The sequence below is a fragment of the Aedes aegypti genome, chromosome 2 (assembly GCF_002204515.2).
Source record: "Aedes aegypti strain LVP_AGWG chromosome 2, AaegL5.0 Primary Assembly, whole genome shotgun sequence".
NCBI lineage: Eukaryota > Metazoa > Arthropoda > Insecta > Diptera > Culicidae > Aedes > Aedes aegypti.
Window position 1 is genome coordinate 206,390,032 of NC_035108.1, and position 144,179 is coordinate 206,534,210.

The 144,179-nt window shown below is 38.3% G+C and overlaps 1 protein-coding gene across 3 annotated transcripts; it reads right to left on the reverse strand.

Moving 5' to 3' along the window:
- Positions 1-3,037: 3,037 nt before the first annotated feature.
- Positions 3,038-85,043, reverse strand: LOC5570323 (radial spoke head protein 3 homolog B). Of its 3 annotated transcripts, XM_021843824.1 has the most exons (8): positions 41,061-41,253; positions 40,157-40,879; positions 32,994-33,346; positions 11,618-11,705; positions 11,192-11,233; positions 4,111-4,269; positions 3,471-4,047; positions 3,038-3,406 (listed from the first exon to the last, which is right to left on the reverse strand). In XM_021843824.1, exons 2-8 carry the CDS (start codon positions 40,547-40,549, stop codon positions 3,156-3,158), a joined length of 1,863 nt encoding a protein of 620 aa, XP_021699516.1. In that variant the 5' UTR covers positions 40,550-40,879; positions 41,061-41,253; the 3' UTR covers positions 3,038-3,155. The 3 variants fall into 3 exon arrangements, with proteins under 3 accessions (XP_021699516.1, XP_021699517.1, XP_001653148.2); XM_021843825.1 differs by lacking the exons at positions 32,994-33,346; positions 40,157-40,879; positions 41,061-41,253 and adding exons at positions 73,438-73,733; positions 84,468-85,043; XM_001653098.2 differs by lacking the exon at positions 11,192-11,233 and having other exon boundaries at positions 3,039-3,406; positions 40,157-41,253.
- Positions 85,044-144,179: the final 59,136 nt, after the last annotated feature.

The following is a 144,179-nucleotide window of genomic DNA, read 5'->3' on the forward strand; positions in this document are numbered from 1 at the left end:
TGAATGATTTTCAGTTGTTGCTTTCGCTTCATTGCTCTCTGGTTCCGTTCGCTACTCGCACACTGCTGTGGCTTTCACGCGCTCTTCTTTGCTGCTCCGCTGCTTGATCCGTTCGTTATGCCGTTCGATTTGTGAATGAGCTGGGAGCAGAACAACCAGTGGTTTTATTTGCTCGAGCTCCGTTCACCGATGGCAAGTGGTGGGGTTCTCGCTTGGTTGTTTCGTCACTCCGTTCGCTACTCGCACGCGATTGGTTATTGCTTTCGCGCTATTTTCGTTGATGGTGTGATTCGTCGCTGAGAAAAAAAACTGCAACTCTTTTGATTTTTCATGCAAAATGACCACCTTTGATAAACTATATCTCAGTTATTTATGGACCGATTTGAATGACATTTTCACAGAATATCAGACCTAACTTAAATTTTAACATATATTTTTGAGTGATTTTTCCAATCACACGTTAAAAAGCAGTAACGGTTTGACTAAAGTGATTTTTTTGACGATTTTTTATAATTGACATAACTAAACATATTGAAGGAATAGCTTCATGGTATCTTCAGCAAAGTTGTAGATTTTGACGAGATGAATAAGTTTGCTGAAGACAGTTTTTGTGTAAGGCTATCAGATTTTAGGATAAAAAGTTTTGAATTTTTCGTCGAAAATTACAGTTTAGTCAAACAGTTATTGCTTATAAACTTGTGATTGGAAAAATTATTCAAAAATATATGTTAAAATTCAAGTTATATCTGATGTTCTGTGAAAGTTTCATTCGAAAATATTTCCATAAATAACTGAGATCTAACTTACCAAAGTTGGTCATTTTGTATGGAAAATCGAAAAAGTTGCAAATGCATGTGAATAAGTTGGGGCCTTCCTTGGCCGAGTGGTTAGAGTCCGCGGCTACAAAGCAAAGCCATGCTGAAGGTGTCTGGGTTCGATTCCCGGTCGGTCCAGGATCTTTTCGTAATGGAAATTTTCTTGACTTCCCTGGGCATAGAGTATAATCGTACCTGCCACACGATATACGAATGCAAAAATGGAAACTTTGGCAAAGAAAGCTCTCAGTTAATAACTGTGGAAGTGTCATAAGAACACTAAGCTGAAAAGCAGGCTCTGTCCCAGTGAGGACGTTAATGCCAATAAGAAGAAGAAGAAGAAGAAGTGAATAAGTTCTCTGTTTATTCGACAAACCAGATGAATATTTCATGGGTGCACAACATCAACAGGGTAGCGGATCACAGGGATTTAATTGAAATCTGGAAACGTAGCTCAATCTTGAAATATTGAGCGATTTCACAAACCAGATTCTGGATTAACAGCTCAGCAAGCTTCTAGCAGCGAGGTACTTCTCGCTAAGCAAGTTCGGAGGAGCTCTTACCAGCTCGAAAGCGAAAATGGAATGAAACTGAATGCAACGAAGGCAGCATGTTTTATAACCTTGGAATAGCAGATGATGCTCCTCCCTTTTGTGCTCTTCGCTTTCTGATCGACCAATCTGGGAAATGGGTATGTGCCAATAATGTGTTTGGCTTAGAATTACTTGAAAATTGCGGAGAAGACTAATGCGTGAGAAATTGGTCGAACATGAATTGCTGGAAGGGTTGACATTAACTAAATATTCAATACGAGCTATTGATAATTAATAGTTTTCTTTATTATGACGGTAAATTTCTGATCCATGGGTGCCAAAATTATTACAACTGTTCAATGAGAATGTCTTCTCAAAAGCATTCTAAATATGTCGCAATTTTGTTACATGGGATATTTTCCTAATCAAAGTGTTCCCATAAAATATGGAACATAAAAGGCGCTGTTGGAAAAGCCACTCTAATTTACAATCGTTGTGAAATGTTGAGCACTCACCCCGACGGCACTGCAGCTGCGTCCGCGAGTACAATCTCAAATCGTTGAGTCATAAATTATTCATGACAAATAAAATTTTGTATGAAGCTGTGAAATTGATTTAGAAATATAAGAAGTTATAAATAAAGACGGAAATATTTCTCTTTCAACTCTTTTCCACAAATTTGATGGCTCTGAAAAGAACCGATGGCTTTGTTAGCTTCGATGTTGTTACGGATAAATAACACTGCTCGGATCAGCAAAATTCAGGGGGCTTCTGGTGTTTGCTCCTAACGGGATTGCTTCTTGACCACCAATGATGATTTCATCACGAGTCGAAATTTTGAAGCGCGGGTCAACAGCTCCTCGGCCGATGAAATTTGCGGCGGCGATGACGATGGCTGGGTGAACGCAAACAAGCGGTGAACCACAAAGCGAGAATGACTCACCCGACCGTGTTCACAGTTTGACCGCAAATTCACCTGTGGACTGCTTCCTCTTCTTCTTCTAGGCGACGGCAGCGGTGATGGCTTTAGCTTCGGACGGCATCTTATCTCGCTCGCTCGACAGTTTGATTTGAGCGAAGCAAGACAAACGGGGGCGTCCTTCGCTATCGATGTCTGTGCCTGAGAAGCACGCCCGGTCAGAGCAAGCCGATCTGTCGCCTGCTGAGATGCGAGCCAATCGGAGACTGAAAAGCAAATGACGTCAAATTTTCTCTAGCCACCCCTATTTATAGATTTGCTTGAAATCAACGTTCTATTTTAAAACAGTTATTAAACTATTTGGACAGGTATGTGGGATTCAGTAAGTAAACGACATGAAGCTTTGATGTCTTATCTTTCGATTGAGGTGCTAATCAAGAAATTTTGTTAAGCCAGCGAAAAGTTATAAACGTTTAAAATATTTCATGCCAGCGTAACGCTCTTGGTTTTGAAATTCCAATTTCACTCCTGTATAGAGAAGAAAGACGTACTTCTACGTCAAAAATGTATAGATCGTGGACCAGAACTTTTTGCTGTGACATAAAAGAATAATCATGGTTTGAATCAAAAATATATTATGTTTATTGATTAACAATGCATCTAACAGACAAAATCTATTGATATATTTTACAGGTGTAGTGGTGTTGCATGTTGATCTGGCTGAAGTTTAAGGAAAAAATAATTTAGATTTGTTCATGTTTTCAATTGTACAATCGGTAAACACTACTTGACCACAATATAAAATTTATGAGACTCTTGGTTTGATATTGATTTTTTTTTTATGTTTTACGTCCTATGAATTTTTGTCGTTGATCGAAGGCAAACTTATCACAAAGCCATTTCGGGATCGTCATTTTCTAATGCCTGTTCTGAAATTAATTCATTGTCAGCTTCCTCTGCAATTTCTTCGCCATCCATTTCATGCGAAACCTCATCGCCTAGATCAGCTTCTGATTCATTTCCTTGTTGTTGGTCTTCCTCAAAATCTACTTCATCTTCTGGAATGTCATCATGTATCTCAGGAGTGGGTGTGCCAAATAGATTCCATTTCTTTTGGATGAGGACTTCTCGGATTATATCTGTAACAAAATGAGGATTTCATTATTTAAAATGCATCAACGTGTGGTTAATGAATAAGATTACCATCAAGTAGTTCTTTAGAGTCAATCATTTGACCGATCTCTTGAGCAACTTCCTTGGCTAGCCAAGGAGTAATTTGACGTTCGAATTCCTCGCGATCTTTGTCATCCTTGATATTCTCCACGGCCTCTAGCACGTCTGGCAGTAGGTCATCGATTCTACCTTGTAGTAGCTTCGAAGCTGTGATACGTTCCTGCATTTCTCTGTCAAGATCTTGAGCAATCTTGTCCTGCAATATTCGGCGCTCTTTCTCGGCCTGTATTTTACGATCCTCCACTTCAAGACGCCGAAGCTCGGCAAGTTCTGCTTCCCTGATGGCCATTATCTGTTGCTGTTGGCGTTTCATTTCGGCGATTTCTTCTTCGTGCAGTACCTCGATCAGCGCCTGTTCTATTGTACGACCGACAAGGACCTCTATGATTGGTTGTACTTCGGTGTCAAAGTCGAACAGTTCTCCCTCGAGAATTTCCGTTCCAACGTCATGGCCGATTTTTTGAGGTACGTATGGTGGCGAGGGTGGCCTATGCAGGAAGAGATCCGTCTGACATCCGGCGTCAATCTCCGGTGGGCGAATGAAAATCTAGAAAATATTCGATATTCATTTGTGTCCTCTATGCACTGATTAAATCATAAAAATACGAACCTCTTCGAGGTACTTTTCGGTTTGTACGTTTTCATGTTTGCGACCGCGTACCGCAGGTGGAGTTCCGATGATTCCACGTTGATTGCGGGCCACGTGTTTCTTACGAACCAACTGCCTTCGACGTGCCTCTGCTTCCTTTTGAAGACTGTCCCCATCGCCCTGTGCAGGATTATAATTGATATAATAGTTTTATATATGTTTGTAAAATTACTATGTTGTGATTTCCTATGGATTGCTTTCGAATCAACTGTTAATAGTGCTTCTAAATAGATATTGTGTATATTTATATATTTTTTAACAGCGTACAAAAGCTATATGTACTTGTATATGATAAGCTTTTGGGTTGACTAACATAAAATGTGACGAGTTTTCAAAGCTTCTAATGCATGCTAAAGCGTGCGAAATAGATTGGGGTTTATATTTTTTTCTATCTTTGTTAACGAGATTTTAGCCCAAGGTTAGTTCATCTTGGGACCAACGGCTTTACTTCCCTTTCGAAGGAAGTCGTCACTACAACTTTTACGTCATAAGTGACTCTCTCGGGAAAGAATCCCAATCCCAGGTCCTCGTCGTTAGTTACCAAAAGTGACGATTCGCGATAATTTTTCATCTATTATGTAATGGTAATTAAATTCCTGTGATATTTTGAAAAAAAATGGGCTAGCTTCTATGTCTAGAGCTTGCGTTATTTTGCAATGCCTTTGATGTATCTAAGTAAGGCTGTCATCGTTGATAATGAATGAGTGAAAATAATAACCACATTCAATCCAGTGGTGGTGTAATTCATGCAACAATATTTATCGTTTTAAAATACAATTTCACGATTACATACGTAGGGTCGGTTTGTTGTTCTAGGAAAAAGGTAAAAATGCGCAGATATTCTCAATGATTCATTATCCTGAGAGAGAAAAATCCAGTTATAAATAGTTGTAACTAATAATTTTTAAACATTGGTTTTACTATTTTGAATGAATAATCTATATAAATTAAAATAAAATGTTATTTGTGACGATTTTGCCTCTGAATGGACACATTTTCAAAATCATTTCACAGTTACATTCATCCAATATTCTGACGTGTTTGTGTGAGGAAAACGAAAGAAAATTGATCCTTAAAATAAATTAACAGAGCATCCTATAATATATCCCGGTCCTGCGTGTGATTTGGAAGATGGGGTCTTCCGAGCTCCTATGAAAGGCAAGTACACTGATCTTCCGAGCATTTCGTCTCCTGTATCGTTCGTCGATTCCAGAACCCTCGTTCCGAAGGATGCACTCACCGACGCACGATTGTATGACCTATGGACGACTGCATTGGGCGATCCCCAATTGGCGATAGAGGGCCCCTCACGGAATTCTGCTTGTTTTCTGCGGTTCCAAAACTTCAATTAACTGCGAAGCCGTCAATCCCATATTCAATGTTTCTGGAGGATCTACACAGCATAAACGTTCGGAACGATGCCCTGAAAACCCAAGTGGTATGCCATTCGATCTGCGAATTTACTATCAGAACGTGTGTGGCTTACGAACGAAAATTGATGATGTGTTTCTGTCTACGGCGGAATCAGACCACGATGTCTACGTTTTCACTGAGACGTGGCTTGATGAGTGCATTGGATCTCGTCAGCTGTTTTCTCCGGATACAGAATAATTTCGGGTTGATCGTTGCGCTACCAACAGTTCTCGCCGCCGTTGTGGTGGCGTTTTTGTAGCCGTCAAAGAAAAGTTTGGAACGACAGTTGTTTCTACTCGAGCTAATATTGAACAACTGTGGGTTAAAATGTTGTGGCCTTCCTTAGCCGAGTGGTTAGAGTCCGCGGCTACAAAGCAACGTCATGCTGAACGTGTCTGGGTTCGATTCCCGGTCGGTCCAGGATCGTTTCATAAAGGAAATTTCCTTGACTTCCCTGGGCATAGAGTATCACCGTACCTGCCACACGATATACGAATGCGAAAATGGCAACTTTGGCAAAGAAAGCTCTCAGTTAATAACTGTGGAAGTGCTCATAAGAACACTAAGCTGAGAAGCCGGCTCTGTCCCAGTGGGGAAGGTAATGCCAAGAAAAAGAAGGGTAAAAATGTCGACTCAAATTACTGATATTTTTATTGGTGCTTTGTACATTCCTCCTGACAAAAGGCAAGACGGAACTTTTATGCAACTTCATCTCGATGTTATTTCCGAGGTCTGCAGTTTACGCAGCGATGCAAGTCCGCTCGTAGGTTTTGGTGATTTCAACCAACCCCGTTTGGCGTGGCTATCGACACATTTCATCGGCAAGTCAAATTCTTCTCGACAACATGGCATTCGACAAGGCTTGCGACAACGTATATCGATCCGTAATTCCAGTGGCCGCGTGTTGGACCTTGTGTTTAGCGATGACTCCAGTAAAAACAGTGTAATTGCAACTCCAGCGACAGAACATGTTGTTCCACTAGATCGATATCATCCTGCTCTTTATTTCTCCGTGCAAATACTATCATCAATGACGTTCTACGAGGACATTGACCTTTCGGAACGACACTTCCGTCGTTGTAATTTTGATGCACTAAACAGTTTTCTTTTGATTGGTCCGAAGTACACCAGTGCTCTGATGTAGACAGTCCAGTTACATGCTTTAATGCCATTATTCATAATTACATCGCTGAAACAGTTCCGCTGAATAGACCACCAAGAAAACCGGCTTGGTCTACCCGACACCTTGGTGTCCTCCGACGTCGACGTGATAAATTGCGTCAACAATACAATCGTCAAAAATGTGCACATTTCCAACGACAGTTGGACGAGGCTAGTCGTATATACCGTGGATACAATCGCTTTCTGTACAAAAATTATGTCTCCAGGAAGCAGAATGATCTTCGCCAGAATCCGAAGGGTTTTTGAAACTTTGTCAACTCAAAACGGAAACAGAATGGCCTTCCAACAACAATGCACCGAGGAGATGTTTTCACAAGCAATCAAGATGAAAAGTGTGCGCTTTTTGCACAGCAGTTTTCAAGCGTTTTCGTTGGCCGCATTCATACTGTTCACGATACTGAAGCTGCCACTTGTATAGTGCCACGTGACGTTGTTTACCTTGATATCTTTCATGTCAATAAATCAATGGTTTATGCTGCATTACAGAAGCTTAAATTATCGAATTGCCCGGGACCTGATGGTATTCCGTCCTGCATGTTTAGAAAATGCAGTGCTTCTTTAGTAGCTCCACTAGTAAGCATTTTCAATAAATCGCTGCAATCGTAACTGTTTCCAACTGCTTGGAAAACATCCTACATGCGGCCGGTATTCAAGAAGGGCGACAAGACCGATTTTGCCAACTACCGTGGAATAACATCCCTTTCAGCAGGTGCGAAATGCTAGGAAATCATTGTTAATAAAGTAGTGTTCAGCTCGTTCTGTTGCTATATTAGCGAGGCTCAACACGGCTTCTTCCCTAGGCGGTCGGTAGAAAGTAACTTGGTTGATTTTACTTCGACCTGCATCAGGTCCATGGGTAATGGAGCGCAAATAGACGCTGTTTACACAGATATCAAGGCTGCCTTTGACACTGTGAACCACGAAATTCTGTTGGCGAAATTACTCCGACTCGGTGTTTCAACACGAATATGTAATTGGCTGCAATCGTACCTTAGAAACAGGAGTCTCTGTGTGAAGGTTGGATCTACTGTATCGCATCTTTTTCACCCTGCATCTGGGGTACCGCAGGGCAGCAACCTGGGACCCTTACTGTTTTCGCTGTTATTCAATGACGTGACTATCGTTCTTGCAAATGGCGGTTTGTTAATCTACGCAGACGATCTTTTCCTCGTCGTGAGAACTGAAGCGGACTGCAAAGACCTCCAGGAGCTATTGAACCAGTTCGCGCGCTGGTGTACCATGAATTTCCTGACTGTTAGCGTTTCCAAATGCTGTGTGATTTCATACCGTCACTGTAAATCACCAATTTTGTACGATTACAATATAAATGGTCAGGAACTCGAACGTGTGGACAAGGTCAAAGATCTGGGCGTTTTGTTGGATTACAAATTGACATTTAATCTGCATTATGCCACTATCATTGGCAAGGCGAACCGTCAACTGGGCTTCATCTTAAAAATTACGAAAGGATTCAACGACCCGTTGTGTCTGCGTTCCTCGTACTGTTCTCTGGTTAGATCCATTTTAGAATTTGCTTCGATAGTATGGCCGCCTTATGAGGCAGTGTGGATAACCAGAATAGAAGCAGTACAGCGTAAGTTTCTGAGACATGCTTTGAGGGATCTACCGTGGCGTGATCCGTTGAACTTGCCTCCTTACGACAATCGTTGCAGATTGCTGGGATTGCAAAAATAGCCGAGCTGTTTATGGATCGAAAATTGTTTGTACGGAGGTTGATTGTCCTACTTTGCTTCAACATATGCAATTTTATGCTCCAGAGCGCGTATTACGGACAAGGCATCTTCCAGATAGCTTCCAGGAATACTGGTTATGGAGCAAATGATCCGTTTAATTCCATTTGCAATGAATCCCACAAGCTTATGGTGTATTTGATTTTAACTTGACGACAAATACTTTTAGACAACGCTTAAGCAGAACACGTTTTATAAATTGACTATGTTTACATTTTTTGTGTTAGTATTAGTTTTTATTTCAATAAGACCATGATGCCCGATGCAAGTAATCAAATAATAAGAAAAAATGTAGATAACAAATTTAAGGTTATGGAATTGTTCATTGTTCATGTATCTTACGTGCATCAAGAAGTTTTGAAAACACTATTTGTTAGGGTATATTCTCGGATCCTGACACATGACTGGCCTTGAGTGTCTCATAAATAGCAAATTTAGAGACTACATGATTGAAAAAAAAGATTGGTTCGACGAGGAATGTAAGCCGATTCTGAATGCAACGCGGGCGGTCATGCTGCAGCAAGGGACCCGACATTACGTGGAACGTTATAGACGGAAATGGCAGAAAAAACACCGCCTGGAGGAGTGCGAGGAGATGGAACAGCTGTGCCGGTCTCAAGAAACACGTAAGTTCTATCAGAAGCTCAACGCATCCCACAACAGTTTCGTGTCGCGAGCCGAAATGTGCAGGGATAAGGATGGGAGCATCTTGACGGACGAGTGTGAGGTGATCGAAAGGTGGAAGCAGCACTTTGACGAACACCTGAATGAGCACAGGCAACCAGCCCCCACTTTGAAGAAGGTTAAGGATTCCATTCACCAGCTCAAGAACAATAAAGCTGCTGGTAAGGATGGTATCGGAGCTGACCTCATAAAGATGGGCCCGAAGAGGCTGGCCATTTGTCTGCACCGGCTGATAGGTACAATCTGGGAAACAGAACAGCTACCGGAGCTGTGGAAGGATGGGATGATATGTCCCATCTACAAGAAAGGCGAAAAGTTAGATTGTGAGAACTTTCGAGCGATCACCAATCTAAATGCGGCCTACAACGTATTATCCTAGATCATCTTCCGTCGTCTGTCACCTGAAGTAAATGAGTTCGTGGCAAATTAAAAAGCTGACTTCTTTGACGGACGATCCACAACGGACCAGATCTCTACTGTACGGAAAATCCTCCAAAAATGTCATGAATACCAGATCCCAACGCATCACCTTTTCATCGATTTCAAGGCGGCATACGATAGTATTGACACTATGCTATGGAAAATCATGGACGAGAACAGCTTTTCCGGGAAGCTCACGAGACTGATATGAGCAACGATGGGAATTGTGTGAAGGTTTCAGGCGAACACTCCAGTTCGTTTGGATCCCGTCGGGGATTGCTACAAGGTGATGGATTTTTGTTCCTATTATTCAATATCGCGCTAGGAGGTGTTAACAGCCGGGGTACGATTTTCACGGGATCCAGTCAATTTGTTTGCTTCGCGAAAGATATGGACATTGTCGGCCGAACATTTGCAAATGTGTAATTGAATATCGTCTGACACGATGACACTTGCTCAGAATTCAGCCATATCGGTTCATAAAAATCATAAATAGTTTGATCTTGCTTTTTATGTCGAATGTGACACGCATACAGTGAAAGCAGCGTCTATTTCGAAAAATGATAGAAACAAACAAAACCGTAACGTTTCCTAGCGAAGCTATCGTGGTCAGAGACATTTAATTTATGTTTCTTTCGGACATTCAGACATTTCGTTTGTGTTGTGGATGTTTTAAGATAGCGCTGCCGAATATCAGCGAAAACGTTTCGACTACCGTCATTCCTTATAACACTGGTGATGCTTCCTTCAAATCGTCCACTGGAAGCATTAACGTGTCGGTATCTTTTTTAGGACTACAAAGTTTTCAAAAATGGTAGATTTGCTTGATATTGTCTACCAAAACAGACGAAATTCCATCGAGAAATTGAGTGACTTTAGTGATTATTTTGACTTAAAAAGGCTCTTTTGACATCTTCCATCGGAAATATAGACTTTTTAGAGACTTGCATTAAAATAGAGACCAAGTTTCTAAAATGAGACCTGCTACCGCTCCTGCTGGCTATATATTACTATAAAATTAATCCCGAAAGAAGAACATGCGTCGAACATGCAAAGAAACCACGAAACCATGGGCTTGCTGACGCAAGCTGTTCAATTTTTCACATCAAGTCACATTTCTAAACTTATTTCTGCTACAAAAGCTAATCAGTTGCTATTCTATACATCAATAAGGCTTTAAAGAGTCTAACGCTAGTAAGGACCCGCACCAAACCCGTACCTAAATTTGGGTTCTTAATTTGCGTTCTACAAAAGTGTTTTTCAACACATAGTAAAATATTTACAAAAAGATAAATTTGCTAATTCTTGTATCAGGTGGTTTTTATGATTAGCGTATCAAGTAATTTGGACAGACCGTTACGCGTATATAATTTGGCCATTTACGGCAAAATCAAATGGAGGTGGCCAAATTATATACGCGTAACGCTCTGTCCAAAATACATAAAATACCCTACTAGTAGAAGTTTTTCTTTGTACAGGAGCGCGAAGATGCTAAAGGAATAGCTCAAGCAAATCATAACGATTTTGCTAGCAGGTAACTGACTTGCGTTTGCAATAAAAAGTTGTTTGCAACAATCAATGTCCAAACTCACCTTTCCTGATAGAAGACCAGCATAACCAAAATAAGGGTTCCACTGAGGAAGGTGGCATTTTCGACAAGGCATAATTAATTCGAAAAAATAAATAAATGGAATGAACTTGAGCAAAACACGTAACATCCAAAGAGACCAGGATACATGAATGAAATAAAAACGAATTAATCAATCAGCTGGCTTTACCTCTACAATTGGCGATCAAAAATTAAAATTTAGAAAAATGTGTGGGGCTGGCTAGACAAATTATGAATTCAGTCAATTTTTTTTTACTGATCAATTATAAGATTCCGTTAGCATTTGATCGCCAATTTCGAATGTATAGTATATCATCAACTGCGTTTACAAACCCAATGTTCATATGTTATTCTACTTGGCTCAAAAAGCATTAAATCCAATAAATCAGATGAATTTCGGTTAACTTACCGTATGTATGTTGCTGGAGGTGAAATTGCTACCCCGGACGACTCTTCGATCGTGCATCACATTTTGGTAGGTGGTATGTTGATGGTCTCTGGTGGAAAGAAATGCAAAAGTAAATAAGAAGAAAATCATTAATAGTCGGAGTGGTATAACTATAGCTTGTTTTGGCTAAAGGTTGTTGGTCTCTGGTCAACCATCATGGTCGGAATTACATAAGGTAAATGTGTTGAACATGTTAATTAAAACGATTTCTGCGTTATGGCGTTCTCAGTATAATACTTGCGATAGAAATATGTAAACCTTTGAAAGACGTAACCACTTTTATTCGTTTATCGATTTATGAGTAAGCTAGCCAATGGTATTACAGTTAACTCTCCCTTACTCGATATTCCGTATCTCGATATCGAGTTAGAAAACCATAGTAACTCGATGGTCCCTTGGATCGCAGTTGCACTGGTTTCGGGTTCTGTAACCTCCCTAACTCAATGGTCCCTTCAATATCGAGTTAGGGAGAGTTGACTGTATCTATTATCAAGGCACGGAATGCACAATTGTAAAAACTTTGATAAACTTGCATATTAGATCTCTTGGTAGGGATCAAGGTTGGAAATCTAGTGATCATGACAAAATCCACGATGCATCGCGGTTGTTCTTTATCGTGCGATCATAGCAACAACGATAAACCTTTTGTCGTTAAGATATCACAACAAACTAGGGTTTCAATGCTAGTAATGGACCCCTTAGTAGCTGAAATTCATTCTAGACGCTTTTCCGCAATGGTATCTCAGACGCATATACGTTTTGTGGAGTCTAACAACAAATTCAATGTCTTTACTTCATAGTACGTCTATGAAACATACAAAATCATTCGATTTTTCCAGCGAAATATGCATTTGAAAAACTGTTGTCCGAATGCCTATTATGGACCCTCCCGGGGTCCATAATAGGATTGTTTACAAATTTGACGTTGCGTATTATGGACCCTCCATTTGATTCCCATGTAATCCGGCTCGCTGCCGACGAGCCTATTATGGACCCACCTGGAAATGCGTATTATGGACCCTCTTGTGTGGTTTCATTTACAAATTGTTCAAATATCATATATTTATGCGTCTCAAACCAAATATTTTGCCTGAAACTGCTGATTAACAATGTAATCGAAGTTCCCCCGGTGGATTATCATAGGAATAAAGTTGCTTTGAGTGTTAATTTTATGTTTTTCTGTAGGGGGTCCATAAAACGCAAGGGGTCCATAACCGGCATCGACTCCCTACGCTCCGCGATTAATGCATCGTTCTGTATGTGGGCTAGCGATCAAATATTCGCGAGTCATAGTTTTATCATTCTGATGATTGTTACATTTTTATCTGTTGATTTCCCTTCGGATATATTGTTTATGATTCTAGAATCATTCGTGCATGGTTTTAGCGAAAAATAATAGCGCGAATGCGCCATGATTCATATTGATCGCTACTTGTAACAACATCCGACAAACTATTTGTCCCACGACAAGCAATGCATCGGATGCTCCATATGTCGGTACAATGCGCGCGTGATGAGGTGTTCAAATCATGCTGATACAAGAGCAACGGCCCTCTTAGACCGTTCAAATACCGTTTTGATTCATATTACGGACAGCTTTTAATTCCGGACACTCTACTTTGTATGGGAAACATTTCACATGAAATGTTTCCATTTTTGCCGTTCGAAAGTTCACAATTTCGAGGCTTGTTTTAATAAGCTATTTTTATAAATATCTATGCAAATTTATGATGCACAACTGCCTTAGACGTCTCTTAAGTGGTTTAACAATTTCGTTTGATGATTTGACTTTTCTTTTAATGTTTTTTGTGAGATGTCCGGAATTCGAATCAAAGTGTCCGGAATATGAGGCAAAAGTGAGGACTCGTCCGGAATAAAGGAATCATCAAAAGGCTAGGCGGCATCCACAAATTACGTAACGCTCTAGGGGGAGGGGGGAGTAGGCTCAAGCGTTACGGCTCATACAAAAATTAAAAAAAATCATACAAAAAGCGTTACGGAGGGGGGGGGGGAGGGGTTCAAAAATTTCCAATTTTAGCGTTACGTAATAAATGGACGCCGCCCTATACATTTCGATTAATTTAAAATTATTCAAGTTGCGGAAGCGTATTCTTCACCCACGATTCTAAAGTTAAGGGTTTCCGGCGCTCGATAACGCTGAGGAATCATACAGAATGATTTATTTTGAATGCTCTATGCTGTGCTATACTTCCAAGAGGCCTTAAGTGTCCGTAATATGAATCAAAACGGTACCATGTTGTTTGTTGCTAGAGACGATTTTTTCCATCTTTGGTAGGGATATTAAATGTAAAATGCGCCGTCGGGGTAGAATAATAGATAATGTGTAAAAATGCTTAATTTACTTATATTCATAAGTGTTTTCCAGGCGAAAATAAAAAAAAAAAACAAAAAAAAAAAGTTTTCGCTGTATGTGTTGCAACTTTATGTGATTTTTCAGGTTATTACTTTGATGCCTTCAGATTTTGAAAATTTGTGTGTGTTGTTGAAGTTAGATTTAAGATATATCTTGATGTTAAAATATTCAAAAACATTTGAAATGTGAAAGTTGTCAAAATTCCACATATGGCCAAATGGGGAACCACTATGGCCATAACTGGTACACTTTCCCTATATATAACCAAACTTTTGAAACTATCACCGATAATCGCCTTGTGCACTCTCATAGTTTGTATTCCATGCAAAACAAAGTGTTGCATTAATTTTTAAGAAGCGTATTGAAGGACTTAAACATTAATCAACTTGTAGGGCAAAACGACCACTCCTATTTCATAACGGCTGTTTTGCCCGATTGAATTTGAATTCTAGCAAACGTACTGCCACGCTGTATTCGTGTTACGCGCAAATGTGACCAGTTTTACCCCGCAAAAAATAAAAATGCAGATAAGCATGAAATTTGTAAATTGATTTATCAACTCCAGAAAAATGAAAATGGAAGGCGGTTTTTCTATTCGATAGAAAACATGTTTGTCCTTGACGCTATTTCACAGTTGAAATCGGTTCCTTCCTTAGCTGGAGTGTTTTGCCCCCCAGTCCCCCTACCAGATTTTTTTTATATCATCCGGTCAAGCAACTTTGAACTGTGAGAAACTAAATTTGTACAATTCCAACTATGATAACTTTAAAACCAATACATTGTTATACTAAATGAACAATGTTAAAAAAGTTGCACATTTTTAAAATGGTTCTTCAGAAGTCTCGTGGTACCTACAAGTTTTTTTTTTCAAGAAATAATTAAAGATTACTTCCAAAAACTATCGTGACAATTATTCTGTTTACAGGAGTAGTTGTAGGAGGTCTGTAAGAATTCCCAAAGAGATTGTTTCATTAGTAATGTGGTGTGGAATGCATTTTTTCTAGAAAAAAAAGAAGATTAGAACGTTAATTTTAGCAGGATGATTTGCACTCTATTTTTTATAACTATGTTCAATTTATCAAAATACAGTGTTGTGAAAAACTCAAATTCTCATAACCCACGCTTGAGATGTTCCATATGTGAGTTATCAATCACGGAACTAAACATTCGAAAAATCACGGATAAGTTGGCTCATCTGTCTGTATGTCATTGTCTCGTATTTCCACAGTTTCCTCGCACAAAGCAAAATCTTATTACTTTTTAATTATGATTCATGGTTTACGGCTAACCAGCCGAGTGGAAGTTTTAACGACTACCGAAAAACTAAACATTACACAGCGTAACAAAAATGACATGTTTGCGTGTCTCAAGGATTAAATTATGTGTCTCTAGTAGATTTGGGGTCGCTGAACCAGATGCCGTTCTCAGAAATGTTTCAGCACGTCACAATTTTTGGCTACAGGTCGCCAAAGTTGTATACAACACTGATTTTAATGATATTGACATGAAATTTGAACTATGATTAAGTAAATAGCGGTATTTTGATGCTTGAAACAAAAACGTGTTCCGCAGTGTTACATATACTTTGCATTGGATTAAATGGACAAATTGATGTAAAATTTGCGAAAAAGTTCTTCTCGGTGAAAATTGAACTCACGACTCCCTGTTCATTAAATAGGGCGCGTTACCCCTACAATACGAGAGGACTCATGGACGCAAAAGTTAACCTAATAATTTATTGCTAATATGATAAACAATAGTTTATGTTTTAGGCGGCGTCCATTTATTCCGTAACGCTAAAATTGAATATTTTTGACACCCTCCCCCCTTCGTAACGCTTTTTATATGAAAAGTTTCAAATTTGTATGGACCGTAACGCTTGAGCCTACTCCCCCTCCCCCTAGAGCGTTACTTGATTTGTGGACGGCGTTTTATGACTTAATTATTTTTGACGGCGTGAGTGTGATTGAGTGAATTCGCATGTAAATTTGAAGCTTGAGATTTGCGAAGCAGATCTCTAACGAGATTGCTCTAGCGTAGAGCTCATTCTTCAGAATATTCTTTCATTTTCCTAAATTGAGCATGCTTATAGAAAGTAGAAAATTTGTATTTCTTCCATTTTGCTGAATTGAACATGCTCAATAATTATGTATGCAATAAGTTGCAAAATGATGATTTCTTCAGCACGAGTTGTACATTTATCCAACGAGGCTTGCCGCAACTATTATAGTATTATAGTTAGAAAAATGTACCCTTTCGACCAAGTTACGGAAACCTGTAACTTTTTCATTGCTAGACAATCCTACTTTTGAAGAATCAGTGGAGCAGTCGAGTTAAAACTATAGAATCTTTTGGATTACTAGGATTGCTAGGGAACTGCCCATATAATACCTAGAGGTTTTTGGTATTAAATCTCCACTGTGACTCCACACTGTGCTAAGAGCACTGTCACAGTTATTGACTGAGAGCTTTCTTTGCTCAAGTAATTATAAAAAACGCTATTGAAGGATTTGGTGGGCTTCGTGGCATCGATCGCATCAGTCGCATCGATCCAAGGAGTGTGGGTTCGATTCCTACTTCAGTCCGGAAAACTTTTCGTATGAAACGTATTCCAACTGTGCCACTGGTCTTTGAATGCTAGTCCGTTGCCTAGTGTGGTACTCAGTGCTGTCTTTCATTTTTCTGCATTCATCCACTATCGTTGCCTCTCACACAGCACGAGTGGTAGAATGAACATGGAGAAACACAAAAAAACTGTCAATTGAATGTGGTCTGACACGATGGCACTTGCATAGAATTCAGACATATCGGTTCATAAACATCATAAATAGTTACGAAAAATGATAGAAACAAACAAAACCGTAACGTTTCCTTGCGAAGCTATCGTGGTCAGAGACATTCAATTTATTTTTGTTTCCGACATTCGTTTGATCGCTAGTGTTGTGAATGTTTTAAGAAAGCGCTGCTGAATTGACTGTTTAACGAGAAACTTGCGACGATCGACGCACCACCATAACTCATATGACAGTGGGTATTAGAACTAAGTTGGAGGTGATAATTTCGCATTTTGGAGGTTAACATCACCTCCAAGATGGCCCAGATAGCCGTAGCGGTAAACGCGCAGCTATTCAGCATGACCATGCTGAGGGTCGTGGGTTCGAATCCCGCCGGTCGAAGATCTTTTCGTAAAGGAAATTTTCTCGATTCCCAGGGCATAGAGTATCTTCGTGCCTGCCACACGATATACACATGCAAAAATGGTCATTTGGCAAAAATAAAGCTCTCAGTTAATAACTGTGGAAGTGCTCGTAAGAACACTAAGCTGAGAAGCCGGCTCTGTCCCAGTTGGGACGTCACGATAAGAAGAAGAAAATCACCTCCAAACACTAGCGATTTACTGTGGGATGTTGACGTTTGATCACGAATATCAGCGAAAACGTGTCGACTACCGTCATTACTTACAACCGTTACCAGTAATGAAAAGTAAAATTTTTCAGCATTGTCCCGTCTGGTAGGAAAAGTAGTCTATTATATCTTTTAGATGAAAAGTAGGCTCATATAAAACGGAATTGCAAAAAGAAAATTTTACAAAAAAAAATCTTTTTCAGATATTTTGTTTTTACTGATAATAATGTTTTCCGTTAATGTCCGTTGATTTCATTTGAGGTCAATCAAAATCATGCAATCATGTTGAAAAGTTGAAAAACTTACGAATAAAGTAAACTCAATTTATACAAAAACCTAAGGGGAAAAGCACTATTTTCCGACCTACAAGAATTCTGTGCCAATTTTCAGATTTCTATACCGTTTTGATTCATATGACGGACAGCTTCAAATTACGGACACTCTACTTTGTATGGGAAACATTTCACACGAAATGTTTCAATTTTTGCCATTCAAAAGTTCTCACTTTCGAGGCTCGATTTAATAAGCTTTTTCCATTAATATCTATGCAAATTTATAATGTCCATCTACCTTAGACCACAGAGAACAGACATGGAGGCTCGAACAAAATTTCATCTGAACCATGTGTAAAGGTTCGAATCAAACATCAGCGCCGCCAACGCAGACAGCCCGACATACAAACTCGTTTCGACAACACGATGTCACTAGTGAACGTCAAAATGCATTAGCACACAAAGCAACGCTAGCGACAAGCGGCAATTTTTGATATCGACACTAGCGCCAAAATGTAAAAAGCGGCAAATTTGTAGCGTTCTCAATCTGACGACAGCGCCACGTAACAGGAGCATAACGACATACTTTGAAATGACCAGTACAAGCTTTACACACACTGACGAGAAAAGATGAACGTCTGTTCTCTGTGCTTAGACGTCTCTTAAGTCGATCGACGATTTCAATTTATGATTCGACTGTTCTATTAATGATTATAATGAGCTGTCCGGAATTTGAATCAAAGTGTCCGGAATATGAGGCAAAAAAGAGAAAACGTCCGGAATAAGAATCATGAAAAGGCCACACATTTTGATTTATTTAAAATTGTTCAAGTTGCGGAAGCGTATTCTTTTCCCACCATTCGAAAGTTAAGGGTTTCCGACGCTCGATAAAGCTAAGGAATAATACTGAATGATTGATTTTGTATGCTCTATGCTGGGTTATACTTCACTGAGGGCTTAAGTGTCCGTAATATGAATCAAAACGGTACAAAGTAGGCCGAAATCGTATGGATGGGTCGAAAATTAGTGCTGGGTCGAAAATTTGTGTTTTCCTATAATATAGAGATAAACCTGTTATGAGTTGTAAATCTTTCAACGTTAGACGTTCATTTGCACCTTTTACGAGTGGTTCATCCAAGAGAGGTACTCGCGGCTTAATTTTGCTAGTCAACATGTTGCTGGTTCTAAAATGTAAACAACCATACAAAGTAGGGACCAAACAATAGTAAAGGCGTAATTTATTTTCTTGAAAACATCTATTTTTTTAATTCAGCATAATTTACAGGTTAAATTGACAACAGCGCGCTGCAGTAGTAGTACCTTTTTGAGTCATATTTCTATTAAGGCTTACAGTGACTTTGAATGCATATAGTGGGCATGAACAAGCCGAATTTTTTGTTTTTTTTTATCTCTTTGCAAAATTGAACTGTAAGCTATTGAATGTACTGATGCAAACAATGTTTCATTATGTTTTACTGTAATTTTTAGGAAAACGAATGGTATGTTAGTAAAAGCATACGTTTTAACGTTTCTTTAGGATTTGTCTTATATTTGATTTATAACTGTGGTATAGTTTTCAATGCCCCACAGTTATGAATCAACGCATCTTGGAATATGGTTGATATTTTATTAACTACGGACGGAAAACATATGCCTAAGCATATTGTAATTGAATGGAATGTTGTATAGATTTATGGTTAACGTAGGTAAAATGTGTTCTGCGCATTTAAAACTCTATCTGATTAGATATTCTCCGTTCAATCCAAATCTATAACTGTAGGGCGACTATACTACTTTGAACTAGGTACAACTGGAGGTGAGCTCAATGAATTATTTAATTGTTTCGAGATTTTGTATCTATTGTACTTTATCATGTTTGAATTGTAAATTCTGCTTCCAACTTTGAAGGTCAGCATATTCATAAAAAATGACCACGCTGTAGGCCAACTCAAACGCCTGTCGGTTAATGTTTTGTTTTCTCCACGTACCGACATATCGTAGCTTCCAACACGTGAAGGCAATGTATAGGCGCCTGGAGTGGAATAATGAAAATAGGTGAAAAAATCAGGTCACCTACTATTGCAACCTGATTGATATCGATGGCATCTGTGTCCGCGTACTAAATTGAGCTTGAATTATTGAATCGTACCCAGGAGCAACACAATAATAATAAAGCTACAATTTAATATTGATTTTAACATGATTGATATGTAGTGTGATCTAGACAGAATGAAGTAGGTATGCAATTATTTCTATACATAGGATGCGACGCCAAATCGTCCTTTGGAGAATTTCCATCGTTTAACCTTTTGATATCTACCGGCAATGGAATCTGAATTCCGTCACATCAGTAGGGTTGATTGAATATGAAATAACTTAAGTGAACAATCTTATAAGTTAGGATAAATTACAGTACTGACCCGATTTTGTCAGCCCCCGATTTTGTCTGCCCCCGATTTTGTCTACCCCCGATTTTGTCAGCCTATTTTAAATTTGTCAAAAAATTGTTATCGTAATGTTTTACCACGTTTACATTAAAATTGATGATGATGATTGATGTCATGTACGCATGGGCGTAGCCAGAGGGGGCAATGGCAATGCCTTTTATTAAATGTTGAAAATCGATATTACCAATATAAGAGAGGCGGGAGCCCCCTTGATTAAAAAAATCTGGCTACTCCCATGTTCATCGCCCTCTTGAAAGTCCATGTAACCATGTAACACGCCAAGTTTGAAAAACAGGAACTAAATAAAATGACCCGGTTTTGTCAGGTTCCCCATTTTGTCAGCCTAAAATTCATCGAGGGGCTGACAAAATCGGGTCCTTACTGTAATTGGAATAGATTGGCACGATTTTTGATAAAAGATAAGGAACTCCTGTTCATTGCTCATAAAAATAAATCGATTTTCAGGTGGAATTATTCTCAACATTAGTTTTGCATAAAAGTGTGGTTATGAAGGGATCATTCCTTTCGTGTCGGTTTCCATACTTGAACGCTAGAAAAAATACATGCAGAGAAATATCAATTTGCATATTTTTTAACGCAAACTTCATTTCATACAACCTTGCACCTCTAGGTCGAATCGACAGTATGGAAGCATACACTTGAAAGTTTATTGTTTTGAGCATTTTCATAGGCGTCACTATTCGGAAGGTGTTATTTAACTAGCCAATGGCTATGTAATAAGGACCACACCCAATTAATGCAGGGACCATATAGCCAAGTCATATTATAAAGAACTTGAATTTAGAACAGTAAAACGATGTAGGCACCGTAAGAGCGGGTGAAAATCTATTTATGCAACTTATATGGACGTAGTTTGTCTTAATCATTATCGACTTATAGATTGTGAGGTCTATGCGTTAAAATGTTTACATCCGTGTTAGATTGTTTATTTTCCTAAGCGATGTTTAACCCCTCTACCGGCAGCTTCATTTTTTACTGCAAAATAAATATTCAAATCGTTATAACTTTTTTGTTTTCCAATATTTTTGCACCATGTTTTCTCAAGTCCTCAAAAAACTCTTTAAGTTTAGAAATCCGTGTCGATATTAATTATTGGTGATCTGGTTTTAAAAATATTCCGATGTTCCTTGGGGGACCAACATTTTCCATATAAAATGTCTTTGGCAGCCATTTTGTTTTTGATCAATTTATCAAAAAAATAAAATGTGGGCTATATAATGCCAGATAATAAGGAGCTTCTCTGAAAAAATCATACAAATCGGCTCAGTATTCTTGGAGATATCTAAAAATTACGATATGATGTTTTTTGAAGTTTTTAAGATCTTTATTTGGCCAGCGTGGTTACAGAAACCTAAATGGTCATTACTTAAAGACGGCTGCTCCAAATTGCTTCATTTTTTCACAACATACTCTCATTAATGTATTGTTTCGAAGAGTGAATATCCGAATACGATTAAAATTCTGTAGACTGAGAAATTAACTAGGAGTTCTAGTTACGGGTCGGTCCCCCAAGGAATTTCTGAATATCTTCAAAACCAGATGACCAATGATCAATATCGACACAGATCCTTAAACTAGAAGAGTTTTTTGAGAGCTTGTGAAAAAATGGTGCAAAAATATTGAAAAACAAAAAAGTTATAACGATTTGAATTTGAATTTTGCGGTAAAAAATGAAGCTGCCGATAGAGGGGTTAATATGGCAGTGGAGGACAGTCTTAAACTGTCAGTCTAGTTCCAAAGGTGGACACATATATGTTGATAGTCTGAAAGTTTGAACATATGCCAAAAAGGGAGTATTCGTCACCGAAAGTTTTATGAGTTTGTTCATTTTGTTGAAATACGCAATTGTCTATGATATATATAATAAGTCCATAAGAAATTATAGATTTTGCCGTTTATCGAGACATTCTTGAAACTTATTTATTTAAAATTTCCATGAATTTGGGAATGATAAGAATTTAGCAAGCATATTCGAACAAAACATTAAACAAATAACATATAGGTCTGGGATACTCGACTGGAAGGATTCTAACTACGATTTTGTAGCTTCCACAGTCTACGGAAATCAAAACGGAAGCATTTGATTTACCCTAACATCGGCAGTCTTATTAGGCCTTTATCAGGGGTAAAATTGTCTACTGTTTTTCGAAACGAAAGGCCTCGAAAAAAAAATAGAAAGTGGCGAAACGTTGGGAAAAACGAAACATCGTTATAGTTTCCTAGATTGTGAATGCCAGAAAATCATATATAAAGTAGGTTTTAAAACAAACGATTATTACTTCAACAGGTTACAATATCAGCACCATGCTTCGGTGGACCTAGTCATAGTCGATGAATGGTTTGACATTGAAAATGATGGAGAAGCTCAAAATTGCTAATTTATCAAAATTGAACCTACGTGCAAATGAAGTATTCTAGCATTATCAAACATGAATTTTCCTTCACAGGGTTTTAGTTTATGGTGTAACCTTTCAGATAATCTTTGTCTCAACACCTTGTATCACCTGCCATGATAAACCAGAACCGTATATTTTCGATCTCGACTTCCGACGTTGCGATCTCTCCTTGCTCAATTCCATACTGTCCTCGGTTGATTGGAATCACCAGCTAGTAGGGCTAACCGTCGACGAAAGTGTCGGCTTGTTTTACGACAAAATCTACGAAATACTTTGATCAACCATTCCACGTCACCGGCGCATTAATCATGGTGTAGATAGAAAACCTTAGTGGAGTCCCCAGCTACGAAACTTGCGTAACAGGCTGAGAAAGATACGAAAGCGGTGTTTCGCTAATAAAACCGTGGAAAATAGGAATGCACTTTGTCAAGTGGAATCCTCCTATAATGATCTTCTTGATACGAGCTATCGATTATACCTTGAAAATCTGCTGCTATTCGCCAAAACAAACCCTTCGAAGTTCTGGAAGCATATGAAGGCGCAAAAGATGAGCAATGGAATCCCGAACACCATAATCTACGGAGACACTAAGGCCGCCACATCCGTAGAAGCAGCGAACCTCTTTGCGAGCTACTTCCAAAGTGTGTACAGTACAGCATCTCCTCAAGTTTACCCTGGTTGTTTCCACAACGTTCAAACGTACAACATACATATCCCACCTTTCCAGTTTTCCAATTGAGAAGTGTTGAATGCTTTGCTGAATTTGGACGCCACGAAAGGTGCTGGAGTGGATGAGTTGCCTCCTCATCGGTTGAAAAGCTGTGCTACTTCTTTAGTATCACCGTTGACCATACTTTACAATCGGTCTCTTAGCGAGAAAACGTTTCCGGAATTATGGAAAACTGCTACAATGATTCCCATTCACAAATCAGGCAGCATTCGTCTTGTGGATAATTATCGAGGAATCTCAATTCTCGGTTGCCTCGGAAAACTCTTGGAGTCCATGGTACAAAAAGTCTGTCTGCTGCTAACTCGGTCATTTCTGAGTACCAACATGGATTTCTACCTCATCGTTCAACAACTTCCAACCTGCTATCAGGTATCAGGTATCAGAAGGCCGGCTCCAAAGGCACGTTCCCCACCAGTTGGGAGATTTGTGCCATCGCCATATTTGAGCCTATTTCATCATCTACCCGATGGGAGAGGAAAGAAAAGGGAAAGATGGGAGGAAATAGGAGTGGGGTCCCTTGAAGAGGGAAGATCGCATAAGCGAAATGAGAGCATGTAGCTCCATACCACAATGGGTTCGAACAGCGCCCTAAAAAGGGCACTGCAAAATGCATGAGCGTAGAGAGCCTAAAGCTCATTACCACAGCGGGTTAAGAATAACAGAATGTCCTGAAGATTCAGGCTTCTGAATTCAGTTTCACTTAATAAGTGTTTGCCAAGTAATTGGAATCGCATTTGCGCAAAAACTGGACAGTTACATATCAGGTGATACGAAGTTCCATAATCGGAGTCACAACTATCACACACAAATGAGTCAGCACGCTGAATATTTGCCATGTGATAGTTGAGTCGGCAGTGTCCTGTCAACGCTCTGACCAAGAGACTGCAATTCTGCTTTGACAGATTTGTTAAATACTTCGCCACCCTTGGAGATGGCTCAGTAATGTACAATTTTGTTTGACGACATGACTCCAAACTATTCCAATATTGCTTGTGCTGAGTTGCCGCCCAAGAATTTATCTGAAGCTTCACCCAGCACTTCGAAATTGGAATAGCCGGCTCAGGGCCAATGAAGTCATGCGATGCTCCATCGCGAGCTAGCTCATCAGCCAATTCATTTCCAACGATGGAAGAATGGCCAGGTACCCATACAAGGTTTACAGAGTTGACTGAATTCAGTTCCTCAATTTGAGTTCGACATGCGATAACAAGCTTCGACCTTGAGTTGGCCGAAGCGAGAGCTTTTATAGCAGCTTGACTATCTGAACAGAAGTATATGACTTTACCCATTACGCGCTGTTGAAGTGCTGATTGCACTCCACACATAAGGGCAAATATTTCCGCCTGAAAAACGGTGCAGTTTCTACCAAGTGAGTAAAACTGATTCAGCCTTAGCTCACGAGAATATACTCCTGCACCAGCTCTACCTTCAAGAAGGGAGCCATCAGTGTAACATACTATATTGTTTGATATACTTCTTTCCAAATAGCCAGACGTCCGCTCTTCCCGTGAAGGGAATTGTGTGATAAATGTCCTGTAAGGAAAGTGACAAGCAATTGTGAGATCACTTGGAGCAAGGACAATTTTGTCCTAATTCACTAAAAGTGGAAACAACGAAGTGTGTGTAGATCTACGATTCAATGGATTTTTCTCCAGTAGATCCAGTACCCATAAACGGTAAGAGCAAGAAAGTGCTTCTTGTTTAAGATATATGTGTAGTGGCGCAACGTCGAAAAGGGCCTCGAGCGCTGCTGTGGGAGTTGTAGAGAACGCACCAGACATCGCCATCAAGCATATCCTTTGGAGATGGCCCAATTTTGATTGAATTGTTCTCACTTCGCCCTTTTGCCACCACACAAGACATCCATATGCCAATATTGGTCGAACAACTGTTGTGTAAATCCATTTGATATATTTGGGTTTGAGGCCCCAAGTTTTACCAAAGGTTCGCCGGCATTGACCGAAGGCCATGCAAGCTTTTTTGACTCTGAAATCAATGTGAGGTGTCCATGAAAGTTTGGAATCTAGAATGACTCCGACATACTTTACTTGATCAGTCACATTAATCTCAGTGCCAAAAAGACGTAAAGGTCGAATTCCATCGCGATTTCGTCATTCTGTAAACAGAACAATAGATGTTTTATTCGGGTTAACCGAAAGGCCATATTGGCGACACCAACTCTCGACTACCTGAAGTGCACTTTGCATCAGGTCGAATAGGGTGCTTAATTATCAGAGCTAGATAGTCGTCGGCAAATCCATATGTTGGAAAACCGCTATTATTGAGTTGCTTCAATAGCGTATCTGCTACGAGATTCCACAAAAGTGGTGATAAGACTCCCCCTTGGGGGCATCCGCAAACACTCAATTTTCGAATCGCTGCTTGACGCAATGTCGAGAAGAGATGTCGGTTTTTGAGCATTTGATGAATCCAATTGGTGATCATTGTAGGTAGCCCATGGTTTCGTGCTGCTTCCAATATGGCATCGAAAGACACGTTATCAAAGGCACCCTCAATATCCAAGAAAACACCCAAGCAGGATTGCTTCTGAGCGAATGCTTTCTCGATATCGTATACAACTTTGTGTAAAAGAGTCACAGTGGACTTTCCAGATTGGTAAGCATGTTGATTCACATGAAGAGGCATGTTTGCCAAATAAACATCACGGATGTGATGATCGATTATGCGTTCCAGACATTTCAGAAGAAAAGAGGTCAGACTGATTGGTCTAAAACTCTTCGCTTCTTCATAAGACGCACGTCCTCCTTTCGGGATAAACTTTACAGTAATATCACGCCAGGATCTGGGAATGTACCCGGTAGCAAAACTGCTTACAAGTAGCTTTTTCAAAACATGTTTGATAAACTCAAACCCCTTTTGGAGCAGAACAGGATAAATCCCATCCGCTCCTGGAGATTTGAAAGGAGCAAAACTATTAAGTGCCCATTGAATCGATTCAGTAGTTACGATACTGCGAGCCGAGGCCAGAGACTCGTAACTACATGAAAAGACATTTGGTTCATCCGTAGATGCTATGTCCACACATCCGGGGAAGTGTGTATTGAATAAACATTCTAAAACTTCTTCATCGGAAGAAGTAAAGTCACCATTAGGTAAGCGAATTTCGTTCACTTGGAAATCCTTAGATTTTGCAAGGATTTTGTTCAGCCGACTGACTTCACTCAAACTGAAAACATTTGTACAAAGGTTTTTCCAGCCGGATCGTTCAGCAGAACGAAGAACCTTCTTGTAAGCCTTGCGAGCCGACTTGAACGACTCTGATCCAGCTGAACGGCGTCTGTTCCAACTCCTTCTACATTGTTTCCTGAGTCTAGTCAGATCGGAATTCCACCATGGGGTCCCTCTTGTAGTCTTTACAGACCGCAGAGGACATGCTTCTTCAAAAGCTTCCATAATGTAGGATGTTGTAGTATCAACGGCATCATCCAGATCACTTGGATTTTCAATGGACGGAGAATATCCATGAAATTTGGTCGCAACCAATTCAATATAGAGTTCCCAGTTTGTTGACCGGGGATTCCTAAAACGCAAAGTCTGCGCAGTTACATTTGAATGTTCAAAGAAGATGTAGCGATGATCAGATAATGATTCCTCATCTGATACATGCCAATTCGTCAACTCGTGACTGATTCTATTCGAGCAGAGCGTTATGTCTAACACTTCTTCTCTATTAGAAACCATAAAGGTTGGGCGATTGCCTATGTTAAGTAATCCAAGGTCTGTACTACTTAAGTATTCCATCAGACTGGAGCCTCTCAAATTGATATCTGAGCTGCCCCAGATGATGTGATGAGCATTGGCATCACTGCCCACAATCAGCGGAAGGCCTTTTGTTACGCAGTGTACGACTACTCGTTTGAAGTCATCCGTTGGGGATAGTTCATCATGTGGTAAATATACCGAACAATAGACGTATTTTCTGTTGAGGTCACCAACAGAAACATCAATTTTGACAGCACATACATCTCTGGTCGTCAACTCAGAAATGAGTGTAGCAACGATTGCTTTATTTACGAGCACGCATGCGCGGGGCATGGAGCGCGAGTTTGCCATTTCAAGTTTACTGAAAGTAGCAAAAACTGGGTCCACAAGGTTACCTAGATAGAAGTTTCCTCTACGAAAGTAGGGTTCTTGAACTAGCGCCACTTGGGCTGCACCATTTTGCATGAGTCTGCAAAGATTGATCGTTGCTGTTCTTTTATGCTGAAGATTGATCTGAGCTAACCTAACCGTAGCCACTACCCAAACTAGGCAGGATTAAGCTTTTTGCAATCTCAGCACGAAAAAGACCAGCAACGAAAAAACCAGATCGGTATCTATTTAAAGTCGCCAAAGGCGAAAGAGCACAGAATACACTGTGTAAAACGCATAATGCGAATCCATATAGGTGATAATTTAAATTAAATGTCAACATATTCCTAATCCCACCCTTATTAAGCCTCAGGAAAGAGACTGAAGAAGGGCAGCCGATTATCTCGGAGAAACACAAGGTCACCTGCTCCGGGTAGCACAGGAAGGACTCAATACTGTGGAGGGCGCCCTGGTACCCCACAGGCTCCGTATGCGGTTAGGTTTTATTTAGACCCCCCTAACCATTCATTCCTAGGCACGGTACGCATCACATCATAAATTAGGGGTCACCTGTGAGGTGGACTTTTACCACCGGAACAGGCAGTCCGTAGTGTTAATTCTTAGCCAGTTGAAACAACCGCTACTGACACTACGCGGCTATCTAGGCTGCTCGGGAAAAGGAGGTTAATATTGATGATTAACTCCTGACGTGCCCAAGCAGCAAACAACTTCCAACCTGCTATGCTACACAAACATGCGGTTTCGTGAGGTTGAGCAGCGAAAACAAATTGACTCAATCTACGTTGATTTCTCAAAAGCATTCGACACTGTACACCATCGTTATGCCGTTGAAAAGTGCGTCACATGGTTAACAGACTGGATTCTGTTCTACCTCACTGACAGAAAAGCTTACATCAGAATCAACACTTCGCGATCCACTGCCTTTAGCATTCCTTCAGGGGTACCACAAGGCAGTGTGCTGGGATCACTAATTTTTGTGCTATTCATCAATGACTTGTGCCGACGATTTTCGTCTGAAAAAATATTGTTTGCTGATGATCTTAACATTTTTCGAGTGATTAACTTCATACTCGACTTTGTCGCTCTACAAGACGACATTTATTCGCTTCTACAATGGTGTAATAAAAATGGTATGACACTCAACATCAACAAGTGTAAAGTTATATCGTTTTGCCGCAGCCTTACCTCAATTGACTATGCTTACGATATAACCGGAACTACTCTCGAGCGGGTTGAATCTATTCGGGATTGGATTCATCCGTAGAAATGCATCGCAGTTCACTAACGTATACCTATGTACTGAAAGCCTTGTTCAGCGCCCTAGTGCGCAGTATTTTAGAGTACGCAGTGCCTGTGTGGGCACCATATCACACGTCTCAAGTGATTCGGATAGAAAGAGTGCAAAAATCATTCATCCGCTACGCTCTTCGGCGCCTCCCTTGGAACGACCCGGTTAACTTACCGGATTATTCTTCCCGCTGTGAGCTTGAGGACCTTGAGCTGCTCTCAGCTAGAAGGCTAAAACTTCAAAGACTCCTTATACACGATATTCTGACGGGTAAAATCGACTGTACTGATCTTCTTGCAGAAGTCCAGCTCAATGTACCTTGTCGTAGACTGCGTTATGCACCACGGATACAAAAACCTTCTCACCTCTTGTTTAAGGAATTTTAACTCTGTTTGTGAAATGTTTGATTTTAATTTGTCGAAGAACTGCTTTAAAACTATGATTAAGAATATAGGTTAGTCATTTAGACTGTACGATATTATTATCGAAGATGATTATACAATAAACAATCAGTGAATATTTATTATAATCAAGTTTTAATATTTTATATGAATAAGTCCTAGGTGGACAATTCATCAGATATAGTATAACAATACTTTTCATGACCTTTAGCTCCAAAATGTCTTTGAAAATCTAAAACAATGCATACAGGATTTGAAGAAATCTAAAATAGGACATTTTAATACATTTAATTGAGGGATCATGTTGCATATGGCATTACGGAGCCGAATAAATTTCGAAATTATTCTTATATGTCAACATTGTAACTCAGCTATCTGTGAAGATTTTGGAAATCAATATTCTCCGTCTAGACAAATAAGTCAATGGAAACTTGACTAAATAACAGTTATTGAGCCTTTTCTTTGGAATTTAGCCATTAATCTACATTTTGTTTAATAAATTGAAACTGCTAAATTACAAGGGCTGCACTTTTGCGATTTACTGAAGACAACTACTTTTGTTTTGCTCATGGTTGTGCATAGTGTGCGCTAGTATCAGCCATGCAGCTCCAGATCTATAATACCATGATATCAGTTTGATGTTTCAGATTTCTTCGAAAAATTCGAAGGTCTTATCATACAGCCAAGTTTCTTCTTGATATTTTGATAACCTATCATAGCTGCAGTAATTGCTGTCCTATGAGTTAAAAAACGAACTAACCTAGAGATATAAGTCGATGCCATTACCTTGTGTTGGGATATTGGACAAGGATGGCAGTGAAGCTGTCATCTCATCGACGCCGTGACAATACGTATTTAACTACTGAGTCAGTTCAAAAGAAGCCAAGCAACAGCGAACATCATATCTCCACCATTGTTTTTATGTCGCTAAATATGCTTATCTTAAGGTGAACATAAATTAAAGCCAAAACTCAAATTTTCAAGAGCACAATTCTGGTGAGCAGAATATTTGTTTAAGATAGAAAATTGATCGATTGGTCACCACCAGAGAGTGAGCAAGTTTTCAGCTTAAACGGATGTTAGGAGCGGCTCACAACAGCGTCTGTTCCCCATGTCAGGGGCGGCTGATCATCGCCGAGTGCCAGAGACGGACTCTAAGGCCCTCCAAACATTTAGGAGGAATGGTCCTCTGGAAATCTAGAGGGTTGACGCCAAACCCTGCAAGCCAGCCGTAAAAATAATAAAACAAATAATTAACGAGAGAATACGAACCGAGACAATCGGTGAAGACCACAGCGACGTAAAGAGACAAGCGATTGAAAGCTCGGTACGTGGAACTGTAAATCTCAACTTCTTCGGGAGTACACGCATACTCGCAGTACAGTACCGCGAATTCGGCATCGTAGCGTTGCAGGAAGTGTGTTGGAAGGAATCAATGGTGCGAACGTTTAGAAGTAATCATACCATCTACCACAGCTGCGGCAACACACACAAGCTGGGAACAGCTTTTATAGTGATTGGTGATATGCAGAAGCGCGTGATCGAGTAGTGGCCGATCAATGAGAGAATGTGCAAGTTGAGGCTCAAAGGCCGGTTCTTCAACTTCAGCATAAAAAACGTGCATAGCCCTGACTCCGGAAGCACTGATGATGATAAAGACGCTTTTTACGCGCAGTTCAAACTAAAGTACGACAGCTGCCAAAGCCACGACATCAAAATCATCTTAGGAGGTCTAATCGCTCGGGTTGGCCAGGAGGAGGAGTTCAAACCGACTTTTGGAAAGTTCTGCGCCCATCGACTGACTAACGAAAACGGCTTACGACTAATTGATTTCGCCACCTCAAAGAATATGGCCATTGATAGCACCTACTTTCAGCACAGCCTTCCATACCGATACGCCTGGAGATCACCACAGCAGACAGAATCACAAATCGAACACGTTCTGGTTGATGAACGGCACTTCTCCTACATTTTATCGACGTCAGGATCTATCGTGGCGCTAACATCGACTCTGATCACTCTCTGGTGATGGTTGAAATGTGTGTGTGTGTGTGATCCATCATCTGGTGATGGTTGAACCCCCCCCTTAACAACGTACGGTACCGACGGCCACCCGATATGATCTAGAGCGGCTCAAGCAACCGGATGTTGCAGCTGTATACGCGCAGCACCTCGAGGCTGCATTACCGGAAGGGGATGAGCTGGATAAATCATTTCTTGATGACTGCTGGAGAACATTGAAAGCAGCCATCAACAATGCAGCAGAGAGCAACGTCGGGTACGTGGAACGGAGTCGACGGAACGATTGGTTCGACGAGGAATGTAGGCAGATTCTGGAGGAGAAGAATGCAGCGCTTCTTCAAGGGACCTGATAGAACGTGGAACGTTATAGGCGAAAACGGAAACAGCCGACTCGCTTTCTTCGGGCCGCCTGGAGGAGATGGAGTGCGAGGAGATGGAACAGCTGTGCTGGTCTCAAGAAACACGTAAGGTCTATCAGAAGCTCAACGCATCCCGCAACAGCTTCGTGCCGCGAGCCGAGATGTACAGGGATGAGGATGGGAGCATTTTGACGGACGAGCGTTATGTGATCAAAAGGTGGAAGCAGCACTTCGACCAACACCTGAATGGGGCTGAAAGCACAAGCAATGAAGGACGGGACAACGGAGCAAATGTCTTCTTCAGTACTTCGGGCGGTGGACACCAACCAGCCCACACTTTGAGGGAGGTTAAGGATGCCATTCACCAGCTCAAGAACAATAAAGCTGCTGGTAAGGATGGTATTGGAGCTGCACTGAAAAAGGTGGGCCCGGAGAGGCTGGCCATTTGTCTGCGCCAGCTGATGGTATAATCTGAGAAGCAGAGCAGTTACCGGAGGGGTGGAAGGAAGGGGTAATATGCCCCATCTACAAGAAAGGCGACAATTTAGATTGTGAGAACTTTCAAGCGATGACCATTGTAAATGCGGCCAACAAAGTAATATCCCGTGGGAAGTCATCAAGCCGGCTTCGTTGACGGCCGATCGACAACGAACCAGATCTTTACTGTACGCCAAATCCTCCAAAACTTTCGTGAATACCAGGTCCCAACACATCACCTTTTCATCGATTTCAAGGCGGCATACAGTAGTATCAACCGCGTAGAGCTATGGAAAATCATGGACAGGAACGGTTTTCCCGGGAAGCTCACAAGACAGATAAGAGCGACGATGGAAGGTGTGCAAAATTGTATGAAGGTTTCAGGCGACCATTCCAGTTCGTTTGGATCACGCCGGGGACTTTGACAAGGTGATGGACTTTCGTGCCTTTTGTTCAATATTGCCCTCGAAAGTGTTATGCGGAGAGCCGGGCTTAACAGCTGGGATACGATTTTTACGAGATCCAGTCAATTTGTTTGCTCTGTGGATGATATGGACATTGTTGGTCGAACATTTGAAAATACGGCAGACCTTTACACCCACCTAGGCCTACTTTGGCCACCATAAGAAGCTGCCTTCAAAAAAGATTCACCCTCGCATCAAATGTACCATGTACAAAACGCTCATAAGGCCGGTAGTCATTTTCAAAATAATCGATAGTTAATCATTCCATTGCAGATGATAATTGAGATACTAGTACTTGTTTTAAACTATAAAATAGAAGAAAAACTTCTGGAAAACTATCAAAGTGACCTAGTTTTACGCTATTGAACTTTTAAACTAAACAAAAAGTTTGCGGTTGAAAAATTAAATGTTAGCATTACCCTAGTTGATGTGCGTTGATAAAAATAAAATATCATAGAATATCATATGAGAAGTAGTTTGTAATGTTATGGAAAACCTCGTAGTTTGGTCTGGGATCTACGCTAAATAAGTATTAAAACAATATTGTATTCGTCTCGCTGAACTTTACCTTGCATTTCGATTGGTGCAGTTGTGCTTCGTGCCGGCATTCGAGGCGAACGCAGTTGCTTTCGCCACATTAGGTTCCGACTCGGACTGAGTAATGGCAATTTTATGATGATGGCTGCCATGCTTGCATAAATGCTGATGGTTGTGGTTTGGATGCTTGATATCGTTATTGTTATTGTTGAAACTATTAGTGGTCAGAATCCTTGGACGGCTTTCGTATGCATACAGACGTCTCAGGGTGGTCGCCGATGGAACGATTGTAGGAAGTTCTTTGCTCGGTTTAAGGAAAACGCCCTTGGGCACGGTCGTAATGAAGAGCGGTTTTTTCTTGTTGTTGACATCCTGAGAACTTCCCTGCGATGTGATTGGCGGAAACAGAAGACGACAAGTCGAAAAAAAACAATCGTACATGAAGAGTAGATGAAACTTTTCAAAAGCTTTTGAACTGTTTTCGGTGTTGGGTTGCCTGTTTGCGAGTGGATATACATTTGTATTGCAAATGCCTTGCAAAAGTAAAGTAGGTTATACAAAAGAACGAAAAGTATGGAGTCAAACAATTAGTAGAAGTGCAATTAACTACACGCATACTTCAAGTATCTGTGTTACGCCCAGCTACAAAGTGAAGTAAATTATATCACAAGGTATAAAACTGAATAGGGTCATGAAGGATTTTCGGTACCCACAGAAAGTATTTTTTTCCATCAAAATTATTGGCATATACCTATGCAAACATGTTTTTGGTGAAACAAAAGCAAGTTATTCGCATGTTGAATTTATTGTCAAATCAATCGGCCGCGTCTAACTGGTTCAGCTATTTATTTGCACACTTAGCTCATTTTACCGATCCCGGTAAATTTCTCAACAGCTAAACAAACGATGAAATTCCTTGACATTTCTATCAACTGTCATTTTGTTTTCTAGGCATTCATAAAAAGTTGCGGCTTGATAAACTTTTTTGAAACTTCTTAAAGGCTAATTTTGTCAATGATTTGAAATCATTTGAAGACTTGGAAGAAATCTGTCTTATGGACACCATAATTTAATGAGAGCTTCATTTGACAAATATGTCATTTGGTAGGCATGGTAAGATGATAATGTATGCCCAGGAAAGCCAAGCAAATTTTCATTTCAAAAGGATTTGGAAATCAAACCCAGACACCTTTGCTTTATAACCGCCGACGTTATCACTAGGCTGAGGAAGGTCTTTTCTAATATCAAGGGGGCATTTGCCTCGAGCACCTCCATCAAAGTGCCCTTCGAGCATTTGTGAGCGCCCATTGTGTTTGCGCCCCTGTATCAGCTCTGCGTCTGCTGCTCTGGCGACACTGGTTGGAGTGACAGAGCAACCGCCTGTCACAACCGTGAGTAAAAGGCAAAACAAAAGTTCTTATGTACCACGCTATCATACTTAATGCTACCTTAAGCTAAATTAAATAGTTATCCTATGAGAGTTCTTAAATAATTTAAACTAAGTGCGAATGAAGTGAGGTAATTGAATTCCCAAAATATTTACATGCCTTTAACTAATGAATTCTCGAACTAGAATATAGATAGGTATTGTTGAACACTATCCACACTCTCAAATAGCACGCATGTTACAATTCAGTATACGCACACTTTTAAATCTTAAATCTGACATTTCAACAAAAGGTTGAATGTGTATTTATTTCAATTTTAACTATATTCTGGGTATTCAAATTTTGCAGTTAAATTGTTAATTGTATATTTTATCTTAGAACATATGTCAACATTTTCTACATTTATTACGAATGAATTTATAATAAACTCATTGAGGTATTTCCGCGATTCTGTAGCAAACATGTAAAGCTCTTCATAATTGTTAAGCCAAAAGTACAAGGTGTTAAATATTTTACTAGGATCTGTTACCAGCCCAAAAAATTGTTGAATATTTTAAGATTTTTTTCAAATGGCAATTAAATACATTCCGTCAATCTAATGACAAAACAAAATTGATCCCGTGTACTATCTACTTCGTTAAAAATGAGCCAAAACCTAAAGCTTTAACATCTTTTGTGCCCCATTTTTGAAATGAAAGTGAAAATCACTCTTGAATCATCCCTACGAAAATTTTTACTACCTACTTTACCACATTGAAATCAATAGTGAACTACAGTAAACAAGCATTAGTAATGAATTTCAAAGCTGAATTTTAAAGAACAGTTTTTTTCTTAATGAAGGATAAATCATCATTGATATACAGCTCTTTAGTGTTAGTTCAAGGAATAGTCAATGCTGAAAGAAAAACATTTTAAATGTTAGCAATTATTCACTTCTCTGCTAGCGGTAATAGCTGCCAGCACTGGTTTTCGCATTGCGTTTGTAGTCAGCATTTGACAGTTACTAAAACGGATTACGACTTATTCGTATATATGTAGCATCGATTTGCTTCAATCAGTCTGATAGTACTTAATCAATGGATTACCTGCTTTGCTCTTGCCCACAGTTGATCAGCAGGAGTTTTCTCATTTTATTTTGTATGGGAAACGCATCTAATTTCAAATATCTTGTTAAGGTGAAACATTTCAGAATCCAAAGATGGCCACCACAATGGCCGGCTTGTGCTCCTACTCACGTTTTCAAAGGCACTAAACTGGAGAAATAGTTGGCAAATGTTTCTTAGCTTCTCATTTTAAGCTTTCTGCTAGTGCACAAAGCCAAAATAAAAAGTACATTGTTGTTGGGTGCTTTCTTTACGAGATGTGTGCCTTTGAAGTCTTAGAGCAATCTTAGAAGTTGATTCCAAACTGTTTCACCTTAATGGAAGATTTAATCGAAAAAATATTTGGTAGGCGTGATAGCCATCATCATTACTTAAAACCGGTACCAAATATTTTTTTCGAAAATGGTTCCCAATTTTGAGAAATTGTTCGTTAGATGCATTTCGCCATACAAATATTTTTCGCGTCACCTTTTTGCGATTTTTCGTGCATAGACACTAGCGCATGTGAGATACTATGTGGTGAGTAGCGAATCAGGCCATTCACGTAAGAGTTGGGAAAATATCCTATAAAAATTAAGCTAGTGTAACGCAAATAATTGCTACATCAGTACAACTATAAAGAACTGCCTATGATTTAAATAAATTCAAAATTCTCAATTATAATATTTTTTTTAACTCTTTATTAGTGTCATTCCAAACATTTAATTCATTATTTCTTATACCTAGGTGTTCTGTGTTATTAGACAACACTATCATCCTAATTTGGTAAAACAAATCAAAGATTTTATTAACATTTTGTTAACAACATATTACATTTCATTTGCCGTAGCAGTTCAGATTTTTTTACAGGTGCTTTGATTTCACCTACTTATAAGAAAAAAAAAAGTTTTTAATTTACTTAACCTAACTCAACCTAAATATATAACGCATTGATCGTGGCAATAGAAGATTACAACGATTTTTGCCTGAAATTATTAATTATTTTATTTGACATTTGTTCCAATGTTTCAACATTGGATATTCTATGTAATTCATTGGTACTATACCAGGGAGGAAGCCTCAGAATAATTTTCAAAATTTTATTTAGAATTCTCTGCAGAGCTTTCTTCCTGGTATTACAACAGCTAGTCCATATTGGTACAGCATACAACATGGCTGGCCTAAAAATTTGTTTGAATATCAAAAGCTTGTTCTTAAGACAAAGTTTTGATTTTCTATTGATAAGGGGATAGAGACATTTTACATATTTGTTACATTTGGCTTGAATGCCCTCAATGTGATTTTTGAAAGTTAAATTCTTATCTAGCATGAGCCCAAGATACTTAAGGTGATTATAAAACGAAGCCAAATTTTGAATTTTCAAGTGCACAAGACTGGAGAATCTGATAACATTTCGCGTTGAAAATCAATCAAATTGCTTACTTGCTGATGGTGACCAATGGGATAAATTTTCAACGTGGAGCGCTGGACCAATCAGTCTTGTGCTCTTGATAATTTGAGATGTGGCTTCGTTCAATAATCACCTTAACTTCATCTGACCAATTTATTGGAACCCCTCTCATTGTGACAACATGTCTACTTGAAGGTTTCAAATAAAGAGGTTTTGGTTTATGTGGGAATATTATTAGTTGAGTTTTGGAAGCATTAGGAGAAATCTTCCATTTTTGCAAGTATGAAGAAAAAATATCCAAACTTTTTTGCAATCGACTACAGATAACACGCAGACTTCGTCCTTTGGTGGAGAGGCCTGTGTCATCCGCAAACAAGGATTTTTGACATCCCTGAGGTAACTCAGGTAAGTCAGATGTGAAAATATTGTATAATATTGATCCCAAAATGCTGCCTTGAGGAACACCAGCTCTTACAGGAAGTCTTTCAGATCTGGAGTTCTGACAATTAACCTGAGGTGTACGATTTGACAGATAACTTTGAATTATTCTAACAATGTATGTTGGGAAATTGAAGTTTTTTAATTTTACAATCAAACCCTCATTCCAAACACTGTCGAATGCTTTTTCTATGTCTAGAAGAGCAAGACCAGTAGAATAGCCTTCGGATTTGGAATTGGATTTTGGAACGGATCAAATTTGTTACACGTAAAAGTTGATGAGTGGTCGAATGTCCATGGCGGAATCCGAACTTTTCATTGGCAACAATTGAATTTTCGTTGATGTGGGCCATCATTCTGTTCAAAATAACCTTTTTAAAAAGTTTACTGATGGTGGAAAGCAAACTGATTGGACGATAGCTAGGAGCTTCTGCAGGATTTTTGTCTGGTTTTAAAATTGGAACAACCTTAGCATTTTTTCATATGTCAGGAAAATATGCTTATTGAAAATATTTGTTGAATATATGAACTTAAAATCATAAGCTACTTTCTGGAAGTTTCTTGATGAGGATGTAGAAAATTCCATCATCGCCAGGAGCTTTCATATTTTTGATTTTTTTAATAGTAGTTCTCACTTGTCACTTCAATGCCCTAAAATATTGTTTTCCTTTAACTTTTTTTTCATTTCTAGCGTACTTTTGTTGAACTTACCAAAGAAATTTGGGTTCAAAATCAGGGCATTTAGCAATTTTCATAATTTACTTGATAATACCGTTTTGTCTCAAATGCCAAACGTGACTCCTAATATTCCGAACAATTTCGTGATATTCCGAACAATTTCAAAGGTTTTTTAATTTTCTTATCATGAATGCCTGTAATATAAAAGAATTGACCATTCTGTGGAGAAATTTTACTGTTTTTTTTTCGAGAAATCACTGTTCAAAAAATAGGGATTTGAGACATTTGGGTTTTCTAGCTCTAAATTTAAGGACTATGTTCTTTTGTTAATAACAAATGAATACAATCAATACAATTGAAACATTTTAGTTATATCAAACGTATTTATATACGTCGTATTTTTGGAAGATTGAGAAACTGTAATTAGCGGTGTAAGTATGAAATAATAAATGTAACTAGTATTTTGCTAAGACAATTATCTATCACTTTTGATAAAAAAGACTGGGCTGTTTCTTCTAAGAAAATGTCTAAGAGTTCGTTTGAAGTTCATAAATGATTTTAGTAGGATTCATCTATGTGAAGCTGTCGCTTAAAATTGAATTAAGCATTTCATCAGGAATCCACCACGGGAGTCTTTTAGGAATCTTTAGGTCTCAAAAATATCTTAATGGATGTACCTCAGGAAATCCTGCATCTGGTCGATGCTTTTTAATGAAACATGTTTAGTGTCTGATCAGCCATGAAATCAGCTAGGTACCTATATTCAACAGAATAAAAAACTTATCCTATCAAAAGCTTTTCGGAAATTTATTAAAGATCATCAAAATATTGCATGATGACAGGAAAACGTACAATGTTCCCATGATTGTTACCATCTGTGCTAAACTAATAATCGAAGTTTCGGAGATCACTTTAATTGTAATAGCGATATAATGCTGTGAAATTGCACCAGAGATGAGACTTATTTTTAAGTTTGAGCTCAACTGGTTCTATTCGCAGTATCCGAAAACTTCGAACATCAGCTAAGGCTGTTCTGATGCAGTACGAGACGCATCTTGAACATTCTTTACAACTGGAGTCAATTTCTGGACCACACAACTTAACATGGATTTTGAGAAAGATGACATTTGAACATTTTTGCTGCGTTATGGTGTTAGCAATGCTTTTACAAATTCGAATTATTTATAACATTTCTTGGTGTTCGGCAAGCAGGAAAAAACATGGAATATGAAAAATAAATGAGGACGCCTCAAATGAATCTTAGGACATGTCCTGCTAAATCAAGACGGATGATAACACTAACCATGGTGGGGCAAGTGGATCATTTGGAGCAAATTTTCAAGTCTCGCGTACTCAATGTAATATAATCAGAAAAATCGCAACAAATTATGATTTGATGTATACTGATGATGGCCCCCATTGAAAAAAAAAAACTATATGAACTATTGGAAAAGAAAAACAATCTATTGTTTTTTTTTGTATCCACTTACCCCGTCGTACTAATACAGTGCTATTATACAGCTGACATACCCTATATTAACCGTAAACCGTAAGTAGTTACTGGGGCACTTTTATGATTTCACCATACTATGAGATAAAAAATCTGTGTTCTATTCCCTTTCCAGGTCACATACTGGGATGGTCTCATTATAAATGAGGATCCAATTATAATCATTTATATTGATAGCATAATTCCACTTAATATTATGACTGTTTGATGAACGAGTTGATGATGAGAAAAAAAAACTTTCATGGTTATGAGCCCTAATTGAAATCGTACAGTAGCTTGCCGGTTTATCTGATGTAGGCATGTAGGTAGTACGTGAATGAAAAGTGAATGGTATACAAACACCAACAGTTCGATAATGGTGACGCGTATGATGGAGTTCCTTTCTATCCTTTGGCTAACCTACAAACAGCTAATGACGCATGTGGAAAAACGGCCTTCAACTATGATATGCATATTGACAGTGAATCCTTGATTCCCATCATTGTAAGATTAAATGCAATAGATAAACAGTCAGTACGAGCATAGTTATGGCAACCCAACACCGAAACAGTTTCACGCACTGCAGCTGTATGGATAACTGTCCCTTGTGCGTAGCGAGTTTTATAAAATATACGACAGTTATTCTTATAACGGCAGTCTAGCTCCGAAAAACTATGTAAGGGGAAATTTGTCACGTGGTTGACCTACATTTTTTGACGACCGCTTTGATGAATCGTTCTGCAGTCTCCTCAATTTCGCGTCCAGTTCTTTGGTAAACTCATTGTGTCTTCCACGATCGGTTCTTTTTATTGGGATAGCGGCAGCAGTTGTAGTGTTAGTTGTGTTATTGTTGTTATCACTTTTCACTATTTTATTGGTTGCGTTGTTGCGAATTATTTGTGCTTCTAAATCATGTATCAGCTTATAATCTGGATGTAGGTTAATTATGTGTTGCCCCTCGATTACTTCTCTGTTATGCAGCAAAGGACGTACGATGGCGTTCGGCTTTCCAATACCTTTGAAGTGATCAACCGGCACAATCGCAAACGCGGGGCTCTCTTCCAATAGCTCTTCCTGCTGACGTGTTGAATATGTTGGCATTTTCCTCTGCACCTTCACGTACCACTCAGGAATCAACGATAACGACGCTTATACTCCAAGTTTGAGAACGATAACTTCCTTTCTAGATCGATACCAGTTTCTCCCGTAAATTCACGGCCATTTCAGTAAAACCGTCTGAATTATTCATATTGTGCTCCTCGTTTATAATGCAGCATTCAGTAGAATTCAAGTCACCTTCCCGTGGTAGGGAGAGCATTGAGAATATTCACTTGTAACAAGATCTAATTGATCCCTATTTAACACTGGGAATACTTCTGTGCATGGACACTCCTAATGTCTATTCAGGGAAGTCACTTACAATTACATTTTCTAACAAACGGGAAAGCGGCACGAAAGAAAAATGGCCACGTGTTAGCTTTTCTACGATAAGTCATGGACAAGGAAACTTAATCAAGTTTGGTATGAGGGCATCGACCCAAATCGGAGAGAAGTCCAACAAATAGCGTTGATTAGAAAGAATAGTTGAATCAGATAAATAACGGTATTTGACCTGCATCACAGTGAAACTGATGTAAGTTTGTAAGCCGATTTAAAAATTCCAATGCTCTCTCCATGACTATCACCCGCTTTCCAATGGTCACCATCTATTCTGACAGGAAAACTGATTCACTAACTTCACTGACACAAAGTGGAGAAAGAATGGACTTTCTTCGTCGACAGACGACGACCGAATGACCAAATCATGCAACCTTTCGTTATGTGGTCAGTCTTGTCGTGGTGGAGGAAAAGCGAGCTTTTCCCATTAGCCTCAACGTTAGGTACCCAATAAAAGCTTTTGATTGACTGTGGAGGTTGCGAGTCCGGGAAGGGTGCCAGGAAAAGCACACCTGCTGACTGACCGAAGGAGTTCGTCTACCGGTCATTGCGGTGTTCCGCCTGGCTTAGGTGACACACAGGCATGGGGCGCTATGTTTGCATACACTTGTAACTAAGAACAGTAGTTCTTCCAAAAGTGTGTTTTTGCTGTTTGAAGAAGTTTGAATTCTTGTTGTTGAATCAATTAGACGGTTGTTTATCGACAATTGCCCAACTTAAATTTATATAAAGGACTTTCTTGTATTGCACTTTACTTGAATATTTTTTAGATTTTCTATGGGCTGCAACATCTTCAGGACACCCACCCACCCCTTTTAGTGTTATGAAATGATGGGCCCAAATAGAAGTAGCATAAAAAGCTGATTGGACGGTCAGGTTGATACAAATGCTCTCTTGTAATTCCTTCTAAGGTGTGACTTTGGTTTATTTTTACCTTAATGCGTTGAGTACACTTCGACCAACACCGAGAATATCTCTTCCAGGAACAACATATCATGCATTCGTATATTTTGAAGGTTTGTTGTATCTCGGAAAACGGTTGAACTTATTTTGGTGGGAATGCTTTAGTTTCTAACATGGGGTGCTTTATTCTTTGCCTTCTAAGCGGCCTGTCAAAAGTCATGCGACCTGAAACTATGCGACTGAGAGTATATAAGTTATTCTGTAATAGCCAAGAAGAGATGTTTATTCAGACTTGGATTGAACTTGATGCGCATTTTTCTTACGGCTAATAAATAGTTGAGTGAAGAATCAATATTTTAAGCCTATAGTATTACTAATAACTGAACTTTCCACTAATAATAATTCTGCTATGGATTTTATATTAAAAAAAAAAACGTGGATTATGCGTCAAATAATTATTCATATTTGAGATTCACTTGAGAACACTTCGGATAGTTAAATGTTTTTGATTGGTAAATATCAGATAAGTACACATGAATCAAAGCAAACAACGGGTTTTATTTATTTATTTAACAACTTGATTGTCAATTGTAATTTAGTATACTAGGATGATTCAAAATTTAAGAATGTTTGAACATTAAATCTCCTATACCTTCCTTACAATCCTTACCATAAAAAATGTCCTTTAAAATTTTCAGCTTTTTCGGTGGTCATTTAAAGGTGGTCCAAATACAATATAGTTTTATATGGAAATAACTATGGAGAAATTTAGAAAAATATTCTAAACACGTTAGTACTGTAATGTAAGTACAAACTTATAATCTCATAGTAAAAACTCATTTTTCAAATCTTAATGAAGGATGTTGATGAAGAACCAATCCGTTTTGAGCTAATTTTGTTTGGGATTTTTGCAGAAGTTTGCTGAGCTATCATCCCATATTGAGCTTAAAAAAAGCAAATAAATTTATGACTATCTATTTTCCCATCCGCTAAATTGAATTGTTCTTTTCAGCCACTATGAGATGATAAGTTTGTACTTACTTTAAACACGAAAATACTGTGAAATCTCAAACCAATCATGAACGCGCCATTATTTTCGTTTAAAAAATATTCGTTTAAAAAGAGATATTGTGCTCTGCAAAGAAAAACAAAGGATGTGATTATCTGAGAATGACAATATACCGTCCCAGTGATAATAAAAATCACCTAATATTTCTGATTCAGCTAATTTGGAACATTTGCGTCCTTGAAGAACCAAAAAATCCAAGACTACTTGAATTTTGACGTTGCGTTTGAATTGCGCGCATATTATCTGCGCGTTACCGCCGCCTCTGGATGTGGATTTAAAATTAGCGCCGCAATAAACAAATGCATGAACCTGTCACATGAAAAAGCCTAGTACGGAAGGTACACGGAAAACACAAATCACCCAAAATCTGAGTTAAAATCTAGGGATGTGACATAAACCCAAAAAAAAAAAAAATAAAACAAAAGAATTTGTCGTTTTATACTTAAACCAATGCAAATCATAAAAAATTGAGTGACGTGTATTTCTTACGTAAGCTTCAGCATTTGGTATAAAAATTGAGATATAGATATCTTTAGAACTCTTTTAATTATATGGACAGTTAAATAATTGTCTGTAATACAAATTACAACTCAAAGAATGGTATTTCAGAGAATTCAATTGAATTCAACAGAATTGCTGTTGAAAGTACTCATAGGACAAGTTGAGTTCAATTCCAGTTAATTTGTAATGCGATGAATAATGAGAAGACGAAAACAAATAAATCGTCTGAAAACATCACCCACTGCAGCACATAGGGAGGTGTTATATAGTCACCATCGGAGAAGAAAGCTTGAGATCGTTCACTTAAGATTAGAGCCAATCTAACCTGCGACGCGAAGGAAGTTCGCGTGAAAGTATATTAAAAAAATTACACAGCCAAATTTGCTGATGAGGGTTTTTCGCTTAAGCCCTCAGTGTTGCTTATGTACTTTTATATGAAATGACGCGTCAAATGTAATTGATTTTTTTTAATACAAATTATATGTCTGTTGTCAGATTTGCATGGAAGTTTCTGGTATTTCTTTCTTTGTGCTTCCAAGAATAACAAAGCTATAGTGAATTTTCCTGAGGAAACTTTACCAGGACGGAACTCTATTCATCACTTGTATATGCAAATCTGCTACAAATGCCGAATAATCATACCTATTTCTCAAGAGAATAAACCCTTGACCTTCAAAGGACACATCGTGAAGCCTAGAAGCTAGACTGCACGCTAGCCAATGGCGCGGTTGAAAACGAGTTATCAACCGCGGCGTGTCAGCACTATTTATATACCAGCTTTGAGCCAACGTTAAAAATTCCAGTGGTTATTTCCATATACCCATTGGTCACTCTCGCAACAATTAGACGACAAAAGAGCAACAAACCAACAAACGGATGCAAGTCAGGTTGAAAATTTTACATTGTTGCGCTCTAGCGCTGGAATGGAAAACCCATGATGGAGTTTAATTAAATATTGTATGTCTATGTAGACGAACTGTGGAATCCATAACTGTTTCTGTTGATAGATATTGATGACTTCGAAACCGACGGTAAATTGATGAGTGTATTACAATGCCAATGGTACACATTAATTTCGATGTTCTCATGGGAAGGTTGCTGTGGCTTTCCCTATTAGTAGTACTAATTTGAATATTATGAAGCATTGTTAACAAGTTTCAAAATGGGTTTGGTCAATATGATTGATGTATATACACACTTAAATTATTTTACGGATTCCTGTGAAATCTCAACAGCAGAACAGTTCGGTAAAATAAATTAACGGAGTACGGTAATTTTTTACAGTATTCTGTAAAAAATCACCGGAATCCGTTAAATTCCGACGAAGTTACGGTGTTTTATTTCACCGAACTATTCAGCTGTTGAGATTACGGTGAAATTTACCGTAAGAACTTAGTGTGTAGGGTATCATAAATAACAGATAAAACATTTCAACTCCCTGCTTTATTGCGATCTTTATGATGAAAATAAAGTTTCGTTAAATTTCAGACATTCAGATGATATTGAAGGAGACACGAAGACATTGCAAGTTACATTAAGAAATTAAAATAAACAATGTATCTGTTGCCTAAGTTTTCAGATATTTTTCTGGCTATAAATCCTCTAGAGATGCCTTGAAGGTATTCCTCCTCAGATTCTTTGAAGAATTCCATCAATGTTAATTATAACGATTCATGAAACATCACAAAGTATTCTTAAATTTCTCTTCACTCAAATTCATTATTTTACCAAGTCCAATGAAACAGATATTTGTTAGGGAACCTTCACTTACATCTATGTCAAGTTCAATCCAAGACCGGTCGCATGCGTGCACTGAGTACACGCTTTCCATACACAGTTTGAGCGAGGTGGCGCTGGCTTTGGCTGAATGCGCGGGGGGAGGGAGGGCATCTACGAAAGTTTGGTAGTGCGTGTATTAGGTATTACAAAAAGCGTGACAGAGGGGGAAGGGCTGGGTCTAGAAATCTCGGAAATCTATGAACCTGATATGAGAATCTTTTCACTTGAGTTAAAAACTGATTGATTTCCAAGAATAAGCTTATGTTCTTTGCAGTAAATATGTATTTCTTAGTCGTGCATTTTTATTTAAGACCAACCGATTTTCTTTTTTGATTTTTAGTAGCACAAAATTGAACAACAGTTGGACATTATTAAATCCACGAACAAAATACCGTCCATCTTGCTTATTTTAAACCGCTGTTGTCGTAAGAATTTGATATCGAAGCTACATCGATTTGAATGTCATGTCAATGTTTTGATTAATGTTGACTAATTCAGATTCATCATGGACTTGACAAGTAGAGTGTAGATCAAGATGAGTTTGCCGTTGTACCGTGCTGCCGTTCACATTTTGTTTGGAGCTTTAACATGTAAAGTCTTCAACTCCAAAAAGATGTTATTTAATCCTATGTTCAAATTTTGGGAAATTTAAAAAAATTTTAACAGCACCTTTTGTACCTTTCGTGAGATTTAAAGGTATGAATCGCTCTCTACTGAAATACTGAGCAACAAAAATCCACATTTTCTAACTTGCGATCGTTTTAGGCTTTAAATGGTCGGAGTTTTTTTGACTTTTCGGTTTAAAGAGGTTCGAAAACACCTTACACAAATTATGTCACGCTAAATTTCAACTTTTTCGACCCCCTCCTCCTCTTTGTCACACTTTTTGTTTGAGTCCCTTAAAACTTTTGTAAGGCTTGTCACACTTGGCATGAACAACTCCCTCCCCCCATTGGAGCGTGATATAATTTGTGTACGGCCCCTAAGATTTCCTGATCCAACATTTAAAACTTCATCTTGTTTCATAACTCTGCTAAAATTCTAGTTCAAAACGATTTGGAAAAGTAAATTTGTTTCCTGATTGGCCGTGACTCTGATGGTTATTTACGCCTATGATTGCTATGGAAAAAGTTTAGTCTCCAAAATGGGAGCGTTCCAAGGACAATTTTTTAAATATTTCAATAAAAACCTTTCTTATGCAAAGTTGAGTGTCCGGAATTTGAAGCTGTTCGGATTTTTACGGAATTTTAGATTACAGAAAAAATACACCTTGATTGATCTTGATACATTAAATCTTGATTGAATATAATGTCTTGGAGCCACTTAAAAGTTAGGTCCGGTTTTAAAGACCATATTATACTTGGTGAATTTAGTATTGAAATGCATGATTGGAATTCAATCGCAAGATTCATCATTTTCTGTTTGATTTTGTTTGAAGCAAAATTGAAAATATTTGTCATAGTTGTATAACAGAACTGAATTTCGGAGTTTAGAATTTAACTGCTAAAGTGTCCGATATTGGAAGAACCTTCTCTATATGGTGTAGAGCTCATCTAAATAAACTCATAATTTTGCAACACGTTGCACGCTTGAACAGATATTGATTAGAGTTTTGTGGTTTTTTGTTCAATATGATACCCAAAATCTGAAATAGCCCCAATCAGGCAATATGACCAAGATTATAAATACAACATAGAGTTCAAACGAAATCTGTCCCACAGAAGTTTCCAAAAACATTCCTTCAATTATATAGTATCGCGTGGTGCGTACTGTAATCATCCTGACAGAGCCTAAATTAAGTGAACAAACAAGAAACTCACAGGCCAGGACCAACGCACCTAGCTTCAGAAGAACCGTTCGATTGGTGGAGCAATGACCGGCAAACGTGTGTTGTGCCTTTGGTATACACTTCCATATGCCTAACTGAGCAGGGGTAGGGGAACATGGCTTAATACGCACTGATGGGGTAAAATGGCCTGAGCTATTGAATCTCTCGTAGAAGAATTCAATTTGTATTCTTTGTCAAATATCGATGTCAAGATATGGCTTGTATTTGAAAGCTTAAAATTGCATTTTCAGTTTTGGCATTTGTCCCATTTTTACTTGGGCCTTAAGTCCATGATTTATTTTTTTTTAAAGACAATTTACACCGTCTTCAGCCATAGGCTGCACAGACTGAACATAACTTACATTAGACAACGGACACACGGAACGACCAGTGGACCAATGAAGAATTTTTCGTTTGACGAAAAGTTTTCTCCGACTGGGGCGGGAATCGAACCCACACTCTGTAGCACAATACGCCTAAACGACTGACGCCGCTAACCGCACGGCTACAAAGCCGTATATGTGTATTTCAACGAAGGATTCTCTTTCACGCCTTCGGAAATGACATGCATGTTTGTTATAATTCTAAATTAATGTATTATGAACGCAGAAATTAACCTGTATTCGATATCAGCTCAATAATCACGTGGTCCTCTTTCGCAAAGCGCATCTCATTCGGAAGAATTAGATGCCACATCTTATCGGTGAGAATCGAACTCACGACTCCCTGTTCACTAGATACTTTATCGCAAATTTAACATCAATTTGTTCATTTAATCCAATTGCAAAATATATGTAATGTTTGGTTTTTTGGTAGTTAAACTTCCACTCGGATGATTAGGCGTAAACTACTAATCATAATTAATTAAACAAACATTTATCGATAATTATGTTCAAATGTTCTTCAAGTCACATTTTTTCTGTTCTTACACATGTACACATGCTAATTTGGAAATATTTTCATAATTATTAAGAAAGTTAATAATTAGCCTCTAAGATAATTAGGAGTCAAGTTAGTCTAGTGTAACTTTAGGCTTAAAAATATCATAGTCTCCAACTGGGTTCAATTTTCGATGACAAAAGCAATGCTTTACAATGCTACTCCCTACTCGTAAATTTTGTGAAAATGAATCTGAAGTTAGATTTTTGTTATACCATTGTTACAAAAAGGATATTCCTTACTATGGCTTTCAATTGCAATATAAGACCAACTACACACTTAGATTTTATCTCGTTGTTCGGTAAATTTTCTTGCCGGAAACGTACTGTAAATAAATATTTAACTGAGGTTTCGGTATTACAAACAAGATTTACCGACCAACCTTGAATAAATAAAAAAATCAAAACAATATTTCTCATTTTTTACCGAAATCGTCGTTTCATTACCGAAAACAACTGTAAATCATTTAGATTCGCCGTAGACTGTAATTCTTTACCGTACTTCAGTTCTTAGTGCTCAATGCTTCACCGAACAAACGGTAATTTGGAATTTCTGAGGCCGCCATATTTGTTTATAAGTGCTAATCAACAACATCGTATTGCATCCGGTACTGTTTAATATTCTGTTTTTGCGGTCATTAAAACTGTTTTTCACAAAACTACAGAAGTGGGGTGAACGTCTAGTGCTTGTTTTCCGTAAGTATGACCTTGGAGTTGCTTTTATAATGCGTTAAGATGGAATAATTTACAATTTACGTTTCCGGATTGCAGCGACATAATAACGATCATGCCGGAATCGGTGGCACCAGTTTTCTTCATGAGGAGTGAACAGCCAGGATTGTGGAACAATGTCCTACCAGAGCCCATTGATGGTGTTTAATATTTTATGTTCATCAACCGAAAGCAGCAGAAATGCGAAATAAATCGATATATTAGATTTAACATCAATATGAAGTTCACTGTTGTTTTTTATGACCTCATTCCGACTGCCTGCTGTTATGAACAATGTGTTCGGTAATAGTTCACGAACATATTGTAATTTTTTGACAGCTGTGTGTCGATTAAAATTACAGGTAATTGTTCGGTAATTCTTAACTTTACCGAAAGCATTACCGAGCGCTCAGCGGTTTATATTTCGGTAAAAAAATTACCGGAGTCGGTGATATTTTCTAAGTGTGTATGCCATATAAATTATGACGGGGTTTTAAGCAAATATGTCAAAATGTAACACAAACACTACAGGTTATGTTTTTGTTTTATCATTTTTGTGTCTAAGTCGTAAAATTTTTCGCTGATTTCATCAACGAATAAGCATTTCCATGCTAAGAAAAATCTCATGGAGGAGCACGGTTGCAAACTTCCAGTTCTCCATACTATATGGTGTACTTCCACCTCCATTAGGTCACAGTAAGGGCAGTTTCCAAAAGGCTTAACCGAATTTATGTTTGGCATTAACAGAAAGATTTCAACCTCTTCTACATGGGAAATATATGAAAAGAGTGTTACAATTATTTTATGAGCATAAAATTGCTTGAGCCACTATTGGTACACATGTTCCAGTAGTTGCGCTTGTGCTCCAGTAGAAAACGTTCTGGAATGATACAAGGAATTTTAAACAAAATAGTTGATTTTTACAAAGGTTTAACATTTTTCCCTCGTAGCAGCAACTAAAATCTTTTGAATGAAGCATAAAGATCCTCTTTGGGACATTTCTGAATTTTATACACTGCTTCCGTCAGTTTATCCACTACTGGAACACGACGACAACTATTTGTGCAAGGGAGAATTTGTTTTGCGAAAACCTAATTATTTATATGACTTTTTAATAGAATAATAAGCTGAAATTTGGAAAATCTTCTAAACTAGAGTCAATATATCCACAAAAATATCGTATGTCGATTTTATCGAAAAGCATACGTTGTATTCCATAGTCCAATCTACTGGTACATTACAACCATTGGTACCGGTACCCTATGTGAGTTTTATGATACAAATTTGATGTTTTGTTTTCAAAAAACGAGACAAACTTTTGAAAAGGTCTTATAGTGAAATAATGAGTTTTGTTACTAATGATGCAGCCACTTGTGAGATTAATGCTGCAAAAATCGAGTTCTGCAACTAGTTGCGCACTTCATTTTTTGCAATATCGTAGAAGACTACTTGAGGGTATCAGAAATCATATCGGAATGCATTCAGCATTATTTATCTATTTTTCAACATTGAATTCATCAGAATTATTTTTTTTTCGATTTTTGGTCACCTGATCGGTCATAGTGGGTTATTTTGAACAAGGTTCATTTTTCAACCAATATTTTTTTCTTCTTGGCATTATGTTCTCACTAGGACAGAGCCTGTTTCTCAGCTTAGTGTTCAATGAGCACTTCCACAGTTATTAACTGAGAGCTTTCTTTGCCAAAGTTGCCGTTTTCGCATTCGTATATCGTATGGCAGGTACGATTTCACTCTATGCCCAGAGACAAGGATGGAAATCTAGTGATCATGACAAAATAAATCATGCATCGCGATTGTTCTCTATCGTGCGATCATAGCAACAACGATTAACCATTAGTCGTCTAGTCCTAACAACAAACTCAGCTCCGCGAAGAATGAATCGCTCGGCATGTGTGCTAACGATCAATTGTTCGCAAGCCAAAGTCATAACTTTTGGGGGATTTTCACGTTTTTATTCCGCGATCTGCCCTGTGGTATGTCATTTATGATTCGAATGTCAATCGGGTATGGTTTGAGTGAAAAATTATGCCATGAACGCGTTCTGATTCATGTTAATCGCAACTTGTTACAACATCCGACAAACGGTTTGTCCCGCGACAAACAGTGCATCGGATGCTTCATTTATCCTTACTATGCTCGCGTGATGAGCTGTTCAAATCATGCTTCTGCAAGAGCAACGGCCCTCTTGCCCAGAGAAGTCAAGGAAATTTCCATTACGAAAAAACCCGGGACCGTCCGGGAACTAAACCCTGACACCTTCAGCATGGATATGATTAATAGCCGCGGACTCTAACCACTCAGCTAAGGAACTCTTCAACTCAATTTAAAACCATGAAAATGCTTAAATTTGGGAAAGGTTTTCATAGCAGTAGCTGGCAAGTATTGTCCTTGAAATACTGATCTTATTATGAAAAAAACGACACAAATACTTAAAGTGGCATTCTGAACCACTTTACCCTATATAATAGCAAACCAACATCACAGCACATATTCCAACGAAGGCACTATCAGATCTCGAAAATGCCTTCGCACTACTTGCCCACGCAAACCCTCTGTGTCTGGAAAATGAGCCCCTCTGACTTGACTGCGATTATTAAGCATAAAGCTGCGGTCCTTTTCAAATGTCCATTCATCATTTATGCCACCGACGACTGACCACGGAAAAGCTCGAGACAAACTTGCCAGCTGGAGTTCGCAAATTATCACAATCACTCACGGGCAGAACAAAACGCCGTGCATGTTTGAGGACAATTTGCTGCTATGAACTTTCTCGCTGCGGTGGACAATGTCAGTGAATTTCAGCTGGATTTGCACAATTATTTCCAACCCACCAGAATGTCAGCCCACCAGCTATCCGACTTTGATGCATTGAAAAATGAAAGCACTAAATGTATGTTATTTCACAAAAAGTGAAAGTTGTACAAATATGGCTTACAGATAAAATTGCTCAGTGACATGTGTTTTGAATTAAAGTATGAATAAAAATTGAAAATATTTTAAAATTTGAACCGACCTGAGGTGAACGAGAATGCAGTTATTTTGAAGAATTGTTTGTTTGTTTATTTGTTCAACGCTGAAAACAGCTTTTAAGAATTCTGTTTCATATCAGTCTACATTTTATCAAAAGAATGAGCAACACAATGGCCTGTTTACCCAACAAAAAAAAACAGTTTTGAAAAGTGCTACCTTTCAGCACTGTTTCATAACGATGCTAAAAGTAGTAGTTTTCAGTTCTGTTTTGGGAGTTGGCAAATTCATATCTGAGTACCTCCGAATTTGACTCAGGTGGGGGTTGCTGAGTGAAAATAGAATCGATGCTCCTTGGAAAATTTAACAATAACGACAATTTTCGTAATTGAAAAAAAAAAGTTGTATGTAACTCGGTGCACTTGTCGTATTTATCAGACTCGGCTAGCATCGTCGGCATTGACGTAGTCATTGTTTTTTTTTTCCTAGAGAGGGCTTACGGTGGGCCATAGTATTCTGGTGTCACGGATGTAATATCCTTCGTAATAATGATGGTTTTCACAAAACTCGTCGGTGGATTGTTGGTCATTGTACTTTTTCATATATTCCTCGATTAAATGTTGCCCAGTTAAGGGCAATGAATTCAATGTTCTCAGATTCATTCGAATTTTCTACACACCAAATTTTTATTGTTGTAAATCAGCAAATTTTCGCTGATATTTTTTGTGCTGTAAATTCAGCAATCGATCCTGCAAAATAAAATTTACTGATCTGATCAGCATTGCAAATTCTCATCCAAATAATAGCTGGGGATTTTTTTTTTATTTCCGTACAAAGTGGGCCGAAGGGTCTCAGATGTCCATGAAATTTTTTCCACAGGCAGGGCTCATCAATATATGAATAAAAAAAATTGAGAAAAATTCAGGGTCGCTTATTTTTCCGGAAAACTCAGTTGGAATTTTTTTGTTTTCCTCTGACACTACTTACTTTGAAAAATCATAACTCGAGAACGAAGCATCGTAGAAACAAAGTTTTTTTTTATGAAAATGAATGCAAATTTTCTCAGGAATAAAAAAATATTAACTGGAAAAAGTTTTCCACAAAATTTTCCACCGCTGAGAAAATGCGTAAGGAAAGCCGGAAAAGCTATGATCCAACTCGTGAAAAATTTTCAAAAAAATATTTTTGAGAAGATAATTTCATAAGCTTTAATCGCTGAAAGTTTTGAAATGTACTTTTTTTTCGTTTTTGAGTTATGGCCAATTTCGTAAAAAATGTGCAAATGTGCCATTTTGAGCCTTTTCTTTGAAAAATCATAACTCAACAAAGAAGCATCGTAGAAACAAAGTTTTTTTTTATGATAATGAAAGCAAATTTTCTCAGGAATAAAAAAAATATTAACTGGACACAGTTTTCCACAAAATTTTCCACCGTTGAGAAAATTCGTAAAGAAAAGCCGGAAAAACTATTTTCCAATAGGGCAATATTCAAAACTGAAAATGCAATAGATGGCTCTTTTTCAATGGTAGTAAAAACGAAATCCTGAAGCAAAGAAAGCACTTCGGAAGATGAACTAAACACAAAAAGTTATGTTTTCACTTTACACTTGATTTCTAATCACTACTTTTTTGATTCAGTTTCCTAATTGCGAGCAATTTACGATTTTCATTATTTTCCATACGTTTTGACAGCTCTCCAACTACCATTCTTCCATGCGCTTGTGTTGAAAGTTTGAGAATCCAGCGTAGCGCGATCAGTGAGAGGAATACAAACATCAGTGTCGCCGCTCGGCGGCCGGTAAGAGAAACTGAATGTTCGAAAGGTTGTTGTCTGCAATTTTTGCCGCTGGCGCCAACTGTTAGTGGTTATGAACGAAATAAACAGTCGTTACCCTATTAGTGGAAAACTTTCAAAAATATATTTTTGAGAAGTTTATTTCATAAGCTTTAATCACTGAAATTTTTGAAATGTACTTTTTATCGTTTTTGAGTTATGGCCAATTTTGTGGAAAATGACCATATAGGCCTTTTCTTTGAAAACCCATATTTCAATCAAAGCATAGGAAAAACAAAGATTTTTTATCAAAGCAATTGCAAATTTTCTAAAACATCTGTTAAAAAGATATGGGATTGGTTTTTATGAAGCATAAGTCGGCAAGGATGATATTTTTCATGAAAAATTACACCGCTAAGAAAAACTAAAAACAACTGTTTCTGCCTCAATTTTTCATTACACTGAAAAAGGGATTCTTTTTTTTTTTCTATGGAACAAATAAGATTATTATTATTTTTTTTAATTTTATTTATTCAATTATTCAGTATATAACTTACATTTCCATCTTAATACTATCTATTTTTTCAACCGGGAAGATTGTCTTTGGTTGCTAACACCAGAAGATTTTCGTTTCTTTGTATTATTAAGAACAAAGCATGCTGTATTTTCTTGGTTTTCATGTGCATCTGAGAATTCACTAGCAAAAATGCTTCGTTCGTCCTATGGTATAAATGAAAGATTGTTAGCAGGAGCGTAGCACACATTGCTAAACCTGCTACGACTGTCGCACAGAAACGATCACTCGGTGTCGATAAGGTTGTCGAATTGAAAGATGACATGAATGTGAAGAACGATAGGTAACTGTCAGAGGGAGATGAGTCGACAGAATGCCGTGTAGGTAGTATTTATCTAGAACCATGTCATGTATGAAGTTTTTTGTTGGATAAATTGAGGTTTCGCAATTACAAATAATATTTTATATCTATCGGTATTTATAATCAAAAGCAATTAATTTACGTTGTAAGTACCTAAAAAGTCAGTATAATGAATTACTATCTAAAATATTAAACCTACGTAAACTTTCAGGTTAAAGAACTTAAAGCTATTGAACTTATTGATTAAAGTACACTAAGCGACTGGAAATAGTTGTCTAATTGTGAGTAATGTTTCTATTAGCTATTACACCATTCCATTAACTTTTATATTTAGTCCACAGGGCTTTGGAATAGCTATTTGTTGACTCGGAGTAGTTAAGGCTGAAAAGGGTTACCAGAATTGTAAGATGTTGGTATGAAAATAGATTATGTGGACATTTGTTAACCGATTATACATTTTAGCTTAAAAGCATCGTCAATAAACTACATTGGACAGCTAAAAGATCTGCAAATCCCTGTTTCTGCTTCGAGGTGGCAACAATCTTTTAAGAATTCTGACCAATACGACGGTCGAACACGGACTTCGAGAAGAATCATCGGAGAGATAGTTTGCGATGGCATCAAATACGGATCTGCAGAATTGCATTGCCTGTAATAAACCGGATCGGGAAGAAAACTTGGTAGCCTGCGATGCCTGTAAGGATCGGTACCATTTTTCATGCGCTTCGGTTGACGATGGTATCCGGGATAGATGTTGGTCATGCAGCAAATGTGCCTCTGCCATAGTCGTTGATGACGTGTCAAAATCCGGTAAGTCCAGTAAATCCGGTCAAAGCAATCGGTCGATAAGGATTCAGCTTCAATTGATGAAGATTGAGGAGGAGCGTAAGGCCGAAGAAAAGCTGATAATGGAGCGACAGCAGTTAGAAAAAGAGCGCCAAGAAAAGGTCTTGCTTGAGAAAGCAGCCATGGAGAAGAAATTTCGAGATGAGAAATACGCTCTGCTGATTGCAGAGGCGAGCGAAGATGACGACGAGAGTATCAAGAGTCGTAGGAGTCGAGTGAGCAGCAAGGACAAAGTCAATAGGTGGATAATGGACCACGCTGGCATGCTGGCCGATCGCAGCGGCCAAACCGATCAAGCGAAGAAAAGAGATGGCTTAAATGAACCACCAGCCAAATCAACTGATAAGGGTGTAAATGGAGCGAAGAATTTGGCAACACCACTAACATCGTTGGGCGATAAAGCTGGTAAATCTCAAGGCGCCGTACCGAAAGAACCGGTGTCCCTGAAGCAGGCCACGAATACATCGACTCCGAACCAGAAAAACCATATGGGACCACCGGAATCATTCTGGCAAATGCAGAATGTTCCTATACAACCGAAAAGTAAAATAGCCGTATCGCACCCAGAGGTCAAACGCGTCGTCCCAAAAACTTGCTTGTAATCATTTCGGAAGGTTTTTGTGTTGCTGGCTGCAAATTAGTGATTTTTTCGAATTTTGCGGTGTAATTTAACTCCCGATTCTCCTAAACTAGCAACGCATCAAAATGCCGGACCATTTGGGAGATGATATGCGTAAGGTGAAGATCGATAACAAAGAGGCTGAGCCGGAAACCAAAGCCCTGTGGAAGGTTTGGCTCTACCGACGCAGAATCTTCAGTACAGCGAGTTGGTAAGACAGTATTCGTATTTGGAAGGGCTTCCGATCAAGGACTACGAGCAAGCGGTTCCAAGAATTTTGATAGGGATGGACAACATTCATCTCTCTCTTTCCTTGCGAAGAAGGGAGCGTGGTGCACGAGAACCTGTCGCTACGAAAACCAAATTGGGCTGGACTGTGTTCGGCTGCGTAGGAGATCCAGCGAATGTGAATGTATCGCCATCGTTCCACATTTGTGAATGCATGGAACTACAAGGAGTCCATGAGTTAGTAAAAAATTTCTTTTCCGAAGAAAGTATGGGTATTACAGCTCAACGTACACTCGAGGGAAATGAAGACCGCCGTGCAAGAGAGATTCTTGAAAAGACGACAGTTCAACGGGAAGATGGTCATTTTGAGACTGGGTTGCTGTGGCGTACCGACGATGTGCAATTCCCGCCAAGTTACGTTATGGCTCAGAGAAGATTGTCCTGTCTACATCGTCGACTGAAGTCCAATCCGGAATTGCTCTCGAAATTGGAGACGCAAATAACGGATTACCAGGGAAAAGGATACGCACACAAGGCGTCCAAGGAAGAGATGCAAAAGTTCAATTCAAAACGGACTTGGTTCTTACCGTTAGGGGTTGTGCTTAACCCGAGGAAACCCGGAAAAGTCCGCATGATTTGGGACGCCGCTGCGAAAGTGAACGGTATTTCGTTCAACGGCATGATGCTAAAAGGACCGGATCTATTGACCCCGTTGCCGAAGGTATTATTTCAGTTTCGCCAGCGACAGATAGCTGTAGTCGGAGACATACGCGAAATGTACCATCAGTTCTTCATCCGTGAAGAAGATCGTTCGGCGCAATGTTTCCTGTGGAGTGCAAATCCATCTCAACCACCGGAGATATTTATCATGGATGCTGCTACCTTTGGCTCTACGTGTTCTCCGTGTCAGGCACAGTTCATTAAGAACATGAACGCCAAAAATTGGGCCTCAGAATTTCCGGAAGCAGCATTAGCGATGGTAGAAAACCACTATGTGGATGACTACCTAGATAGCCGAGATACGGTGGAGGAAATGGTGAAACTGGCGACAGATGTGCGAACGGTGCACGCAAAGGTCGGATTCGAAATCAGGAATTGGCTATCAAATTCGGGGCAAGTGTTAGCGCATCTAGGAGAGCAAGACATAACTCAACGGAAGGATTTTGTCAGCGATAAGACTAGCCCTATTGAGCGTGTGTTGGGGATGACTTGGCTTCCTGATGAGGACATATTCACCTTCAGAGTAACATTATCGGATAGTCTGCAGCGACTTGTAACAGGAGAGTCTACTCCTTCGAAGAGGAAGATCTTGCAATTCATTATGAGCCTATATGATCCAATAGGGTTAATCTCGCACGTCCTCATACATGGGAAGATCATCATTCAAGATCTGTGGCGATGTGGAGTCGGATGGGACGATCCTATCCCCGAAGAAGTCAGCGAGACTTGGAGAAAGTTCTTAACTATTTTCAGTGAACTGAACCAAGTTTGCGTACCACGATGCTATTTTCCAGATTATGAGAAAAACATCTACGAAACATTGGAGCTGCATATGTTTGTAGACGCAAGTTTATCTGCTATGGCCTGTGTAGCCTTTTTCCGTGTAATTGATTGTGGGCAAGCACGGTGTTCATTGGTAGCATCGAAGGCTAAGGTAGCACCTCTGAAGCCGCTCTCGATTCCGCGACTGGAACTCCAAGCGGCTGTAATGGGAAGCCGCCTAATGAAGTCTATCGTCGACAGCCATTCAGTTAAAATAAAAAAACGATTCATCTGGACCGATTCTAACACTGTCTTGCTGTGGATACGTTCGGATGCCAGAAAATACAGACAGTACGTTGCAGTACGAGTAGGTGAAATTCTCGATGAAACCAAGATGCAGGAATGGAGATACGTACCGTCAACGCTAAATGTAGCCGACGATGCGACTAAATGGAAAGGAAATCCAGAATTACGACCTGCTAACCGATGGTTTACGGGACCAGATTTCTTGTATGAACAAGAGAGTCATTGGCCTCAACAGAAGGTAGCTTTAATTGAAATCCCGGACGAGTTGCGCGTGGTTCATGTTCATCGAGAAGATGTCAGTGTCAGCTTCATCGAATTCAACCGGTTCTCTAAATGGGAACGCATCCTCAGGACAGCTGCGTACGTGTTTCTGTTTATTCGATGTTGTCGCAACTCTTCGAAATCATCAAATATTGGAGGAGAGTTGGATCGAGAGGATTTCAAGAATGCAGAATACGCTCTGTGGCAAACTGCCCAAAAGGACGAGTACAGAGAAGAACTGAGGCAGATCAGAGCAGGGAACGAAAGCAGAATTTCGAAGAACAGTGTCTTAAGGAAACTATCACCGTTCATCGGCAAGGGTGGTGAGCTTCGCATGGGAGGTCGTATTGGTGCTTCTCCATTCGCAACGTACGATGCAAAATACCCAGTGATTCTTCCAAAAGGACATCGAATTACCACACTTATTATCGACAGATACCACAGAATGTACGGACATCAAAATGGAGAAACTGTGGTCAACGAGATCAGGCAAAAATACCACATTTCGAACTTGCGCACAGAAGTGCGCAAGGTCGGCAAGCTTTGTCAATGGTGTAAAACTTACAAAGCTGAACCGAAAATTCCACGGATGGCACCACTGCCCGAAGAGCGCGTTACACCATTTGTTCGACCGTTCTCGAAGATTGGCATCGATTATTTCGGTCCATACCAAATCAAAATCGGTAGAAGTTTGGTGAAAAGGTGGGTCGTGCTGTATACCTGTCTTGTAATTAGAGCTGTACACTTGGAGATTGCTGCATCTCTGTCAACAGAGTCGTGCATGCTGGCTCTCCGTAGGTTCATAGCAAGACGTGGCGCACCTGAGCAGATTTTCACCGACAACGGAACAAATTTTGTCGGTACCGAACGGGAGTTGGCGAAGCAATTGCAAAATGTGAACGAAAAGTTGGCGGAGAGTTTCACAAACGAAAGCACTAAGTGGAATTTTATTCCATCTGCCTCTCCGCACATGGGTGGTGCTTGGGAGAGGATGGTCAGGGCGGTAAAGGCGGCCATGAATTCTATCAACCATCCAAGATCTCCAACGGAAGAAGTATTCCAGACCGTTTTATGCGAGGCCGAATCCATGGTAAACTCTAGACCTTTAACCTACATACCGTTGGAAAATTCGGATCAGGAGGCTCTCACTCCGAACCATTTCATTCTTCTCAGCTCAAATGGAGTGAAACAAACTGAGAAGTTACCGACGGAGATTAAAGCAGTTCATCGAAGTGACTGGAAACTTTGTCAACACATCCTGGATCAGTTCTGGAGCAGATGGGTCCGAGAGTATCTGCCAACTATCACAAGACGGACTAAATGGTTCGCGGAAACAAAACCAATAGAAGTAGGTGATATCGTCTTCATCGTGGACGGAAGTGTTAGAAATCGCTGGGTTCGCGGAATGGTAACAGAAGTGTTCCCAGGAAAAGATGGCCGAGTCAGACAAGCAGTAGTTCGGACATGTACCGGAACTTTTCGTAGATCTGTTTCAAAGCTAGCGGTTATAGATATTCGTTCAGACAGTAAAGCTGAGGAACCGAGGCAGCTTTACGAGGGGAGGAATGTTAGCAGGAGCGTAGCACACATTGCTAAACCTGCTACGACTGTCGCACAGAAACGATCACTCGGTGTCGATAAGGTTGTCGAATTGAAAGATGACATGAATGTGAAGAACGATAGGTAACTGTCAGAGGGAGATGAGTCGACAGAATGCCGTGTAGGTAGTATTTATCTAGAACCATGTCATGTATGAAGTTTTTTGTTGGATAAATTGAGGTTTCGCAATTACAAATAATATTTTATATCTATCGGTATTTATAATCAAAAGCAATTAATTTACGTTGTAAGTACCTAAAAAGTCAGTATAATGAATTACTATCTAAAATATTAAACCTACGTGAACTTTCAGGTTAAAGAACTTAAAGCTATTGAACTTATTGATTAAAGTACACTAAGCGACTGGAAATAGTTGTCTAATTGTGAGTAATGTTTCTATTAGCTATTACACCATTCCATTAACTTTTATATTTAGTCCACAGGGCTTTGGAATAGCTATTTGTTGACTCGGAGTAGTTAAGGCTGAAAAGGGTTACCAGAATTGTAAGATGTTGGTATGAAAATAGATTATGTGGACATTTGTTAACCGATTATACATTTTAGCTTAAAAGCATCGTCAATAAACTACATTGGACAGCTAAAAGATCTGCAAATCCCTGTTTCTGCTTCGAGGTGGCAACAATGATATTTTTTTGCTCCAGGAATTGGAACAAGGTTAGAAAATCTTTCCTGAAGAAATGTTTCAGCCTCTGAATAGTCATTTTCAGTTGCATAGAAAAATTCCCAATCTTTTTTAAATTGGGTTTTCACCTTTTGCGACACAGCCCAGTCGAAAAATTGTTTGGCGTTATTAATTTCTGCTGACTTTCTAATACTAGCATCTCTAGACATTTGCTCAATGTTGCCACCGATACCATCACAAGGACCTTTTCCATGTGAGGTTGTAAAAAGTGCCATTCTGCTTTAATTTTAAATTCATTTTCATGGTTGCATACATTTTTGAAATATGATTTATTTTTGTATTGGTCTCCGCAACCATCAGAAAGATAAATGATTTTTTCAAGCTCCGGAAATTTGTTTTTCAATCTTGAAATTAGTTTTGTTTGAAAAGCATAAACTGATGTCGTGTTATGCTTTTTAATGTCAGCAATTACAACAAAATTTAAGACTTTGATCGAAGATTTGTCTTTGTAATAAATTACAAATGGATATATAAATTTGTAAACAGCTAAACTAGGCAATATTTGATCATGTTTTAGGAACGAAAAATGAGTGTATTTAAAAAATGTTTAAGATTGGATCTTATTGATCGCTCTTTTCAAATATACTTTGTTTGTAAGCTGGAATAGCTAATCGGGTTATCATTATTTATTTTCCTTGACGGTGAAAAATGTCCTGGAAAACTTATTCCATTTCAAAAAATCTCAAAGTTTTGAGAAAATTTGATTCCGATTTGACAGAAAAAAAAGGTTTCTGTGACGCTTTTGTAGGACATCAAATTTATTTATTTATTTATTTTTTCGTCAACCGACGTAGACTAGTACATTTTACATATACATATTTTTGTTTTATTTCTTAATACTAAAATTATAAAATTTATAAAAAATATTGAAAAAGAAAGTGTAGTGTAAGTAATGTTAATTCCATTTTGTTTTATTTTATGTGTTGCGATTTCTAATGGATTTGAAGTATGTTTTTAGATTTTGCCGAGACATGGTAAAGTCAATAGTTTCGCAATGTTGATTGTAAATGGCCATTTGATTTAGAGGCCCGTTTTTGGCATAATTTGTTCGATGATGATTTGTCAAGAATAAATTACGATTTCGTAGTTGCCTAGAAGGAGCGTAGAAATTTAATTTTGATAAGATTTCTGTAGAATCAATACGTTGCGAAACGATATCATTTACAAATGAAACTCTTGCGATGTCACACCGCTCTTTCAAAGTTTGTATGTCAATAAGCATGCAGCGTGCTTTGTAGGGTGTAAGTGGAAATGATGTCCAACCTAATTTACGAAGAGCATATAGTAGAAATTGTTTTTGTACAGATTCTAATCTTTCTTCGTGTGTCATTGAGAAAGGAGACCATACAATGCTGCAGTATTCCATGATTGATCTTACATATATAGAGTTTTAATTATGTATGGGTCATGAAAGTTATAGCAGATTCGTTTTATGAACCCTAGCATGTTATTAGCCCTGTGAATTATTGTATTGTAGTGGTCTACGAAAGAAAGCTTAGAGTTTAAGACTACTCCTAAGTCCCTTACTCTTTCACATTTTTCCACTTTTTGATTTTCTAATGAAATTGAAATTCGTGGTGTTGTTCTTGTTCTGCTTAACACCCAAAAGGCCAAGGTAATTTCGGTACCAAATTTTCAAATTGAAAAATTCATAACTCTGGTGAATTTCAACCGATCTTTATGAAAATTGGAGACAAGGTCCAGTTTTTATTCTAGTTTTGATCAAACGGATGGTATGGACCGAAATGCGGATGGTTCCGGATTTATTCCAGATTCCCTTGGGGTACTTAGCTTAAGCCATTTGGGGTATTTCAATCAAAACTATTTTTTTCTCTATGGAATCACATGGAACCCTTATTATAAATCGAAACGTTATCAATGGTGATTCTAACAGAGAATATTCTGAATTTCTAGAGAACCTCCGGATGTTCCGAGGACCTCTGGAGTGCCCCGGGGGAACCAGAAATACGGACACTTGCATTTTTACCTAGAAACATGCCTAGCGACAGCTCATTCTTCATGATTTCTCATAACTAGATGTCCCGTTACTGCTAAAAGGGTCTTGGACCAGTTTGGCCACTTCCGGAACATCCGGGGTGCCCTAGCGGAACCCGTAGTAGAAGACATTGTCAATTTTATTCCAAAACACATCGTGTGATAGCTCATTTTTCATGATTTCTCATAACGAGATGTCTCATTACTGCGAAAAGGGTCTTGGACCAGTTTGGCCACTTCCGGAACCTCCGGGGTGCCCCAGCGGAACCCGTCATAGAGGACATTGTCAATTTTATTCCAAACCACATCGTGTGACAGCTCATTCTTTATGATTTCTCAAAACCAAATGCCCTGTTACTTTAAAATGATCATTGGCCACTTTGGCCGCTTCTGGAACCCCTGGGGTACCCCGGCAGAACCTGTAGTAAGGGACAATCCCGGTTTTGCTCAAAAGTGCATCATGCGACTGCTCATTTTTCATGATTTCTCTTGCATAGGCTATCAATCGGCATAAAAACAGTTAATGGCCACTTTGGCCTCTTCTGGAACCCCTGGGGTACCCCCGCGGAACCTGTAGTAGGGGACAATCCCGGTTTTGCTCAAAAGTGCATCATGCGACTGCTCATTTTTCATGATTTCTCTTGCATAGACTATCAATCGGCATAAAAACAGTTATTGGCCACTTTGGCCTCTTCTGGAACCCCTGGGGTACCCCGGCGGAACCTGTAGTAGGGGACAATCCCGGTTTTGCTCAAAAGTGCATCATGCGACTGCTCATTTTTCATGATTTCTCTTGCATAGACTATCAATCGGCATAAAAACAGTTATTGGCCACTTTGGCCTCTTCTGGAACCCTCTGGGTACCCCGGCGGAACCTGTAGTAGGGGACAATCCCGGATTTGCTCAAAAGTGCATCATGCGACTGCTCATTTTTCATGATTTCTCTTGAATAGGCTATCAATCGGCATAAAAACAGTCAATGGCCACTTTGGCCTCTTCTGGAACCCCTGGGGTACCCCGGCGGAACCTGTAGTAGGGGACAATCCCGGATTTGCTCAAAAGTGCATCATGCGACTGCTCATTTTTCATGATTTCTCTTGAATAGGCTATCAATCGGCATAAAAACAGTCATTGGCCACTTTGGCCTCTTCTGGAACCCCTGGGGTACCCCGGCGGAACCTGTAGTAGGGGACAATCCCGGTTTTGCTCTAAAGTGCATCATGCGACTGCTCATTTTTCATGATTTCTCTTGCATAGGCTATTAATCGGTATAAAAACAGTCATTGGCCACTTTGGCCTCTTCTGCAACCCCTGAGGTACCCCGGCGGTACCTGTAGTAGGGGACAATCCCGGTTTTGCTCTAAAATGCAGTTTTCCAGCAATATCTGTATAATTTCTGTTACCTTTTATTACCAGGATTTCCTTTGTAAAAAAAGAGTCCTTTCTGCTTGTAGACATAACGTGAGATATCCCTTTTATTATTTTTTGAATGCAATTTTTAAATTATTATAATATTTAAGAACTTCTATATTGTTCTCTACAATCGTTGGACCAAACAAACAACTGTTTTGCATCGATACAGAAAACGAGATTTTTTTTGATAATTTCAAATTGTATATATTTTCTCTTTCTTGTCATTTACCATTACAAACAATTAGAACAAAATTTCATGGTCTGTTCTTCGTGCTCATGAAGAACACACACACACATATTTTGTGCATACACAGCAGTATACGCTGGTTTTTTCGATCTTTTGAGCGAGGGCAAAGCTGACATCGCTTTTTTCCAGAGGTTTTGGAGATCTTTGATGGAGTTCCATTTTTGCAGTCTGCACATTTGTAAACCTGCTTTAGTTTTGTATGGACGTAGCAAGTCGTAATTCTGCATTTTGAGCAGCTTGCCATCTCTCCCTGTTGTCCGCACACCCCACATTTTGCGGTTGGTTACGAACATTCCCCATATAAACCTTCGTAATTTTCAATAAAAGTTTTTATGTTCTTTCTCAGCTCTTTGTGTCCGTCCGCTTCCTGACGTGCTCAATGGCTAAATCCTTAGCCAGCCACTCCAAAAATTTCCGTTTTCGGGATGGGCAACCCTTTTGCCAGCTTGGATTCGCTGATGTGAATAGTATATATGCATTATGCACACATAATTCGACACAATTTTCCATCAGCGCCAAGGTCCACCTCCTCGTCTTTCGCTGACAGGTATACTCTCCAGTATGCCGGTCAGTTAGGTCCACTCCAGCCTTGTATTGGTTGTATAATAACACCACCCGAGGTTTCTTCATGTCCTTCAGAATCTTATCCTAGACTTATCCTAGACAGCCAACCTTCAAGTAATCGTCGAACAACCTTCGCTTTCATCGGCGTTTTAGTTACCGATCGTTTCGAATCACTTTTGGAATCCTTTTGGATCGAGATGTGCTGGCTTCAGAAGAACTGTGCTCATTCATTCCGTTGTTTTCAATTTTATCAGTCTCCTTCTCCATTGCATCAGGATCTGATGATAACAATAGGATGTTTTTTCCTACTTTTGGAATCCATGATGTTAGCATGATGTTTTCGTGATACGCCTGGAGACATGAACCAACTTCACGCTGAACATCTAGTTTTTTCTTTTTGTAAACAAGAAACTCATCCGGTATTTCCCGCTTGTTGGCACGCAGTGTGCCGACGCTGGTGAAACCAATGCTCAAAAGATCTTCACAAAGCGGAACACTGGTGAAAAAGTTATCGAAGAACACACGTCTTCCCGTTTCCTTGAACTTTTCAACCATGTCCAGAACAACACGTCGACCTTGATTTTTTTTCGCTTTTGCCTCCAACTTTTCCTAAGGGAGAAAATTACATTCAATTGTTGAGTCTTTCATAAATGTATAATTATGGGCCAATTTAATTTGAATGTTATATAGAATTGAGTGACTAATAAGTGTAACCTTACTGAACATATATTGAGTGGAATTGTTGGAGTGACCTCTAAGAAAAAGTAACTTGATATTTCAATGAAATTTGAATGTAAAAAAAAAAGTAAACCAACGATAATAATTTCGGCTCCGTTATGCCCTGTGGCGCCCGAGCCTACCAAATAAATGGATAAGTAAAAAAAAATCAATGAAATTTGTACTCGCATGTTCCAATATATCTGATGAGTGGCAGGAGATGATTTGCCCTTGTAATTGCAAATAAGAAACATATCCGTTCTAACCTTAACAACTGTAAAATATTGGCTTTCAGTATTTCATATTAGTCACTTTTTTGCGAAAAGAAATGTTTCCTTTGATTGACTTACCAGAGTATACCTCGAAAAAGATGAAAAACGAATTCTCCGCATCAGAAATGCCCCAAATTTTTATGCCATACGGATGTGGTTTCGCTTTGATGTAAACTATGAAAAAACATCGCCCACGGTATGACAAAATTCTCTCGTCAACAGTCAAGTTCTTACTAGGATTGTACTTCGAAGAGAAATTTTCTCGAAACTTGTCCAAGAACCAACGAACCTTCAATAGGCGGTCAGATGATGCAGATGGACCGTTCAGCTCACGTTGTAGCGCGCGACGATTAGCAGAGTCATCAAATCGAATATGTCGCGTGATCTCTTTGTATCGATTTCTCGACATACAGTGAGAGGCAAAATAAAGTGCCCACCTTACCAGTTTTCGAATTTCTCTCATTGATTTGGTTCAAATTAAAGTTAACACACCTAAATCTTTTGTGATATTTTATTTTTGATGTTCTTTTAAAGTTGCACTTACGAAATTTTGATAAAAAAAAGAATTTTACTTAAAGAAAAAGAAAATCAATTTGTATTGAAAAAAAAGTAGTGACAAAAATAAGTGCCCACTTCCTTCTTGGCCCCAGAAAAGATGATTTAAGAAAAATAAAAAGCAATTTAATAGTTAATGTGTCCTCCTTTGGCCTTAAGGACTTGCTGGAGGCTCTTCGGCATGCTTTTCACCAGGTTTTGTAGGTGTTGTGGATCTAGTTCTTCCCAGGCGCGCTCCAAGGCTTCAAAATAATTATTTTTGTTGGTAACACCAGTTTTTTCAACCCTGGCATCGAGAATCGCCCACAAATTCTCGATGGGGTTGAGGTCTGGGCTTTGTGGAGGCCATTCCAGCGGTTTAATCCGACAAGACCGGAAAAAAGACTTGGTCTTCTTTCCAGTATGCTTCGGGTCGTTGTTCTAGAGAAATATGAATTTCTCTTCAAGGCCCGTCTGGATCAGCGAAACCTCCAGATTTTCCAGCAAGATGTTAATGTAGGAATCTGCCATCATTATTCCGTCGATTTTCACGAGGTTTTCTACTCCACTCCATGAAAAACACCCCCAGACCATCACATTTCCTCCTCCATGCTTCACCGTTCCTTGGATGTGGTGCTCTGCATCACACACGAGCCCGCCGCTCTCGGTTAGACAGCTCGAGCTTCAGGAGCGCCACATCCAAGGAACGGTGACGCATGGAAGTGTGATGTGATGAAATGTGATGGTCTGGGGGTGTTTTTCATGGAGTGGAGTAGGAAGCGTCGTGAAAATCGACGGAATAATGACGGCAGATTCCTACATTAACATCTTGCTGGAAAATCTGGAGGTTTCGCTGATCCAGACGGGCCTTGAAGAGAAATTCATATTTCTCTAGAACAACGACCCGAAGCATACTGGAAAGAAGACCAAGTCTTTCTTCCGGTCTTGTCGGATTAAACCGCTGGAATGGCCTCCACAAAGCCCAGACCTCAACCCCATCGAGAATTTGTGGGCGATTCTCGATGCTAGGGTTGAAAAAACTGGTGTTACCAACAAAAATAATTATTTTGAAGCCTTGGAGCGCGCCTGGGAAGAACTAGATCCACAACACCTACAAAACCTGGTGAAAAGCATGCCGAAGAGCCTCCAGCAAGTCCTTAAGGCCAAAGGAGGACACATTAACTATTAAATTGCTTTTTATTTTTCTTAAATCATCTTTTCTGGGGCCAAGAAGGAAGTGGGCACTTATTTTTGTCACTACTTTTTTTTCAATACAAATTGATTTTCTTTTTCTTTAAGTAAAATTCTTTTTTTAATCAAAATTTCGTAAGTGCAACTTTAAAAGAACATCAAAAATAAAATATCACAAAAGATTTAGGTGTGTTAACTTTAATTTGAACCAAATCAATGAGAGAAATTCGAAAACTGGTAAGGTGGGCACTTTATTTTGCCTCTCACTGTAACAGCTTTATAGAATACGATCCCATTCACAGAATCCGTCGACCACAACTCTTCAATACTCACTTTATTCGCGTGCATTCGGCCTGCGTTTATGAGAATTCTCAGCCACGCCTGAATCGTGGAGCGCGAAACTGGGCGAAAGCTTGTATCCCCTTGTGCAGCAGCTTCTCCATTAGTGAAAACAACGATCCTGTCCATCATTTCCTTGTCAAAAAACTCCATAAACGCATGTATGGGTGATGTAATACGTTCCAAACTAATGTTAAAACTTCTGTCACACTTGGATTCCGCCACTTTTACCGGGAAGTTACAAGGATGCTTTGTCGTCCACTTAAAATCTCCTACTCTATTTTCAAACTCGATTTCATCGTCATCATAAGCGAACGGATGCTCTTCTACACATTCTTCGTCACTATCTAAGTCACACTCGTTCAAATCTTCATCTGAATTTACGTTCACAATATCCGATTCAGATTCCAACGACATTTTTTCCTTTTGAAACTTTCGGAATTACATGCACGAGTCACACGGTGACTTCAACGGCTACGGGAAGGCAGAGGCCAACATGCGAGGATTTTCATGTGGAATTCGTAAGGATTGTACGTACCCAGGAAGAACATTTATCGTAAGGAGTAAATTTGGCACAACCGAACCGATCAACATACGAACTAATTGTGATTCCATTCACGATCATAAACGAAGATCACACAATGCAATCGGAAATGCGCTACGTATTCTATTGTTCGTGCTTCCGTTCGGAAAGTGATAAAAGAGAGTTGAGAGAGCACTCTCACGAACTAGCCTGGTGGTACAGTCATAATACAAGCATCGGTCATTTACATTTGAATTGCATGACGAGTTGGCAGACTAATAATTGTGACAGAGTGATCCATAGCTGTTTGATGAGTGTAGTAGATACTGTATATGTTGTTTGCACTTGCTGTGAATACCTTACAGATATGTTTGACTCATTTGATTCCTGGCGTGTGAATTCAGTTTACCTAAGAAGAGTGACCTGCTGGTATGCGACATTTGGCAGGACGTCATGTTGCAGTATTTGATACTCGAAACCATCAGAAAAAAGGGTCCGCCAGTACAAAGATATTATACTCTTCCCATACAAATTAGAAAATTGCTATGAGTTAAAGCTGTGGCTATGCGTATTTTGTAGAAAACTCATAACTGTTATCTTCTACAGGCTTCGTCGGGAAATCTCAGGATTTTCGGGAGTGATAAAAGAATAACGATCCTTTTCTTGTTAACGGAAATCGTGGAAATTATATGTAACAAATCATGAAGAAAGAACTACCACTTGACGTATTTTGTCCAAATTCCATATTTGTATAGAGTGGAAAAGAACATTTTTATTTGTGATAGATAACCTACTTATAAGAAATAAAAAGAGCATATTTGTATTCTGTATGAGCGCCAGAAACAATTTATAAAATTATTACGTTTGTACTCAAAAAAAATGCATGTTAATGAATTCGAAACAATAAAAAAAATCATAGTTGTGTTCTGCATAGCATAACAATAAAATGTTTTTGCTTTGGTCAAACGGTTGTCGAAAACATAAGTGGAGTCAATGAATCTTACACTTGTTTGAAAATCGCATTCATAAAATAAGAGAAAAGATATTTCACGGCAAGTCTAGAAGTAAATGAAATACAGTCGAAGCTTGTTATAACGACATAGCAAGGGACCGTCGTAATAGGGAATTGTCACTATAGAGAATAGTTATAACATCAAAATATTTTTCAAGGGACAGAAAAAATGTCGCTATAGAGAGCTTTTGTCGTTATAAACGTTGTCGTTATAACGAGCTTCGACTGTAATGTCATTCAAAAGGTTCTTTTTACAAAGGAAATTCTATCGATGAAAAATCATGAAGGAAGAACTGTCACACGGTGTACTTAGGATCGAAAACAAAAACGTTTCCTAATACAGAATTCGATGGAAACCATTAGGAGTTTCTGGATATGTCCAACATATCAATGACAATTTTCATACGGCAGGTGACCTACATATTTGAAGAGAGCTGTAGCATTATGCTATTTTGAATACAATGGAATTGACCCCCACCACATGATTCGGCGGTATACACCAGGGGTTCCGAGAGTGATGAAAGTGGCCATGTAAAGAGTAGCTCACTTGTGAGAAAACTGCATTTACTGTTTTTATGCCGATTGATAGCCTATGCAAGAGAAATCATGAAAAATGAGCAGTCGCATGATGCACTTTTGAGCAAAACCGGGATTGTCCCTTACTACAGGTTCCGCCGGGGTACCCCAGGGGTTCCAGAAGCGGCCAAAGTGGCCAATGACCATTTTACAGTAACAGGGCATTTGGTTTTGAGAAATCATAAAGAATGAGCTGTCACACGATCTGGTTTGGAATAAAATTGACAATGTCCTCTATGACGGGTTCCGCTGGGGCACCCCGGAGGTTCCGGAAGTGGCCAAACTGGTCCAAGACCCTTTTCGCAGTAATGAGACATCTCGTTATGAGAAATCATGAAAAATGAGCTATCACACGATGTGTTTTGGAATAAAATTGACAATGTCTTCTACTACGGGTTCCGCTAGGGCACCCCGGATGTTCCGGAAGTGGCCAAACTGGTTCAAGACCCTTTTAGCAGTAACGGGACATCTAGTTATGAGAAATCATGAAGAATGAGCTGTCGCAAGGCATATTTCTAGGTAAAAATGCAAGTGTCCGTATTTCTGGTTCCCCCGGGGCACTCCAGAGGTCCTCGGAACATCCGGAGGTTCTCTAGAAATTCAGAATATTCTCTGTTAGAATCACCATTGATAACGTTTCGATTTATAATAAGGGTTCCATGTGATTCCATAGAGAAAAAAATAGTTTTGATTGAAATACCCCAAATGGCTTAAGCTAGGTACCCCAAGGGAATCTGGAATAAATCCGGAACCATCCGCATTTCGGTCCATACCATCCGTTTGATCAAAACTAGAATAAAAACTGGCCCTTGTCTCCAATTTTCATAAAGATCGGTTGAAATTCACCAGAGTTATGAATTTTTCAATTTGAAAATTTGGTACCGAAATTACCTTGGCCTTTTGGGTGTTAATGATATTAGGTTGCATTTTTTTACATTCAGTTCTAATAGGCTTTTTTTGCACCATATGTAGAATTTTTCTATTTCATTGCGGAATACATTGATGTTTTCTTCATTTCTTATTTCCAGGAAGAGCTTCATGTCATCGGCATAAATTAACACTTTGAGTTTATTGAAAATGAAGGAAATGTCGTTTACATACATAATAAAAAGAAGAGGTCCCAAATGAGAGCCTTGAGGGACACCCGAAGTGACTTGAATTGGTTTTGATTTGTTTCCTTTTATCTTTAGTTATGATTTTCGAACGAAAAGACTTGTACGAGAAATCTGGGCATTTTTCACAAAGCTATGACCAAACGCAGGAATTAAAAAGTAGTACATCTTAAAAATTTCAGTGATTGAAATTTATAAAATTCTGTTATCAAAAATATTTATTTGAAAATCTTACACGAGTTGGAACATAGTTTTCCCGGCTTTTCTTTACGAATTTTCTCAACGGTGGAAAATTTTGTGGAAAACTTTTTCCAGTTAACATTTTTTTTTCTATTCCTTAGAAAATTTGCTTTCATTATCATAAAAAAAACTTTGTTTCTACGATGCTTCTTTGTTGAGTTATGATTTTTCAAAGAAAAGGCTCAAAATGGCACATTTGCACATTTTTTACGAAATTGGCCATAACTCAAAAACGAATTAAAAGTACATTTCAAAAATTTTAGCGATTAAAGCTTATGAAATTACTTTCTCAAATATATTTTTTTGAAAATTTTCCACGAGTTGGAGCATAGTTTTCCGGCTTTTCTTTACGAATTTTCTCAACGGAAAATTTTGTGGAAAACTTTTTCCAGTTATTTTTTTTATTCCTGAGAGAGATGCTATCATTTTCATAAAAAAACTTTGTTTCTATGATGCTTCGTTCTTGAGTTATGATTTTTCAAAGTAAGTAGTGTCAGGGGAAAACAAAAAAAAATCCAACTGAGTTTTCCGGAAAAATAGGCGACCTTGAATTTTTCTCAATTTTTTTTATTCATGTATTGATGAGCCCTGCCTGTGGAAAAAGTTTTATGAAAATCTGAGACCTTCGGCCCAAACCCATACGGAAATAAAAAAAATCCCCAGCTGGGTTACTGACCATTCAGCAAAGCGAATTTTGATTTGCTGTTTAATCAGCACTAGGTTATTTGTAATTATCGTGGGATTCCTTGCTGCTTTTCAGCGATTTCAGATCGCCAGCTTCCGGCAGATGAAAAATTTTAGGTAATAGGTAATAGGTAATTAGGTAATTGTCAAAGGTGTCATAGAAAAGAGTAGAAAATGCGAATGCGTTGCATGTCATAAACATTTATTTATGCAAAAAAATAAACACAATTGTCTGCGCTCTGGGGGAAAATGGATACCGTCTACCGTAACGGCAATGCTGTCACCTACAATTAAACATTTTGATGTTTATCAAACCATCAATATCATACTGAATGTTTAGTACTTACCAGGTAAAATTTTTTTAAGCTCCATGCTGATATTGTAAGTGAAACGAGTGGGAGAAATTTTTCTCTTGTTTAAAATTTATCGGGTGACAGATAAAACTGTTTGTTGATACGAGTTCAGCAATAATGTCTACAGGTTTACAGCAAAATTTCAAATAGATTGCTGATTATCAATCACGTGTCATATAAATTACTGAAAATCAGCAAAACTGATGGTGATGACAAGTATCCAGCAAGTTAGATTGCTGAATTCCAGTAAACAATTTCAGAAATGGTGTACCGTTTTGATTCATATTACGGACACTTAAGGCCTCAGTGAAGCATAACTCACAAAAAAAGTATGTAAAATAAATCACTAAGTATGATTCCTCCGCGTTATCGAACCTTCAAGCCTCTTAACTTTCGAATGGTGAGTGAAGATTTTGATTCCGAAACATGAATAATTTTAAATAAATAGAAATGTGTGGAATTTACATGATTCTTATTCCGGACGCTTCCCTACTTTTGCCTCATATTCCGGACACTGCGATTCGAATTCCGGACAGGTAAAACAAATCATGGATAGAAAAGTCAAATCATCAAATAAAATCGTTAATCCAAAAGAGAGACGCTTAAGGAAGTTGGGTAACATAAATTTTCATGGATATCTATGGAAAATGCTTGTGAAAACGAGCCTTGTAAGTGAGAACTTTTGAACAGCGAAAATTGAAACATTTCGTGTGAAATGTTTCCCATACAAAGTAGAGTGTCCGGAATTTGAAGCTGTCCGTAATATGAATCAAAACGGTATATCAGTAAAATAGTGTATTGCTGGAATGGTTTCAGCAAACGAAATTGCTGGAAGATTGATCGAAAATTTAGTGTGTACTGATTCTACTACAAATTTGGATAGATATTACTATATTATATTCCTCAAAATAACTTGAGCGAATTGTCTATAAATTGTCTCTGAGATTCCTCCATTGATTCTTGCAAGGACATTTAAAAACATTGTAATTTCACGCTGTTCTTCCAAACATTACTATGGGATTTTTTTTCCATACATTTCCTTAGAATTTATTCTGACATTATTCTATAAGTTCCACCTTACAATACTTTTATATTTATTAAATAGCTTACAGATTCGCTTTCAGATTCTGCATTCCAAGAAAGACACTGTTCATGATTTGTCTCGTGGCGTAGGGGTAACGCGTTTATCTAGTGAACAGGGAGTCGTGAGTTCGATTCTCCTCGAGAAGATGTGTAACTTTTTCGCAAATTTCACATCAATTTGTCAATTTAATCCAATTGCGAAGTATATGTAATGTTTAGTTTTACGGTAGATATCTTGTTGCTGAAATCGGATCACAAGAAAAATTTAAAAAAATGTCTCAAACTCACCCTTGTCGTATCAGCTTCCGATTGTTGTAGATAGCCCGCGGAGCACTGATCCACGTGTAAACGCCTCGTGCCTGCGGTTGTTCCGAAGGTTGATTACGACCACCATGTCGCTCCCATTTGGCACAGTGATCGGGAAAATTGGGCTCCAAGAGCTGACTCATGTCCCCTTTGCCCAGATTCGGTGGGGTACATTTCTTGGGCGCCGCTACGGGCGCAGGACATGTCGGCATACCAATGTGTCACTTTTTCACTTGTTTTCGCGGGAAAGCTCGACTAAAAGTGTTAGGCTCCTATTGCTTCGCAATGTGAAATAAAATTATTCTTTTGCAATGATTGTAGGAACAACAGCTATGGAAATAAAAAGGCGTTCATGTTTTAGCAGTGGCGTAGCTAAGGTTTTCAAGGTCCGGTGCGGAGCCAAATTTGGGAGCCCCAAATTTTCACTGATTGGTACTTGTATCCGTCCATTGGTGCATTTAGTTGTTAAAATGCCAATAACAAATAGAGGTAAGCCCATTGAAGCTTTCACACCACGTGGTCAAAATTTTGTTTTTATTGAATTCTAATTTTATATAAATAAAATATTGGACGTTGATTAGCATTTTAAAAATTTGTTACATTTGTATATGATCTTAGTTATAAAATGGCATATTTTGAGGTGAATTAGGGAATTGTTTCTACTTTGGTTGGTTTGCTGTCACCTTCAATCACATCACATTTATTTATTTGACACTGCCTTGAATTCCTTTGATATCCTACAGACTGTTCTTATTATCTAATATTCTTAATTCACTATGGATCGTTATAAACAAGATTAAAAATCTTTCCTCGTGCCACACAAATTTGTAGGAAATGTTTAACCACAACTAGCTACTGAACTAGCTGTTCAGACATGCTATTTGCTATTATTTTCACTTAATATGATTCCAAAAGTTTTGTCAACAAGATAGCTTAATTACTCATAATTAAAACAACATTACTAATTTTCAAAGGGTACCCTTGTTTCTGAATATTTTTATGCTTTAAGGCGAAGTAGGCCGTCATTGAAAGTCGCGTCGTTGATGATTGTTGCTAATTCAGCATACTTTACGCATGTAAGCGCGTACAGTGACACTTTTTCAAGTCAATGTAAACTATCAAGACTGAGTTTTATCACTTTAAAATGCAAGCTGAAAAGTCATCATTGTTGCCAAAACGAATGACGGGCTACTTAGCCTTAACTGTAGTAAATTTTTCGGATGAAAAAAAAAAGTTTTGGTTGAGTTTTTGATGGGTAAATTGAAGTATCAGTCCATGTTGCATGTTACCCCACACCAGGGGTAGCATGAAAAATGTATATTTTATATCAAACAAATTATTACTAACTAATGAGCATGATTGACCGCCCGCAATTGCTATTCCTTTATTGCAAGAACAGCTGTACTTACACAGGGAACCAACAGATGCTACTCAGGATCAGTAGCATCTTCAATGTGTAATAGGGTGCCAATGGAATGTATGGGAAAAATTTTGCCATCGAATTTCAAAAAAAGGTAGGGCTCAAAAGTTTTGTCTCCTCGAAAAAAGTTCCCATGCAAAATTTGAGCTCAATCGGACTTCATTAAGTGGACCCCCAAAGCGGTCAAAGTTTGGCTTTTTTGACCCATGAAAAATCTCCAAAGGGGGGGGTACATGAAATTTCCAAAATCGAAATTTTTTTTTTGATGCCAGATGTCTTAGAAATGCATGAAACGTCGAGATCTGGTGTTATTTGAAAAATTTTTTTTTTGAAAAAATCGACCTTTTGGGACTTAGTAAATTTTTGAGTTGGGGGAGTGAATTGAATTTGAAATGAACGATTTGAATTCAATTGCTGAGAAATTCAAGGCAATAGTATTGAAACATATCCTATATGATTGTTGGCCACTGAAAGCATATGTTATGTGATATTTCATTAGGGTGGTTCATTTACTTTCCATTAGGGTGGTCCTTTTTGTTAAAAAATAAAAAAAAATAAAAAATAGAATTTTAATTGAATATTGAAGACAATAGTATTAGAACATCTCTCACATTATCGTCAGCCATTTTCTACATTTAATATGTGGTATTTTATTAGGGTGGTTCACTTATTTTCCATTACGGTGGGCCTTTCTGTCGAAAAATCATAATTTGAATGGGATATTAAAAACAATAGTATTTTATCACCTCTTTCATCATCGTAAGCCATTTCCTTCATTAGATTCGTGATATTTCATTGGGAAGGCTCACTTATATTCAATTACGGTGATTCTTAAAAAAAAAATTGAGTATTTGAATGGAATAGTAAATACAAGAGTAATTAAACATCTCCTATGTCATCGTAGGCCACTGTTAATGTATAATATGTGATATTTCATTGGGGCTATTGTCCTCAGTTTTGCATAAGGGTGATCATTTAATTTGTAAAATATTCTCAATAGATCTAACAAATCAACTTTGTTTGTATAGTTTTGAATCATGATTCTTCATTGGCATGCAACTCTTCGTTAAGCTATTTTCATTAAGGGTTTCTTTTGAATAGTTAAAATAAAACCTTCCAATCATCAGTGAATTCAGTGAAGCACAACTCTAACTGCCATAATCAAAATACAGATAAAAAAGGAATGAAATAATTTTTGACGTATACAAATTATGACAATAGCTTGATGGGCGACGATGAAGGGCAACAAAACTGTTTAGTTTATATTTTCAAAAGAGATTCTCAGCCTTGGTTCATTCCCGAAACAAAAGTACGTTGCCTTCTGCTTGCTATAGTACACGCGATTTGGTTGTGACAACGTAGGTAATTCAAGTTTCGACAATCAGTTCTCGTTTATTCTTCAAAGATGTAACAAAGTTCCTTCAAGAAATTTCGTCGGAATTTCATATGGATTTTTTCGTTAGAGTTTTCAACGGAATTTTCTTTGGAGTTTCCTTTTGAATTTTAATCGGAATTTTCTTCGAAATTCCTTTTAAAATTTTTTATTTGACTTTTCTACGAAATTTCCTTTTTTTTTCTACGGAATTTTTATCAAAATCGGAAATTTATCCTGAATTTGCTTCGGAATATCCTGTGGAATTTTCTTCGGTATCTTTAGAAGTGCCCTTTTGAATTTTCTGTGGTATTTCCTTCGAAATTTCCTATGAAGTGTCCTCCGGAATTTCATTCTGAACTTTTCATTGGAATTTTCTTCGAAATTCACTTCGGAGTTTCTTTTTGAGTTTCCTTCGAAATTTGCTTTGGAGTTTCCTTCCGAATTTCTTCTAGAGTTTGTTTCGGAATTTCCTGTGTTATTATCTTTGGAGCTTCCTTCAGAATTGTATTCGAAATATTATTTGGAATTTCTTTCGAAGCATTGGAATTTACTTTGGAAATTCCTTCGAAATTTTCTTTGGAGCTTTCTTCGGAATTTCATTTGGGATTTCTTTTGAACCTTTGAAATTTACTGCGGAATATTCTTAGAAATTTCCTTTACAATTTTCTTTGGAACTTCCACAGAGTTTTCTTGAGAATTTCCTTACAAATTTGCTTTGGATATTCCATAGAAAATTCCTTAGAAATTTTCTACGAAATATCCTTTTAACTTCCTTTTTTCATTGCAATTTGCTTCGGGATTTGCTTTGGAATTTTCTTTGGAATTTCCTTAGAAATTCCCTTTTGAATATGCTTTGGATATTTTTCAGAATTGTCGTCGGAATGTCCTTTGGAATGTGCTTCAGAATTTCTTTTGCAATTTTATTCATTTTTTTTAATTTTTATTTTCGGGATTTCCCTTGTATTTTCGAAAGATTCCATCGAAGTTTCCTTTGGAATTTCTTTTGGAGCTGTGATCTTTTCTTCGAAATTTCCTTAGAAATTCCTTTTTGAATTTCATTCGGAATTTGCTTTGAATTTTTTTATGGAATTTCCTATGGAGTTTTCGGAAATTCCTTTGGAATTTTCCACGGATTTTTCTTCGGAATTCCCTTGGGTTTTTTTTCGGAATTTCCTTTGGAATTTTCTACGCAATTTTCGTCAGAATTTCTTCTGAAATTTGCTTCGGAAATTCCGTTGGATTTTTTTTAGTTTCCTTCGGAATTAACTTTGGAATTTCCGTCGAAATTCCCTTAGGAGTATCCTTTAAAATTCCTTTGCAGTTTTCTTTGGGGCTACTTATCAAATTTTCTTCAGAATTTTCTTAGGAATTCCTTTATTACTTCCTTCAAAATTCTCTTTGAAATTTCTTTCGGAATTTCGTTTGAAGTTTACTTCCAAATTTGTTATAGAGTTTCCTCGGAATTTCCTTTGAAATAACCTTTGGAATTTCCTATGGAGATTTCGAAATTTTATTTAGAAGTATTGATTGGAATTTTTTCCTTTGGACTGTTTTCCGTTGAATTTTCGCGGAATTTACTTTGGAATTTCCTTCGTATTGTTTTTTCGGAATTTTCTTAGGAGTATCCTTTAAAATTTCTTTGTATTCTTCGGAACTTCATATCTCATTTACTTCAGAATTTCCTTTGGAATTTCTTCATGAATTTCTTTCAGTAAGTTGCTTCAGGAAATTATTTTGGATTTCTTTGGAATTACTTTCGGAATTTCCTTCTTCAGTTCTTCAAAAATTTTTTCGGCGTTTCCTTTGGAATTTCTTCTGGAATTGCCTTCGGAATTTCCTTTGGAATTCGCTTCGGAAGTTCCTTTGAAATTTCTTATGGAATTTCCTTTGCAATTTCTTTTAGAGCTGGCTTCGGAATTTCATTTGGAATTTTCTGCGCAATTTTCGTCCGAGTTTTCTTTGGAATTTGCTTCGGAACATCCTTCAAAAATCCATTCGGATTTATTTTTCTGGAATTTCCTTTTGAATTTGCTTTGGAATTTCTTTCGGGATTTGCTTTGGAATTTCATTTGGAGCTACCTTCGGGATTTGATTTGGAATTTTCTACGTTATTTTCGTCGAAATTTACTTTGCAATTTGCTTCGGAATTTCTTCTAGAGTTTTCTTCGGAATTCCTTTTGGAGTTTCATGCTAAATTTGATTCGGAATTTGATTTGGAATTTCTTTTGAAGCTTTGAAATTATTTCGGAATTTTCTTCGGAAATACCTCTATAATTTTCGTTTCCTCTGGAATTTTCTTCGGTATTTCCTTCGGAATTTTCTCTGGAATTTCCTTCGGAATTTTCTCTGCAATTTCCTTCGGAATATCCTCTGGAATTACCTTCGGAATTTCCTTTGGAATTTCCTTCGCAATTTCCTCTGGAATTTCATTCGGAAATTACTTTGGAATTTCCTTCCGTATTTCCCCTAGAATATTCTTCGAAATTATCTCTGGAATTTCTTTCAGGATTTTCTCTGGAATTTCCTTCAGAATTTTCTCTGGAATTTCTTTCAGAATTTCCTCTGGAATTTCCTTCGGAATTTCCTCTAGAATTTCCTGCGAAATTTCCTCTGGAATTTCCTGAGAAATTTCGTCTGGAATTTCCTTCGGAACTTTCTCTGGAATTTCTTTCGGAATTTCCACTGGAATTTCCTTCGTAATTCCCTCTGGAATTTCCGTTGGAATTTCCTTTGGAATTTCCTTCAGTATTTCCTCTAGAATTTCCTTCAGAATTTTCTGTAGAATTTCCTTTGGAATTCGCAAAACTAAATTGGAAAGGTCACGAGGCTCAATGCTTGATCTCTGAGATGAGTGCATCTGAAATCACGAAGTAGCAAGCGGATTTTGTATGAGACGAGGACTCCAAACTGGTTCAGCTTAGTAAAGTGTTGCATTCCGAATGAAAATCACGCAAAACTTTTCAAAAGACCTTTCTAACAATGAGAGGCTTTCTAGAAAACTCTTTTGTTGTTAACTAAGTTACCTTTACATTTTTCGTCGAACATTACGCAAATATTATGTAGTAGTCCACACCATAATCTTTCGGTCTGTAGATATTAAGGTTGAAATTTTTACAATGATACCATAATTAAGGAAAGTGGACGAGACTTTTTCGAGAAATCATGGTTTCAAACTATACGAAAAATGATGCACCCTAATGGAAAATAAGAGAAACACCCTAATGAAATATGTTAACAGTATCCTACGATGATGTAGCATATCAAATGGAACTAGAGGCGCATGAATTCAGAGGAATTTAAAGCCTCTCTAAACAAAAATATCACGAATCTAATGAAGGAAATGCCCTACGATGATGAAAGAGGTGATAAAATACTATTGTTTTTAATATCCCATTCAAATTATGATTTTTCGACAGAAAAGCCCACCCGAATGGAAAATAAGTGAACCACCCTAATAAAATACCACATATTAAATGTAGAAAATGGCTTACGATAATGTGAGAGATGTTCCAATACTATTGTCTTCAATATTCAATTAAAATTCTATTTTTTATTTTTTTTTTTATTTTTTAACAAAAAGGACCACTCTAATGCAAAGTAAATGAACCACCCTAATGAAATATCACATATCATATGCTTTCAGTGGCCAACAATCATATAGGATATGTTTCAATACTATTGCCTTGAATTTCTCAGCAATTGAATTCAAATCGTTCATTTCAAATTAAATTCACTCCCCCAACTCAAAAATTTACTAAGTCCCAAAAGGTCGATTTTTTCAAAAAAAATTTTTTCCAAATAACACCAGATCTCGACGTTTCATGCATTTCTAAGACATCTGGCATCAAAAAAAAATTTCGATTTCGGAAATTTCATGTACCCCCCCCTTTGGAGATTTTTCATGGGTCAAAAAAGCCAAACTTTGACCGCTTTGGGGGTCCACTTAATGAAGTCCGATTGAGCTCAAATTTTGCATGGGGACTTTTTTCGAGGAGACAAAACTTTTGAGCCCTACCTTTTTTTGAAATTCGAAAAATCGATTTTCATTGGCACCCTAATGTGTAAGTACTGGTGCTCTTATTATTATAACAAACAATACCGGCACCGGCTGCGTCCGAATGCAGGTCAATTTGGGAATGGGAGGGAAATGTTGACGTGTTACTTGCTTTATGGAAGCCGAGGAGTCCTCTGCACTTCCACAAGAAAACACTGGGAGTTTGGATATGGGAAAGGATTCGTTTTGGTAAACGATAGAGATGTAATTTTAAATAAATACATGAGCATATACACGGATGATCGATACCGATAGTGCGGTTACTATGCAAACCGGACACGATTCGAATTCCGTCGCTCGCCTACAAAGGAGCATGCAACAGATTCAATGGATCAAAAACTACTGACCGTCGATCCTTTTTTTCACCCGCACGCTTTGTTTACGTTATTTTTTTCTTCAGCACGACGCGAACCGGACATAATGGATCCGGATTCCGTCGCTTGCCCTCAAAGAAGCATGCAACAGATTGAAAAGATCAAACACTACTGACGCGTCGTTGCTTTTTTCACACGCCCACTTTGTTTTCTTTTTTTTTCCTTCAGCAAAACGCGAACCAGACACAATTGATCCGGATTCCGTTGCTTACCCTCGAAGAAGCATGCAACAGATTCAGCGGATCAAGATCAAACACTACTCGCTTTATCGTTAAGTCTCCATAAACTTTAAAAAATTGATGTTTTTCTAAAATTTTTGACATTTACTTGTACAATGTTTTGCTGAGATGAACATGCTTTCGGCAGATAATCCGTTAAAAAAGAGAAAGGAAAACATTGTGAAGTTTGCTTTGAATAAGGGGCGCTCAAATGGTTGTTCGCCAAGGGCGCCATGAGACCACGCTACGGCTCTGGATGTCGTCTGTCGTCTTGGACACTTTTCGTAGGTTGCAATTTACAAAGAAATAAAACTAAAGACGTCCGTTTTTTTTTTACTCATTCAATTAAACACAAGATTAAACTGTAACTAGTGACGGTATAGACCAGGTCTGTCCAACCTTTTTGAATCGCGGTCCAGAAAATCTGTTATGCTGTGGTCCAAATTTGTTTAGCGCGCAAGCAATTTCCCATATTTTTGAAAAATTGAACAAAACATTGAAATAATTTTCGTAGGGGCCTTCCTTAGCCGAGTGGTCAGAGTCCACGGCTACAAAGCAAAGCCATGCTGAAGGTGTCTAGGTTCGATTCCCGGTCGGTCCAGGATCTTTTCGGAATGGAAATTTCCTTGACTTCCCTGGGCATAGCGTATAATCGTACCTGTCACACGATATACGAATGCGAAAATGGCTACTTTGGCAAGAAAAGCTCTTAGTATAACTGTGGAAGTGCTCATAAGAACACTAAGCTGAGAAGCAGGCTCTGTCCCTGTGAGGACGTTAATCCCTCTACCGGCAGCTTATTTTTTTACCGCAATAGAAATATTCAAACCTTGATAACTTTTTTGTTTCTCGATATTTTTTGCAAACAAATTATTACTAACTAATTGCGAAAAAGCTCAAAAACTTATTATGCAGTTTGAAAGCGCACACAATTTTTATTTAGGACACACTAATCCAATTGAGAATCAAATTACCGTAATCCGGGGTACGGATAACATTGATCGAACACGCTCAAAAAAGCGTTCTGGAAAACGTAAACTGTCAAAAATACACCGTGAACTACCATCATTGGTCACAGATACATGATCTAGTTCACGGTGTATTTTTGCTTGTTGACGAGTTCACGTCTGCTGTTCACGGATACGAGAACGGTTTTTTTTCTGTGAAATAACTCATCTCGTAATAAGTACGTATCATCATTTATTGATAGAAATTTCCAAAGTACGAATGGCGCTTCTCGTTCTCATATTCATAAGCTAATAAAAAATAAGATTTTTGGGAAAATTGCATTTACTTCGTGATTGTATTTGTCAATTTTTAAAAAACAACGATTTCAATGGTTAAGGATGACACTGCTGAAGGTTCACGCCTCACATTAGTTTTGAAAGCGATATGAGCAAGGATAATGTAATTGTCACTTAAAATGGCATCGTCAAAAACGATTCCGTTGTCAACATTTGCAAAAGTTTGTTCATTTAGGCAACATTAACGAATTACTGTTAATAATGTAGACTTTCCGCGGTTTGATGTGTTTTCAATTTCAAAATAACTCAAAAAGTAAAAGACTTGTAAGCGTTTGGCCTTCATATTCGGCTTAAGAAGCTATGATTTAAGTGAGCAAAGACATTTTCAATATCACCGAACGTTGTATACATAAGTGATCAATCATCTAAATAAAAAATATTATATTAACGTAGTTCAAATCTCCAATAGCACATCGGCAAATACTATGACCGGATTGGTTGCTTTTCTCATAGTAATTCCCATATAAACATTGAAGGGCTTGCGCAGTCGCAGTTTTCATCCAAATGAGCTCAAATTTTGGGAGGACACTCAGAATTTGATCTAGAATCGAATGAGTGGTGTGGATTTTTTGATTTTTTTTATTGTTCGTTTAGTGTTCTTATGAGCACTTCCACAGTTATTAACTGAGAGCTTACTATGCCAATGATCATTTTTGCATGCGTATTTCGTGTGGCAGGTACGAAGATACTCTATGCCCTGGGAAGTCGAGAAAATTTCCAACCCGAAAAGATCCTCGACCGGTGGGATTCGAACCCACGACCCTCAGCTTGGTCTTGCTGAATAGCTGCGCGTTTACCGCTACGGCTATCTGGGCCCCCTACATGTCTACTTGAAGGTTTCAAATAAAGAGCTTTTGATATTTATGTGGGAATATTGAGCTTTAGCAGCATTAGGAGAAATCTTCCGTTTTTGCAAGTATGAAAAAATTACAAATTTTTTGCATTCCAGTGGGGGACGTAACGCCAGAAAGAAGAAGAAGAAGTAGACATGTTGTCACGATGAGAGGGGTTCCAATACATTGGGAAAATGAAGTTTAGTATCTAGAGCACATGCTAGATAAAAATTTAACTTTCAAAAATCACAGATAATTGTAACAAATTTGTAAAATGTTTTTATCCACTTATTAATAGAAAATCAAAATATTGTCTCAAAAAAAAAGAAGCTTGATCTTCGAACAAATTTTCAGGCCAGCCATGTTGTATGCTGTACCAATATGAACTATCTGTTGTAATACCAGAAAGAGAGATCTACAGAGGATTCAAAATAAAATCTTGAAAATGATTCTGATGTTCCCTCCCTAGTATAGTACTAATGAGTTACATAGAATATCCAATGTTGAAACATTGAAACAAATAAAATTGTTACTGACAAAAATCGTTGCAATCTTCTATTGCCTAGATTATTGCGTTATATATTTAGATCAAGTTTAGTTTAGTTAATTGAAAGCGTTTTTCCTTACAAACAGGTAAAATCAAATCACCTGTAAGAAATCTGAACTGCTACGGCAAATGAAATGATATATATTTTTAACAAAATCTTAATACAGGTCGGACTCGATTATCCGGAGTATCGATTTTTTTTTCACTCCGGATAATCGAATCCTCCGGATAATCGAATCGCTAAAAAAATATTCAAATTTGCGATAAAAGAACTTAAATATTACCTTTGTTTATTGTTTTATTAACATGATGCACTGGCGTCACCAGAAATTATTTCTAGGAACATTAGGAGTCTTGAGAAGAAAAATCAATTGTTGACTGGCATACACATAAAATCCCTTTTTCAAGCCCCTCTTCTCTTATTTACATCCAAAACTGCTAAACCATTAATATTGTATATTGCAATACTAATTTTCTCAAAATTATGCATAAAAACTGAAAAAAAAAAAACAAGAACATCAAAAATATATATTCCGGATAATCCCGGATAGTCGAGTCCGACCTGTATAAGCTGAATTTAGCTGTACCAATTTAGGATGACAGTTTTGTCTAACACAGTACACAGAACAAATGAATGATTATGAATCATATGACACTTACATATACAGTAATTAAAAAATAATAATCCTACCAACTAAGAGAAATTTTCAACACAATTTTGGGGCCTCTAGGAACACGGGGCTCGGTGCGGACCACACCCCCTAGCTACGCTACTGTGTTGTAGCACACTATTTAATTGTAGCACCGTGACTGCTCACTAGCCATTTATTTCCTTTTGCTGCACTTATAGACGCGGAATTTATTCCAAACCTTGGACTTGATATTACCGTGCCAATGGTGTCGTGAATTTATTTGCTTAGGAATTTGCAGAAGTTTTTCTTCCCTACGAAACGAGAAAACACAATTCTGGGGAAGGTGCACCGAGGACTTCCGCTAGTCATAAATAATTGTTGCACTTGAAATGAACAAAAATGAGCACTTGGAATCGCCTGTTTCGTCGCGGTTTTAATTCACAGGACGGGGGCGGGAAAAAGGGGGTGTGAGTAAAATGTCACAATTTGCATGCACGTAAGTAATCACCGATTCTTACAAAACACAATGGATAGTCACGGCAGGATTATAATTGAATCGTTTATTTAGTAACACGTATTTTTAGATATCCATTCACCAACAAAGTTTAAGCGTTTATAATGCTGTTCTCCGGGTTGCACGACGGAAGGCAAATTTGTGCGCCATTAATTCGAAAGTTTTCTGTTGAACATTTGTAGCACTAAAAACGATGATCTGAGGTTTTTGTTTTTCATGGAAATGGCACAAATATTGCTAAAAAGTATCATAAATTCTTTAAAAAAATGTATACTGAAAGAACGCGGGAACAAACTTTTCACGGTTTTGTTTGTAAACTGTTTATCGGGTTCCTTTATCGGACACCATGGAAACGAACTGGGGATGTGGGCGGAAATGTGTTTGCTCAGTTTTGCCCTAGAGTTTTCATTCATTCACACTCGCACTCAGGAGTGGCTCCTACAGACAGGTCTCCTATTAAGACGCTGCCACCCACTTTCCTTCCACTGTTTTTTTCAGTCGTTTTGTCTGTGTCAAAACAAGTTATGTTGTCTGTGCCTTGGGCTCATATTGACTCCAAATTCAAATTGTGATAAATAATGACACTCCACGGTACTGTCAGTTTGTGTGATATTGAGAAGTAGTTGGTGGACTCTATGTCACGATTCGGAAACAAATTAATAGGATCGAATCGAATTTTTGGCCGGTTTCATCTCCTCTTCCTCCGTATTTGGACAACGGTAATGTAAATCAGAGCTGTCCAATATACGGTTCGCGGGTTGCATCCGGCCAGCGTCATCATTTTGTGCGGCCCGTGAAGAGGCCCACACTGATACAAATCCACACGTTTGATCTGTGTGTTTAAAATTATGGATCGATCCATGAACATCCATGATTTTCTTGCAAATTCGTGTGTGTTACACATTCCATTCTTTAGTTTTGTTTTAAAGACAAATTCAATATCCGACAACAAAGATTCGATTCCTCTACAATGGGTAAAAAATACTCATCCATTGACAGAAATCGGTTTTACCCGTTTAGAGTAACCGTGTTTACTCTTCAAATTGTGGAGAGGCCACTTCTAGCGGAAATGGGTGAATTTTTACCCATTAAAGGGTATTCACAACATACCGTGTAGGGACAATTCAAATATGACGTCCATCGTTTTTTGAGATTTCTAGACCCCCCTACCCACTTTGTCACACTTTTTCCAATACTTTCTACACGTACTGTCACACTTACGTAGACCCCCTCCGCCAATGATGGACGTCATTTTTGGATGGTCCCTCATGGTTATTTTGTGTCATGATTATCATGTTCAAGTTGGCCGATTCATTGATTTGCGCATGGATGAAACGAGAAAACTTGTGCTGATCAACTGTGGGCAAGAGCAAAGCAGTTAAAATTCAATTACGTTTGAATTTACATGTCTAAACATCTCTTGATGAAGTGTAATTATAAAACGCGATATAAATTTAGGTTCATTTTCGTGCTCCAAATATGTGCATAAAAATAAACTTAATTTTACATTATTGTTTTAACTGTGTGGTTCTCTAGATTTGTGCTCTTGAAATTCGGAGGTTTTGCTTCGATGCATCTTCATCTTAAAAGAAATTTCTGTAGGAATTCATGAATGAACCTTCACACCTAGTTTATTTTCGTGAACTAGGCTGTGTTTTTCGGTTTTTCAATTTCAACCAATAATTGTCAAATTGCTAAGTAACGAAGCACGATTTACTTATACTCCGAGATCTTATGAAATTCGTTTGTCGACTACTCGGCTGTGCATGTCATTGCGGGCTGTTGATAAAACCTTCGAACAATTTCTGGCGAGATGTTTTTAAAAAGCCTGATTGTTTGGTAGACTCTATAATAGAGTGGTTCAAAAAATCGTTTTTGCTCCACACCGCTCATTCGATTCTAGATCAAATTCAGAGTGTCCTCCCAAAATTTGAGCTTAAGGGGGGTCCGTAGCCTTGAGGTTACGCTTTCGCTTCATAAGCGGAAGGTCATGGATTCAATTCCAGCCCCTCCAAAAATACCCGTCCAGCCACCAGAAGACGCCGCACGGAGGACCGTGCATAGGGGAGCACATCCATCCGTCAGTATCAGATGGTGACTGAGACAAATTGACCCACTTCGCAGGCAGCTAGCCTCAAACGACTCAGGAACACGGCAAAACGAACCACCGCAAGAGCAATGGACTATGGCTTATGGAAATCGATTGGACCAGGGATGCCAGGTGATTTTTTCCAATGTCTTCCAATTGCATGGAAAAATGTCTTCCAATGTCTTCCACTTTAAACTTTTCAATTATCATTGTAACTTAAACGGTGGTCCATTTTTTGGTCCAAATTTATTCAAATATGTCAACATTAATTAGACAAGTAAAAATAAACCAAACCGCCCACACATGCACCGGTGTTGTATTTTTCCTGATCAATTTAAAACGTGATCACACAAACAAACATGTTGGTGATGCTTGAAAAAAGCGAAATTCAAGCTGAATCCCATGAGAAAATTTCTGCAGAAATTCAAGTAAGAACCACCGGAGGAATGCGCATTTAAATATACCGCGAAATTTACAAAGGATTACCTGGCAAAGTTCATTCATTCTGAAATTTCTGGCGGACTTAGGAAGTTTTTGGCGTTTTGCATATTGGAACTCCTGGTGGAACTTGTCGTTTTCCGGAAAAACTATGACGTAGGAGATGGACTTAGGAATTCTTGATGGAACTCCGATAAGAGTTTTTGAGGAAACTCTCGGGAACGGAATCCTTTTTGGAGTTTTGGAGGATCTCCTAGAGGAATTTATGGAAAACTCCCGGGGGGATTGTGGCAAATTCCTAGAAGTATTCCTGTAGGAGGCGGGATACCTGCACGAGCTTCGGTAGAATTTTTGGTGGAGCTGCCAGTGGTATTATTGGAGCACTCGCAGAAAAATTCCTGAATGAAGTATGGTGAAGTTCCTGGAGGAACTCCAGAAAAAAGTCGGGAGAAACTCCGGATGAGTTTTTTTGAAAGGAACTTCTTAGGATTTTCCGGTTGAGCTCCTTAGGAATTCCCGAAGGAATTTCAAAGCAGTAGCTGGATGAAACTCCAAAGAAATTCCCGGAAGAATTTCGAGGCATTTGCACCGGAGCTCCGAAGGAATTCCAGGCGGAGTTCTGAACGAAATCCCAGGACGTATAGCTTTCTGAAATTTCCCCTAAGGAATTCATGGATTAAATAACCGAGAAGAGTTCTTGGGGGATATCTACGGAGGAATCTTTTAAAATTCCCGATGGAAATCCCCGGAGTAATTCTGGAGAAAATGCCGGAAAAAAAAATCTTAATAAAATTTCCAGACGAATTCCTGGACGAAATCCTCGAAAGTATTACTGTTGGAAAGCCCCTGAGGAATCCTTGGAGAAGTCACCGGAGAGGTTCTTGGGTATAACTCCGGAGAAATCTTTGAAATCTCCGGAAGAATTTCTAGACGAAGCCCTAGAGGAATTGCTATTGGAATTCCCCTGAGAAATTCCTGGCGAATATCCCCGTAGAAGTGCTTGAGGAGTTCCCCGGAGAATCGTTGAAATATCCGGGAGGAATTCTTGGAGGACATCTCCAGAGAAATTCCTAGTGTACATCCCCAGCGCAATTCATGGAGAAAAACTCCGGATGAATTCTCTGAAAACATCCCTGACGAAAATCCCCGGAGGAGTTTCTCAATGAAATCCCCGAAGGAAATCTCCGAAAGAATTTCTGGACGAAATCCCCAGAAGAATTCTTGGAGAAAATCCCCGAGGTGTTCTGGGGGAAATCCCTGGAGGAATTATTAAGACAAAATCCCTGAATGTATTCCTGGAGGAAATACCGAAGGACTTCTTGGGGGAAAACCCCGGAGAAATTCGTGGAAATAATCCTCAGAGGAAATCTTGAACGAAGTTCTAGGAGAAAAGTCTCTGGAGGAAATTCTCTTAAGAATACCTGTAGAAAATCCCCAGCCTGTGTTGGTAGCAAAGCAAATTCGATGAATTTCAATATTTGTCATCATAGAAACTCCAGATAAATGGCGGTAATTTATTGCAGGGGGTTTCTGTCCTCTTTACATTAATCTCTGAAAGCTTCTGGAAAAAAAACTCTTCAGATAAAGGAAAAGCACTAATTTTCGACCCATAAGAAATCTGTGCCAATTTCGGGTTTCCATAAAACCAAAATTATAGAATGGGTCGAAAATTGGTGCTCTTCCCCCTAATTGTTTAAATCTGAGTATCTGCGTATTGTAGAATCAATGATTTTTATCATTATGAATGACACTTCCGAAGTTCATGTCTGACATGAGTTCTGCGAATGGTATGAGCAATGAAAATGCAGTTGTTACTAAAAGTGCATCACCGAAACGATTCCGTTGTCAAATCTGTCATAAGTTTATTCAATTAAGCAACATTATCGAAATACTATTAAGAATGCAGAATTTCCTAGGAAATTGCTATCTTTAGGCGGTATTCCGCATTTCAAAGTGTTTTATTTTTTAAATATTGAGATTTTGCCCCTAATAGACTCACACCTAAATAATTTGTCACACCAAAAAATATCTCCCACCATGTTGCCATATATTGGATCGCGTCGTAGCTAACAAAACCAACAAGTAACACACATGTAACGTATTATGTGGATTGTACATTGAATGCAAGATGCTTGCTTCTATTGAAAGTGCCATATAAACTGACGTGGAGTATTTATTTTCCACGTGAAAATGTCACGAGAATCTATTCCTCAACTAACGAACAATAACTGTGCAATAACTCAAAAAGTAAATGTACTTGTAAGCGTTTGGTCTTTATATTCGGCTTCAGGGGCCATGATTTATGTAATTAACGACATTTTCAATATTAACGAAAGTGTTTACATGGTTGATCAATGTTACTCCATATCAGCTAAATCAAGAAATCACTTAAAACATTTATTTAAACATACTTAAAACTTTCAAAATCCAAAATACACTATAAAGTCACGAGCGGTGGGTGCCACCAGTACTTGTTTAAAATATAAACTTGTGGACATTTGCCATTTTTATATGAAAAATTGAAGAAATATTCCAAAAACTGATCAATGCTACCCGGATTACGGTAATATTTGAATTCATTACTTGAATATTTTGACAAATATCTGCAAGAGTTTATCGAAGAAACTCTGGAAGAATTCTTGATATCTAAGAAATCAATGGAGTATTCCCGATGCCAATTCGGAGAGAGATAGATAAAGTTGAAGTAGACGTGCAAAAATCTAATAGAAGCGTTTCTGTAATTTTTCAACTCACATGTTTTTATAATTAGAATTGTTTTAAAATGCCAATAATTTATAATTGTCTTCCAAATGTCCTCACAAATTTCGAAAAGTCTTCAAAAATCTTCCGTCTTCAAATGTCTTCTACACCACTCAAATGTCTTCCAACCTGGCATCCCTGATCGGACCAACAGCAGAGCACTCTCCTACCTGCTCGGTGTGAGAGCAAAGAGCAGAAGAGAGTGAAAGCAGATGTAAATATAGATAGTTAAAAAATAGAACTGTATCGGTAATGAAGATACAGAGATAAACTGATTCCGGCACAGTAGTGGCTCACGAGCGAACCAGTGCTAAAAAAAAAAAAAAAAAAAAAAAAAAAAAAAAAAAAAAAAAAAAAAAAAAAAAAAAAAAAAAAAAAATATGAGCCATTGGATGAAAACTGAGACTGACAAGCCCCTTTGAAGTTATACTGAAATTATAGGGATAGCAAACAATTCATTCATCGTCATGGTTTGCCCATGTGCCTTGAGGATTTAGAACTGTGTTGACTGTGGAGATACATTTATAGTTTACAAACTTTGCCGAAGACCGTTTTTAAATCGGATGCACCAAGTAAGTTTGTTATTGACTTTTGAATGAATGTAATACTTTGACTATAATATGGCTGTTCTGCAGGCCAATCACTGGGGTATATCTGCAGTAAAACATAGTAGCCATGATTGTGGTTGCTATCTTTCGCGCCAGGTGCAGGCAATGTTGCCTGTTCAGAAGTTAAATGAGCACTGCTGAAGAATTTGTGACTGGATATAAATCAATAACTAATTACTGAGGCGTTTGGATTGAAAACGGTCTTCGGCAAAAGTTGTAGCTGATAAATGTATCTCACAGTATAAACGTTAGCTCTAATCCCCAAGAGCACATGGACAAACACTATGACCGATTGAATGAATTGGTTGCTTTTCCATTAGTAATTCCCATATAAACTTCAAAGGCTTGTGCAGTTCTCAGTTTTCATCCAAATGAGCTCAAATTTTGGGAGCACACTCCAAAATTTGATCTAGAATCGACTGAGCGGTTGTGGAGCAAAAACGATTTTTTTGAACCACTTACTCTATAAGTCTTAATAATCTATCACTTGACGTAACTATTGTATAAATAAGAGTGGCTGGAGACAATCTTTGAAGAATTCAAACATAAGATTCACGTAGTAAAATTGTTCTATTGTACAGAGAAGAGAAGGCTCCCTCTTGCTACACCCATGCGTGCATGTCATCGAACATCATCATCAGTATTAATATAAACGGGGTCAAACATGACGAAGGGACATAGGCTGACCAATCGGGTCAAAAAGCTGACAAAATCGGGGGTAGACAAAATCGGGGGCAGACAAAATCGGGGTCAGTACTGTATTTCATATATTGAATAGCAAAGCATTGCGAACGAGATTACCAGTCCATAATAATCAACCGCTATGGCTTATATCATGTCACGTGTAGCGGGTCCAAAATCCCGGAACATTTTGAAAGAAAAACGGGAGGGGAAATGAAAATGACGCCACGCATATCGTCATTTTTATTCCCCTCCCGTTTTTCTTTCAAATGTTCAGTGATTTGCGTTGCATTGCAAAGAAACTTGTGTGCAATTTTGATGTTCCACTTGCACAAGAAAACAACATTAGATGGCAGCTATGCTACCACATGTTGCGCTGTTGGCAGGAAAGATATCACTTGTATGGTTTAAAAGATACACGGTACGAAATTTCTACTCTGAATAGAGCAAAATTCGATTTAATTCGGCTCTGGCAAATACCGAGTTTTGCCAAATTATTGTTTTTAATTTTGGTCCTTAATCATTTTAGCCTATAAAGTTGAAGGAAAATAACTTTGTAAAACAAAGTTTAACAAAATCGGGCTATACTGGACCAAATGTGTAATATTTAACATATCCATGCATGTAATTTTAACATATCCTGGAAAATGGATTTTGCGCTGATTTCTGATTTATTTATTTATTTATTTATTTATTTATTTATTAACAAAAATTTAGAAAAGAGGGAAAAACCCCTTTGAGTGATATTCTTTGAAATCTTTCTCAAAGAGGCACAAAACCTCTTTATCTTTTCATATAACATTATAACAAAAAAAAAAAATAAAACTAAAGGCTCATAATAATATATGAAATCTCATTCAAAAAACTATATAAAAGTTTAAGTATTTGATAACATTTCGTACCCAATATATCCCGAATAGATACTGGTATTGAATGTCCGTAATTTATTAAAGAGTTAAATAATGTATTCCTTGGCAAAATAAACCTGGAACATTGAAGAACAATATGATCAATGTCTTCATAAGATTCACCACATTCACATATATTAGAATCCACAATATTGATTTATTTACTTCATTATACACAGAATTCAACAAAGGAACATGTTTCAGATTGTGTTGGAATCGCCTTATTTCACGTGAATATGTGGAATAATTCAAACGCTGAAGTTACACCGAATGGAGTAAGATTTGCTCAAATCCTGCCTTTCTGGACCAACACATTTTGAAATAACTTTCCTATGATGATTTCTTTTGCGTTTTCGTAAAGTATTAAGATACTTCGCAATTTTAGGCATCTCTTGACATGAACTGTGTGGAAACTTTCCTAAATCGATTTTTTAGGCTGTGTTAAAATTACGGTTTAACTAAATTTGAAGTTTAACCAGATGTTGAAGTGTTCGTTTGTGACATTCACTCTTAAGAAAAAGCTACACAGCTCAATCGGGGATGTTCGATATTGCCAATCATTATAAATGCCATAAAATGCAAGAAAAAGAAGAAAAAAAAAACAGCACAGGAATATGTTTTTTAGTATGTGTAAAATTCCACCAATTTTGTGTTGGTCCAGAAGAGGCCTGATCCACACTCATTTCTGTGTAATTTTTTTTAAGCGTGTTTGTTTTGATTCATCATCGTTTTTGTAAATGCACGATGATTTTAATTTAGTCGAAAATAATGTTTACGCGCTTTTTCACACAACAGATGGCAGTAGTGTTACTGAATAGCGTGTCGTCTGCAAAAATGTATGGGCAAAATGAAGAGTCGATCACAGGGGCCGGCATGATGGCCATATTTTGTTGCCTCTTATCGAACGCAAGCAGTGCTCACAATGCATTTACGCTATAGAGAATGCAGCTGGTGTGAATGTGGAAAATGAACCTAGGCACACAAAAATCTACAATATATGTTCGTTATTATTTTTCATTCCAGAGTAAGTTTCGTTCTATTATCGTGAAAGCACATGAAGTGTGTTTTCCTTCTTGCGTGTCGATTTTCATAATCAGGAAGAACAATTAGGCTGATACAAATATTAATTTTCTTTTATGTCTCCCCCCCCTTTCAAAAATCCCGAAAAATTTTGAAGGGAGAAAAAAAAGATTCCTCAGTTTTTGACATCAGTTAGGTTTTTTCAATTTTGAAAGTTAAAACAACTAAAATAATTAACCAGAGGACGTTTGATAAAAGTTAACAATTATCGTTTAAAATAAAAATTCGAAAAAATAACTTTTTTTTTCCTTCTTATTATTTTGTTCCTTATTTATTTTTATCCCCCCCCTCGTACCTTCCAAGTGGTCTCGGACATAAAAGAAAATTTAATATTTGTATCAGCTTATCACGATTGATAACATTCGCATCATAAGTTTCCAACACATACCGATGCAAGGGATCGATGCTAAATGCCATTGCTAACGCGGATAAAACACTTATAAGAAACCGAAGACTTGCAATGCACATTCTCACATACCAGCTCTGCGCAGTTTTTGTCTTGTTTGGCGCATTTTGTCCATTTTCACTCATACGGAAGGTAAACATTCAACAAATATATGAGTGTGCGTGAGAATTGCAACTGGGATATAAATTTATGCTCCCGATAAGAAGGCACAACAAGACCTGTCAAATACCATATTGAAAAACTATGATGTCATCCCTCTGGTCGATCATCTTTTTCCTTTTAACCATCTTTGCTCGCGTGCAAAATAACTTGTAACACAACTTGTATACTCTGCTTGCATTAGAAAACAACGCTAGGTGGCTATGTTGCTCGAAATGATTGCGCTATCAGCAGCAAGATGTCACTATAGCGCAGCTTAATTATTGTACACAAGATGGCCATACTGCTTCATTTAATGACAGCATTTTATTAGAAGAGCGATCGAGACAGCATCCGAACATAATTTATTAAATTCTCCTTGTCTGGCGCGGGAAATGTTATCTTCAAGGATGTAATTTCTATGTAAGATCGTTGGTTGCAGCGTCGGAACCACCGTTGGTTGCTTCCTAGGGAGTGCATCTGCCCAAGTGCATCATTAATTTTACAAAGTAAATACTCTCCGGTGACTGGGAAGGAATCTGTAAGCACTTGTAAGTTTACATTATCAATGCTCGATGAACTACCAATTCCAGCAATAGCATTTCTCATTGTGTAATACGAGATTCAGTGAAAAAACGTTACAGCAGTGTGTTATCTGACCTTCATCATTACCGAAGCAGTTGCAAACATTATCTATGCTATCATTGATTTGTTGAACACTGTCAACGAAATAATTGTTAAACTTTTAACAAATTACTTGATCGTTATCGACATCGACATCATCAAAGCTAATTCTACTTGCTGGTTTCTCTTCATTCTTCCACAGCGATTTCAATGTTTTCCATATTTGTTTGCTATTTGATCTATTTTGTTCATTTTTTTTCTATGTGATTTCTGCTTTTGCTCTTCTAATCAAGGATGGAAATCTAGTGATCATGACAAAATCCATGATGCCTCGCGTTGTTCTTTATCCTGCGATCATAGCAACAACGATTAACTCTTTGTCGTCAAATTATCACAACAAACTACGCTCCGCGAATAATGCATCGTGTTGCACGTGTGCTAGCGATTAACTGTTTCGCGAAAAAAAGTTTGATTATTTCGAGGATTTTTCCACTTTTACTTAATGATCTACCTCCATATATGCTGTTTGTGATTCTAAAACCATTCGGACATTGGTTGAGCGATAACTAATAGCGCGACTGCGGCATGATTCAAGCTGATCGCTACTTGTAACAACATCCGATAAACTCTTTGTCCCACGACTCACAGTGCATCGGATACTTCATATATCAGCTCTAAGCACGCGTAATGAAGTGTAGAAATCATGCTGCTGCGAGAGTAACGGCCCTCTTAGATTATTCCAATACTGTGTTGTTGATCACTAGAGCCGATTTTTTCCATCCTTGCTTCTAATAGAATATGTACTAAACTAAATAGTTTTTCCAATAACTCCTTAGAAAAGCTAGTTTTCAAAATTAAACATTGTATTTTGCAAAAAAAATCCTCATTTTTTGAACAAATTGTATGTTGGTACTATACTATTCAACTATTCTATTCTATTAGGTCCAATTTAGCTGAGATACAATCCATTTACCCCCTGCAAAAAAGTAAAGTAATAACCGTGTTGAAAGTTGGTTTAGGTTACTAAAGAATATATCTAAAATAGAGAGCTAAATTGTGAGTATTAACAGAATACTAAAGTAAAAATTTCACTCTTTATTGTCGTTTTACTAAAAAATCTCATACTTTTAAAAACATGAGCGTATATTTACTGAGCTGCAGCAATTTGTAGACGTTTTTTTTTTTTCAAAATATTTCGATCGATCATCTCAGAATAATATATAATGAAGATAATACATAGAAAATAAATTCGATTTGATTACAGCAGTGTAGCCAATTATGATGATTTTCATTCTTCTTTTAAATTTCTTTTAGAAGTCATGCATTTGTTTCTCGTCTGTGCTTTAAATATGATGGAGACTAACATTTAATATGCAACTCATTAAAAGCGTATGTTATTTTTTCATATAGAGGCTATACTAATACTTCTGTCAGGACGTACTATAATCTTAAAATTCTACTCATTTCAATTATATTTAATTTGAAAATATTTTTCTCTACAAAAATCGGTGAAAATGGTATTTAAGAATCATGAAAACTGTTGCACAAAAAATTACTTAATTTTTTCCAGGAGGCTCTTTATTAATGATGTTTTTGAAGAACAAACCTTTTTGAAAAAAAAAAAATAGATTGTAAAATTATTCAACCATTTAAAATGAACATTCCTTAAACAAAAATTATGTTGCGTCTTCTGTTATTGTGTAGTTTCCATTGTGCTTTGAAAATTTTGACTCGAGATGTCATTTCAGGACTCTATGCCACTACTATGCCACTACACTAATGGCGTAAGGCATTGCCCCGAAAGCATAGGGAAACTCTTCTAATCACATCACACAAAATTCAACCATTTCTAAACCCCTCCTCATTTTTTATGTGACACAGCAAGAGCATGGGATTAAAAAAAATGTGTGGATCGTCACCCTTCCCTAAAACACCCCCATTTGGGCGATTCAAAATGTAAAAATGTTTGAAAATCCAATTTCTCATATTTTGCTTATCATCCTTACCATAAAAATAGTTTTCTGAGAAATTTTCAGCTTTCTAGGTGATGATTTAAAGGTGGCATACAGACGATGTATGTTTATATGGAAACTATCGAAGAAATTTGCTTAAGAGTGCAATTTAATCCGACGAATATAAGAGGCGATATTCATGAGTATATCTGCTATTATTAAGCTTGATATGGGATTAAAACCCTGTAAGCATCTACAAAAAATCCCAAACAAAATTAGCTAAAATGGGATTTGTTTCTTCAGCAACATCTTTCATTATTGTTTGAAGGATTTGTTTTCACTATGGGATGATAAGTTAGTAGGTACTTACATTACAGTACTAACGTGCTTGGAACATTTTTCAAAATTTATTCATAGTAATTTTCATATAAACCTGAATTTTCTTTGGGCCACCTTCAAGTCACTACTGAAATAGCTGAAAATTTTACAGTACACTATCTTTATGGTAAGGATTGTAAAGAAGATATGAGAGATTGCATTTTCAAACATTTTTAAATTATGAATCATCCTACCCCCACCTCACGAAAAATTGAACTTAATTTATATCCTTAACATTTTAAGGTTGATGTGAATTAGAAGTTCAGCAGTTATGGTATCTGCTGAACTTCTAATTCATAATTTGTATGATTATAAACATTGAATTGTTCTATAATTTATCTCTAAAATGTGTCAAGCAAAATTTCAATGAATTTGCATGATCATGATCGTGACTTTTGGTAATATTTTAGCAAACGACTCGAAATTTGTTCAATTAAATAATCTCGGCTTCCGGATCTGATAACTGGATTGCTATGAAGAACAGCCTGTTTCAAAAAGAAGGAAAAACATGTGTCACGAAAGCAATTGAGTTATCAAAATCATTATAAGTTCAGGTGTCCAAAAAGACACCACCGACCCATGGATCTTAAAAATGATGGTTTTGCAATGATAGAAATGAATGGCGAGTTTACGGCATACAAACGGGATACTCTTGAAAGTTTAAAACAAACCCCAGTTTCAAAACAGGATGGGAAAGTCTTGAAAACACGTTTCTACGTTACTGACTTAACTGAAAACATGCATGCATCAAGATAGTTTTGAATGATAGAAACCCAATATGTACTTTGTGGAGTTACCTAGTAAATTTTATATTTCTGGCTCTGGATTGAAGCTAAATATAAAAAAATCTATAGTTGAATTACGATTCCAAAGTGTATGTAGATTTTTTGACAATTATGACGTCGTCCAAAAATGGGTTTCCTTGATGCTGGTAATGTTCTGGTGATGCTGTTGGGTCGTGTCAACCAAAGTCAAAACAAAAGGCATAACATCGTGCACGAGAAGCTGGGACTTCAACTGCAACATTTGCACTCGTTTCTTTCTTTTTTCTCCATTCTGTTGCGCGCAATCGGTTTGGTGTACAGATTTACTGCTCATTCAGAACAACAGCATCCCAGGAGAGGCAACGTGTTTCCTTGTTATGACTAAAAGCAGCATAAAACACATGATATTGTAATTCGGTAGCAAAAAGCAATTGTTGTACAGTTTGCCATATTTTCTCCACCCATGAACATAGGCGTACCACATTACGTAAAAGAATGATTGAAAATGGTCAAAATTATTTGTGTGTTCATTGGACTATTATTCATGGTCATCATGTGGTTATTATGTGCTCAGAATTGCCATATTCACTAAAATTTCCATTCTAAGATTCTATATCTTTCATATAAAGCTAAAAGAAAGAAAATAATTCAAAAATTGATTTTTGAGAGCGTTTTAAACTGAGGGTGGTTGTTAGGTACAGTTGATCTGGCCATACTGGAGTTCCACGAGCGGCCAAACAAGCTCAACCTCACAAATCTACTCACTTCTAACTTCTAACTAACTTACGCAGTAGATGACGCATCAAATCAATGTCTGCCGAAGCACACTTCTTTATGATATTTGCTACTGCATATTGGATGGAGCAAAAATGAACATTTTCAGTTTTTTTTTTTTTTTTAAATCTTTATTTGAGTGTATTTTAACGCACGAGGGCTAGTTCTACACTAGAACATTTTCAGGTAAAGCAGAACAAAATGTTGAGTAACATTGTAAAATATTTTAAACTCAATCCAATTTATTTCATATCATTCAAAAAGGCGTAAGAACTCCATATCTTTAAGGAAAACATTACAATGAATAAAAATTACTTTAAAAAGTATACGATAAACTAGATTACAATATTTCATTCACACATTCAAAGAGAAAACCTCTCGCCTTAAGATTAAACTTGTCGCATCTAAATGGTCCTCGTCGTAGGGGTGATAAAAAAAACAAAAAGAAAAAAACAGACAGTAAATTTTTTCCAAAGTAAAATGAATGGACAGATACTCACCCTCCTGGATAATACTGGGCTACCATATTGGGCTCCACAGATTTGGTTTGGCTACTCTGAAGTTTTTGTTTGAAGGTCGTAGAAGAAGAGTTGAAATCGAAGAAGGTTTATAACTCGTTGAAGCTTGCGGACATGAACCGGATAGGATCATACAGCCCTTATTCGGTATTCCTGGAGTCCATCCGTAGGAATTCACGCCTTCGAAGAATTCGCTCTGGCGCTTAGACATTTAGTTGTGAAAGAATTGCAGATGAATCAGTCTCTCCCAACAAATTTTTTGCTACAAAGACGGCTTGTGCATGTTTCCTTCATTGGCTCAAAGTCTGCATTCCCAAAAGGTTACAACGGTCCTCATATCGTGGCAGGTTTAATGGGTCGCGCCATGAAAGATCACGTAACCCGAATAAAAACGTATCATTCAGTGAATGGAATAAACCATTAATGTACAATATAACGTATTGGATACAATACAGCGTATTGTAATTGAATGTCGAAGCAACATTATTATTGTTTGGATATACAATTCAAAAACATTATAATATACTGTAACAGAACACTGTATTGTTTCAATTGATTTTATACCTTACAATTTTGGTCAAATTCCTATTTTCGCGTAAAACAACTGTTGCTTTTTTCTATGTAGCTTTGCTGAAAGAAGTAAACTAAACAAGTTCAGAAAGCAAGAAATGTTGGGTGAAAAATATTCAAAACGTAAAAATAAGTAGTTTTTTAGAAGTCACTTGACATTAGCTGTAACGACGATTGCAACCATGATAAATATCTGTACTTTTATAAAGTTAAAATTATTTTGCTACTTTTGGCACGAATATCCGGTAAGTTGGAGGACAATCCATACAAAATACAAATTCTATACTTTTCACCTCTAATTGAAATACAGTTCGTTGAATTGTTTTTGTATTGTACAACAATACACGAATTGCTAATCAAGACAATACATGAATAATATATCGTATTGTATTTTCAAAATGTATGTATGAGAAAATATCTAGATTTGTATTGTTACGATACTTAACCACCCATACATTATATTGCAAAAATCTCATAAACCATACAGTGAACTGTTCAAAACAATATATTGTACTGTAATTGTATTGTCATTTCACAATATACTGTATTGTATTTCCAATATATTGAATGGTACTGTTCTAATACGTTATATTGTTTTTTTTTTATCCGAGAAGGCATATCGTACAAATTTCTTTTGAATCGCTTCAATTCTCGCTATCCATGTAGTCTGATACGGGCACCACACATCGACATCTGACTCCAGTATCGGTCGCACTAACGCATAGTACAGTGATCGCAGGCAATGTGGATCCTTGAATTCGCTTGCAATTTTAAACATAAACCCGAGTTGACGGTTGGCTCTGCAGATCATGTCATCGTAGTGTGCACGGAAAGTGAATGCTGTATCAAGTGTTACACCTAAATCACGAACTTGAGAAACTCGTGCAAGGGTCTGGTCATATACAGCTTTAAATCGTCCGCATAAAATAAGCGACAACCAGAAGGAAGGACAAACGAGAGATCATTTATGAATATCGTGAATAGAAATGGTCCCAGGTTACTTCCTTGTGGCATGCCTGCCAGAGCGGCTGTCACACGATTTCACAGAAGTTCGGTGGAAATAATGCTTTTACCGAACTGTTCGTTAGTATTTCACAGGGTTACAGTAAAATGGTTTGTTTCACGGATTTTTTCCGGTAAAATAGTAGATTTCACCGATTTTCTCCGGTAAAACAGCTGATTTCACGGATTTTGTCGGTAGAATAGTAGATTTCACAGGAAAATCTGTATTTTTACTGTTTACAGTTTAATTTCGGTGATTTATTTCACATGATACTGCGATTTATTTTAAGTGTGTGTACTGTTTGTATAAAAAATGGCCATAGGTTCGGTAGTTAGGGGGAGATCCCCCAGTATCGGTCAGCACCCAATACCGGACAAATTAGGAAAACTGAGAAATCATTGTCCAATCAAGATGGTGTATTAGAAGAAAAGAAAGCTATTAGGGCAAGTGTACCATTAGTGGTGCACCTAAGGACAAACTGCTAAAACACGGTGTTAAGATCATGAAGTATATGATTTTAACGTATCATTCGATAGATCTCAAATCCTTCTATCATTCAAATGTATAAAAATCACGATTCATTTGAAATTTCCCTGCAAAAAGCCTTGCACCAATAATAGGAACACTGTTCCTTTAGTGGAGGTATATTTTAAGGATGGTTCCTTTAGTGGCGCAAACCATTGATTTCTTATGGGACCCTCCACTATGGGTACTGATGCACCACTATAGGTGCAAAGGAGCAAAAAAATTAAGCAAAATAATTGTTTTAAATAGTTTTACGGTTAAATTTCATGAATATTATTCGATTACTTGTATCATTTTCGCATCGTACATAATACAAAAATATCACATAATCATTTATTAGCGCGAAACATGCCAAAACACACTACTTCCACTATTGGAGCTACCTCCACTAAGGGAGCGTTTGCCCTATAGAAACTAATGTTTGCGTAGAATAACACATTCTTGGAAAATGCATGCCTTTTTAAAAAAGTAGAGATGTTTGAAAATCTTTAAAAAGTTGACGTATCGTTTTAACTTTGAGCCCAATTAGTAATTATTTGGAATATGGCAAAAAGTTTGGATCACGCAAGCATGATCGAATACAATCATAATTTGAAAGTATTGTAGTGATATGTAGATTGGCCACACTGTCCTGAATGACACTATGTGTTCGTATGAGTGTATGAGTGCGTGATGTACTCTACTAAAGAAGCATATGTATGAGTGGGGAATTGATTGAGACGAGTGAGAGTTCGAGAACACACGATAGAGGAAAACCGCATTAGTTTGTAAATAGCCACGAACGAATAAACATCGGAAAACTTTTAATATCCGCGTTTCAAAAGAAGTCCGAAAAAGTAAAGTTTTGGCCGGTTACATCTTCAGAAGTGGGATTGCCCTCGCGTTTACCGGAGGACCAGACTTGTGTGGAGGAAGCTAAATTTGGAGTTGGCTGCAGTAATGGCGGATGCAAATCGGATGACCAAAGCCGAGCTCATTACTTGGCTGCAAAACCGCCATGTTGAATTTCCGCCTTCCGCTACAGTTCGGCACTTGCGGATCCTGTTTGAACAAGTGACGCTGAGAGATAAAATCAATGCTGAGAACGACCAACAAAATGGCGGCCACGATGAGGAGGCCGATTCGGCTAACGAGGAAGAACGTGAACTGGATGCTGAAATCCGCGTGCTGCAGAAACGAAAATTTATTGCTGATTTACGTCGAGAAATAGCAGCGATTGAAGCCGAGTTGAATGTGGCACAAGTGGCACCAATAAAACCACCAGATTTCCGTGACATCAAGTATTCCGTTCCGTGCTTCCGAGGTGGTGAATCGTATGATGCTGAAAAGTGGATTGATGATTTCGAGCAAGCGTGTGATTCCGTTCATGGTGATGACGAATTCCGGCTCATGTGTGTCCGCCGGTTGATGGAACCTGGATACGAAGGAGAATTGTTCCTCAGAGTCGACCGATCCAAGACATATCAGGAGTTCAAAAACAGTTTCTTGGAGAACTTCAACCACGTTCATTCAGTGTCGGAAGTCATTGACACGATGAAGAAAACGACGTTCGCTGCAGCGAAGACAACTGTAATGGGATACATCTTGAGAATGCAGGAGATTGCATCGCGGGCAAACATCGATGAGAAACAAACGGTGCAGTTAATTGTTGACGGTTTTCGCGATCGGTCTGCGAATATTGCTGTGCTCTACCCAGCGACAAGCATTGCACAACTGAAGCAGTTGGCGCATCGATACTCGCAGTTGAGAGAGATGTATTCCGCCTCTTCCGTACCAAACAGAGTCAAGACCAACATCAAACTCGCAGCAAAGCCTTCAACCTCGGAAGTACGCTGCTTCAACTGCTCCGGCGTGGGACACTTCTCTGCCAGCTGCCCAGAACCAAAAAGAGAAATTGGATCCTGTTTCCGGTGCGGCTCGAACCAACATAAGCTGAAGGATTGTCCAAAGCCGGCTCCTGCTCATCGTCAACAGATTGCTTTGGTAGACGACTTCCGACGTGGATGTCCGGTGACGGATGACGAATTGCCGGAGGCAATCGATGGAAGCATTCCAGTGATTAACAGGGTAAGTGTTTCATTCCCGACAGATTCCAAATTGCAACTTAGTAAAACGTTGATCTCACTTTTTGACACGGGTAGTCCGATTAATTTAATACAAAGATCGGCAGTCCCCAGTCATTTCATTCCCACAGAGAAAAAATGTTCTGGATATAAAGGCGTAGGAGGATTTCCATTATGCACATATGGAATAATTCCGGTATGTGTGACATTTCGCAATCGGACCAAAACCATCAAAATGTATACTGTGCCAGACTATTTTATTTGCCATCCTTTACTGTTGGGGCGTGATTTCCTCTTGAATTTTGGAATCACGTTGTGCGATAAGTTTTTTGTTAGTGACATTGTAAGACCAAAAGTTGAAATCCATGAAAAAAATAAATTAAACATTTCCGGTGAAGCATTACATTGTTCGTACAATCTTTTCGAAGATGATTTCAATTCCGATAAGTTCCAACATTGTTCGAAGTGTCGTTATTTTTTCTCTGTGTATGATCCTGTAACATACGATCGTTCCGTTCCTGATGTTTTCTCTATTGATATGAGTGACAATATTACCGAATCATTCAACATAAACAGTGAATTGAGTTCCGATATCATGCAACAGATAAGGAGAATCATCGAGCTCGACTATTTGGATTGCTCGAATATTCCTACTGAGAAACACAACTACGAGATGAGATTAAAATTGACTACAGATGTTCCGATAAGTTTTGCTCCTCGGCGGTTATCATATTCCGACAGGAAAGATGTTGATGGCATTGTAGATAGTCTGCTTGCTGAGGGTATTATTCGGCCCAGTAACTCCCCGTATTCGTTCCCTATTGTTCTGCGACCAAAAAAGTCAGGTGAAAAACGGTTGTGTGTTGACTATCGAGCCTTGAATAAAGTTACAGTACGTGATAGTTATCCAATCCCATTGATTGATGATTGTTTGGAGCGTCTCGAGGGTAAAACATATTTTACCGTATTGGATCTGAAGAACGGATTTCATCAGGTCAACATGGCAACTGATTCCATTCCGTACACTTCATTTGTTACTCCGGGTGGTCAGTACGAATATTTGAAAATGCCGTTTGGCTTAAGAAATGCCCCTGCGGTCTTTCAGCGCTTTATCAATCGTGTGTTGGAACCATTCATCAAAGAGGGATCGTTGGTAGTATACCTGGATGACGTAACATTAGCTAGTCACACGATTGAAGAACATCTCGATTTGTTGCAGCGTGTTCTGAGACGGCTTGCTGAATTTCGTTTAGAGGTGAAGTTTAAGAAGTGTTTGCTCGGTTATACTGAGATTGATTTGCTGGGATTCACTGTCAGTAAAAAAGGCATTCGTCCAAATGGGTCTCATTTGCAGGCTATCAACTCTTTGCCGCTCCCGAATGATGCGAAACAGTTATCAAAATCTCTTGGATTGTTTTCATATTTTCGTAGGTTTGTCCCTTTCTTTTCGACCATTTCTAAGCCGTTGAGAGCATTGACAAGGCCTGATATGAAATTTGAGTTTGACGATAAATGTGTCAAAGCTTTTAATACGTTGCGAAATAGTTTGGTAGCCGCTCCTGTACTGGCGTTGTATAGTCCTGATCGAGAAACCGAGTTGCATTGTGATGCCAGCGCTGATGGGTTTGGAGGAATACTGCTACAGAAACAAGATGATGGAAAATTCCATCCTGTGGCATATTTTTCACAGCGCACTAGTCCAGCCGAATCACGTTACCACAGTTTCGAATTGGAAACATTGGCCATTATTTACTCGCTCCGTAAATTTCGAATTTATCTGGAAGGTATCCAGTTTCGAATTGTGACGGATTGTAGTTCTGTAGCAATGACTTTGAACCAGGCCAACATGAATCGAAGAATAGCTCGTTGGGTTTTGGAGTTGGAAAACTACCATTACACCATTCATCACCGAAGTGGAAAGTTGATGAGTCATGTCGATGCATTAAGCCGCCTCCCTTCCGTTTCCGTTAAAACAATTGAAGATTCCGCGCAAATTGTTTCCGCCATTGATCCAGAAGACATAGCGTTCCAGCTACAAATAACGCAAAATCGAGATAGTGATATTTCTACGCTTAGGGAGAAATTGGAAAACGGGCCAGTAAATGGTTACGTCTTAGAGGATGGTTTAGTATATCGATCCGCAGGTGATGATAAACTTCTTCTGTACGTTCCTAAAGAGATGGAAATTAATGTTATTCGATCTGCTCATGAGAAGATTGGTCACATGGGCGTTACCAAATGTGTTGAGCAGATAAAAATGCAGTATTGGTTTCCTAAAATGCAGGATAAGGTTGAAAAGTTTATTCAAAACTGTATTCGATGCATAATGTATTCTATTCCATCAACAAGTAACCAAAAAACGTTACACAATATTCCGAAAAAACCGTTACCGTTTGACACTATCCACATAGATCATTTTGGACCGCTGCCGTCTATTATTTCAAAGAGGAAATACATACTTGCAGTTGTGGATGCGTTTACCAAACACGTCAAGCTGTATGCTGTCAACTCCACCAGTACCAAAGAGGTCTGTGCATGTCTCGAAAAGTATTTCGAGCACTATAGTAGACCAAGGCGTGTGATCAGCGACAGAGGAACTTGCTTTACTTCTCTTGAGTTCGGTTCTTTTCTGCTGGATCACAATATCGAGCATGTCAAAGTAGGTACTGCGTCAGCTCAGGCGAATGGACAAGTGGAAAGGGTGAATAGAATTATCAAGTCTATGCTCGGTAAAGTGTCTGAACCAATCCAGCATTCTGATTGGTCGAAGATGTTAGTGAAAGTTGAGTATGCTTTGAATAATTCCGTACATTCGACTACACGCCAAACTCCTAGTATGCTTCTTTTTGGGGTCAATCAGCGAGGTCGAGAGGTTGATAGGCTCACTGAGTTTCTAGAAGATAAACAAGATGATAATGTTTGTAGAGATGTGGATAAATTGCGAGAGTTAGCAGCGACACATATTCAAGAGTCACAGGAAAAGAATTTGAATATGTTCCAGAAGAAACATAAACCAGCTCTTAATTATTCTGTGGGCGAATTTGTTGTGATTCGGAATGTTGATACTACTATCGGAACAAATAAAAAATTTGTACCTAAATATAAGGGACCTTACCGAATTCACAAAGTGCTTCCGAACGATCGATATGTTATCAGGGACATAGAGAATGCACAGATTTCCCAAATACCATATGATGGCATTGTCGAGGCATGCCGATTAAAACGTTGGGCCGATTGGCGAGACTCCTACGATTATTTGGAAGACTAAGTTGCAAGAATACTGACGGATGTTACACTTGCCCTATTTACTGTTGTGTCTGTATGTGACCCATCCATTTATTCCTTTCCCTCATATTGTAGCCTACTAACCCCGAGTCGGCCACGGGTGTTTGGTCATCCTTTACTAACACATAAATACGTACATTGCTGATCGAGTCGATCAGTTGTCAGAATGGCCGAGTTGTAGTGATATGTAGATTGGCCACACTGTCCTGAATGACACTATGTGTTCGTATGAGTGTATGAGTGCGTGATGTACTCTACTAAAGAAGCATATGTATGAGTGGGGAATTGATTGAGACGAGTGAGAGTTCGAGAACACACGATAGAGGAAAACCGCATTAGTTTGTAAATAGCCACGAACGAATAAACATCGGAAAACTTTTAATATCCGCGTTTCAAAAGAAGTCCGAAAAAGTAAAGTTTTGGCCGGTTACAGTATGAATGTATTTTGTACTATATTTAAAGTAAATGTAGACAATTTAAAATATTGGTCAAGCACCTCACTAATTTGACGAATTTACTGGTTTCCATGGTCCCATAAATAATAAGGCACCGCTCAAACGTCAAATAATGAACCCGTGCATACACTCTTAAAAATAATGAAAACTACTCTGGACGTAATTCTGGTTATGACTGAATGGCACATGATGTAAGTGATGGAACGACACAAAAATGTGTCCTTGAAGACGTATTGAACAAAAAATGTAATTTTACATGTTAAAGGATACAAAAATGATGGAACCGTGATCGACATTTACCGAATCAGACACTAATGTATTTGAAATTGGACAAAAATTCACGTCATTCGGCTCGCTTCTTTTATGTGCATCCCAGAAGACGTAAATCACATTATTTTTTGGTACTGTGTAGGTCCATAGCGCAGCACAAGCAGCAGAAATGTGCAGGCTGCTGTCAAACTAAAATTTTCGTAAAAATAATCTGAGTATGCCTAGAAATATACGATCATGTTTTCGTTACGCTAAAATTTTTAAACAATTTATGTAACACAAATACTGCAAAGTGTTAAAGAAAAGTTATGCTTGGTCCGAATTATTCGTAAATCTTTTACAGCTGTTTTAAAATATGTTTCTAGGTAACATACGGCCAGAAAATTTCTGATTAAATCAACTAATGTCCGTATTGAACTCATGAAGCTTTGTGCGAAGTATTTCAAGTGTGCACTAGGATGTGGTTTTCTTGCGAGACAAGCTAACAAACAACAGTTAGCACTGGTGGAAAAGATTGTGTTCAATTTGAACGACCTAAATGTTCGAGTTCGCACCCCCTAGGTCCAAACCTAATCAGACTGATTGTAACCTGAGAGAGAGGAGACAGCTCACTGACAACTGGCTTGTATTCTTGACTTCTTTGGTTTCTTCTTCGCAAGTTTGGGTTGTGCACAATGGTTCGCAGAGCACAAAGTGGATCAAAACCATTTTCACATCCCATTTGTTATCGAAAAGATCATAAAATTAAAAAAAAAATCAATAACAATTTGAGTCCAATCGACAATATTTAAATATTCAACAATTTTATAGAAAACAACCTGTATTTTCAATCACATCCAGTTTTAGTTTGGCTAAATTTTGACGGTTTTCACGCTCTGCTCTGCGAATGTGCGGTTTTCCAGTGACAGTTGATGACAGGTTCCCTTGACTTTTGGGAGCTCGCAATCTAAGCCAGCTGTCTCAGATTGTAACCGCCTAGCAAGAGTACATGATCATTGGCTCGAAGGTTGTTATGTACTTTTCCGATTGATTCGATGTGATTATTGACAGAAACCAAATCTGCCTTGCGATCAGGCGGAAGGTAGATAACTCCTGGGAGGGAGAAACCAATACAAAATTTCTGTACGTCATAGTGAGCCGGGATTCCGCTGTCACGAACTGTCACTGTGAGCCCAGATCTCAAACATTGGACTCACATGGAAAAAGCGCGTAACTGATTGAAACACAATTTCGCATTTCATCAAAAGTGACAAAAATTGAATGAAAATCAATTCATGCACATAATGCAAGTAATGTGACGTGAGCACCTTTCAACTGATTAAATATGAAGCATTGAAAAACACATCGTTTTACTTTTTCCAATGAAAATTAATATTTAGTGCATAGAAAACTGTGGCCCTTTTTCCATGTTTGTCAGGAAAGATTGAAAGTACACAATAAAAAGAAAACTAGAGATTTTCCCCAAACCTGCCTTGATTGTTGTTGGCAAGCTGGAGTTATCTTGCAGTTCAAACAAACGTTGTTCTATATTTCGCCAATACTAATAACATGGTTTGTCAGTTTCAGCCTGATCCAAAGATGTTCGAGGTCCTTTGCGACGGGAGATGGATCAACGCAGCTATTGATAGCGGTTGACACAGCGATTAGTACACTTCCGCCGCGAGATTTGCGACTGTTGAAGATATTGCGATCATTTCGGTACACAGTGTATGCGTTTCCAAATAACTGGCATGAAATTTTTTTTATCGTCGAGCCACGTTTCAGTTAGGATAATCACGTCGTAGTTGAAATCGGATGCAGCAAGAAAGACATCTTCAATCTTAGTGCGGAGCCCACGTACATTTTGGTAATACACGGTCAGCTTCTCACAGGGATCGGCCGGATGTGAAGTTGAGTCATGGTTTACCTGTAAATGATTATTCCTTGAACGGTGTGCAGTATCATCCAGGGCTTCGACAAAACATATACTACCCCTCGCATTACCTGATAATGGCTCTCTCTGCAGGAATAATGGTGTTGAAAACGGATGATGTTGTAGTACGCAAAGTTGAATCGGTTGAATGAACCGAAGTAGGGGCCTGAAAAATATCATCTCTTGAATGACGTGCAGTATCATCAGAAGCTTCGGCAAGACATATGCTGTGGTTAGCGTTACCTGACAAAGGAGTTTGGCTTTTGAGAAGCATGCTATGAGATGAATGCGCTGGGATAAAAAGTAACTCGGATCTGACACGCAAATTGCATTCCATGGAGTTTTCAGCATGTACATTTTGGAAGTTGTCGTGACTTGGATGAAGGGCAGTATCGTCGGTAGCTTCGACAAGACATATACTGTTTCTAGCATTATCTAGCCTAGTAGACAGCTCCTCGGGAAGTAAAACGTAGAGATCAGTCGAAGGTAAAGAGTTACGGAACTGTAATTTTTCATTTCTTGATTTTTTTGTTGCACTGTACGAAGTTTCGGCGAGACATATACTATTCTTCGCATTACCTGACAAAGGAGACAGCTTACAATAGAAATATAAGTAGTAGAACGCTCGATTCCCGATCGGTCCAGGATCTTTTCGTAATGGAAATTTAATTGACTTCCCTGGGCATAGAGTATAATCGTACCTGCCACACGATATACGAATGCGAAAATGGCAACTTTGACAAAGAAAGCTCTCAGTTAATAACTGTGGAAGTGCTCATAAGAACACTAAGCTGAGAAGCAGGCTCTGTCCCAGTGGGACGTAATGTCAAGAAGAAGAAGAAGAAGAAGAAGAAGAAAAGAAGAAGAAGATACAAAAAAGAAGAAGAAGAAGACGAACCACCTTTGGGTGCCCATCTATTCCGAAATGTATGATATTATAAACTCCCCTTCAATGAGGATACTTGATGCTTCCAAAATTAGCATTTCTAGGGATATTCAAGAATCTCGGGAAATAGAAAAAAAATATCTTGGGGCTCGTATTTTCCGGGAAATTCTCCTTGGGATGGAAACCCTAGGTTGTACAAATAAATAGAAAATGTTTGAAAACCACAAAAAAAGTAGGTAGTGGTAATTGAATGTTTGCTGGGAAACCTTTTAGATGACATTCAAAATCGTGTGACGGAATTTCTGACGACCTGTTGAATTATAGAGATAGAGAAATATTTTTGTAATACATTTTAGCCACACACATCTTTCGATTTCCTACTGTTATCTCAGCTGAGGTTCGTTCTCTGTTGAATTAGTAAATGGTACGGTACTAGAGGATCCACGCTTTTATGTTGCTCGTGCTCCGGCTGTGATCCTCTCGAGCTTGGTGGCGAGGTCCTCTCCATACCCTATTTGCGACATTCACGCGACAGTTTATTATTGTTGTTTCGAATTCCACGAGTTGGCAATTCTCGGTGGTCAGACCCATCGGGTGAAGGGTTTTCCTCCATTCCTGGTCCAGAACGACTTGTGGAGAAATGGTAGCATTTGGCGAAGTTGGGATCTGGTTATTGTTGGGGCACTGTTTCTTGTCGACTGGTCACGCAGCAGCGATCCAAAAAGCCAGAACAATATCGACAAAATAAAACCAGTAGCACATTTATAATAGTCAGAAAACTCTCGCCAAATATGAATAAGCGAATGGGTTAACTCGCACGACAGGGTCACCAACAGCCAGACAACGGTGCCCGATCATGCAATATTGGAATGGGGAAAATATGACCATACTCTAAGAAAACGATAACCATCAATAGTTTATCCAAAAACAGCCATAAAATAATTCGAAACTAACAATGGGTATAACTTAGCTATAAAAATTATAAATTCGCATTGAAGAATATAGTTTTCGTCTAAAATATCACGAAACAACAATAGACAATCGAAAAAAACAACATTAAAGGATCAAATATCTTTAATACGAAATGAAAATAAGCATAAAAAAAGAAAAAAATTAATCATAAATAGCAGGTAATAGAAGGCTTTGAATAACAATGTTTTTTACATTTTTTTAGGAATAACGATTGATTTTTTTGTTGTTTGTGTTCAATTTATCAATGCATATTTTTTCGATTTACCAGTAGCAAATATATTTTTGTGTTCCTTTGAACTTTTTGTATTGGTAAACATGTCCAAACTGTCGCTTATGTCTTATTATTTTATTAACTACTTTTTGATGAATCACAGAGTGTTCCCCTTCTTTAAATGCTTGTTTATTTGGCTCCAATATTGGAAGCATAAGCGAGAAGGGCGCTGTTTGCCTACAAGAAAAGTTCGTGTGTGGACAAGCAGCATGATTAAACCATATTCGTGATGCTACCGGAGAATCGATTTGCGACAACGAAACTGTAACGAAACCAATGACAATGAGGAATCAAAACATAAAAGTTTTGTGCGTTTTATGAGTCACTTTTCGTTGAGATCTATGTAAGTATGGACTGTATACTGAACTGGATAATTTATTTGACTGGAATCATCCGTAAAATATTCAAGTAATGCCGATTATGATTAAAAAACGTTAAATGACCACTTACCAGTACTTATTGTGCTGCAGGTACACAAATTCTATCTGCTGATGGAAGTTTTGATACTACCTAGTGCTTTTAAATACCTCTTCAATGGTCTTCATTTTGGTTCTGGTCATTCGGACAAACGCCATAGAGCCGAATGTCTTTTGACCGAATGCCATTTGGCCGAACGCTATTTGATCGAATGCAGTTTGGCCGAAAAATGATATTAACCCCGGGATCAAATATCAGTTGTGCCATAAATTTCAATCAGCCATATCTCAGCAACGGTTCAACTCATTTCCACAATTCTTTCACTTGTCTCATGTCCATTAGACCTATTCAAATGTCTGGAAGTTCCTCAGTCAACCAATATTTTGATTTTTCATGTCAAAATGAACTTCTGGTCAAAATTTCAGTCAATTTGGAGAAAATTTATATGTGCTTCAAATCAATTATGTGTATTTGGACTATTTTCAAGCTTTGAAAATTCATAACTACTGAACGGAACATTAAAACTTATCGGAATTATCTCTACATAGTAGTTTATTCAATTCTACGAACTTTTGTCGAACACGGTTTTATCACTGAGAAATAGACGTAATACTTAGAACAAATCGCGATCAAAATCATAGTCGCGAAAACATGTACGCCCAATGCTAAAAACACTGTAGTTGACCGATGGACCAACAGGTGGCGGTAATGTGTAATCAGGTATCAGGTATCAGAAGGCCGGCTCCAAAGGGACGTTCCCCACCAGTTGGGAGATTTGTGCCATCGCCATATTTGAGCCTAATTTATCATCTACCCGATGGGAGAGGAAAGGGAAGGGAAAGATGGGAGGAAATAGGAGTGGGGTCCCTTGAAGAGGGAAAATCGCATAAGCGAAATGAGAGCATGTAGCTCCATAACACAATGGGTTCGAACAGCGCCCTAAAAAGGGCACTGCAAAACGCATGAGCGTAGAGAGCCTATAGCTCATTACCACAGCGGGTTAAGAATAACAGAATGTCCTGAAGATTCAGGCTTCTGAATTCAGTTTCACTTAATAAGTGTTTACCAAGTAATTGGAATCGCGAAAAAACTGGACAACGAAGTTCCATAATCGGAGTCACAACTATCACACACAAATGAGTCAGCACGCTGAATATGCCATGTGATAGTTGAGTCGGCAGTGGCCTGTCAACGCTCTGACCAAGAGACTGCAATTCTGCTTTGACAGATTTGTTAAATACTTTGCCACCCTTGGAGATGGCTCAGTAATGTACAATAGAGTGGTTCAAAAAATCGTGTTTGCTCCACACCGCTCATTCGATTTTAGATCAAATTCTGAGTGTCCTCCCAAAATTTGAGCTCATTTGGATGAAAACTGAGACTGCACAAGCCCTTCCAAGTTTATATGGGAATTTCCATGGGAATAGAAAGCAATTCATTCAATCGGTCATAGTGTTTGCCCATGTGCTCTTGGGGATTAGAGCTACGTTGATACTGTGAGATACATTCATCAGCTCCAACTTTGCCGAAGACCGTTTTCGAATCGGACGACCCTGTAATTAATTATTGATTTTTGAATGAGTTGTGAAACTTTGGCTATAATTATTGGGCTGTTCTGCAGGCATCACTGGATATATGCAGTAAAACATAGTAGCCATAATTTGTGCGTGCTATCTTTCGCGCCAGGTGCAGCAATGTTGCCTGTTCAGAAGTTAAATGAGCACTGCTGAAGAATTTGTGACTGCATATGAATCAATAACTAATTACTGAGGCGTCCGATTTGAAAACTGTCTTCGGCAAAGTTGTAGCTGACAAATGTATCTCACAGTATCAACGTAGCTCTAATCCCCAAGAGCACATGGGCAAACACTATGACCGATTGAATGAATTGGTTGCTTTTCTCATAGTAGTTCCCATATAAACTTTAAAGGGCTTGTGCAGTCTCAGTTTTCATCCAAATGAGTTCAAATTTTGGGAGGACACTCAGAATTTGATCCAGAATCGAATGAGCGGTGTGGAGCAAAAACGATTTTTTGAACCACTCTAATGTACAATTTTGTTGACATGACTCCAAACTATTCCAATATTGCTTGTGCTGAGTTGCCGCCCAAGAGTTTATCTGAAGCTTCACCCAGCACTTCGAAATTGGAATAGCCGGCTCAGGGCCAATGAAGTCATGCAATGCTCCATCGCGAGCTAGCTCATCAGCCAATTCATTTCCAGCGATGGAAGAATGGCCTGGTACCCATACAAGGTTTACAGAGTTGACTGAATTCAGTTCCTCAATTTGAGTTCGACATGCGATAACAAGCTTCGACCTTGAGTTGGCCGAAGCGAGAGCTTTTATAGCAGCCTGACTATCTGAACAGAAGTATATGACTTTACCCATTACGCGCTGTTGAAGATGCACTTTGCATCAGGTCGAATAGGGTGCTTATGCACATACCAACTATCAGAGCTAGATAGTCGTCGGCAAATCCATAAGTTGGAAAACCGCAATTATTGAGTTGCCTCAATAGCGTATCTGCTACGAGATTCCACAAAAGTGGTGACAAGACTCCCCCTTGGGGGCATCCGCAAACACTCAATTTTCGAATCGCTGCTTGACGCAATGTCGAGAAGAGATGTCGGTTTTTGAGCATTTGATGAATCCAATTGGTAATCATTGTAGGTAGCTCATGGTTTCGTGCGGCTTCCAATATGGCATCGAAAGACACGTTATCAAAGGCACCCTCAATATCCAAGAAAAACCCCAAGCAGGAATGCTTCTGAGCGAATGCTTTCTCGATATCGTATACAACTTTGTGTAAAAGAGTCACTGTGGACTTTCCAGATTGGTAAGCATGTTGATTCACATGAAGATCATCACGGATGTGATGATCGATAATACGTTCCAGACATTTCAGAAGAAAAGAAGTCAGACTGATTCGTCTAAAACTCTTCGCTTCCTCATACGACGCACGTCCTCCTTTTGGGATAAACTTTACAGTAATATCACGCCAGGATTTGGGAATGTACCCGGTAGCAAAACTGCTTACAAGTAGCTTTTTCAAAATATGTTTGATAAACTCAAATCCCTTTTGGAGCAGAACAGGATAAATTCCATCCGCTCCTGGAGATTTGAAAGGAGCAAAACTATTAAGTGCCCATTGAATCGATTCAGTAGTTACGATACTGCGAGCCGAGGCCAGAGACTCGTAACTACATGAAAAGACATTTGGTTCATCCGTAGATGCAATGTCTACACATCCGGGGAAGTGTGTATTGAATAAACATTCTAAAACTTCTTCATCGGAAGAAGTAAAGTCACCATTAGGTAAGCGAATTTCGTTCACTTGGAAATCCTTAGATTTTGCAAGGATTTTGTTCAACCGACTGACTTCACTCAAACTGGAAACATTTGTACAAAGGTTTTTCCAGCCGGATCGTTCAGCAGAACGAAGAGCCTTCTTGTAAGTCTTGCGAGCCGACTTGAACGACTCTGATCCAGCTGAACGGCGTCTGTTCCAACTCCTTCTACATTGTTTCCTGAGTCTAGTCAGATCGGAATTCCACCATGGGGTCCCTCTTGTAGTCTTTACAGACCGCAGAGGACATGCTTCTTCAAAACCTTCCATAATGTAGGATGTTGTAGTATCAACGGCATCATCCAGATCACTTGGATTTTCAATGGACGGAGAATATCCATGAAATTTGGTCGCAACCAATTCAATATAGAGTTCCCAGTTTGTTGACCGGGGATTCCTAAAACGCAAAGTCTGCGCAGTTACATTCCCAAGTAACACAGCTAGTTATATAAGAGTTAAAAACTCCAGTTTTTAACGATATTTGAGAAGTTTATTATGTGGATCAAAATTAATGGTGAAACATTCAATTTCACTTTTCAATAATTCATGGGCCATTATAATAATTTCTAAATGTATAACGAAGCCACCCAAAATTGTGCAGTTTTGTATAATTTTCTTAAATTCTCACGAAAAAATAAGATGGCAGATTTTTAATATGGCTTACAGCGCCGTCCACAAATATTGGATCGGTTCAATTGTTTTTTTAAATTTTTCATACTCAATTGTTTTATATCGCTGTCAATGACGCAACTTATCAAATTGATTCTGATTTCTAATCAATTTATTTTATTTAATATAATCGATATGCAAATTAAATAGATTCGAAGTAAGGTGATTCAAGCTTTCAACCGGTACTGTAAGCCTGATTATTTATTTAGCAAAATGTGAAATGTTTGTGTATGTTGATTCAGATATGAGTTGAAATTACGTTGTAATAACGTCTCCAGAGCATCTTAACTAGAGGATTTAGATTGACTTATAATAACGTACATCATAAGAACATATTTTAAACATATTATCTAAAAAATCATTTGATTGTTTTCACAATAATGTTTATAACACCCAAATAACTTAAATATAGCTTCTTGCTTAGTGAATAGATTTTAATCTGTCAAACGTCAAACATACTCCACAAATGTCAACAATGTTAAAATTGCAGTAATGTTGACAGACCTCACGCAGTAGCTATTTGTTATTTCGACGATATTCATCAATTTGAGAGCCTATTCGACTACAATGATTTTGGCCCGCACAGAAGAAACCTGCTTTATTTTAACACAAGTGAAATATACATCATTTGGATCATGTGTTTTCTGCTACCAGAACAAATTTGAAATTATGGTGCCGATATACACAAAACACTCTGGACTACGTGATGTGCCAACCACGGTATTAAAACCGTGCGTTTATTTTCCAATGTGAATATATCAAAATTCGTTATGTGCATGTGTAAAACACCGAATTCTAGTTGAAGAAGCAAACGCAGTTGGCAGAAGTACTGTTCACCTAAAAAAATATTTATTTTGTCAATTCGCAGTACACTCTGAAACCACCCTTTCAGAAGTTTAGAGTATCAAACCGATTGTTTTTTTGTGATAATGAAAAGCAACCGAACTTAGAAAACAACCCGCTAACGATTTCATTACGTTCAATTTTTCTCCATAAGGTTTGATTATGGCATTTTTGTCCCAACTTCAATAGTCGATGTAATAGAATGACACACAACATGTATCGACGATGATAAGTACATTGATGTTTGAATCTTGTAAAAAAATCGTTTAAAATGCATTATTACAACATAAATTTTATTATGTACGTTTGTAGAGCATCCAATCAACCAAGTTAGGTTGTCATTTTTGCATTTAATGTTTTGGGATGACTTATTTTCCGATAGCTATTTTATAACATTTATATAACACAAGATGTTATGGTACTCACCATTATAACTCTTATATGACAAGATCTGCTATCTGCTATCTGAAAAGATGTTTTCGGTGTTACTTGGGTTTGAATGTTCAAAGAAGATGTAGCGATGATCAGATAATGATTCCTCATCGGATACATGCCAATTCGTCAACTCGTGACTGATTCTATTCGAGCAGAGCGTTATGTCTAACACTTCTTCTCTATTAGAAACCATGAAGGTTGGGCGATTGCCTATGTTAAGTAATCCAAGGTCTGTACTACTTAAGTATTCCATCAGACTGGAGCCTCTCAAATTGATATCCGAGCTGCCCCAGATGATGTGATGAGCATTGGCATCACTGCCCACAATCAGCGGAAGGCCTTTTGTTACGCAGTGTACGACAACTTGTTTGAAGTCATCCGTTGGGGATGGTGAATGTACCGAATAATAGACGTATTTCCTGTTGAGGTCACCAACAGAAACATCGATTGTGACAGCACATACATCTCTGGTAGTTAACTCAGAAATGAGTGTAGCAACGATTGCTTTATTAACGAGCACGCATGCGCGGGGCATGCAGCGCGAGTTTGCCATTTCAAGTTTGCTGAAAGTAGCAAAAACTGGGTCCACAAGGTTACCTAGATAGAAGTTCCCTCTACGAAAGTAGGGTTCTTGAATTAGCGCCACTTGGGCTGCACCATTTTGCATGAGTCTGCAAAGATTGATCGTTGCTGTTCTTTTATGCTGAAGATTGATCTGAGCTAACCTAACCGTAGCCACTACCCAAACTAGGCAGGATTAAGCTTTTTGCAATCTCAGCACGAAAAAAACCAGCAACGAAAAAACCAGATCGGTATCTATTTAAAGTCGCCAAAGGCGAAAGAGCACAGAATACACTGTGTAAAACGCATGATGCGAATCCATATAGGTGATAATTTAAATTAAATGTCAACATATTCATAATCCCACCCTTATTAAGCCTCAGGATAGAGACTGAAGAAGGGCAGCCGATTATCTCGGAGAAACACAAGGTCACCTGCACCATTGCTCCGGGTAGCACAGGAAGGACTCAATACTGTGGAGGGCGCCCTGGTACCCCACAGGCTCCGTTAGCGGTTAGGTTTTATTTAGACCCCCCTAACCATTCATTCCTAGGCACGGTACGCATCACACCATAAATTAGGGGTCACCTGTGAGGTGGACTTTTACCACCGGAACAGGCAGTCCGTAGTGTTAATTCTTAGCCAGTTGAAACAACCGCTACCGACACTACGCGGCTATCTAGGCTGCTCGGGAAAAGGAGGTTAATATTGATGATTAACTCCTGACGTGCCCAAGCAGCCACCCGTTGGCCGATGGACCAACAGGTGGCGGTAATGTGTAAACTTCAAACACGAACAAAAACGACGCGAGCGCAGCGGATGGTCGATTGACCACCTACAAGATATTCGAATCGATCGTTAAAAAGTTGGTCGATGAACAGCGATGAGAGTGTGACGTCTGTTTGTCTGTGGTTTTATGATTGGGGCAAGTTCAAACATAGTTTGGTTGATGTTTGTGCTTCAAGGTTCTTGAAAATCACTATGTTTAGGGAGTGTTCTCCCTATGTAACCTGTATGTAACCTGTATGAAAATTTCGGATTCTTAATTTCCAGAACATGATGACTATGTATTTCATAAACTCCATCCCGTTTAAAGATACCTTTTATCTTACGAAAATAAATTGTAAAAAATAGGCAATTAGGAAGCACATTCGTAAATCCGCTGAATAGCCAGTAAACCAGATAGCCGTAGCGGTAAACGCGCAGCTATTCAGCAAGACCAAGCTGAGGGTCGTGGGTTCGAATCCCACCGGTCGAGGAGTTTTTCGGGTTGGAAATTTTCTCGACTTCCCAGGGCATAGAGTACCTTCATACCTGCCACACGATATACGCATGCAAAAATGGTCATTGGCACAGTAAGCTCTCAGTCAGCACTGTGGAAGTGCTCATAAGAACACTAAGCTGAGGAGCAGGCTCTGTCCCAGTGGGGACGTAATGCCAGAAAGAAGAAGTCAGTAAACTATGATCAAAACAATCATTACTTAGAAAGAAAAAGCAATGCTAACTTGTTCAATTCATTCATTCGACGGTATATGTGTCATGCACGATTTAACTATCATCAGGTTGGGATGGGTTGTTCGATCTTTGGGCATTTTTTGTAATTTATTTCCTTATGCATTTTTTTTCCTTAGATTTATTATGTTTGTTTCCCGTTGACTAGGGCCTGGAAATATAATACTAATGTGTGTTTTTTATAGCATACATATTTAGAAAACAGTGATTTCTGGGTTCTGTGGAGAACAAATCTCGATCAAACGATGTTTAAACTTAATTTAATCATATTGGCGTGTTCGGCAAACTTTAACAGAATAGAATTTGCTTTCAATAGGTGGTAATAGCAAGTGATTTACATTTATGAGTATTGATTTTTCAAACCTTAAAACAAGCCTAAAAACACATTTCCAACTTGAAACATAGTGAAATTTCTATCAAATGAACTGAAAATTGGCCAGACATTGTTCTTAGCATGAGAATTCAGAATACTGCTTGACCGGAAGATTTTCAGATATTTTTTCAAATATGAACAGGTCCAATGTCCATATTCCATAGTATAGTACGGTGGAAACAATTTGTTCTAGGGGTGTTCAAAGTTCCCCTAGAACAATTAAACCAAAACACTCGCACTGAAGCGGCATGAGAATCGTGTTCAATTTTACCAAAGCAAATGTTATAATTTATGGTTTTTGAAACCTGAATGATCCTAGGAAGACAAATAATACCTGTAAAGCAAAAAAAAAAAAATAAAAAATCGAGCATCCTGAAAGTGGAAAGATTTGTTCAGATCGTGGATTTTGCATGACAAAACTTATAGTGCTCTGGATATGCATGCTAAAAATTTTGGAAACATCGACAAATTATTTTGGAATAAGTTCCACTACATGTTGATCCCTTTGGATTTGATCTAGATAACTCATCTAGATCAGTTTTATCTCTTAAAAGAATCGTCCAAGGTAAATACTTTGTTCTGTCATGTTGTTCAATGAGACATTTTTGACATGTTTTCGAAACAATTTCGAGTAAATTCGTGGAATTACAGAAAACATGTTTGACCATAAATATAAAGTTTTAATTACACTCAATATTTGAAGTACTGAAAAGAACTAAGAAATATCTTTTTTTCTTAACTGTTTGCCTATGAATAAAAATTCAACGCACGTACATGCAGTTTTTTCGACATTGATTTGATTGCAGTAGTCGAGTAGAAATAGAAATTCAAAATTACACTCAAAATTTATTTTAGTTTAAAAAACTTCAAGAAATCATATTTTGTAACCTGTTTGCCTATGAATGAAACTTCAAAGCGATTACATATAGCTTTTTCGGCATAAACTGGATTTTACTCAAGGATGAGATAGGGTAAAATGGCATTATTCAAACATGCATGACTTCCACAAAACTTGATTGAATTTCATGCGTCCGGAAGCATTTGGCAGAACATATTGTCTAGTTTCATAAAAGGCTTGACTGGACATGGATACTTTTGGTCACCGGGGTTGCACTGGGTTTTCGTACGGTCTGCCAAAAGCTTTTTCATTTTTCCGTCGCAAATATTCTCAGCTGGTGGGAATCTTTACCTTCGTTTATATTTTTCCTATGAACTAGAACTATTCTAACGGACGCATGACAACATCTGAATAAAATTCGTTAAAATTCACCGGAATCTGCAGAAACGGTTCCGAAAAAGCGATCATCAATATGCATATCAAACTTCATGTTTATTTTTGAAGACGATATCTAAGCGATTATTTGCGGTACTGCAAGTGTGGCTACCGGACCAGTGGATTACAACAAAGTTGTAACAGATTTGTTACGCAGTTAGTACGTTTTTCTAATAAAATATGTTATAATTTTGGCTGGTTAGTAGTTAAAATAACAAATATTTTAACAAAATTTCCACTACACTAAACAAAATTGAAACAAAATATGTTATAATTGAAACAAAAATGTAACTCATTGTGTCTCATATCAAACAAAAATATAACTCATTTTGCTATTTTCTATAACGGAATAATATCAAGATTTGTTATGAGCAATTGCTCTCTAGTTATTATAACAAATTTTGATATAATTATGTTTTTTTAATTTAAACACATTTGAAGCATCCTTTGTCATTATGACTGATTTTGTTTTGATATGTTTTAATTCATCCATCAACTCAAAGTGCTTCTAACAAAAATGAAAAAAAAAATGTTATTTGTAACAAACCTATACAGCCATTCCATGAAAAACCGATCTAGTGGATCATCGAATTCCGTGAAAATTTGCTATTTTGTTCCTTATCCGAAATAAGGATACACATGTTTTTGGATTTTTTTTTATTAGAGTGACCAGTTCCGAAATAGGGTGACCAACAAAATCGCGACTTTGCAAAACTTTTATTTTTTTTAAATCATACCTTTTGAACCGCTTGACCGAACTTCAATTTTCTTGGACGAAATGAAAGCTAAAGATTTATACTTTTCAATAAAAATACAAAATTTCACTTTTTTTTTAAATGAAAAACTAATTAAAAAATCGTTTTTTTTTGTGTTTTGAAGGCTTCGGGACCAAAGAGGCTATTGCTGTTATCATTTTTTCTTGAAAGTTCAGAAAATTTTTCGTTTTATCTCAAAATTCCAGCGATGTGTATTTTTTAGTTTTTGAGATACCTACATATTTTTGAAAATAAAAAAAACAGTCATTTTTTATCGGCACACACTGTAGGTCTCAGCGCATTAGATTTTTTATTTGAAAAAAATCATAACTTTTGATCAGCTCAACCGATTTCCAATATTATTTTATGGAATGAAAGCTTAAGATTTCAACTTTTCAGAAAAAAATATAAAACCCCCCCAAAAAAAATTACATTAAAATATATAACAATTTCAACAACAATTTCTAGCTTTTTTAGTTTTTTGAGTTTTTTTCGGTTCTAGGACCAAAGAGGGTATTGCTGTTCTCATTTTTATTTTTTTTTACTGCCGTAATACCAATCAAAACGGTACCATACCGATATAGGCATCAAACGTAATAGTTCATCAAGACGATATCTCTAGAGACAGATATTTACAAGATCTCAAGTTATAGTGACCACCCTGTAACAGCATTCCGGGTGTCCTCGGGAGATCTGCTCAATCCTGAACACATGATGGTTCCAGAGTTATTAACAAGATCTCAACTTGCAGTGGCCTCTCTGTAGTAGGTTCTGTGTATACCGATGATGTAACAACAACATAAGGTCTTTTATGACTGTTTTCAATATTATCATTGCTTTGAAAACTTAAATGTAGGAATCAGGGCCATGGCCCCCGGGTCTCCACATTTTAGGGGCCCCCACAAATCTTGACAAACATATTTGTAGTTAAACTTTTACGAATAATTAGAATTAATGCTAAAGCACATACTATTTTTAATCGTTTCATATGATTTGAAAGATTCAATTTTATTTTAAGAAATCCGGAATAATGGGCGAAATTTATACAAAATCTATGATTTTAAATCATGTCTGCCCAACCTTCTTTAAACAGCGGGCAAAATCGCAAGAATAAGTTCATGTGCTTCTGCAAACCTGGAGCGTCTGTACTCCACGTTAGGAGCGGCTCACAACAGCGTCTGTTCCCCATGTCAGGGGCGGCTGATCATCGTCCGAGTGCCAGAGAAGGACTCTAAGCTAAACTGCGCACTATGGCCCTCCGAACATTTAGGGGGAATGGTCCTCCGGAAATCTAGGGGGTAGGTGTCAGGCCCTGCAAGCCAACCGTAAAAACACATCAGCACAGGAACGTCAACGAGAGAATACGGACCGGAACAATCGGCAAAGACCACAGCGACGAAAATGGACTAGCGATTGGAAACTCGGTACGTGGAACTGCAAATCTCTCAACTTCATTGGAAGTACTCGCATACTCTCCGATGTACTGAAGACCCGCGGTTTCGACATTGTAGCGCTGCAGGAGGTGTGCTGGACAGGAGCATTGGTGCGAACGTTTAGAGGTAATCATACCATCTACCAAAGCTGCGGCAACACACGCGAGCTGGGAACAGCTTTTATAGTGATGGGTGATATGCAAAGGCGCGTGATCGGGTGGTGGCCGATCAATGAACGAATGTGCAAGTTAAGAATCAAAGGCCGATTCTTTAACTTCAGCATACTCAACGTGCATAGCCCACACTCCGGAAGCACTGATGATGACAAGGACGCATTTTACGCGCAGCTCGAACGCGAGTACGACCGCTGCCCAAGCCACGACGTCAAGATCATCATAGGAGATTTGAACGCTCAGGTTGGCCAGGAGGAGGAGTTCAGACCGACGATTGGAAAGTTCAGCGCCCACCGGCTGACGAACGAGAACGGCCTACGACTGATAGATTTTGCCGCCTCCAAGAACATGGCCATTCGTAGCACCTATTTCCAGCACAGCCTCCCGTATCGGTACACCTGGAGATCACCTCAGCAGACAGAATCGCAAATCGACCACGTTTTGATCGATGGACGGCACTTCTCCGACATAACCGACGTCAGAACCTATCGTGGCGCCAACATTGACTCCGACCACTACCTGGTGATGGTGAAACTGCGCCCAAAACTATCCGTCATTAACAATGTACGGTACCGACGCCCGCCCCGGTACAATCTCGAGCGGCTGAAACAACCGGATGTCGCCAATGCGTACGCGCAGCATCTTGAGGCAGCGTTGCCGGATGAGGGCGAGCTCGATAGGGCCCCTCTTGAGGACTGCTGGAGGACAGTCAAAGCAGCCATTAACGACGCTGCCGAAAGCGTTGTCGGATATGTGGAACGGAGCTCAAGAAACGATTGGTTCGACGAGGAGTGCCAGGAGGTTTTAGAGGAGAAGAATGCAGCGCGGGCTGCAATGCTGCAGCATGGTACGCGGCAAAACGTGGAACGATACAGACTGAAGCGGAAACAGCAAACCCGCCTATTCCGGGACAAAAAGCGCCGCCTGGAAGAGGTGGAATGCCAAGAGATGGAGTTGCTGTACCGTTCTCAAGAAACGCGGAAGTTCTATCAGAAGCTCAACACATCCCGCAAAGGCTTCGTGCCGCGAGCTGAGATGTACCGGGATAAGGATGGGAGCATCTTGACGGACGGACGCGAGGTGATCGAAAGGTGGAAGCAGCACTACGATGAACACCTGAATGGCGCAGAGAACACAGGCACAGAAGGTCAGGACAGCGAAGGCGATGGCTACGTCAGCACAGCGGACAGCGGAAATCAACCAGCTCCCACAATGGGGGAAGTTAAGGATGCCATTCAACAGCTCAAGAACAACAAAGCCGCTGGCAAGGATGGTATCGGAGCCGAACTCATCAAGATGGGCCCGGACAGGTTGGCCGCTTGTCTGCATCGGCTGATAGTCAGTATCTGGGAAACGGAACAGCTACCGGAGGAGTGGAAGCAAGGCGTTATATGCCCTATCTACAAAAAGGGCGACAAACTGGAGTGTGAAAATTATCGTGCAATCACCATCCTAAACGCCGCCTATAAAGTGCTATCCCAGATTATCTTCCGTCGTCTATCACCTATAGCAAACGAGTTCGTGGGAAGTTATCAAGCAGGTTTCATCGACGGCCGCTCGACAACGGACCAGATCTTTTCCGTGCGGCAAATCCTCCAGAAATGCCGTGAGTACCAGGTCCCTACGCACCATTTGTTCATCGATTTCAAGGCGGCATACGATAGTATCGACCGCATAGAGCTATGGAAAATCATGGACGAGAACAGCTTCCCCGGGAAGCTCACAAGATTGATCAGAGCAACGATGGACGGTGTGCAAAACTGCGTGAAGATCTCGGGCGAACACTCCAGTTCGTTCGAGTCTCGGCGGGGACTACGACAGGGCGACGGACTTTCGTGCCTGTTGTTCAATATTGCGCTTGAAGGTGTCATGCGGAGAGCCGGACTTAACAGTCGAGGCACGATTTTCACGAGATCCGGACAATTTGTTTGCTTCGCGGACGACATGGATATTATTGGGAGAAAATTTGAAACGGTGGCAGATTTGTTCACCCGCCTGAAACGCGAAGCAACAAGAGTCGGGCTAATGGTGAATGCGTCGAAAACAAAGTACATGCTGGTTGGCGGAACTGAGCGCGACAGGGCCCGCCTAGGAAGCAGTGTTACGATAGACGGGGATACCTTCGAGGTGGTGGACGAGTTCGTCTACCTCGGATCCTTGTTGACGGCTGACAACAATGTTAGTCGGGAAATACGAAGGCGCATCATCAGCGGAAGTCGTGCCTACTATGGGCTCCAGAAGAAACTGCGGTCAAGAAAGATTCACCCCCGCACCAAATGCACGATGTACAAAACGCTCATAAGACCGGTAGTCCTCTATGGGCATGAGCGGTGGACTATGCTCGAGGAGGACTTGCAAGCTCTTGGGGTTTTCGAACGCCGAGTGCTAAGGACGATCTTCGGCGGCGTGCAGGAGAACGGCGTGTGGCGGCGAAGGATGAACCACGAGCTCGCTCAACTCTACGGCGAACCCAGTATCGTGAAGGTAGCTAAAGCTGGAAGGATACGCTGGGCAGGGCATGTTGCAAGAATGCCGGACAACAACCTTGTAAAGATGGTGTTCGCCACGAATCCGGTCGGAACAAGAAGGCGTGGGGCGCAGCGAGCTAGGTGGATGGACCAGGTACACCAGGACCTGGAGAGCGTGGGTCACAGTCGAGGATGGAGAGAAGCGGCCATGAACCGAGGGAATTGGCGAAATATTTTTGGCGAGGCTTTATCAAGATAATTGATGTAAAGCCAAATAAGTAAGTAAGTAAGTTCATGTCGCGGGCCACATTTTTAAACGCACAAATATTCCTATGCGATATGACGAAAGTTGGTAAATGAAGTTCATAAAACCCGACGAGATTCAGTGAATGGAGTAAATTTCATTTGAAGAAATCGATAAAAAGATAATTGCTGCTGGACATTGTAAGAGTCCCTTTCAAAATTATATAATAATCTAGTCCAAAATATTTTAAAGAATCTACCCAAGAAATTTTGATTCCTGTGAGAATAACATCTAGGATTGTTTTTTAGACTCCTACTCCAAATTCTGTCAGAATCCGACCTAATATTATTAGCATAAGCAGAAGTGTGCTAAAATTCAGATCAAGCTTTTACGAAATTTTTACAACTTTCGTGCCTTGGTTTCCTTCAGAATCTTACTCAATAATCATTTTGAAATGCTATCTATAAATATTTGAAAATGCCTAAAATTCTTTCAAAATTAACCTGCTCATAATTTTATTATAAATTCGTTTAGTTTTCTGGCAAAATGTTACATAACGTTATGTTGTAATCTTGCCCAGGATTTTTCAAACCAATGTATTAAATTCGTTGAAAATTCTGGTTATGGAATCCTGCTCAACATTCTGTGAGAATCTTGTCAATGTTATCCGTGAAAGTCGTGTCCAGAATTCTTTAAAAATCCTGTTCAAGATTTTGAAAAAAATCCTGCCTTTCTTATAATCCCGTCAAGGATCAAATGTTCAAGGACAAATGAATGAATGTCGAAAGAAGCCATGGTAGAAACATTGTTTAACACTCATAATTTTAGATTTAGAATTTGAATAAATTTAGTATCTAAGAAGGTTTATAAACAAAACAATATAAATAATTACTATACCAAAATTTTAGGTTGAAACTAAATTAAAAAAATAATTAGGTTTAGTATGTTCTAATTTCGGGTTGGTAGAATATTCAATGGGCCAACGGGAAGAATCTTCGAACCTTCCGCGGGCCGCACAAAATGAGGTCGGGGGCCGTACGTTGGGCAGCCCTGGTTTAAATGATATAAATCAAACAAAACATTTATAATGGGATTTTATTAACTTCCTGAGAAACATGAAGATTCGAAAACGATTTGGATAAACAAGTAGAATACAAAAGTGCTTTAGTTAATAACGATTTTCTAACGTCACTTTTCCAACTGTTACAAAAACTTTCACATTCCATTTTTGGGGTGTGCTAACGTAAGAACTTTCCACAGAAAGCTTTCTCAACGAAGTTTAGTACTAGGTCGGAATGCAATCTGCAGATCAAGTAATAGAACTTAAGTACTTATATATTAATTTGAAAAAATGACTCTTTCGATCTCACTGCATAATTGGTAGCGTTTAAGTGCCTTGAATATAGGAACTTTAGAGACATCTAGCTTGGAGAATGAGACCAAGAAGAGACTAGACAGGAACAAAAAGAGACCGAAAATTGACCGAAAAGAAAAGATAAACAATAAAACGTAATATTATAGGAACCACAAGACGAGAGTTTGGTTCTTCATACTCGAATTTTCTAAGACATTTCCTTTTTTTGTAATTTCGCGTGACATTTCGACAGTATCACTGCTCGTATTACCAATTGTTCTTTTTACATGATTTTCTCTAGAATTTTGTTGAGAATTTAGGTGTTTAGATCTTAAGATTCAGAGATTATTCCGAAGATTTCTCCAGAAAACCATTAAATGATCATTTCCCGTGGAATTCCTCCAATAATTCCAATCCAAGCATTTTGTTTCGCATATCTAAAAAAAATATCCTACATTTTTCCAAGGATAAACATAACAAATTACCTTGGAGGTTCCATCAGGAATTTCTAACATCTCCTAGAGTAATGACTGGAGAATTCGGTTTAAGGATTAGTGAAAAAATATCTGGAGGAACACCTAGTCTAGTTTTCCCTAAAAAAATATACTGGAGGTCATTGGCGTGGGAAGGGGGGGGGAGGGGTTTTTGGTAGATGGGTGCCAGGCCCCCTCCAGAACCATCCAGCCCCCCTCCCCAGAAATTTTGGATGAGAATGTATATGAAAATTAAAAATAAATAAATAACGTGATTCTATCGTGAAGCAAAACCTTTATAATTGAATCCTAAATTTTCTTCAGTAGTTATGTTCTTTCATTTTGTACATCAGTGGGAGAACCTCGCTTGTCGTACACAGCATCAGTGTGGTGGTTCTAACTTCGGTGAGCCGCGCAACAACCGAAATATAACCATCCGGTTGTCACTTAATTGGTTACCGATAGTATCAGCTTGTTGTTATTAGAGATGGTCGGGTTTCAAATTTTTCAAACCCGGACCCGACCCGAACCCAAAAATATTACGTTGTTCAAACCCGAACCCGACCCGAAACCCGAATTTTTTTGTAAGAAAAACCCGAGCTCGAAAAGATGTTAAATTCAACGTTTCTGATGCATGCTTTCAGGATGCTACTCTGTTCGCAATTCTCATCAAACCCGACTCAAACTCGACTGAACCCGACTTTTTTCAAGCCCGAACCCGACCCGTACCCGATAATTTTGTAGCCAGCAAACCCGACCCGAACCCCAATCCGAAAAATTTCAAATGTTCAAACCTGAACCCGACCCAAACCCGTTTGGGTTCACCCCTCAGTATGATGCAAATCGTGCAAAAGTTTGGATTCATCTGAGCCACACGCAAATAATTTTTGTCAATATCTCTGCCGTTTTCAACCGATTTTAATAGTTTAAAGCTTTTTGGAGCGCAAATAATGGCGCGTACATGATTGTTTGAGATTTCACAGATTTAAGTAAGTTCAGGTGTACCCAAACTTTTGCACGATACACCATACTGAGGGGTGAACCCAAAATTTTACACGATGACTTGACTGACTGTTTTATTGATTTTGAATACTTTCCAGATTTTTCCGCCATAATCTCGTGGGGTCTTTTCAAAGAATATAAGAGTACGATTCTAATGACACTTTGATTTAAAATTTTGGTCGATCCAATGCTGAGTTAATTAGATATGATTTTTCAGTGTGTTTTTTGAAAAATGTCGCAACTTTAAGTAAAAATTTAGTATACAAAGTTCAAAGAATGCTTTTGGAAAAACACATACGAAGTAAGAATAACTCTTTGCCTTTCGAATGCGGCTTAGAGAGTTTCAATTGGACGTGTAATCACTGAGATATGGACAGAACACTTTTGTATGTTTTTAAGGGGTGAACCCAAACTTTTGCACGGGAGTGTATGTTCCCGGATATGATTTAAAAAAAATGTGGTCCTTAAGGTTCAAACTTTTCCTTCGCAATTCCTCCAAAAATTAATTGATTCTGTCAATTTTTTCCATATATTTTCACAAATCCATGTATTAAAAATTATATCGCGAGGTTTATCAAAACTCCTTCAGAAGTTTTCATAATACATAACAAATTGCCACACAAATTGTATTATGTTTTTTTTTCTGTAAATTCTACTTCAAATTCCCGGATTATAGAGAAATTATCAACGAAAAGTATTTTTGGAATCTCTTTTGCCTTCGAATCTCCAGGGAAAACCCCAGGCATGCTTTAGCTTCTAAAATTAGCATAGCGGTAAAAGAATCTGCTGACCAACGTTTGGCAAAATATCTTGAACCGTTCAAGCTGAATACTTGATCGGTTGATCATTTGTTGCTGGTGACCAATCGATCAAGTTTCATCTCAAAGCGTCGTCTGTTTTTCTAGATTTCTGCTCCTGAAAACTTGAGCTATGTTTTCGTTTTATCTCCACCTTAAGAAATTCATAAAGAAATTTGTAAGGATCTTCCTTAAAACATTTCTTTAGAAATAGTTTATCAATTCTGCCAATCATAAATTTTCTGGAATTCATGTGCAATTTTAATACGGATTTCCACGAGGTTTTCTGGTAGAATTCTGGGGAATTCTGCTAGATTTAAAGGACAATTTTCAAAATGATTGTTATGGAGCTTTTATTTCAACTCATTAGAGAGGTTTTATTTATCCTACATGTATCCATTTCTAGAAGCAAGATTATAAATAATCACTTATCTTTAATTGTTCCGCTATCCATCTGTTGTTTCTACCTGCTTCGACATTTTGTTGTTTTTCTTCCCGCTTTCTTGAACACCTTCGACCAAATTTTTTTTATGCTCTAAAAAGCAATATTTTAAAAATCTAGGAATGGTTTAAAATAGCAGATTTTTTATGCGTATAATTACCGATTTATGAAAGTCCATCAGGAATTCCTCAACAAATTTTCAAAGTATGTAATACAAAAATTTCTTCCAAGATTTATATTAGGTAAAATCTTACATTACGAATATACTAACGTTTAACTTCTGCAGTTGTAGCACAATAGTTAGTCCCTCTAAAAAGTTTGTTTGGAGTTTCTGCAAGTAGGAAGAAATTGGCTTTTACATCAATTTGTTGGCCATAGTATCATGAAATACTTACAGTAAAAATTCCATCCTTTTTAACGTAAATTGGTTTGGCTTTAAAAAAGACGGATAAATATAAACAAAAAAATGTAGTAAATCTTCTAAAAACCAACTAAGCTTTTTTGTGAAGTACACCGTCAAGAATATAGTTGAACAGATTCAGAAATTCAACGTTGAACCTTAAAATTTCTGACAATTATTTAGTATTTTTTTCCAGATTTAATTTAAGCTGAAATTATCAAACAAAAAAAATGGCTTTCCAAATCGAATATTGACATCGAGTGATTCGTAGAGTGATTTGTGAAGAAATCCCTAAAAAAGGTATTGCTGGAGTAGTTTTTGAACCAAGTATGGGGAGTGGATAGATTCCTTGATATTATTTCTGGAAGAATCCCTGATTTAACATTCGGAAAAAACATGGAGTGATATTTTTAAACCTGGAAGAATACCTGGTGGAATTACTAAAGATACTATTTGAGAATGAATTTGCAAAATTCTTTAGTAAATGTGTTGAAAAATATCTTCTAAAAATCCCCAGGAGATTCGCTAATGCAGTTTAAAGTAACGAAATCTCTAGAAAATACTTGGATGGATCTCTGATGATTTTTTGGAAAAATCGTAGGACGACATTCCAGAGAATTAATAATATAATTCGCCGACATAATCCCTTTACAAATCACTCGGGATTTTTTTTTAAATTTTTGTGGAAGAATTTATGATAAATTACGTACATTTCACTAGAAACAAGAAATGTTTTAATTTTAAAAAATTTTCTTAGATATTTTTGAAGAAATTTTCAAAAGAGAATTTTGAAGGAATGCGAGGAGTTTGGATTGATTTTTGGATTAATTTAATGAAATATTTAGAACATTTGCTGTGAAAAAATGCAGATAGATCTGTGGAGAACTTCTCTGAGAAATCTCGAAAAATATTTTCCCAATTGAATCTTATTTAATTGTTTAAGAAAATCATGTGAAATATTAGGTGGAATCCTTAGAGTAACCTGGATAAATTAATCCTGGATAATTTTTGCTATGATTTTTCCAAGCAAGCACCAAGCAATTCTTCAAGGAATTTCTAAGAGATTTGCCGAAATATTTGTTTAAGGAATATGAAGAGAAACTTTAGGAAGAATCTCAAAGGCAAAGTTGGAAAAGCTGTTGGTGAGGAATTCGTGGAAAGAATCCTTGCTTGATGATATTGAAGACGGTTTTGATCATTATTTAATTATTAATGAACAACTGAATGATGTTTTAAACTAACAATTGGAATTTGTGTGCAATAAGTACGTAGAGGACCGTCATGGAAAAATGATTTAAATTCTGAATTCTACAAGAAACTCTTTTAAGCAATTTGATACAGATGCTTCGATAAGTTTTGTTGTAAGATAAGAAAACACAAAAACTCTTCAGGAAAAAAAAAATCTGTCCAATAATAACTATTAACCCCAAAAACGATTTCCAGTGGAAAACCCAGGAATAACTCAGTAAAATCGAGTGAAGGAGTTCTTGGAAAATGCATTGGAAAATAACGGAAACCATTCATGAAGAAATCTCCGATACCTGAAAAATTAACGGAAGAATAACAAAGGGATATTCCTCATGTGTTTTTTGGAAGAATTCTTGAAGGATTTTTTTCACTGAATTGTACAAGAAATTAATGTTTTCCGTAGCCACGTCATAGTTTTCTGGGGCCTATAAAATTTTGCATCAGGGTTTACTGTAACCAGAATAAGGAAAAAAGAGACTTCAGATACTATTTTTTATTAAACTTGATACCTTAAAGAGCTTCCATTAAAAATAGAGACTTTTTAAAGGCTTGCGTTTAAATAAAAAAAAAACAAACTTCTAGAAAAGACCTGCTACCAGCCCTAAATCGATTTCTTTAACTCAAAACTGTAAAATAAATCTGTATGTTCGACAACTTCAATATCCAAGTTCATATTCGACAGGAATAAGATAAGCATTATTTTAATCAGGGTACCAATAAGAAAGGAATTATCAAATAAATTTCATTGTTGACAAAGCCCCACAAACATTGAATTTAACCTGTAAACATATAAACATGACTTCTCATAATGAAAACCTTACTTTAACATAAAATTATCCAATCTGTTCTAATGTATCAACATATTTTTCTGGGAAAAGAGCTCCCACCTGACAATGGTCCAAACAAAATTGAAACAAAAATGTTTCTGATTATGTTTCAAATCAAACAGAAATACTACTGATTCTGTTATTTCTCATAATTGAATTATAACAAAATTGTGTTATAATTCTGGTCAAAATTGAAACAAATTGAAAACAGCCTTTGTTATTATAACTGATTTTGTTTTGATTATGTTATGATTTCCCCCATAAACTCAAAGTGCTTCTCAGAAAAAAGAAACAAAATTTACAATTTGTAACAAATCTTGATATAATAGTGCTACAATTTTGTTGTAATCCATGCACGCTGTTTGACATCTATTTTATATTGTTTGGTTAAAAATTGGTCACAACTGCTAGTACAAACCCCATTTTTTTCTAGTATTTTTGCATCGTGAATTATCACTACCGTAATCCGGGGTAACATTGATTACCGGGGTAACATTGATCGCAATGAACCTCCTCGTAGAAAGCTCGAATCAACATTTATAGATGAAATATTTTCAATGCATGTATGGTGATTCTCTTTCTTCTATTTATGTGCTGATAAACTATAGGATATTTGCGAAAATTAAGTTGCGTTTATGCGTAATTTTTTCAACTTTTGAAAACAACGATTTTCATGATTGAGGATGACAGGATGAAAGAATCATGTCTCACATGAGTTCTGAAAACGATATGAGCAAGAGAAATATGGTTGTTACTAAACATGACAACGCCGAAAACAATTCCGTTATAAAAACTTTCACATTTATGTTTAGTTAAGCATAATTCACAAATTACTATAAATAATGCAGAATTATTTATAGAAACACGCTTTTAAGACTAAGGAATCAATTGTTATTCTTCTTCTTGCTTAAGTTTGCCTAAACGATAGTTTTTTGAAAAAGTTGAGAGCCAAAATATGTATGTAAAACAGCATTTTTGGTAGAATTTTGCTCTGTGTGAACCTCTATGCGGGGAAAATCCAAAGTCCATCGAAACTCTTGAAGGCGAGATCCAAGACTTCAATGCGTACTTTCTATTATCCAGTACTCTAGGTTTATTTTGATAAATGTATTCTTATTGGTCATTCTGTGGTCAATGACTGTACCCAATATTCCTGTGCCGTGATTCTTCATTCCTAGACGTTTTGATTAAAGGCCTCTTTTCTGAACCCTTCTGTCTCGTCGATTATCACATTCAGTGACAATTGATTGACATGCCTAGCATCTACTCATCCTGGCGTACTGAATTGATTAGTCAATTTCCGTTCAAAATCAATGCAGCCACACCAACTGGAGCAGACAACATCTGTGCAAGCTTTAAAATTAACTCTCAATGTGGTTTACCGATTGCCTGCATATATCATCTGTGAAATGTTTAAACATTTCTTCATTTGTTTAAACATTCCTGGATTTATCTGGACGGTCTATAAATGTTTCATATATTTAAAATAATCGTTCTTACCGCCTTCGCCATCCTCGCCTTCGGCCAAACCGGGTTGGGGTTAAACGTTAAAGTCAATCATTCGTCAATATCCCGTGGAAGTGGACTTTTTTCCTCCCTGGGTCGCTGGTTTTTTTTTCAGGAGGCGGAGATCGATTTCGAACAAACAAAAAAGAGCCTGCGAAAGGGAGACGAGATGCATTAATTGATTGGGAGGCATCAGTTTATCGGATACGTAGAGGGTTCTGCTCATAAATAAAAAAAATCGCTGTCTGCGGTATCCCCGCATCCCAATCCCCAATCTTTGGCGGGGTTGATACTCATAGCTGAGGGCCAAAACGCAACGCCATCCGGATCGCTCTCATACCTTTGTGTCGAAAAAATATGTTAATCATTTTATGCATAATGTATCGGGCGAAGAAATCGAACGAAAACAGTAGCAACTGTTTTAATGCTCTCTGGCTGTTGTCTTCAACACATTTTTAAATATTTATGCTTCCAGGGAACGAATTATTTAAAAGTTTTATTTGTATCAATTGACTTCTGCTCGATCGATCTCTGGCTTATCGGTGTTCTATTCGGATTCGATGAAACATCAACAACTAGGCTCCTCGAAGACAGGATCGGTTCGTGGGAACTTATCAAGTCATATTTGAAGATAATTTAAAAATACATTTTTGTACTGTTCTAAAAAGTTTTTGAAATTTCTCATCGTAATACAGTATTGTCTCAAATTCCGAACAGACATATATTCCGAACACTCTGTATTTATATGGCCATGTGGATAAAATGTTTCGCTGAAATATGTTATCAAATAACAAGAAAATTGCGATTCAATTTTAGCGTCTTATAATCTATTTTATTCGTAGGGAGTAGTGATGATTCTCTAATTGGAGGTCAGTAAAACTTGCTTAAAAAAGTTTTCAGTTCAAAATTTCAAAAACCGTGCAAAAAAGTAACAACATTTCTCGACATTTCATGCAAAAATAATGTTTTGGCGATAAAAAAATGTATGGATATGGCCTCATAATGTAGTAGTAATTAAATTCTTATCAGATTTGTTTTCTGTCTATTCTTAAAATATGAGATATGAGATGTACAAAATGTCAGCTTCAAATAAGTTTTATTGAGCTCTTGGTCATTTTTAGATATTTTAGTTTCTTCCCATAGTGACAACAAATGCATATTTGTTACTCCATTTACTCAATGCCTACCTTAGTCGAATGTTACAAGTATGCAGTTATCGGCAGTGAAGGGGAAAAGCAAGAAACCTCATCAATATTTTTTTAAAACAAATATATAATAGATATTTTTGACAGAGGATTTCACCTGTTGCAGTTTCAAGACTATGGCAGAGAAATGCAAAGGATGGTTAATTTTCAAATAAATTTATCAGGTCAATTATGTGAGAGCTCGTGAAATACTAAGCGGACAAGCATGCTCTGAACTGATTGAGGCGTAACGCCTGAAAGAAGAGAAAGGATATGGGATGATGGAAATTCACCTTTAAGTGAAACATTAAGATATTCACGCCATTATAGGAAAACGGAAGAGGTTTACCCTAACAAAATGGCAATAGGGGGGTTTGCTCCTGCAAACGACGTCAGAACCTATCGTGGCGCTCACCTTGACTGAAGCAACCGGATGTCGCCAATTCGTACGTGCAGCATCTTGAGGCAGCGATGCCGGGAGGGCGAGCTCGATATGTACCCCTCTTGAGGACTGCTGGAAGGAAGTCAAAGCAGCCATTAACGATGCTGCCGAAAGCAGTGGAACAGTGGAACAGAGATCAAGAAACGATTAGTTCGACGATGAGTGTCGGGAGGTTTTGGAGGAGAAGAATGCAGCGCGTGCAATGCTGTAGATGGTACGCGGCAGAACGTGGAACGATGCAGACTGAAGCGAAAACAGCAAACCCGCCTATTTCGAGACAAAAAGCGCCGCCTGGAAGAGGTGGAATGCTAAGAGATGGAGTTGCTGTACCGTTCTCAAGAAACGCGGAAGTTCTATCAGAAGCTCAAAACTTTGAGGGAGCCCGCACAAACACGGGCACATAATGTCAGGACAGCGAAGGCGATGGCTACGTCAGCACAGCGGACAATAGAAGCCAACCAGGCAGCTCCCACGTTGGGGGAAGTTAAAGATGCCATTCAACAGCTTAAGACCGAAACAGCTACCGGAGGATTGGAAGCAAGGCGTTTGTTGAGACGCCGCAGTGCCTCGAACGGGAATTTTCTTTCAACGGTGAAAGAAAACACGGGTGGATTACTTATCCACTAAACACTATTTTAATCATTTCACTTTTACACTACACTTTACTTGAGCTTTAGCCAGCTCGTTTTTACTTCATTTTACTTCACTTATACTTGACCGTTTGCCGTGTCAGAAACAACTATTCGTCCAAGCGACGCTTCCACTCGCCTTATATATCATGCCGGAGGGAAACTAGAACATTTTGGACATGTTCCAACTTCGAACAATCCATAAATGTCGGGAAACTGGGTGCACTGCCACTCGCGCTGTCAAATCCGTCGTGCGCGATGACGGTGATGTTGACGGTAAGCTCCTTCGATGATGTTTGCGTGCGAGCGCGTCACTCATGAGTGATTGTTTACGTCAGTGAGTGACCGCGCATTAGGCATTTCACGGTGAAATTCTCTCTCTTTCGCTCTTCAACAAAACTTGAAAAAAAAAAAATGGTGCCAGTACCTGTTAACTTTGACAGGAACTGGCACCGTTGTTTACAGATTTCCCAAATGAGGGAAAGAAAGCGATTTTCTGATGACGTCACCGTGCAATGGGCAATTGCTGCTGGCTTCGGTTAGATTGACTGCTGCTGATTGCTATATGGGACAGTGGGGCAATATTGCCATCGGAGCGGTCGACTTGGGCGCGAACCGTGCCGTTATGATCTTTGTCAGCAGAAGACCAGACATCGCGTCGACGTTGATGCCTTGATACTCCAGACCTCCAACATGTCGGTTGAATGTCTTCACCAACTCCAACAGATCCTTGTAATTCCTCTTTGCTAAGGGTTTGAGTTCCAGCAGATCAGCCAGATGTGTGTCAACAATGACACACGGGTTCTCGAACGGAACTTTCAGCTGCTTCCAAGTCTGCTGAAAGTTGCTGTCCTGGATCATCTTCGTAGTTATCCATCCGGAGGCATCACCGACGAGAGCCTTATCCAGATGGTGCAGCTTCATGGTGTCCGATCCATTGCTGCGCAGGACGAGCTCTTCGAACATAGTGCGAAACTTCGGCCAATCCTCCACTTTCTCATCGAAGCTGGGAATTAGATCTCGCAGTGGTTGTTGCTGAACAACTACCTGGGAGATGCCACTTCCAGCTTCAGGAGGAGGTGTTGCAGCTAGTTTCGTAGAGAGCCGTTCGATCCGATCAAGCATCTCAGTATGCAGCATGTCGAACAGCATCTGCATTTCGTCCTGCTCCTCATACTTCGACAGCGGTGTCACATCCAAGCACTTATCGATGAGCTGCGGCGTACTCCTGCTTCGCTCTGCACCAAGTGTCATGTTGATCGGCGGGATTCCTCGGCTGGTCGCCTCGATGACCAGGGAAGAGTAGCAATGAGACCGATTTACTCCTTGATTGGCGGGAATTTCTCGGATGGTCGCCTTGTTGACCACCGAGAACGCTTCGGAACTGAACCGGAGACTGTAAGCCGGTTCCACTCCACACTCCACAGGTACCGTACGGTATCCGGTTCAGACGAACCAAATGTTGAGGCGCCGCAGTGTCTCAAACGGGAATTTTCTTCCAACAGTGAAAGAAAACACGGGTGGATTACTTATCCACTAAACACTCCTATATTCACTTCACTTTTACACTATACTTTACTTGAGCTTTAGCCAGCTCAGTTTTACTTCATTTCGCTTCACTTATACTTGAACGTTTGCCGTGTCAGAAACAACTATTCGTCCAAGCGACGCTTCCACTCGCCTTATACATCATGCCGGAGGGAAACAAGAACATTTTGGACATGTTCCAACTTCAAACAATCCAGAAATGTCGGGAAACTGGGTGCACTGCCACTCACGCTGTCCTATCCGTTGCGCGCGATGACGGTGAGCTATCTCGACGATGGTTGCGTGCGCGCGCGTCACTCATGAGTGATTGTTTACGTTAGTGAGTGATCGCGCACTGCTGCTAGCTTCGGTTATGTTGACTGCTGCTGATTGCTATAGGGCAGGGGTTTTCAACGTTTTTGGCTCGCGGAGCACTTTTTAAAATAAAATTGTATTGCGGAGCACTTGTCCTTCATCATCATTCGGTTTTAAATCTATATTTTTGTTCACGCTTAAATTGACTCTATCATTCCTACGAAAATCATGAAGTAAGATTTATTTTAGAAAATTATTCATTAAATATGGTTTTATTTTTAAGCTTTAGTTTTTATCTAAAAAGATTTGTTGTATTTGATTGAGCAAACTTTTTTATTTCAAGATTAAGGTGAAGAAGCCAAAGTTCAAATTTTCAAGAGCACGAATCTGGAGAACCGAACCTCCGTTCAAGCTGAAAACTTAATCGATTGATCACTAGCTGGTGGTGACCAATCGATTAGGTTTTCAGCTCAAACGGATGATTGGTTCTCCAAATCCGTGCTCTTGAAAATTTGAACTTTGGCTTCGATTCATCTTCACCTTAAACTGTAAAAATTATACATTCATATAAAACTATATTTGGTTTTTCGCCGAACATTGAAAAATTGTTCGATTTTTGTTGTTTGATCGAACACCTAAGCGAGTTTCTGTAGCGAAATATTTCTTTTTAAGCCTTTATTAATGTGTCTGAATGGGTTAATCACAGGTTCAGCACTATCAGAAATATTAATAATTTTGATTGGATTAGTGATATCCCGCAATCTTATTCAAACAGCCTCAAGTTATAAAAGTGATCAAACTTAGTTTATCGATCCTACATGTTTGCAGACAAAATTCTACACGTTCTGCTCTAAACCAACTTGATTTTTCACTTTCGGAACGCTTGATTTCAGGATTTATCAATTTGTCATCCAATTTTTGTGGGAAATAATAGGAAATAATTAGCATTTTAAAGCGAGCTAATTGCATGCAAAGTTTAAGCGATGTAACTACACGGCAGAAGAGGAGATTAATTTAAAACCAGTTTAAAAATAGAGGTTGTGATGATTTTTAATTTATTTTCTCGAGACCGTATGAAAGTAACTTACGTTGATTTGAAAAAGTAATTGAGAAATGTTCCTCATTTTGTTTCACGGTGTCAAAATTTCGATTATTATCGAAATGGCATGTAGCTCAGATTTTTTTTCCGACGAGGATAAGTATTGCAACAAAAAACTACTAATTCGATGTTTGATGAGACATATGAGCGTATTAATTAGTTCCAATAATCATTGAGTTCCTCAATGATTTCGGTTTAGCTAGAGTTCGTCGAAAATCTGTAGCACCTGTGCTACCATGGAAAAGAGAGGGTTGAATTCAAGAAACTCCAGCTTCTCAGCTTAAACCGACCCATGCAAAACGTTTGGAAAAATGTTCACCGACAGAATATTTCTAGCCTTCAAATAACAAAATCTTAGCCCAAATTCTGAACGCTTTCGTAAAAATATCAGAGCTACAAGAAAGTTCACCATGTGTGTAAGACTCGTAGAAACTGTGTTTCGTCATCCACCATATCGTCAAAAACAACATATCAACGAGTTAATAATTGATTAGTGCAATCGGTTTTGTTTTTTAAATATTTAATCTTGAAAATTCTCGATATGGCTGGTCTTGGTTTAATTAACCCCTCTACCGGCAGCTTCATTTTAACCAATAAGAAAAATATTCAAATATCGATAACAATTTTGTTTCTTGATATTTTTGCATAATTCTTTCATAAGTTCTAAAAAAACTCTTCTAGTTTTAGAATATGAATAGAACGATATTACCCAAGTAACCAGTAAGCACGATAATGCGGCACGGTAACAGCATTATATGCGCATATAGGGTAATCATTTGATGCATGTCAGTTTTATATACGCGTATAATGCTATTATAATGCCAGAAAAGGCGAAATAGCGTGCCATTATAGTGCCAAGATATAACCGTGCTTCTCTGCACCACTAATGCTGATATAAGACCACGTGAGAAACGTCAGTTGTTTTCGCCAGGTTTTTAGGGCGAATATTTTGTGCTTTCGCGTACGCAGTCAGAGAGCTTTCGCGTATGCGGCCAAGCAACTGGTACACGAGGTAAATAAATGAATGAATGAAAACAGAAACCTCCAATAGTATGCAAAAAATGTAATAAAATGATACAGATAGTACTTCTCCGTATCAGACATATTATTTTTGGTAGTTTTTATCCTGTTGAGGACTTCCAATTGCCACATTTTGATCCTCGTTTTACGATTATGAAATTCCTCATTTTGCGTCTCGAACCTGCGACACCCGTATTGTTGAGTTGTTGTCCTGCTCCTTTGCTCCTACGGCCACATAAGATGAATAGTATTGAAAAGAAAAGTGACCAATTTAAACCATCACTTTTCCCCGTCATAAAACCTGCAATTGTAGTAGTGAGAAGATTTATGTTTGACTCCCTCTTACCACTATATGCAAACACAAAGCACGTGGTATATCTGTCAAAACACTGGATGGCATTTAAACATGCCCTGTATTCGAATATAAAGCCAATATAGTGCTTATTTAATGCCTGTTTTGCATCAGGCTTAGAAGCATTAGTGATGCTGTAATAGGATTTCTATGCAGCGGAAGTGCTGTTATAAGGTGTGTAAGCATTTGTGGTGCTATTATAATGCAAGACATGGTGCTGATTAAGTGCTTATGGTTACTTGGGTAATAATAAGTCTTCGGGATCCGAAGATATTCCAAAATTTCTTGGGGAACCGACGCGTAGCCATAGCCCACGTAAATATCTCAGGCTACAGAATTTTTATCGTATTCGGGTATTCACTCATCGGAATGATGCATCAATGCGATTATGTTGTGAAAAAATCAAACAATTTGGTGCAGCCGTCTTTGAGCAATGTGCATTTATGTTTCTAGTACCACGCTGGACAAATAAAGATCTTGATAACTCTAAAAAACCTCATTTCGTAATTTTCAGATTTCTCCAAGAATACTGACCCGATTTGTATGATTTTTTCAGAGTAGCTCCTTATTACCTGGTATTGTATAGTACACATTTCAGATTTATAAACAAATTGATCAAAAACAAAATGGCCGCCATAGGCATTATATATGTGCTCCGCGGAGCATGATATGAAAACCGCTGCTATAGGGGACAGTGGGGCAATATTGCGGAGCGGTCGACTCGTTCACGAACAGCGTTATATGCCCTATCTACAAAAAGGGTGACAAACTGCCCGAATAAAAACGTATCATTCAGTGAATGGAATAAACCATTAATGTACAATATACGGTATTGGATACAATACAGCGTATTGTAATTGAATATCGAAGCAACATTATTCTTGTTTGGATATACAATTCAAAAACAATATAATATATTGTAACAGAACACTGTATTGTTTTAATTGGTTTTATACCTTACAATTTTGGTCAAATTCCTATTTTCGCGTAAAACAACTGTTGCTTTTTTCTATGTAGCTTTGCTGAAAGAAGTGAACAAAACAAGTTCAGAAAGCAAGAAATGTTGGGTGAAAAATATTCAAAACGTAAAAATAAGTAGTTTTTTAGAAGTCACTTGACATTAGCTGTAACCACAAATGGAACGATGATAAATATCTTTACTTCTATAAAGTTAAAATTATTTTGTTACTTCTGGCACGAATATCCGGTAAGTTGGGGAACAATCCATACAAAATACAAATTCTATACTTTTCACCACTAATTGAAATACAGTTCGTTGAATTGTTTTTGTATTGTACAACAATACACGAATTGCTAATCAAGACAATACATGAACAATATATCGTATTGTATTTTCAAAATGTATGTATGAGAAAATATTTATATTTGTATTGTAACGAGTTCGTGGGAAGTTATCAAGCAGGTTTCATCGACGGCCGCTCGACAACAAACCAAATCTTTATCGTGCGGTGAGGATTTGCCGTGAGTACCAGGTCCCTACGCACCATCTGTTCATCGATTTCAAGACGACATACGACAGTATTGACCATGTGGATCATTGACGAGAATAGATTTCCCATTAAGCTCACAAGATTGATTAGTGCAACGATGGATGGTGTGCAAAACTGCTTGAATATTTCGGGTGAACATTCCAGTTTGTTCGAGATTCGGCGGGGACTACGACAGGGTGATGGTCTTTCGTGCCTGTTGCTCAATATTGCGCTTGAAGGTGTCTTAACAGGTGTCCTTTCACGAGATCTGGACAATTTGTTTGCTTCGAGGATGACATGGATATTATCGGAAGATATTTTGAAACGGTGGCAGATTTGTTCACCCGTATGAAACGCGAAGTAACAAAAGTCGGACTGATGCTGAATGCGTCGAAAACACAGTACATGCTGGTAGACGGAACTGAGCACGACAGGGCCCGCGTAGGAAGCAGTGTCACGATAGACGGGGATACCTTAGAGGTGGTGGACGAGTTCGTCTACCTTGGATCTTTGCTGACGGCTGACAACAATGTTAGTCGGGAAATACGAAGGTGCATCATCAGTGGAAGTCGGGCCTATTATGGGCTCCAGAAGAAACTGCGGTGGAGAAAGATTCATCCCCGCATCAAATGCACCATAGGACCGGTAGTCCTCTAGGACCATGAATCGTTGACTATGCTCGAGGAGGACTTGCAAGCTCTTGGGGTTTTCGAACGCCGGGTGCTTAGGACGATTTTCAGCGGCGTGCAGGAGAACTGTGTGTTGCTGCGAAGAAGTATCCAGGAGGTGGCTAAAGGTGGAAGGATACGCTGGGTAGGACATATTGTAAGAATGCCGGACAACAGCCCTGTAAAGATGGTGTTTGTCACGAATCCGGTCGGAACAAGAAGGCATGGGGCTTAGCGAGATAGGTGGATTGACCAGGTGCGCCAGGATCTGGAGAGCGTGAGTCGCAGTCGAGGATGGATAGAAGCGGCCATGAACCGAGTGAATTGGTGATGGAGAGCGCTTAATGTCTGCGTTTTAGTTTTTTGGTTCAACAATGGATTTTCTATACACCACACAACACTGCAACATCTGTTTCAAAATTGTGGTACACTAAAATATTTTACGAACTAGATCGGGGGTTCGAAACATGGATTGATTCGTAAAACAAGATTTTGCCTCTCGGAGTCTACAGGTAATTAATTTTTATTATTTCGAGAAATTATGCTGTTTTTTTGGTTCCTAATCAGGCTAACCAGACAACCAGATTGTACGTATAATGAAATCACTTTTTGCGTTATGCGATGGTTATATGTGAAATGTTTCGCGTATAAGATGTTAAGATGCATATTTTATATGATCTAATAACATGCAATGCGAGTGTGTAGATTTTATTGCGAACTTATCTATACCCTTATGCGACTTAATTTATGATAACAAAATAAATTTGACAGCTGCTACGGATTGATACGACATACTTTGTACAAGTATTCGGGACGAAACGATATGTACATATGAACTCATAAAATAGCGTTTTATGCGAGGAAACTTATCAATCGAAGGATTTCATTCACCATGCAGTACGGGTTGTGATGAAATTTGTATAAATAAACGACTTTGTTCGTAAACTGTTATGCGGCTTCTGGTTGTGTATTGCACAAGAGACACCTTGACTACGATTTTTATTGTATTTCGAAAACATATTGTTTATATGGCTTATTCAGCCAGCCCTGCATTTTGCTCCTCACCAAAGCGTGCTTACTTGATAGACACTCAATCCTAATCATATCGTCGCATCTTTTCTCTCGCGACATTTCGTTTCCCCGAGTGCATGACGGCAAATTTATTCCACACGTGGCATTTACACAACTCGTTGCATGTTTTCCTAGGATCCCAAATTGAGATTCGATATCAAAACATTCTGCGAAGGATAACAGAACCCTTTCCTCGGTGGCTGAGCAATGTTGATATTCTTTACCGTTTCATAATCATTTATCATCAAAATCCTTCTCACTCTCCTCCATCACGAAGATCTCGACTCTGACATGATCGTAAATAGTGTTGTACAACATTTTTATGGCTAGAATAAACTTTCTCTCTGCTTTGCTTAGTGATGGTTGGATTCAATTTTGAAGATATGGCTAAGGTTTCTGATGAATCACACCCAAGCGTATAATGAGTGGGGAAGTGAAAGAGGAAAAAGTCATAAAAATCATTTCTTCCTTTTTTGAACTGAAGTGTCCTCAACTGGGCCTTATGATTTCTCAGAAATCAGCAACGTTAGGTGTGATGAATGGTTATGACTTTTTGTATGTTTGTTTTGAACTTGTTTGTAATGTAAATATATCAAAATATCAATTGGTTTCAAGATCCAGGATCTCGCCCCATGAGGTCTTTTTCACTGACCTGCATCTACAAAATGTCTAATAAGTATATATGGAATCAATACAGTATATTATTATTTAATATATCACTCATGATCGCCACAAACTCTTACCGCAAATTAACTCTTTAATAAACGCTCCCCA

Coding starts and splice junctions, on each gene's coding strand:
- LOC5570323 (XM_021843824.1), bottom strand. CDS start 40,549: ATGCCAACATATTCAACACGTCAGCAGGAAGAGCTATTGGAAGAGAGC. Junction 11,234..11,617: donor CCTCCAGCAACATACATACG/GTAAGTTAACCG, acceptor CACCTTCCTCAG/TGGAACCCTTATTTTGGTTA. Junction 3,407..3,470: donor CTCTAAAGAACTACTTGATG/GTAATCTTATTC, acceptor ATTTTGTTACAG/ATATAATCCGAGAAGTCCTC.